Source organism: Bos indicus, chromosome 8 (assembly GCF_029378745.1).
Source record: "Bos indicus isolate NIAB-ARS_2022 breed Sahiwal x Tharparkar chromosome 8, NIAB-ARS_B.indTharparkar_mat_pri_1.0, whole genome shotgun sequence".
NCBI classification, from domain to species: domain Eukaryota; kingdom Metazoa; phylum Chordata; class Mammalia; order Artiodactyla; family Bovidae; genus Bos; species Bos indicus.
Window position 1 is genome coordinate 57,641,281 of NC_091767.1, and position 144,179 is coordinate 57,785,459.

General features: G+C 40.8%; 2 protein-coding genes and 1 long non-coding RNA gene across 4 annotated transcripts; 2 read left to right on the forward strand and 1 right to left on the reverse strand.

Moving 5' to 3' along the window:
• Window positions 1–36,871: 36,871 nt before the first annotated feature.
• LOC139184557 (uncharacterized) lies at window positions 36,872–121,017 on the reverse strand. 2 transcript variants are annotated; one of them, XR_011568090.1, is made up of 4 exons: window positions 120,843–121,017; window positions 117,869–118,013; window positions 39,945–40,040; window positions 36,872–39,755 (listed from the first exon to the last, which is right to left on the reverse strand). It is a non-coding gene; the product is annotated as an uncharacterized lncRNA (long non-coding RNA). The 2 variants fall into 2 exon arrangements; XR_011568089.1 differs by having other exon boundaries at window positions 117,869–118,016.
• On the forward strand, window positions 91,517–99,225 carry LOC109562503 (spermatogenesis-associated protein 31D4-like). Its single transcript, XM_019965558.2, has 4 exons — window positions 91,517–91,814; window positions 92,533–92,578; window positions 93,152–93,212; window positions 93,489–99,225. Exons 1-4 carry the CDS (start codon window positions 91,617–91,619, stop codon window positions 97,546–97,548), a joined length of 4,365 nt encoding a protein of 1,454 aa, XP_019821117.2. The 5' UTR covers window positions 91,517–91,616; the 3' UTR covers window positions 97,549–99,225.
• Window positions 107,613–115,748, forward strand: LOC109562504 (spermatogenesis-associated protein 31D3-like). The gene is made up of 4 exons (XM_070794705.1): window positions 107,613–107,854; window positions 110,341–110,386; window positions 110,975–111,035; window positions 111,318–115,748. The coding sequence occupies exons 1-4, from the start codon at window positions 107,714–107,716 to the stop codon at window positions 115,648–115,650; spliced, it is 4,581 nt and encodes a 1,526-aa protein (XP_070650806.1). The 5' UTR covers window positions 107,613–107,713; the 3' UTR covers window positions 115,651–115,748.
• Window positions 121,018–144,179: the final 23,162 nt, after the last annotated feature.

Consider the following 144,179-nt stretch of genomic DNA (forward strand, 5'->3'; position numbering starts at 1 on the left):
TGGGCCCCGGGGATGTGGAAAAAGATCTCACCGTAGTAATAGTAAGCTGGCCTGAACCTGAGTCATAAAATTCCTGCTGCCCCCAGATGTTCAGTTAGAGGGTACTTCGTTACTCTGCTGATGTAGCGAGAAATCGCAGAACTGCCAGGGTAATGGAGAGAACAGTGACTGAGGTGGAGAGCTAGGGCTGTTTCTCTGTTATGAAACATGTTTTTATAGGCAATTCTGATGTACGGTAGGTATTAAATAGAGCAACTGAAAGATGTTTTATTTTAGATTACTGCTAGAGTGATATTTTCCCCATGGCACTAATAATCTGGCAGCTTTCACAAGCCCATTTCGCCTCCCAGCTCCTCACGAGCTCTGTCTATGCTGGCATGGGGGTGAGCCCTTGAATCAAAATTTCTGCCTTACAAAAGGAGAGAATCACCTTTACTATCTGTGCTTGTGATACGATGCTTTTTTTCTTTTTGAGAGGAGTAAGATATTGCTCCGTTCTGCAGCTACAATTTACAGAAAGAGATATATTTCTGGACAGCCCTGGGTGGGAAAAAAAAGCATTTCAAGAACAGCATTTTGTAATTGAATGATCATTTAAGACGCCCCTTTATGCATGTACCCTGGTTTGAAAGCCAGGGGACATACCGTTTCAGCCTAACATCTCAGCTGTCTGCATCACGCAGGACGTACAATCCTTGTTCAATAGTGTGCTTCTTGCATACTTCAAGAGCTGTCATAGGAACAACAATAAGAGGCCTGTTGTTGAAACCACATCGTTTCCATCACAGAGGGAAAAAAAAAGTAATAAGGTCACTGTGAGCTTGGAGCTTTGTTAGGGTTGAGCCTGCTCAAATTATTTCATTCATGTTCAAATTTAAGGAGATGAGAAACATATTGCAGGAGAAGACAAGTTATTTTACATCTGCCCCTTCCCCCACTGTAATACTGCCTGCCAGTCTCCCACCCTCTTTTAGCTGGAGGGCCTGTCCTCTCTGCCACCCTACCCCCACCCCACTCTACTGGCTGTGTTTTTTTTTTTTTTCAATTTGTTAAGATGCTAAAATCTGCTTTATGTGATTTATGAAGGAACTTGAAGCGATTAGTTTCACAGTGCATGAAAATTCCTCAGGTTCAGGGCGGGATGGCCAATCTGTTACACTGTTTGCCTGGACTGGATGGGAGCATGAGCAGCTCGGAGCCATAAGGAGATTGTGTTGAGTTATTAAACACTTGTGGTAAAGCTGCTTATTGTTAATTCCCCGATGTCCTGCTGAAGCGATAGGATAAAATCAGATCGGATTAGATCAAAGAGCCTGGGAGCCAGCCTTTGGAGCAGATTCATTTAATCAATAAAGAGACCTCCTGAGCGAGGGGGGAGAGAGTCAGGGCAGTCCTGGTCGCTCAGGAGATTAAGATGGGGGTTGGGGACAGTGGTGGGAAAGAAATAACAATTTATCTGTATTTATTTTGCTCTTCTTTTGGAAGTGTGATGGTTCTCTCAAACATTTTAGCCACACTCATCAAAGGGTTTAAATGTTTCTTTAAGATTTCATTACTCCCCATACTCCATAAACCAAGGGGTTATTTAAAACAACAACAACACAACTTCTGATCCATAAAAGGTATTTCCACAAAAGCAATTTAGGCTTAAATGATTCCCCAAGAACCAATAATCTCTTATGAGTTAATCTGCAAAATTTCCCATTGTCCCTTTGCCAGAAGAAATAATAGAGAAACAGCAAAAAGGCCAAAGTCTTTCCCCACCATCCCCTTTGTATTCTCCCTAACGCCTACCTCCCAACACCCCTCCACACACCCCGCCCCCCCGCCAGTAATTATAAAGCCTTGTGTGTTAAGAGGTATGATGCTGAGTCCTTCATCCATGATTAACACTTAAACCAATGCATATTCATTCATCTCTTAGCTCCACCAAACCCAACTAAAATGAGGACTTGCCAAGAAGGAAGTGACACCCATTAGAAAGTTAACCACAGAAAATGAGAGAAAAAATGAAGGATGGAGCAAATTAGGGATGCAAGTCCCTCAATCGTTATTGGTCTTAATGGTGTTATAAAAATGATGTCGGCTTTTACCAGGAATAATTTATATTCTGAATTAAACAAGGATATGTATCTATAAATCCATTCTATAAAACTTAATTTTCCATCTAGATATGCTGATTACTTCAGGCCTGGCATACCTTTACCGGTTGTTAATTACTGCAGGATGGTTTAACACTATTTTCCAAATCAGCATGCATGCATAAAATGACTGCAATCCAATTTGACACATTATTAGTGATGATTATTGTCATAGATAAATTAGATTGAACAGAAAATAACCTTCATCCTTAGCATGTTTTAGCTCTCAGAATTAATGTGATTTGGTGAACACATATAAATAAAAATCTGATGAGTCCCTGCTGACTACAGGGCCTGCTGGTGCTGAAGTGTATCAATTTCATGCAGATGATGAATTCCTTAAGCATTCAATGATAATCATGCTTGATTTGACAAGACTTTTTCATGCTATTTTAGGGCCTTAATTTTCTGTGAAGTTCTGTCAAGTGCTCATCAAGCACCCACTTATCTCCGTATCTTAACCTGGCAGCCAATCACAAGGTTGCCTAACAGTACAGCTAGCGAGTGCCAGCCCATTAATATTCGAGTCACGTGACTGTCCAAGGAGAGAAACCAATCAATGGCTGATTAACATTCAGGTCACATGACTCCTGAGGAGAGTAAATGAGTTACACAGTAAGACATCAAACAAATTTTCATCTTGAAAGAGTGATTGCTTTTTCTGCTGCTGTGATGTTTGTCAAATTCGCTCTAGCCTTGTCCAATTAAGCTCCATGAGCTGAATTAATAATGAAGAGATGTAAGCCCTGCGCCAGCATGAGAGCTGTGAGTGGTGCCACGGAATAAGAACTGCTAAAAAAAATTTCTTAGAATGATTGAAAAATCACATCTGGATAACTGGAATAATTATTTTTGCAATCTTGATGCTATTTTGTACTCTCCAGTGCAAACGTGTGAACTGGATTATGCTGGGATGTGGTACTTGTTTTGAGTTCTGCTTTGAAGATGAAGGTGGTTTGGGGTTTAGAATGATTTTGAAAGCATTACGCAAATACATGTTAATTGGATTATTGTTTGTGACCCTAGTAATGAATTTCATTTGCACACTCAATTATGTTCTGGGGACTTTTAGAGATAAAGATCTCTCAAGATTTTTTAAACTATTTGTAGAAGGAAAGGAGATTATTGTGTATTCTATTTCTTGTCCTGGATGGAAGAAAGGGCTAAATCAAGAACTTTAGAGAAAGTTTGTGTGTATTGGTGTGTGTGCTGTTTATTTTATTAACATTCACAGGTTAGTAAATCAAATTTACTGGATTGTTTCAAAATACACAGGGGAACCTCATGAGAATTTCAGGAAAATAAAAGATGCTATCTTACTGATAATAGCCAATGACAACTTTCTTATAGTTTCCAGGAAAGTTCTTTTCAATCACAAAGTCAATTGCATTCATTTCAGCACAGATGCCCTACTAAATTCAGGTGACATGTTTAGAATAGAGACCCTTTGACTAATAAAGTGTTCATTCTTTCCCTGAAGGGAGTGAGACTTGACTAATGGTTTATTGGAATTATCAAAGAGTGTCAAATCCCTCTTAATAAGTTGCAGCATGAAATTAACCAAATTCCCAAAGGCCTTTCTAAAACAGTATAGTCAAATAAAAGGTGTTGGGCGTGCTGGAAAGAGTGTTAAAGCCAGTTACTTGGAAGTGATGAGAAATAAATCTAACTGTAGGCAGGAGGCAATGTTTATGTGTACAGTTAATAACCTTCTTAATGGGACTTCTTGGCTTGGTGATTCCCGTATGGGGAGGAAAGTGAGATGTGGAACACAGGGTAGGCGAAGGGCCATAAGTCAATTCCCAGCACTGTTAGTCAAGGGTGGAAATTGCAAAGAGAGAAGCAATGAATTTAAAAGCCCCAGCAAGCAGAGAAAGTGGAAGGAGAGCTGTTCTGGGGGAGGAGGTAGATGGGGAGTGATTGAGAGTCCAAGTTGGACCATCCTAATGGAAGGAAAACCTACTTTTTCCTAAGGACAAGGAACTCCACCAATTCCTGGAGAGTGATTCCTTTCTGACAGTCCTTACTAACAACTTTTAAAATAATGCCATTGTTCATAACTCCTCAGGGTGAGGCCCCAAAAGAGGCATATGATAGAAATATGTTGTTTTGTTTTGTTTTAAAGTAAAAGTAGAGATCCCAACCTCAAGGCTCAAAATGAATTTCAGATAACCTGTGAAAACACAGCTCTGAGTTTATATGAAAAGATCCGCGGTACCCAGGGTAATATATGTTTAACTGATACTCTTTGCTTGAATGTTTTACCCTTGACTTGCTCTGCAGCAAACTGGCAGCCTGGAACTCTGCTTACATTTCACTCCACAGGCAGTGTAGCCGCTTCCTACCAGCACCCCCACTTCCTGACACTTGAGAGCCCTGGAATGGAAGGCAGCTCGGTGGCTGTAGAAGGCCCTGAATAAAAGCGTATTCCACTTTCTGCATAACTTTACATAATTAATAGTTTTCCAGGCAAACTATTGTTTGCCTTAATTGTTGTTTCAACAGCTGTTTTCATTAAATTGTAAAGCCCGCTGTGTCTAATCCTTGGAGCCCACTATTGATAACAAGAACAGCCCTGAAGCTTGCTCTAGAGGAAGAGTTTGTTCCCTGCCAAGCTGGAAAACTGTCCTGAAGTTACTTGAAAAATAAGGCCTATAGTGGGACTGGTTGTGTAGCTAATCCATTAGGCTTTTCAAAAGAGCTATGCTCTGTACCCTTATGGCTAGATTGACCCAACAACCAATCAATGCCTTTATTTGCTGCGTGGCTGCCCCTGAAGGGTCTTAGAGCTGGTCCAACTCGTAATCAAAGCCTCCATCAGTACCGGGGCCTTGATGACATAAATGGCCAAACTTTCAACGCGGTTGGCCCTGGTCCAGTCACACCATTTTGAAGATACAAAGAGGCTGTGTTGCACGGTGGAATTCATTTTCTTGTTTACTTCCTCCAGAAACAAGAGCATCATCAGTACGCTCAGTGCATCGGATCAGACCGCGGAGTTGTTGACAGAAGCTTGGCGAGGCTTGCCAGCTTTCCACACGAAATGCTGGCTTTCTTCTCACACACCCCCTACCGTTTGTGTCTCTGCCAATTGTAGCACATCAGAGCGGCCATTGAGATAATGACCGTGAAGTCTCATGATACACTTTGATGAAGTGTAACATTTTTTAAAGGATTTTTGTCTGTGCCAAAATGATCGAGGCAGCTGACTAAAAATCACACCATCAAAATCAAGGCTGATTGATGAACAGCAGGCAGAGGCATGAGTCTCCCCAGAGAAGATGGTGGGGGGAGGGGTGGTATTTTGCAGCCAAAGTCTCTTTCCTTGTCTATGTGCAGCACAGATTTTTTTGTTTAAGTCATCTTTGTTTCAGATGAATTTATATCAGTGACGGATGCTTCAGCCTTCAACATTTTTTAATTCTTTTTTTTTTTCTATCAACCCCCAGAAAATAGGAGTAATTCCTTTCTGACAGTTCCTTACTAATGACTTAGAAAATAATGTTGTTGTTAACAACTTGGTGTTGATTGGAAAAAGCACATGGGGTATTTCAGGGCAACACAGGTTTTTTACGTCAGAGGCTGACCCGAGTGTAATGTTTTGGTAAATTTGGATTTCTCTAGTTTACCTGGAATGAGAATATGATACATAGAAGTGGGTCTGAGCCAACGAAAACTCAAATCAAGCCAGTGTTAAAAAAACAAAATTAAGCAATTAAATTTTAAAAATTTATTCAAGAAGTTATGGAATGGGCAGCATCTAATCTAGCAGATAGAAAGGAGCTCCAAGGAGCTGCACACAATGAAAGACTTTTGTAGGCAGATGGAAGCAGGAACAAAAAGTGGATTGGTTGTGGCCAGGCCACTTTCCTTTAGGGGATGTCAGGGGTCTGTCAGGACGAGGTGGTTAGATAGTATTACCTACTCAATGGATGAATCTGAGCAAATTCTAGGAGATAGTGGAGGACAGAGGAGCCTGGTGTGCTGCAGTCCATGCAGTTGCAAAGAGTTATATAGGACTTAGTGACTGAACAACAACAAGGGGTCTGTCAGGCAGGTAACCTCACTAGGGTTATTTAGGTGATTCCTGATGGACTGGTTTAAGATTCTATCTCTGGGAGGGGCCAAAACTGTAAATAAATCTTGGTTTGGTGATGCAGGATGTAGCATAAGTCACTCCATTTTTGACTTGTTTTTTTTTTTCTCAATAACAATGTATATGAAGACTGTGAGCTTCTTTGAGAGAAAAATCATGTGTTTAATTTACTGTCCAGTTCATCATGACTACTGTTTATTGAATACCTGCTTAGTATCAGATAACTAAAGTATACACACAGATAGTGAGAATTTTCACATAGTGGCCATGATCTTTAAACTCCATTTTATCACCACCATTTTAGTTGAGGAAACCAAGGTCCAGTGGAGGAACCCGAGGCCTGGAGATGTTCAATAACTTGGTCAAGTCCAAAGACTTGGGAAGTGGGAAAGGCAGGGTAGGACCTATGTGCTTGCTCATGAGATGTGCTGTCTCTGCCTCTGAGGTTGACTGCTTCCATTGTACACCTGATAGAGCTCATTAAACGGTGCTCAGTGGGAGAACAGGAAGCAATTTGTGGTTGAATTGGTAAAGGCAACAAATAAAGTGGATTTACAGTTTGCTATTCTCACCTCTTAGAGAAGGCAATGGCACCCCACTCCAGTACTCTTGCCTGGAAAATCCCATGGACGGAGGAGCCTGGTAGGCTGCAGTCCATGGGGTTGCTAAGACTCAGGCACGACTGAGAGACTTCACTTTCACTTTTCACTTGCATGCATTGGAGATGGAAATGGCAACCCACTCCAGTGTTCTTGCCTGGAGAATCCCAGGGACGGTGGAGCCTGGTGGGCTGCCATCTATGGGGTCGCACAGAGTCAGACATGACTGAAGCGACTTAGCAGTAGCAGCAGCAGCAGCTGCTGCATTCTCACCTCTAAGCTTTGCAAGAAGACATGAGCTACACAGTATCCTTGATGCCAGTTAACCAACACATGCTCAGAGACCAAGTTTGAGTGACTGAAGCTGTTGTGAGGTTTTGGCTAACCTCTGTCTCTTTGTAGATTACCTTCTCATTCAGGGTTACAGCAGAGGGCAGGTCCAACTCTTAGGAGGAAATGTGGTTGATGAGCTTTAGGACTTCTCAGAATGTCACAGTTCAAGAGACACCTGTGCTGAAGCAAGTGCAAAAACCACAAGTGCAAAGAGGTTACAGTTCAGTTACCTTTAGGATCTTTGTTTCTGCTTCTGGAGCAAGAATGTATGTCAGAGTAGGGTGGAGGGCTGGAAACTGGGAGAAGAGTGAGAGTAAAGGAAGTCGAAGGTATAGGGGAATAGTGATTAAAAAACACTTATGTTTGGATGTGGAAATGAGATTCCCTTCTTTTAAATGTCTTCATACTGTTCCCTAAGTACAGTCAAATAAAAGGTAACAAAAGCTCAGACAGCAGAACAAAGGCATCAAGCTAATTTTGTGCACACATTACATGGAACAAACTGCAGGGTTTCATTACCCTCTTTCCAAAGAAAGCATATTTCAAGAACTGAGATAGATTCATCCCAGTTTGCATTAGATTTTTTTTTAAACTAATTATTTAGCCTTTAAAAAGAAACAGCACACCAAACCCAAGTTTTGCAAAGAAGTTTTGGCCACCAAATGCATACACCTGTGGCCCTGTGAAAGAAAAAGGACTGCAAAGGCTAAGAGAGGGCAGAAGTTGGGGAAGGCATCTCATTGCTAGAAGTCAGGCAGGAGTTACATTATCCTTTTGCCCAAGAAATAATGGACCCAGAGGTGTTCAGAGAGTTCTTTTAGCCTTCCTTCCGTACCAAAGTATGGGCACATGCATTTTATAGAGTGTGAGTATTCTACTGGGAGAGTGGATCACAAACTCATTAGTTCATTTCATGTAGAAAGCACTCACACTCTAAAGGAAGAGGGCTCTAGCCTATTTCTTTCAGGAGCCATTGAATTAGAGAGCCACAGAAATCCACTTGACTTTAAAGAAAACTCTCACTATCTGTTTGAGCCCATCCCTTAACCTCACTTTCCTCATTTATAATATGATGGCTTTATATTCTCTGAATCCCTCTCAGCACTAAAAGTGGATAGTTTTGGAAGGCTAATGCCTTTCATTCCTACTGATTCTAACAGGATCTTGAAACTAATTGAATCAGACCAAATTGACAAATAAAAAGATCTATTTGTTACTTTCCTAAAAGGCTCCACTTCCCAGCCTTACTCAAGCTAGAGTTTATTGAAGTGTGGTCTCTGGACGTAGGGCATCAGCCTTACCTGAAATGCAAATGATCAAGCCTCCTCCATCACCTACTGAATTAGAAACTGGAAATAGGACTCAGCCATCTGCACTTCCTACTGCATGTAGGAAGTATCACTACAAACAAAGCTAGTGGAGGTAATGGAATTCCAGTGGAGCTATTTCAAATCCTAAAAGATGATGCTGTGAAAGTGCTGCACTCAACATGCCAGCAAATTTGGAAAACTCAGCAGTGGCCACAGGACTGGAAAAGGTCAGTTTTCATTCCAATCCCAAAGAAAGGCAATGCCAAAGAATGCTCAAACTACTGCACAATTGCACTCATCACCCGCTAGTAAAGTAATACTCAAAATTCTCTAAGCCAGGCTTCAGTAATATGTGAACCATGAACTTCCAGATGTTCCAGCTGGTTTTAGAAAAGGCAGAGGAACCAGAGATCAAATTTCCAGCATCCACAAGATCACTGAAAAAGCAAGAGAGTTACAGAAGAACATCTACTTCTGCTTTATTGACTATACCAAAGCCTTTGACTGTGTGGATCACAATAAACTGTGGGAAATTCTGAAAGAGATGGGAATATCAGACCACCTGACCTGCCTCTTGAGAAATCTGTATGCAGGTCAGGAAGCACAGTTAGAACTGGACATGGAACAACAGACTGGTTCCAAATAGGAAAAGGAGTACATCAAGGCTGTATCTTGTCACCCTGCTTATTTAACTTATATGCAGAGTACATTATGAGAAACGCTGGGCTGGATGAAACACAAGCTGGGATCAAGATTGCCAGGAGAAATATCAATAACCTCAGATATGAAAATGACACCACCCTTATGGCAGAAAGTGAAGAATTAAAGAGCCTATTGATAAAAGTGAAAGAGGAGAGTGAAAATGTTGGCTTAAATCTCAACATTCAAAAAATGAAGATCATGGCAAATAGATGGAGAAGCAGTGGAAACGGTGAGAGACTTTATTTTTGGGGGCTCCAAAATCACAGCAGATGGTGACTGCAGCTATGAAATTAAAAGATACTTGCTCCTTGGAAGGAAAGTTATGACCAACCTAGACAGCATATTGAAAAGCAGAGACATTACTTAGCCAACAAAGGTCCGTCTAGTCAAGGCTATGGTTTTTCCAGTGGTCATGTATGGATGTGAGAGTTGGACTATAAAGAAAGCTGAGCGCTGAAGAACTGATGCTTTTGAACTGTGGTGTTGGAGAAGACTCTTGAGAGTTGCTTGGTCTGCAAGGAGATCCAACCAGTTCATTCTGAAGATCAGTCCTGAGTGTTCATTGGAAGGACTGATGTTGAAGCTGAAACTCCAATACTTTAGCCACCTGATAAGAAGAGCTGACTCATTGGAAAAGACCCTGATGCTGGGAAAGATTGAGGGCAGGAAGAGAAGGGGACAACAGAGGATGAGATTGTTGGATGGCATCACTGACTCAGTGGAGATGAGTTTGGGTAAACTCTGGGGGTTGGTGATGGACAGGGACGCCTGGAGTGCTGCGGTCCATGGGGTTGCAAAGAGTCAGACACAACTGAACGACTGAACGGAACTGAACTGATCTGCACTTTTACCAGCCCTCCAAGTAATTCTGATGCTTGCTCAGTTCCCAGACCACACTTACTTGCTGTAGCTGTCCCAGCTGCCTGACATGACTTTTTTTGAGGTCTGTTTGAGACCCAGGTCAGATACTTCTTTTTTCAAGAAGCCTTTCCAGCATCCCCCAAATGAAATTAAATTCTCCTTTTCCTACTGCCTCGGACCATTTCCCTTCTACCTCTGTCAAATGTCTTCTCATCTGCTGTAACTGTATGTGTGTCCATGATGTGGAGTCTGGCAGGGTGTGGTAAGCAGCCTCTAAAATGGCACTCATTGATACACATTTGTTTTCCTCCTCTTGAGTGTGAGTTGGTCTAAGTAAGGCTTATTTCTGAGGCAGAAGCAATGGGATGTCAATTCCAAGATAAGGTTATACAATGACTGGTATCCATCTTGGTCATATTCTCTTGTCTTGCCTCCCTCTTCTTTCTCTCTCTCACTCCTTCCATCCCTCCTCTTCTTCTCAGCTTTCTCCTCTCTCTTCCTGCCTCATCACCCCTTCCACCCAGTCTGACCACCATGTAAATGTTAGGGAACTGTAGGGCGAAACCACTTACCCTGGCCAGGCAGGAAAATAACCATGTGCATGCAGGCATGCTACAGTACTTCTGTCGTGCCAGACTCTTTGCCACCCCATGGACCATAGCCTGCCGGGCTCCTCTGTCCATGGGATTCTCCAGGCAAGAACACTGGAGTGGGTTTCTGTGCCCTCCTCCAGGGGATCTTCCCGACCCAGGGATCAAACCTGCATCTCTTAAGTCTCCTGCATTGGCAGGCAGGTTCTTCAACTAGTGCCACCTGGGAAGCCGAACCATGTGATAAATTGGCTCATAATGAGGTCCCAATAAAGAACAAGGAACTGACAAGTGGCCGCCAAAAAAAGGACCAGAAGAATTAGGGTGGGCCAAAAGGAGGGTGGAGACACCAGCCTGTTGGCCCTGTCAACCACCCAGGAACCCTCACCCTGGGATCTGTCTTGACTGGGACACGTGTGCTCCACCAGAAGGGCCCTGAGTTGGACCAGAATGGGCACAGGCATGATGATTGGCCAGACAACGTGAAACTAACCCCACCTCCATAAAACCTAAGACGGCCAGCCTTGAGGCAGAGCAATTCTTTTGGGTTCCATTAGTCTGTTGCTGTCCCGTTTAGCGCCTCTTTTCAGCAAAGTCTTTGGCTTTGTCAGTGCGTATGTCTCCTAGGATAATTCATTTGCGAGTGTTAGACAAGAGCCCACTCGTGGGCCCTGGAAGGGGTCCCTTTCAGCAAACAAGCTCATTCCAACCTGGGCTGTCCTGCCAGGGAGGCCCTGGAGAATGAGACGCCACATGGAGAAGTGAAGAGCCAGCCCTGTGGGAAGGCGCCTGTGAGTAAGCTTGTAAGTGGGTCCTCCCCGAGCTGAACTTTGTAGTGACTGCCGCTCCTACAGACACTTGATTTTCAGTTTTGTGAGGGACCTTGAGCTAGAACCACCCAGTTCAGCCTCTTCTCCATTCCAAAGTCACAGAAGCTATGAGGTAATAGGTTGCTAAGTTTTGAAATAATTTGTTGTGCAGCAGTAGATAACTAAAACGTAGGGCTGGCATGTGTTCATGTTCTCCAAAGTGTGTAACGGGATGCTTTGCTCATAATCGGAGTTTGCTATATGACTGTTGGAATCAGAGGAATGTTTCCTCGAGAAATTTTCAACATTAGTTAATTCTAGGTTTGTAAGGGATGTATTCACTGTTGGTTCCAGGGAAAATATGCTTGAATAAGTTATCAGAAAAATTAAAAAAGGATGGAGGTCAGGGTGGGGATAAACATGTGATAAGTTTGAGGAAAACACAATTAAACTTCTAGACAATTTGAGTTTTTCTGTGCTTGTGGTTCTCTAGCTGGATGAAATGATACTTAAAAAAGAAAAAAAATAATCATTAGAAAAGGACTGAAGCCCAAGTACCCAAATAAGTATCTGCAGTATGATAAAGCCCAGGAAGTGTGAAAAATGTTAGCCAGAGGCCACTGTTTGAGGACTGAGCACAACACTGAGTCTGAGTTTGCATTTAGCAGTATCCAAAGAACTCTGCTTCATGTCTATTCATTCCCCTACTACATACCTTTTTCTCAACATCCTGACATTTACATTTTTCTTTTTTTATTGACATACAGTTGGTTTACAATATTATGTAAGTTTCAAGTGTACAACATAGTGATTCACAACTTTTAAAGGTTATACTCCATTTATATTTATAATAAAATATTGGCTTTATTCCCTGTGCTGCACAGTATATCCGTGTATGTGATTTATTTTGTACGTAGTAGTTTGTACTTCTTACTCCCCAAGCCCTGTTTTGCCTCTCCCCGCTGCCCTCTCCACTGGTAACCACTAGTGTGTTCTCTGTACCTTGACACTGATTTTTCATTTTTTCTTTTCCATTATAGTTTATTATAAGATATATGAATACAGTTCTGTGTGTTATACAGTAGGGCCTTTTTGTTTATTTTCTACATAGTAGTTTGTATCTGCTAATCCCAAACTCCTAGTTTATCCCCTTCTTCTCCCTTTGGTAACCATAAGTTTGTTTTATATGTCTGTGAGTCTGTTTCAAGAACAAGTTAATTTGTGTCAAATTTTAGATTCTACCAATAAGTGATGTTATAAGATATTTGTCTTTCTCTGATAAACTGATAATCTCTTGGGTCATCTATGTTGCTTCAAAGGGCACCTGATTTCATTCTTTTTAATGGCTGACTAATATTCCATTGTGTGTGTGTGTGTGTGTGTGTGTGTGTGTGTGTGTATACACATACACACTGATATTTATATTTTCTAATCAACAACTCCCAACTTGCCTTGAATGATCTTCTGAAAGGAAGAACAACACATGCTGCTGGGAATTAGAAGTAGCTAGACACATGTCCTCCTTCTATTATGCAAAGTATACAGCTTGCCTGTCTCAGCGTCACTCCGGTTTCTTTTCCCTTTCTTATCTGAAGAAGAACTGAGTGTGCCCAAGAGGAAGGAGAAGCGGTTGAAGACAAGCTAGCAACTCACCTCTCACACAATCAGAAGCTTGTCCACAGAGTGACAATCTGCTGTTCCCTGCCTTTTAGGACTAGCACCCAAAATGTTCCCTGGGTGCTCCTGAATGCTGTTGGCTCCTTCCACACACACACACATATGAGAGTGTAATGCACTCCTTTGAGAAGTCTGCTCTTGGAGAGAATGCTGCCAGCTGGAACCAGCAGTGGAACTTCCTTCTCTTAGTACTTTAGGGCATAATGGAGACTGACCTTCTGGGAGACTGACTGCTGACTAGGAGAGGAATGAAGACTTTAATTTCAAATGAGCTTGTTTGCACTTTTCTGGAGAAAAATCTTGACTTGGATGACACCCAATGTAATACAGTTTATTTGGTGTAAGTACAAGGATTTTTCTTTTCATTTTCTCATTTCCTGAACATAGGGCTTTCTTTTTGAGGATTTTTTTCCCCCACTGTTGTTGTCATGTTTGGCCTCATTTTGTAGAGTGAAAAATTATTTAAGAGAAAGGCTCAATTAAGTTTTATATATTAGCCTGGCTATTGCTTGTGTTACTCAACTAAGAAAGAGCCAACTAAAACTAAATAACTCTGTGATTCAAGGCACAGCACTTATAGAATAAGTGTCAGGAAAAATTGTTTCTCTTATGATCTGAGGGGTACCCCAAGCAAGCTCTTCTGCGTTTGGAGGAATTTTGAAGTTGTTGCTTTATAGATCTTGCCAGAAAGATCCTCTGGGGTAAACAGGCTTCAATTTCTTCCTTGTTCCTTTCCCCACATGCCTGCCTCACCCTTCCCAAAGACTTTCCTTTCTGAAGAGCATTCTCCTCCTGAAGATTCACCTAACTCTACATTAAAAAAAAAATTATTTATTTTTGCCTCTGCTGGATATTCTTTGCTCTGCAGGGGCTTTCTCTAGTTGCCCCAAGCAGGGATCACTCTCTTGCGGTGTGCAGGCTTCTCGTTGTGCTGGCTTCTCTTGTTGCAGAGCACAGGCTCTAGGGTGAGCGAGCTCAGGAGTTGTGGCATATGGGCTTAGTTGCCCTGCTTTATGTGAGATCTTCCTGGACTGGGGATTGAACCTGTGTCTCCTGCACTTGCAGGCAATTCTTAACCACTGGACCATCAGGGAAGTTTGCATAAGTCTATGTTTTAAGGGAATATGTTTTCATTCCAATCCCAAATAAGGGAAATGCCAAAGAATGTTCAAATTACTGTATAGATGCACTCTTTTCACATGCTAGCAAGGTTATGTTCAAAATCCTTCAAACTAGGCCTCAGCAGTACATGAACTGAGAACTTTCAGATGTACAAACTGGGTTTAGAAAAGGCAGAAGAACCAGAGATCAAATTGCCAACATTTGTTGGATCATAGAGAAAGCAAGGGGGTTCCAGAAAAACATCTACTTCTACTTCATTGACTACACAAATGCCTTTGACTTTGTGGATCACAACAAACTGGAAAATTCTTAAAGAGATGGAAATATCAGACCACTTTACCTGTCTCTTGAGATACCTATATGTGCATCAAGAAACAGCAGTTAGAACATGGAATAATGAACTGATTCAAAATTGGGAAAGGAGTATGTCAAGGCTGCATATTGTCACTCTGCTTATTTAACTTATATGCAGAGTCCATGATGTGAAATGCTGGGCTGGATGAATCACAAGGTGGAATCAAGATTGCCAGAAGAAATACCAATAACTTCAGATAGGCCTATGATACCACTCTAATGGCAGAAAGTGAAGAGGAACCAAAGAGCCTCTTGATGAGGGTGAAAGAGGATAGTGAAAAAGATAACTTAAAACCCAACATTTAAAAAACTAAGATCATGGCATCTGGTCGTATCACTTCATGTCAAATAGAAGGGGAAAAAGTTGAAGCAGTGACAGTATTTTCTTGGGGTCTAAAATCACTGAAGATGGTAACTGCAGCTACAAAATTAAAAGCTACTTGCTCCTTGGAAGGTAAGCTATGGTAAACCTAGACAGTGTATTAAAAAGCAGAGACATCACTTTGCCAACAAAAGTCCATATAGTCTAAGTTATGGTTTTTCCAGTAGTCATGAACAGATGTGAGAGTTGGAACATGAAGAAGGCTGAGTGCTGAAGAATTGATGCCTTCAAATTGTAGTGCTGGAGGAGACTCTTGAGAGTCCCTCAGACTGCAAGGAGATCAAGTCAGTCAGTCCTAAAGGAAATCAGTCCTGAATATTCTTTGGAAAGACTGATGTTGAAGCTCCAATACTTTGGCCACCTAATGTGAAGAGCCAACTCATTGGAAAAGACCCTGATGCTGGAAAAGATAGAAAGCAAAAAGAGAAGGGAGTGGCAGAGGATGAGATGGCTAGATAGCATCACTGACTCAATGGACATGAATTTGAGCAAACTCTGGGAGAGAGTGGACAACAGAGGAGCCTGGCATGCTGCAGTCTACTCGGTCACAGAGTCAGGACTTAGCAACTGAACAATAAAAAGAAACCATGTTGGACTCTGGTCAAAGAAGTTATTTCTAATACATATTTATTAGATATTAAAAATAATAGTTTGATCCCTCTTGCAGTCATGCGTGCATGTCTTAATTGGCTCAGCAATCAAAGCCTGGACTACAACTAATACTTTTTGTCCACTCCAGCTCTGAGGGCTCATTCTAGCTCATCATCCTGCCCATTCTAACCTAACCCCTTCCAACCTTGACTTGTTTGGTCTTGGAAATACTGAAGTGGATTCTGTTCTTCCCCATCCCAAACTTATTTCTGCCAAGGGAGATGCAGAGGCAGAACGGTGGTTCACATTGACGGCAATGAAAGCGTGCACACGGCCCAACCCTGCCTCCCTCCTCTGTTTATCGTTTTGTCAACTTGGAAGACATTTGCCAGGGAAGAAAAGGCACACATTCTTGGTATAATTTATAGTGCACTGTTAAGCAGATGGTATAAGTGGTTTATTTTTAAGGAGGTTATTACTGGTCACAAAACTTCAAGTCAGCTATTTGCAGAGAACCCTGATGAAGGAGGCCCCTGTTTGTGGCGTCCACCCTCCAGAGCATCTGACAAGGGCTTACTGTGCTTTTGCACCCAACCACATTTAATCCATTTATAAGACCCCTTTGTATGAGATGCCGTACCAGAGGAAATTAATGTAGGATATTGCAAACAGCTTTTAAGAATGTCTTTTCTATAGAAGAATTGTGTCATTCTGAGAGAAAGTGGGCTTCCCCCCCACCCCACATTGTTATGACTTGACATCTCTAATGTGGAGTGTTTCCAGCCAGTTATGATAAGAAAAGACTGAATTTTTCACTCTTGTGGAAACCACAGCCGAAGAATGCTATTAGATTATCTATTGTCTTACTCTTCTCCTATAAATATAAATAGAAGTGCGTTTAATTTGGGGTCGGGTCCAAGTTCGGGGAAGAGAGGTGACAGCACTTTAAAACCAGGCAATGAAAATTTGAAAGTTCAAGATGACAATGACTAGTCATTTGGACAACAGAAGATAAACATGTGCCTTATGGGAAGGAAGATATTTTCTCATCAAGTAGGAAATTTTGGTTTTCTAATTTCTGGGAATGAAAACAAAAATTTTAAATTACAAGCTGACATCAGATGCCAACTTTGGGGGTTTTATATTTTCTAAATAGGGCATTATGAAGAAAGTAACTACTATCTCCAATGTCCTCATCCCAAGAAATAAGGACAATATGATGTAAAGAAAAAGTGAGACATAATCCCATAGAAAACCATTCTGTAATAAAGCCATCTCTGTGTACGGTGTCACTATACTAGACTTTGGGGGTTTTGTTTCTTCCTTTTAGAGCAGACAGTGAACTTGTCCTTACTGCCTGGCTCCAGTTTAAAACTTGGTGCTAGAAACGCTGCTCTGGGCATTTGGGTGCATCAGCTGTGAAATCAGATGACCTACGGTCAAGTCTGTGCCTTGTCACCAGTGGTGTGTCATCTTGGGCAAGTTATTTCCCTGATTTTCCATTTTCACACGTGCACAATATGGATAAGAGTGATACTCTTCATAAGGCTGCTGGGAGGATTACATGAGGTAGGGGGAATTGATTGGTGCATAATGAATGCGCAATACTAGGCAGGTGTTATCAAAGGGCTGACATAGCCCTGAGGACCATTGTGAGCATAGAATACAGAGTTAAAGCAGAGATTTTAAAAGAACTGACATTAGAAGAGCATAATTTTTTTTTTTGCTAAAATTACCTAATTTTATCATTTATACTTATAAGCAATCATTTAGTAAATAAAGAGTATACATTTGAAAGAAACAATCAATATCTTATGAAAGTAGAGGTAGCCAATATAGAAAATGGAGTTCATAGAGGCAAAGCTTATTGCTTTTTTTCCTAATTGAAATATAGCTGGCATGCCATATTGTTAGGGCATTCCTGGTGGCTCAGACAGTAAAGAATCCGCTTGCAATGTGGGAGACCTGGGTTCAATCCCTGGGTTGGGAAGATCCCCTGAAGGAGGGCATGGCAACCCACTCCAGTATTCTTGCCTAGAGAACCTCCATAGGCAGAGTAGCCTGGTGAGCTGCAGTCCATGGGGTTGCAAAGAGTCAGACTCGACTAAGCGACTAAGCACAGCACATTACATTACAAAATGATCACCAAGATAAGTCTAGTAATCATCTATCCCAATGCAAAGTTATTATAATATTGACTCCTTATGCTGCATATTACATCTCTATAAATTATTTTTTGTATAGCTGGAGGTTTATACTTAATCCCCTTCACCTACTTTACCCAACCCCCTCTGGCAACCACAAGTTCATTCTCTGTATCTATGAGAATGTTTTTTATTGTTGGTATTTTAAACACCTATTTATGTATTTAGCTGTGCCAGGTCTTAGTTGCAGCACATGAGATCGTCAATCTTGGTTGTGGCTTGTGGGATCTTTAGTAGCAACATGAGAACCTTAGTTGTGACATGTGGGATCTAGTTCCCTGACCAGGGATTGAACCCAGGACTCCTGCATTGGGAGCATGGAGTCTTAGCCACTGGACCAACAGGGAAGTCTCTATGAGCATGGTTTTGTTGGGTTTGTTTGCTTTGTGTTTTAGATTTCAGTATAAGTGAGATCATATGGTATTTGTCTTTCTCTGTTTGATTTATTTCACATAGCATGGTACCCTCTTGATCCATCCTCATGTTGTTGTAAATGGAAAGACTTCATTCTGTTTTTAATGACTAATATTCCATTGTATTTTTATATACCATAGCTTCTTTATCCATTCATCTATTGATAGATACTTAGGTTGCTTCCATATCTTAAGCTATTATGAATAATATTGCAATGAACATAGAAGTGCACGTATTTGGGTGTATATATTTTTTCAAATTATTGATTTTGTTCTCATTGAATAAATATCCAAAAGGGAAATCACTGGGTGGTATGGTAGTTTATTTTTAGGTTTTTGAGGAGCCTTTATACTGTTTTCATAGTGAAGAAGTGAAGTTGCTCAGTCGTGTCCCACTCTTTGCGACCCCATGGGCTGTAGCCTACCAGGTTTTTCCGTCCATGGGATTTACAGTCTCCCCAAAGTGCAAAGGTTCCATTTTCTTCACATCCTTGCCAACACTTATTATTTGTTGTCTTTTTTATAACAGCCATTCTGACAGGTAGTAACTCATTGTAGTTTTGATTTGCATTTCTCTGCTGATAATGATATTGAGCATCTTTTCATGTGTCTACTGGCTATCTGTATGTCTTCTTTGTGTTCCCAGCACCATTTATTGAAAAGACTATCTTTTCCCCATTGTATATTCTTGCCTCTTTTGCTATAGATTAATTGACCATAGGTGTGTGAGTTTATTTCTGGATTTTCTGTCCTATTCCATTGTTCTATATTTCTGTTTTTTGTGCCAGTACCACACAATTTTTTTTTATTACTCTTGCTTTGTAGTATAGTCTGAAGTCAAGGAGCCTGATTCATCCAGCTCCATTTGTCTTTCTCAAGATTGCTTTAGCTTTTTGGGGTTTTTTTGTGTTTTCATTAGAAATTAAAAATTTTTTTGTTGTAGTTCTTTGTAAATGGGGTTGTTCCCTTATATTCTATTATTTTTTCAAATAAGTTCTCTGCCCTTTTTTTCTTTCTCTCTTCTCCTTCTGGGACACCAATAATGCAAATGCTTACTTTGATATTGTCCCCTCATTTTTAAAAACTCATTTTTTTCTTTTTGCTGTTTAGCTTCAGTGATTGCCACTACTCTGTCTTCCTGATTGCTGATCTGTTACTCTGTATCATCTAATCTACTGCTGATTTTTTTTCTTTCTATAATATTGTTTATTTTATTGTCTTGTTCAGTTCTGTTTGATTCTTCTTTATATTTTCTAACTCTGTTGGAATTCTCACTGTGTTTATCCATTCTTCTACCAAGTTCCTTGAGCAACTTTATCATCATTTCCTTGAATTCATGTTGGGTAGATTACTTGTCTCCATCTTGTTCAGTTCTTTTTCTGAGGTCATGGGTTGTTCCTTTGTTTGAGACATATTCCTCTATCTCCTCACTTTGCCCAATTCTATGTGTTAGGTAGGTCAGTTATGTTTCCTGACCTTAGAGAAGTGGTGTTATGTAGGAGATGTCCTACGGGGCCCAGTGTCACACTCCTCTCTGGTCAGCAGAGCTGTATGCTCTAGTGGTGCCCCCTACATGCGCTATGTGCTCTTCTGTGCAGGCTGACTACTGTGGGTGCTCCAGCAGGCAGAGCTGGCTCTTGGCCTGGTTGGCTATAAGGCCCAGCCTCATAGAGTTGCTGTAGGCCTGCTGTGGGCTGGAGTAGGCTTTCTGCATGGTTGGCTGTGCAACCTGAATGTTCATCTGCTGGCCTGCTGGGTCCCAGAGAGCTGGTTGCATGGCCTGGAGGCACATGGCTGCTGGAGACCAACTGGGAGGCAGGGTAAGCCCCTGGTGCCAATAGGCTAGAAGGAGGATTCCAAAATGATGCTTGCCAGCACCAGTAACGTCATAGAGAATGAGCTCCCCCCAAATTTCTGTTGCCAGTGTCACCATCCCCAGGGGGAGTCCCAGTTGCCTCCTGATTCTCCAGTAGGTTTTTCAAGATCAGCAAGTGGATGTGACCCAGGCTCCTTCCCAACTGCTACCTCTCTGCTGAGTCACAGAGCAGGTGAGTTTCTATAAACATTCTTTAAGAGAAGAGTCTCTGTCTCCTATGGCTCTCTGGTCTCCTAAGCATAAGCTTATTTTCAAAGCATGATGCTCTGTGGTCTCATCTTCCCTATGCAGGATTCTGATGTGAGATCAGACACCTCACTCTTTGGGAAGAACCTCTGCAGTTTGTGATATTCCTGCTGTTTGTGGGCCGCTGACTTTAGGAGTGTTGCTCCAGACTGTACTGTGTCTCTGCCCCTTATACTCATCTGGTGTGACTCCTCTTTTATATCTTTCATGGTAGAAATCTTTTCTTCTAGTTTTTAGGCTGTTGCTCTGTAAGTAGTTGATTTTGGTGTGCCCATGGGAGGAGCTGAGTTCAGAGTATTCTTACTCTGCCATCTGGGGAAGCTCCAAAGCAAACTGTTTTTTAAGTAAAGAGACATAAGATTTTGGTAATAGATGTAATATAATCTCTGAGAGCTGTTGTTCTCTGTGGTCAGTTAGAGATATCTCAGTGCCCCCTTCAATACTTAGATTCAGGAATACTTCTTCCACCATTTATTTTCTTTCTCTTGTTCCGATTTTGTTACCATTTTTTTTTGTCAATTTCTGATTAATAACTTGACTTTTTCAATACTTTTGACAGATTCTCATTTTCCCCCAGCCTCCATCCTTCTGACAAACTCTTCTTCATCCTTCAAGACATCTTCTTTGAAAAAGATTTCTCTGTTACTTCCCTAATTCTTTTGTACCAAATTGTGATTTTAAAAATTATCTTTTTTTTTTTCCATGAAATTGTGAGCTCTTAACAAGCAAGGGTGACATTCTTATATTACTGGGAAAACTTACCCTCTTTCCCAGGTGCCAAATCCAGTACAAACTATGCACTTAATAAGTACTTGTGGAGTGGATATTGCATAAATACACTGAATGAGTGAAGATCAATTTGTAGGTGAACAAGTGTTAGCCAGTGTGTTGTATCAGAGTAATGTGAATCAGCCATTTCTGGGAAAAAAAATGTTCATGTATTTTTAAACTGATGTGACAAGAAGACTTAAAGAGAAGAAGTTACTGTATACCAACCAAACAATTGTAACAATAGCAAGTCACATTTATTGAGTGCTTACTATATGCTGACATTCTTTAAAGTAGCTTATATATACATATATCATCTTTAATTTTTTCAGTAATCCCATGAGGTTGCTGTTATATCCCTCTTTATAGGCAAGGAAACTGAGGTTTAGAAGGATTGAATAAAATCTCATAGATCACACAGGTGCTGAGTAGTGAAGCTGGGACTTGAACCCAAGCTCATGTGTCTGTTCCAATATATTTTGAAGTTACAGCCGTCACCCTGAATAGCATCCTCAGAATAGTGGAGAATATCATAGAATTTGAAAAGTCTCTGAGGCAGGCTTTCACAAAAGCACTACACTTCAAAGGAACGTGTCTTTAGAAATACATGGAACAGCTGAAGATTTTCTGAAAGTTTGCTGATGGGTGAAATTATATATTTGGGTACTTGAAGACTTTTATATGGGGATGAAATTACTTTCACAGTAGGCAACAACTAAGTAGAAAAAAAACTAGATACAAACGTGGGACATGCAAAGAAATTGTGCAAATGCAGCCTAAACAATTCCAATTAATTAGCATCTGAAGAGCTGAAACCCTCTATGAATCTTACCATGTGACAAAGGAACCAATGTCCAATTGTAGGAATGTGAAGTTGCCATATTCTCCTGTAAGTGAAACGCAGAAAATGAAGTCAGTTCAGGTCTTTTTATGAAAGATCTAGTTTTTTTTTTTGGTACCACAATGTTAAACTTAGTAAACAAAGTTTTTTCTCATTAAGAATTTCTTCACTAAAGGACTATAACAAGCTTTTAAAAATCTATTTATTAATGAAAACACATTGCTTAATTATCCACTAATTACAGTCTTTCAAAGTCCAGGAAGCACCTATTAATGGGAAACAACACAATTTAGAAAAGAAACCACAATGAAATTCTGGAAGAATGAAAATACTTCACTACAAATGCTTTTGACCTCTTATCATCCCTTTAATGTTCACAAACTTTCTTGAAGACTAGGTATATGTTGACTATTACTTTCATGTTATCCACAGTTTCCAGCAGCAGTTGAACCGGATTGAATTCTCATCTTCTCAGAACTGATCTAAATATCGGTTTCCTTTGAAGTCAGTTTTAACTGTGCTTTTGGAATAGCAGAGAAGGATCAGGACTATTTTCCCAATTTTCTTGACCATAGCTGCAACACCTACCTTTCTGATTTTTAAAACCATTCCAATGAGCCAAGAGTCTGACAGGCTGAACAGAGAAAGACAAATACTACATGGTTTCACTTGTATGTGGTAGCTAAAAAAAAGCTGAACTCATAAGACCAGAGAGTAGAAGGGTAGTTATCAGGGGCTGGGGACTGGGGAATTGGAGAGATGTTGTTAGTCGATAAATAGGTTCTTGAGATCTAATGCAAGTGATTATAGTCAACAGTGCTGGATTACAAACTTGAAAGTTGCTAAGAGACTAGATCTTAATTGTTCCCATTACAAAAAAGAAATGGTAATTATGTGATGTGATAGACCTGTTAGCCAGGGCTAAGGTAGTAATTATATTGCAATATATAAATGTATCAAATCAATATGTTGTATACCTTAAATGAATACAGTGCTATTTATTGAATATATCTATATCTCAAAAATTAAGTAAAAAAATAAAAAGTTTGACTGGCTTGAAATCTCTGTGTGATATGACAAAGTGTGGTTTTACCCTTTAAAGACAAGATAATACTCTTTATCCTCTACCATCCTATTTTCTTTGCGGGAAAAGATTAATTGCAAGGGGGTTACGTGTGCTGCCTGTAATTATGTGCTATGTGTAAGAAAAGACTAAGTCAAGTGCCCAAATACAGCTTCTTTTATAAAATAAGACCTGACTTGAGTGGATAGAAGCAACAGCGGGAATCAGACCAAGGAAAGAAATCAACTCAGTTGTCACCACATTTTATTATGAAAGTAACAATAGCATGAAGCAACTTAAAAAAAAATTTAGAAACAACCTACATGTATTCTCAGTTAGGACTCATCACTGGTCCCTGACTGAACTTTAGGAAGATTTAAGCTGAAAGAAACCAAGTGTTCAGAATGCATCAGTGAAATTCTCCTTAACTTAATGATTAGAGAAGAATAGGATCAGAAGGTTAGATGTAGCATCAAATCCCTAAAAAAAATCTTAAAAGGCCACACTTTGTCACATCAACTGGGACTAGATATAACACTGATTTCTTTCAACAGAATTGGGTAAATATTTGACCTCCAATGTCATTATGGTTAATGTATATTCTAGACCTCGGAGGACACAGACCGCAAGCTTTGCTTTCCGATTGGCTCCCTGACAGCCTCTGTTTCTTGGGAAAGACTGATAATATACTGTGTCCTTAACTTGGTGCAGTTCAACTCTTAGCTGTTCAATAGATAAAACAATAATGATCTCATACTTTGGTGATTGAAGTTCATGTGATTTGTAAATCAGTACATAATAATAAACTCTGGGTTAACTATTAACCCTCTGAAAATATTCAGGGCTGATACCATTCCTTTATTTAATTCTAAAAAGACAGAGATGTAGTTGGCTTACATACATGAATTTCCCATAGAATAAAAGTTGATGGCAATTTCATTAATATTTCTAGAACTTGTGTCTCTCTTGCAATTCCCTGTAAGGATGCAACAAACTCGTCTATGTTAAATTACTCATTTTGATAACTATGTGAGAAGAAGAGGCACAGATGGTATTTCTGAGAATGACATCAAATGGAGTTTAAAATGCTCATTGGCAACATATCACATATTTATATGTGAGTGGAAAGCCATCTTTTGGCTACATTAATGCTGCAAAAATAAACACACTTTGGTCTCTGATGCAAAGTTTAAAGTTCTCATGGCAATATGTGTTTCTTCACTTTGCTTACCAGATACAATAAAATAGTCAACATTTATCAGTCAGCTGTTTGTGTTAAACACCCACTGTGTGTTTAGCATCAGGTGCTATGGAGCCTTAGAGAGAAAGACATTCAAGGACTTTATAGTTTAATGGGGGGGAAGGAAAAATACAAATGTGTACATGTAAACAAGCAGGGCTGGAGATGTATAAACACACACACAGTCCTGACCATCTGTGCAAAGACGGAGGTGGAAACTCACTGGAAGGATAAAGGTGGGTGGGTAGAGGGAGTGAAGCAGCCAAAATGAGGTGAGTCTTGTTTGGTCAAGGCTGTATTGGAGTTTGGACAGAACTTGTTTTCCATTTTTCAGAAAATAAGCAATGTACATGCGTGAATAAAATTTTTCATTCCATTTTTGGTGCAGTGGGTAGGCAGGGGTCTATGGGATTTGAGGGGGAACTATATTGAAGTGAGAGAAACACCAATGACAATGATTTTCAACATGTGGTCCTGACCATCAGCATCAACCTCACAGGGACACTTGTTAGAAATACAGGTTCTCAGGCCTCACCCCAGACTTACTGAGAGACACTCTGGGAGTAGACCAGCTGTCCATGTTTCCACAAGCCTACCAAGCATTCTCTTCTTGTTTTAATTAACTAATTTCTATTTATTTACGTAGTTCGGCTGTGCTGGGTCTTCATTGCTGCGAGCACGTTTCTCTGGTTGCAGCAAGCCAGGTCTGCTATCTAGAGTGAGCTGGTCCTGGTGAGGAGTGCTGGCTGTAGGGTGCACGGGCTTCGGTAGTTGTGGTTCCTGGACTCTAGAGCACAGGTTCAATAGTTGTGGTGCATGGGTTTATTTGCTCTTCAGCATGTGGTCTTCCCTGGTAGCTCAGTCAGTAAAGAATCTGCCTGCAATGCAGGGGACCAGACTGCCTGCAGCACAGGAGAACTGGGTTCAATCCCTGGGTCAGGAAGATCCTCTGGAGAAGGAAATGGCAACCCACTCCAGTATTCTTGCCTGGAAAATCCCATGTGCAGATGATCCTGGTGGGTAGAGTCCGTGGGGTTGCAAGAGTCAGACATGACTTAGCGACTAAACCACTACATGTGGGATCTTCCTGGACCAGGGGTTGAACTCGTGTCTCCTGCATTGGCAGGTGGATTTTTTACCGTTGAGCCACCAGAGAAACCCCCGCCAGGTGTTCCGATGCTCCTTCATCTGAGGACTGCTATTCCATGATGGGGTTCTGAGGCTGGAGCAAGGGCAGTATCTCTGAAATGGCAAGTCCAAAGGCTTGCTCAGTCTACTAGAGGGTTCCAGAAGACAGAAGCAGCTGGGGAGGAGGGGCAGCGGGTGAAGGCCTCAAAGCTCACCAGTGGGAAATTTGCAAGGGTTCTTCAGAGCCCTCTGAACTGTGTCAGAGCCCGGATTCTGAGCTAATGTCTTCAGAGAATTCTAACTTTTGCATTTCCTGACTTTTATGAGCATGTGGAGTGTTGTAATTCCGTAAGGCTTTTAAATGTAATTTCCTTTGCTTTTAAGGAAAAATTGAGATGGTGGAGAGTGGGTTGATAGGGGATGGGTGGTGGCTGGTAGTGAGATGGTAATAATGGAGAAAACATTTTCAATAGGAATAAACTTCAGCAAAGTTATTCTGTAAAGACATTTCTGCAAAGCCTGTATACTTTTATTGAAACATAAGATACATTAATGATAATAAAAACTAATATTTAGGTAGCTCCTATGATGTGCCAAGCGTATTCTAAAGTATTTACATGTACTGATCATTAATCCTCATAGCAAGTTTTTACCTCGACCCTATTACTGTTGCCATATGATTGAAAGGCAACTACAGCACAGAGAGGTTAGGACACTTGCTCAGGGTTACACAGCTGGAATTGAGACTAGAACTTGGGCATTCAGACTATGTTTTTTAGCCAGTATACTATGTCATGCTACAAGAACTTAAACACTACATGACAAGTATTTCTATTTCAAAAGAGTGACTCATTGTTCTAAATTGTTTGGCATTGAGAATCAGGCTTCAGGGCCTGATGATTTTCTTGTTTAATTTTCTGGTTGGGCAGCCGAGTATTTCCTGGGTCTACCCAGTTCTCACAGAAGGTAGCCGAAGCTGACTTCTGAGTAGAGTAAATCAGTTACAAAATAAAGGTTAGGCTCAGTGCCAGAGCAAAACTTGGAAAGGCTCTGGAACCCCTCAGCCCTGAACAGTTGAGCCAGGCGTCAGCAAGCCCTGAGGCTTAGAAGCTCCTAAAAGACCTAAGTTCCGTGGAGAGTGGGTTTCGTGGGGGTGGAGGGGGTTCGAGGGAGGATGAATGAAGGACTCGGTGAGGTTTTCGTTTCTCAAATACTGATTTCTTTGGCTGCGCTGGGCCGCAGTTGTGGTACTTGGGAGGTTTAGTTGCAGCACGTGAGCTGTTAGTTGGGGCATGTGGGATCTGGTCCCTGACCAGGCATTGAACCCAGGCCCTCTGCATGGGGAGCGTGGAGTCTTAGCCACTGGACCACCAGGGAGGTTTCCTTGGGTCAGTTGCTTAATATCATCTTGTCTTCTGTGGGTTATTCTCAGGACAAGATTTCACTGGTGAAGAGCTTGGGCTTTGGGGTTGGATGCCAGCCTGAGTTTGAGGCCTGATTCTTTCCCTAGCTAGATGTGGAAACCTACTGTCATGCCTCAGTTTTCCACACTTATAAAACACAGGTCGGGGGATTTCTCCCGACCCACTGGTCGGGCCAGTGGGGGCCCACTGGTGGGCCAGTGGTTGAGACTCTGTGCTCCCAAAACAGGGTCTCTGGGTTCAATTCTTGGTGAGGGAACCAGATCCCATATGCCGCAACTAAAAAATAAAAATAAAAAACCCTACAAAAAAACACAGGTGGTATTAGTGCTGGCCTTAGTGTTGTTGAGAGGATTATATAAATGGTACTCTTAAAGTTCTTTAAACATTACCTGGCATAGAGAAAGCACCAAACAGATGGCAGTTCTTATCTTTGTTTCCTGACATATGCCTGGCACTGTTCTATAAGCTTTCAAGAACACCAATGACTAGATTCCACTATTTCTTTTATAACTTCACTAGGACTCCCATTTTGCAGGTGAGGAAACTGAGTCTCAGTGGGGTTACTTGCCTGAGGCGACACAAGCAGGGAGTGGCACAGTGAGGCTTTAATTAACATGGGCCTGAGCCCATGGCTTGCTTTCCTCCCCATGCCCCCACTTGCACAGGCAGCCCACACTCACCTCCACTGTATTGAAATAATTGGCTCCAGGCCCCTGGGGAAACTGATATGAATTACTGCTTCCTTCACGCTTTTAAAAGCTGGATTTGAAGTGGCTTTGAATTACTTTACTCAGACTTTCACCACTGTGGAAATCCTCCCTATTCATTGTCTTACGGATACATCAGCACAAGAGCTGTTTGGTGGGGCTTGTGATTTGCTCATGATTTTCTAGCTCCCTCGTGATTGATACATGATTTGGTGACTGAGAAGTGATCTGAGTCACAAATGAGGCTTTCTCTGAGGAACAAATTTTGACGCAGCAGTCACATTCCCGAACACTTCTCACACTTAACATACGGTCACTAATATATTGACATCGTGAACTTGGAGCTCTCTGCCCATTGTTTACATATGAAGGACCAGTTGGTCCAGATCAGGAGAGAGGTCTTCTATGACCTCTGATGTTTTGCTGAACCTGGGTTGCTATCAAGGTCACTGCTAGACACAGAACTCACCTCCTGTTGCTGAAAATTTAATTTGCTATTCTCTGACTAGTTGTTCAACAGTTTGGACTTTAGTAGATTGTTTTCTTTCCTTGATATCTTACTGTGTCTGTGTCAGACATGGCTGCGAAATATCGAGGACCCCAAAATAAGTGCCCTAGATGTGTTGTCAGAGACTGAAATTCATGGGTATATTAATGAATGTTTAGCTCATATATGTGCATGTTTTATTGCTATTTACACAGCAAATCTTTTGACTTTATAATAAAGTATATTGTATACCAAGAAAACACAGAAACAAGAAATAAAATGCACAGTACCAATGACTATAGAAACCTAGAAATAGAGACTGTGTTTGACTTTTTGTTACCAGGTTGAAACATATAAAAATGCCAACAGACAATATTTTTGGCCTATAAAAAGAGGTTGCCCCTTAGGGGAACAAAGGAGTTAAAATTAAGTGAGAAACAAAGATTCAAAAACATAAAAAATGAAAGCCCCCTCCCACCCTCCATATACTACCAAGACAAATGATAACTATCTGAGAGATTTTTGCTAGAATATTGAGCAATATCTTTACCAGAGAGGGGTAGGAAATCTTCATAATTTGGAAAAAATGAATTTGATAAAATATCAGAGGAAAAATAGTATCAGGGGCACTGATTGAACCCATCTGAGTCTCAGTTTTCTCATTTGTAGAATGGGAACATTGTACTGGATGCTTCGATGTGAAGAATCCGAGATTTAATGGAAACTTGAAATAAGCATGGAATTTGAAAAGCAACTCTCCATGAGCCAGGATGCTCCAAAATAGATAGGAAGGAAAACTTGAAGATGTATGGAAAAGGCAGATCAATTTGGGATTAATATCATTATTTATATTTCCAAGGTCTGTTTCAGATCAGATCAGTTGCTCAGTCGTGTCCGACTCTTTGCAACCCCATGAATCGCAGCATGCCAGGCCTCCCTGTCCATCACCAACTCCCGGAGTTCACTGAGACTCACGTCCATCGAGTCAGTGATGCCATCCAGCCATCTCATCCTTCTTCATATTAAACAGAAGCACCCCTAAATTGCTACATTCCAGGGGATTTTGGATATACATAGGTTTCATTCTTGTGGTTTAGGCACCAAGTCATGTCTGACTCTTTGAGACCCCATGGACTGTAGCCTGCCAGACTCCTCTGTCCATGGGATTCCCAGGCAAGAATAGTAGAGTGGGCTGCCATTTCCTTTTCCAGGGGATCTTCCTGACCCAGGGATTGAACCTGCATTTACTGTTTGGCAGACAGATTCTTTACCACTGAGCAACCTGGAAAAGCCCACACAGGTCTCATGCCCATCAACAAAAAAAGAATAAAAAGAAAGGAAAAAAGAAAAAAAAATCCATTTGTAGATTTGACTAAAACCAGGAGGTTATTCTTATTATCATCAGTCTTGAAAACATCTTTCCCTGTCTCACTGTGGCAAAGGGTATACCCTCAGCCTCCTCAGAGTATACTAGGAGGGCTCTGGACAAGAGGGAGCCTTTTCTGGGCAGTTAATAAGCCAATCGGGTAATAGCATTTTACAGATGTTCTGACGGCTCAGCAGGTAAAGAATTCGCCTGCAGTGTAGGAGACACAGGAGACATTAGTTTGATACCTGGATCAGGAAGATCCCCTGGAGAAGGAAATGGCAACCCACCCATTTTCTTGCCTGGAGAATCCCACGGACAGACGAGCCTGGTGGGCTAGAGTCCATTGAAGTGCAAAGAGTTGGACATGACTGAGTGACTAAGCACTGGGAGAGAAGCAAACTCTCCTGGGATATATCCTGATAATGTCAATATTGTTTTTAGCAAGCCCATCAATAAGGACTAAAACTAGTTCTTCAAATGGGAACATGATCCCTATTCAAGAATGTGGCATAATGCTAACAGGTAACATTTCCAAAATACCAATAATATGCCAGAAACTCTTCCAAGTGTTTTAAATGCATTAATTCTCTTAATAACTCTGAGTTCAGTACTACTTATACAGATAACAAAACTGAGGCACAGTTGGGAGGTAAAGGTTGGCAGTCCACATAGAAATGCGTTAGGAAAAGCTGGACAACCCAGGAAGGAGAGAAAATTCACAAGGAAAGAAGCATAATTTTAGTTGGGAATAGTGGGAGGAGCTGGATGTTTTTGTCTTAATTGCACTGATTTATTTAATAGAACAATGATTCTATATGTCATTTAATTATATTACACACACATACTCACACACATGCACACACATACACAAAATTCTCATAATTCAGTTCAGGTCAGTCACTCAGTCATGTGCGACTCTTTGTGACCCCATGGACTGCAGCACGCCAGGCTTCCCTGTTCATCACCAACTCCTGGAGCTTACTCAAATTCATGTCCATCATGTCGGTGATGCCATCTAACAATCTCATCCTCTGTCCCCACTTCTCCTTCCGCCTTCAATCTTTCCCAGCATCAGGGTCTTTTCCAGTGAGTCAGTTCTTCGCATCAGGTGGTCAAAGTATTGCAGTTTCAGCTTCAACATCAGTCCTTCCAATAATATTCAGGACTGATTTCCTTTAAGATTGACTAGTTTGATCTTGCAGTCCAAGGGACTGTTAAGAGTCTTCTCCAACATCACAGTTCAAAAGCATCAATTCTTTGGTATTTAGCTTTCTTTATAGTACAACTCTCACATCCATACATGACTACTGAAAAAACCATAGCTTTGACTAGATGGACCTTTGTTGGTAAAGTAATATCTCTGCTTTTAAATAAGCTGTCTAGGTTGGTCATAGCTTTTCTTCCAAGGAGAAAGTATCTTTTAATTTCATGGCTGCAGTCACCATCTGCAGTGATTTGGGAGCCTCCCCCAAAACAAAGTCTCTCACTGTTTCCATATCTATTTGCCTTGAATTGATGGGGCCGGATGCCATGATCTTCATTTTCTGAATGTTGAGTTTTAAGCCAACTTTTTCACTCTCCTCTTTCACTTTCATCAAGAGGCCCTTTGGTTCTTCTTCACTTTCTGCCATAAGGGTGGTGTCATCTGCATATCTGGAGTTATTGATATTTCTCCCTCAATCTTGATTACACCTTGTGCTTCATCCAACCCAGAATTTTGCATGATGTACTCTGCATATAAGTTAAATAAGCAGGGTGACAATATACAGCCTTGACATACTCCTTTCCTGATTTAGAACCAGTCTGTTATTCTATGTCCAGTTCTAACTGGTGCTTCTTTACTTGCATACAGATTTCTCAGGAGACAAGTCAGGTCGTCTGGTATTCCCATCTCTTTAAGAATTTTCCACAGGTTGTTATGATCCACACAGTCAAAGGCTTTGTCGTAGTCAATAAAGCAAAAGTCTTATACTCAGATCTTATGTCATTTTCATAAATCCTAAGATTATAAGCCTTTCCAGGTATTGTTAGAGGTAGATAACTGGACAGCTGGGGCCACACCTGATATCACAGTATCAGTGCTGGGTTTGGTGGCCTTCCAGCCATGATTAAAATTCCAACTTCACTGTTCATCAGCTGTGTGACCCAAGTAAATTGCCTAATGTCACTCATATATAAAAAGGTCTTAATAGTACCTACTTCACAGAGCTGCTGGGAGGTTTAAATGAGATCATATGAGTAGTTAGAACAGTACCTAACACATAGCAGATGCTTAAGAAACAGTGACAATGTAGCTATTTCTAGAATTACCTAACAAAGTAAGCCAACTCCTTTTACAGTGCTCAGTTTCCAGGTTTAACTGGATGTGACACCTTATGAACTTGTTTCTCAAGGTACTTCAGTGGACCCAACAGATAGAAATATACTTAAAGGAGTGAACTGGTTCATTATCTTGCTAATTTTATGGGTCAGTCAAATGGGATCTATACCTATCCTGGGAATGCAGTGATAAAGGCCATGCTGCTAAGCTGAGATTTTTGGTGGGTCAGCTCTTCCCGTAAGATGCCTCTGCTAGACTTCCCTTTGCCTTTTCCACCCCTGTGCCTGAAGCCAGAGCTATGTGTATTTTCTTTCCCAGTGTTCTCATACACTGACTTTTTTTTCACCTACTAAAATGTAGTAAGCTTAAGAGAAGTTCAATTAAAATGAAACATAAATATTTTCTTTCTTACTGTGTCATTAAAAACTCTCCCCTCACATCCCAGGTTCCTTGGCATCCACCCAAAGGAAACATTTTACCCTCTTGGCCCCCAGTGTGTAAGGCATAGAGGAAAAAGATTTGCTTAGTCTGTCTCGACAGGATCCTTGCATGGGGAGAGGAGCAAAGGTTTCAAAGGAATGGAAAAGAGAGCATGAAGTAGGAAAATAAGCCAAGAGAAAAAAGATGGAGCATTAAAGCTAAGAGAGGGAGAGAATAAAATGATTTCATAACAGAAGTCTAGAATGGACAGTTTCTGGAAGATAGTATCGTACCCTGCACTTCTGCATCAAAGGTATAAAGCTTACCATTAGGTGCTGACCTCCTCCAGGAAGGAGTCCAATATAGCATTATCCCTGAGTATTTCTGGTGGAGTCCAAAGTCCAGTGGTATTCAACATAGCTAGTACTTCAAGTTTAGTATGAGTTGGTAGATCATCTTTACCAGCAGCAATAGCACTATTATTTATTGAGCATTTAATATGTGCTATGAAGCTAACAAAGATTAGTCTCTTTAATCCTTAAAAGAATTTTATGAGCTAGAGATGATTATAATCCCAGCTTTAAAGACGGTAAGTTTAGGGAGGATACAATTAGTAGAAATGGATCCTGTATTTTAATCCCAGCAGCTGGACTCCAGCACTTGTGCCCTGTATCTTATTTGATTTATGCTTCATATTGTTGGACAACTTTTCAAAGTTCTTCCTTTTGTAACCCCTCTCTCTCCTGCTCCTCCTCCTCCTAATCTTCTGCCTTCCTCTGTTTACGTGGCTCCCATTCGTAGAGTCAGGTTACATTTGTAAGTGGTGGATCATCCAATTCTGTTTCCTATCACAGAGCTAAGGTATTCCTACCAGTCATCTTTCCAGTAGTCACTAATCCAGTGGAATCATTATCCCTCTCCAGAAAAAACTCAAATAGAGGGAACTGCTCCATCTAGAGTTCCAGCTTGCAAATAAGATTACTTATTTTCACTTCGTGCCCTGCCTCCCCACCCCAGAAGCCTTTACGTTGTCTAAACATTAGGCTTTTATTCCAGGTTTGGCCCCAAATAAACTGATCTATGGTGGCACGCATGGCAAGCAGCTTCCTGTGGTTACTGGGAGGGCAGCACATTCCTTTTCATCTTCTCTTTTCTAAACAAATATATTTCTGTTTCAATATTTCTTCCCATGTGCTGAATGCTCTCTTTTTCTTTCTTTCATCCATTTGGCATGTCAATTTCTGTTCTGCTCACATTAAAGTAATAGAGTCAAAACTAAGGTGAGGATTGGCGACTACAATGTGCTCATTTTATTTTTTATTTTTTTAATGTAAATTTATTTATTTTAATTGGAGGCTAATTACTTTACAATATTGTATTGGTTTTGCCACAGTGTGCTCATTTTAATCAGCCTGTCCTTAAATTCATGTAGAAAAATTTCATCCTGAGAAGTGACACAGGGGCAGCTGAAATTCACATAAGAGTTTCTCTGATATTTATCTGTTGGAGAGTTTATCACATAAAGAGGACACAGAGGTTTTTTTTTTTTTTTTTTTTTAAACTTTCAAGGTCCAATTCCAAATAAGATTAAATCCCTGACCCTTAAAAGCAGTGGCTTCAAGTGGTTATATGATCATAATGTCTCTATAGTTGTGAGGTAACTAACTGTGTGATTTTGAGTAGTTAATTTCTCTGTGGCTCAGTTTCCTCATCTATGAAATGAAGATAATCAAAATAACTACCTTATAGGGTTGTCATGACAAATAAATTATAAATATAACTTAAAAACTTTATCTAACATTGGAAATTCAATGTGTTACCTATTGTCATTCATTTAAAATGCTAGACCTTTTTCTTATTTTAATAGTGTCAATTTGTCACTCAAATTCTTCCTGCCTTCGTTCTTCCCTTCTTTGCTTTCCTTTTCACCCTCCCTTCCTCCCTCCCTCTCTCCCTCCCGTCCTTTCTTCCAAATGTATTTGTTTAGCAGTGGCTGGTATGTGCCAGACACTGTGCTAGGCTCTGGAATACAATGGTAAGGAAAAAGAGATAGCATCCCTGCCTTTACAGATCATATAGTCTAGTGAAGAGACCAGGCAGAAATTAAACAATCAAATAAAATTATATAACTGTCTTGTGATACATTCTGTGAAGGGTTCATGAGCCAATTGATGTCAAGGGAGTTTGAAGCATGGGATTTGCCCTAACCAGGGAGAATAGGGTGTTCCCTAAGAGTCCTTCAGGAGCTGATATGAGTTAAGAGCTAAAAGGTGAGTGGAAGAGACAACTTGGCAAAGCAGGGAGCGAGCAATGTTTCAGGCGGGGGAATCTGGGTGAGGAGAGCAGAGGGAGTGAGGAGCAGGGAATATGATGCCACAAGAAAAGGGAAAGGGGTGGGAGGCACAGATTACACAGGGCTCTCTCTAGGCCAAATCTACTAGCTAAGTGTTTGGAGCAATGGGGAGCCAGAGGAAAAATTTAAGCTAGGTTGTATGTGTATGTGTGGGGGTATTTAGACTCTAGTGGTTTTATTTGAGTTTCCAAAAGAGTGCTGTGAATGAATTACCATGAACTAATACGTGAATTAATGAGTTGCTGTGAATTAATATAAAGAAAGGTCTGGCGGAGTCTAAATAGGATGTGAGAGACCAGATAGAAGGCTATTGCAGTAATCTATGAGAGATGACATCAGCTTGGACTACCGTGGTGGTGGCCAAGGTGGAATGATGTGGAAGGATATGAGTAGCATTTACCAAATAAAATTCCTAACATTTGGAGATGGATGAGCTAGGCAGGAAGAGCTGGGTGCCATGGCATGACTTCATTAGTCCTAATGAGACTGAACATTTTCCCTTTTGTTTCCCTCCAGTACCCAAGAGGCAGAGACTGGTATAATATGTGGGGTCTTTATAAAGTTGGAATTGTCAACAGACCCAAAATATTTGAGAAAAGCCTCTTAGGTATGCTGGTTAGCCAAAATAATAAAGGAAGTTGACCTTCAACCCTTGTCTTTGTTTTGTTCCAGCTGCAGAAATCATTTCTGGTTGCTCCCTGACTCGAGTAAACAACACTCCCTGTCACCTTATCCCTTTGACAGTTGATTCCACTTCTATATTTTCACTGGGACATGATTCTCACTGACAGTAGAAAGTTCAGCACCCAGACCTGCAGCTGTGAAAATACTTGCTCCTCTCCAGAACTATTAGTACTTCTGGGAAACCCGTTACAGTGCCAACCACTCTCTGGTCCTGAAGTGACCCTGTTATTTTGGGAGGTAGTAAAGGAAATGATATTTTAAAAACCCCAAGTGGTGCTCTCTTTGGACACTGAAAAGTGTAAGTGATAAAAGGCTCACTATACTTAAAGACAAGGGGTGAACGGGTGCTGGATACTCCCCAGACTCTTTCTATGTGTCAGCAAAAAAGATCTGAGCTCACTAAAATAACCCAGGACCGAAGCAGTTTTTCCATTTGAATAATTAGACAAGAGGTGGTCAATTTAGAAAAACTAGCTATCTTCCTCTGTCCCTGCTTTAGAATTTTTATTACAAACAAAACACAGTCCTTAGGCAGATTTAAGAGCACAGGAAGAAGCCTGCTAGATTTTGAACTGCTGTCAGCAGAGCCTATGTTTTATTTATCTTCATCTCCAATCACATCCATGGTGCTTGTCAAATAGTAGATACTCAATGAATGTTGGTTGGATAAAGGATTCACATGTGTTTCCATGGGTATTTACATGACAGAGTGAGTTAATCATTTTTTGCCCCAGTCTGTAGAGATGGGTGCTAACCTGTACACCCTATTTATTTTTAATACTATTTAGCTACAAGGATGTTCTAAAATGAGATTATAAGGAAGTCGGTTTTATACAATTTTACACATACAGATGGATACACTTGCTGACTAGGTGCAGCTACGGATGTTCTCCTTGGAAGATGCTTTTGCAACCTAAACTGCACTAGGATGAGGCTACTGATGTGGCAGGAAGGGAAAGTAAGATAAAACTCACACCTTAATTTCTAGACAGGATTGCTTTTTTAAAAAATGAATTCCAAGTGCTTCTTGTATACCTGGCACGGGCAAAGGAGATTTACCAATGATCTGTGATTTAAAATGGCCCAGAACAGGCCCAGTGGTTCCCCTGTCCTTGGAAGCAGGTGGTTTAAGTCTCTTGATGGCTGCTCTGTACCTCCCCACCATCGGCTTCCTAGGCAAGGGCTCCATTCCTCCTGGTCTGTCCTGTTGGAACAGGTTCTTTATCTCCATTCTCATACTACTCTAGCCTTCTTGTTGCTAGATTACTCTGTTACTGATTCTCAAATTGTGGGTCCCAGACCAGCAGTATTAGCATCATCTTAGAACTTATCAGAAATGAAAATCCTTGGGCCTCATCCTGGACCTACTCCAGAAGAAACTGGGACCAGCAATTTAAAAACAAACAATTTTATTTATTTATTTGTTTAGATTTTTGGCTATGTTAGGTCTTTGTTGCTGCATGGGCTTTCCTCTAGTTGCAGTGAGCAGAGGCTATTCTTTGCTGCAGTGTGCAGGCTTCTCATTGTGATGACTTCTCTTGTTGCCAGGCATGGACTCTAGGGCACACAGGTTTTAGTAGCTACAGTATGTGGGCTCAGTAGTTGCTGCTCCTGGGCTCTAGAGCATAGGCTCCATAGTTGTGGTGCAAGCACAGGTGTGTAGGATCTTCCCAGATCAGGGATTGAACCCATGTCTCCTGCATTGGCAGGTAGGTTCTTTACCACTGAGCCACAGGGAAGCCCAGAGGCCCATAAGTTTTAACAAACTCACTTGTGACTCAGCTGGTAAAGAATCTGCTTGCAATGCAGGAGACCTGGTTCAATCCCTGGGTTGGAAAGATCTGCTGGAGAAGGGAAAGGGTACCCACTCCAGTATTCTGGCCTGGAGAATTCCATGGACATACAGTCCATGGGGTTGCAAACAGTCAGACATGACTGAGTGACTTTCACTTTAAACTCAAATGTGAGAACCACTGCTGATATAAAGCTAATTTCTGAGCATACCACCTATTTGTTTGTGTGGTATATGATTTAAGTGTGTGTGTAATGTTTTCAGATATTGCCCTTCCCCTGATCCTGTAGAACTCCACATCTCTCCTAGTGCATGCCACACCATTCCTTTGCATTTCAACAGCATCCCTCATCACAACTAGGTAGTAACAACCAGGGAAATCTAACCAGTCTTTTAGTCTTTCTGCAACCTCCCTGGGCAAAGCACAGGGCCTGGGATATAATACATACCAAGTAAATGTGGCCAATTTAACCATAAAGTAAAATATTTATCTGACCTTTGAAGCTTGATGGTATGACAGCAGTACTAGGAATGAATCTTTCCTTTCCACTGTGGTTTTCTAATATTATTGTAGAGAATATTAAACTGGAGGTAGGAGACTTGAACCAGACCAGTCTTCTTGGTGACTTTTAAGACTTAGGAAGGCATTTAAGGGCTTTGCTTCCATTTTTTTAATCTATAAAGTGTCAGTAACAATATCTATGGACAGAGTTGTAGTAAGGATGAAATGCAACAGCACATGTTATCAAATACAATAGCACTATAAAGAACATTAAAAACAACCTTTAAAGAGAAAATTCCATTTTTCTATTATCCAGAGGGTCTGTTTTTCAAGATCAGCCTAAGTTTTTTTTTTTAAGGGGGAACTGTATTCTAATCATCTGATATTTGAAGCAGGAGAATATAAATGCTTAGTAGCACTTGTCTATTCTTACCTGTTGATGAGACATTAGCATTACTGCCAACCTTTTAGGCTTTGAAGGGATTTCAAGCTTTATCTTGATTTAATGGTTGAAAAAAAAAAATCAACCAAAGGTACATTTTCTAAGAGCATGTCTGGACCTACGCATTAGAAGAGTGTGAGCTACTGTTCTATCAAAACTAATTAAACCTTAAATGTGTAACCAACTCTCAATTACCAAGGTTAATGGGACTACATGCATACATAATTATATCTTACATTTATATAGTGCTTTTAACTTCTTCAAAGCACTTTTCACTGTATTGCATATATAACACAGATGGATTCTTTTTTAATCCACAAATATAAGGTGAAAAAGAAATCTTGGAATCAATAATTTCAACTTTGTACCTTTCCAAAGCTATTAGAACTAGTAAAATTGTCTAGTAGAACTTTCATTGCTCTACTCTCTTCCTGACACTTCTCAACTAAAGGCAAGAAATGACTGAAAGATTTGAAGGACTCTCCAGAGGAAAGGAACTCAAGAAGGAGAGGCAGGCAAGGACCTGAGCCATCCACAGACTAGATCATTAGTACCAGGGTAATTAAGAATAATGGACTATATGTGTGATTATACCCATAAGAAAGAGATGAAAAAGCATAGGAAATGATGCATGAGTAGCAGTATTTACAGGGCTCTTGTCATTGTCATTCACTCTACAAGCATTATTGAACACCTACTTTATGCCAGTTACTTTCAAAAAGGGAATGGATATAGCAATGAATAACCTAGGCAAGACTGCTACTGTCATGGAGATGGCCTTCTTGAATGGCAAAGACTGACGGTAAACAAGATCGTAAATAGACAAATCAGATAACTTCAGGTAGCACTACGCACTGTGAAGTCCATTAACGCCAAAATGTTGTGGAGAGAGCCTTAGGAAGGCCATGCTATTTTGGATCGGGTAGCCGGGGAAGGCCTTTCAGGATATTTGAGGTGCATCCTGCAAAAGGACCCCACCTTGTGGAGGTCTGCTAAACAAAATGATGGAATAAGTGAACTCATCAGGCTCAATGTTAGAGGGAGGGCCAGGCCCCACCACTTCCGTGGTTATTCATTTTGTGTCCTTTTGTGGATATTCCTAAAATCTCTCCAGGAGCCCTGATGTATTGCCTCTACAATGGAGGTTACTAATTCTGATCACCTTGACAGGGGTGCTCTGAGGAATAATGGGTAAACAATTGTGAGGAGCTATATAAATGCTAAATAATGATCACAGTAATAACCTTTTATTAAAGTCAGCACTGTGATAGGCAGCTCACACTCGGATGCCTTGGCAAATGTGGAAATCGATGCGGCTGCTCCCTGCACACCCCAGCACCATCCTTTAAAATAGAAAAAATAAATGAGCCGATGATCATGATATTCAAAGTGGTTAGTGATCAAATAACTGTCTTGAGAGAAAGCTGGTGTGTGAAGTGTAAAATGGGAGTATAGAGATAATGGCACATTCCAGCCCAGAGCAGGTAGAGGGGAGCTGGTGATTGTAACTGGATGCTGCTGGTACACATGCCACCCGCTGCAGGGTGGTAATTCTAACCTCATCAGGACGAGGCACTGCCACCACCAAAAGCACTGGCAGACGGAAAGTGGGATGAGAAAGAGCCGGATCAGCAGCATCTCTGCCAGCAGCCCCATCTGGCCCTCTTGGCCTTGGCAAGCCTCCCTGGGGGGAGAACTGAGAAGCCAGCACCAAGGGGCCCTACCTTGGAAGGGCACCAAGGAAGCAGAGAGAGAGGGAGGCAGGCAGGGAACAAGTGTTGCATTTTTTCCTTTCTTGAAAGATCCCAGTTCCAGGAAAGGCTTCAGTTGTCTTTTTACCGGAGCCTCCCTACACAGTTAGATAGGAATCCACTCCCTAGCTGCTCCTCTTCCTTTCTTGTAAATATCTCTCCAAAATATAACATTAATAACACAGAAGCATTCTTTTCTTGTGGGTCCTAGCATCTCTTTGATATAAATGTGCATGTTTCCAAACTTTCTTTCTTGTCTCCCACCTCATATTGGCACACATATTGTGTGAAAAATGTGCATGCACACACACACACACGTACATGCACACACTTATACCCACACTTACCTAAATCCTTTGTTAAGCCCCGGCTTGGCTATTATAACAGTGTCTATGGAATGTTGGTCACATAGTGGAAAAGTTTAAATTATTGTTGCTGCTTTTCTGAAAAGCAGAAAAAGAGAGAAGTTAATGATTAAAAAAAAAATTAAGAAGAAACCACTCATTTTAAGGCTGATACTAAACACTTTGGTTCATATTGACTGAGTAGGTCACCCCCACCTTAGGACAAGTAGAGTGAAGGTGATCTTGGAGGTGCTAAAAGCCCCCAGTGCATACTTCACTTTCTGAGACTTGACTAGAAATTAGGGAGGTTAAAAAAATATGACAAGAAAACCCTAGATTTCATGAAATTATTAAGCTGGGGTGGAAAGGATCAAGGTCCTCACAAAAATCTGATTGATTTTAACCAAATGGAGAAAATTTTAAATGTTAAACACCCTGGTATGTTATATCTGAATTACTTTGGGTGGACATGCTGCGTGGTACATAGTAAGTACTCAGTAAATTTTCTGCAGATAAGTCAAGCACTTCCATCCACCAGCGTCTCAGACTACTCGAACGTGAACTCCTTTATTTACATATACCGTTTCTTTAATTGCTTTGTTTTCCAAACTAGTCAGTGAAAGAATCTAGGGAGAGCTGTTCTCAAGAAATGTAATCATCTTCATGGCCAAATCAGTCTGAATTAAGTTGGTTCATTAGCAGGACTGCCTAAATGGCTCCCAGATTTTGTTTGGTAGGTGTTTTTAATGGCTTATTGATAATGGACTGGCAATAAAGTGGGAGATAATGTCAGAAGGAGGGAAAGCACCCGCTCAGATGCTGTGCTTTTTAAATTAAGCTAACTCATACTTAACCACATTTAGTGTCAAACTCCAAGGAATGGTTCCCAGTTATTGTCTTGGATCCTTTATTTCGCTTTATTTATTTATTTTTTTCCAAATCTTTATTTCAGCTTTGTCTGGCATTTGACTTTCTTAACTCCATTTTCCTCCCAGCTTCTGGCTCTGTGCTCACCCCTTTGGACTTGATGAGTAATTGTGCCTTTCCTGCTTTTCACCTCTGGCACTCCTTTGAAAATGGGTTATGTTTATCTTCTGGCTCTTGCTACTTTTGGCTGCTCAAAACTTTTGACTCTACTCAGCCAAGTTTTGATCCCAGGACCTTTCCCTGGCTTCAACCTGTCTCGGTGGCATCTGTGCTAGGCTTAACTCCTCCAGATGTGGGCATGGGCAAGAGGAAAGACAAGCAAGGAAACAGGAAGAATATCTGGCTAAGCTTAACCTGTGCAGGGTCCTGAGGCCTTGCTGCATGTAAAATCTCTGCCTACTTATTCCTCTGCTTATTCTCTCCTATCTTTGACTCTATGTCAGTTTTTATTAAGTCTCTACCTTCTAACTGGCTGATCTTCCTCTAGTATCCCTTTGTAGGACTTAAATGGGAATGAGAGTAAGTGATATCCTTTAGGCAAAATAAATTTGATGGTCAGGAGTAATTGCTGAATCTCAAGTGTCTTTATAGCACTTATCAAATGCCATTTTACCAGATTAGTTGGCAAATAGCTTTGCTTTTGATAGGTCTGTTGATAGGTAAGTCAATAAATACCTGTTGAATGAATGAATGCATGCATACTAGTTGTGTAGCACTGTATCAGGTACCTTAAATAAAATAAAAATATAAGACTTCACCCTTGGCTTAAGAAAGACATCTCATGCCAATCACAACAAAACTTTTTTGAAATATCACCAAGGGCCAGACAAGTTTCACTATTTCTTCTAGAAAACAAGATGTTCTCTCTTAACGCACAAACATCTTCATCTGGGCAAAAGGGAATGAGAGCAAAGGACTGGGTCAGTTCAGTTCAGTTGCTCAGTTGTGTGCAACTCTTTGCGACCCCATGGACTGTAGCATGCCAGCTCTCCCTGTACATCACCAACTCCCAGAGTTTACCCAAACTCATGTCCATTGAGTCAGTAATGCCATCCAACCATCTCTTCCTCTGCCATCCCCTTCTCCTCCCACCCTCAATCTTTCCCAGCATTTGCCTTTGCAAATGAGTCAGCTCTTTGCATCAGGTGGCCAAAGTATTGGAGTTTCAGCTTCAACATCAGTCCTTCCAATGAACACTCAGGACTGATCTAATTTGGGATGGACTTGCTGGATCTTCTTGCAGTCCAAGGGACTCTCAAGACATAGGGTAGGGCAGTAATAGACACCCGAGAGCTAATGACCTATGAAATTTGGACATTTTATTACCATCAGTGGATTTTTTACGTTGCATCCTTGAGGAAGCATAAAGATAATGCGTATAGATAAACAAATAGAATGAAGTGAGCACCCATAGAACTGCCACCCATGTCAAGTAATACAACTTTGACATCAGCCCAGAAACCTCCACTCTCCTGCCTGATATAATAGTATTTTACTTATTTTTGTTCATAATTCTTCCATCTTTGTTTGTTGTTGTTCAGGTACTCAGTCGTGTCCAACTCTTTGCGGCCCCATGGACTGCAGCATGCCAGGCTTCCCTGTCCTTCACTATCTACTAGAGATCAAATTGCTAACATCCTTTAGATCATAGATAAAGCAAGAGAGTTCCAGAAAAACATCGACTTTTGCTTTATTTACTATGCCAAAGCCTTTAACTGTGTGGATTATAACAAACTGTGGAAAATTCCTAGAGATGGGAATACCAGACTACCTTACCTGCCTCCTGAGAACAGTTAGAATTGGACATGGAACAACAGACTGGTTCCAAATCAGGAAGGGAGTACGTCAAGACTGTATATTGTCACCCTGCTTATTTAACTTACATGCAGAGTACATCATGTGAAATGCCAGGCTGGATGAAGCACAAGCTGGAATCAAGACTGCTGGGAGAAATGTCATTCACCTCGGATATGCAGATGACACCACCCTTTTGGCAGAAAGTGAAGAACTAAAGGGCCTCTTGATGAAAGTGAAAGAGGAGAGTGAAAAAGTTGGCTTAAAGCTCAACATTCAGAAAACTAAGATCATGGCATCCAGTCCCATCACTTCATGGCAAATAGATGGGAAAACAGTGGAAACGGTGTCAGACTTTATTTTTCGGAGCTCCAAAATCACTGCAGATGGTAACTGCAGCCATGAAATTAAAAGATGTTTTCTCCTTGGAAGAAAAGCTACGACCAGCCTAGACAGCATATTAAAAAGCAGAGACATTACTTTGCCAACAAAGGTCCATCTAGTCAAAGCTATGGTTTTTTTCAGTGGTCATGTATGGATGTGAGAGTTGGACTATAAAGACAGCTGAGCACTGAAGAATTGAAGCTTTTGAACTGTGGTGTTGGAGAAGACTCTTAAGAGTTCCTTGGACTTCAAGGAGATCAAACCAGTCAATCCTGAAGGAAATCAGTCCCAAATATTCATTGGAAGGACTGATGCTGAAGCTGAAACTCTAACACTTTGGCCACCTGATGTGAAGAACTGACTCATTGGAAAAGACCCTGATGCTGGGAAAGATTGAAGGTGGGAGGAGAAAGGGACGACAGAGGATGTGATGATTGGATGGCATCATTGACTCAATGGATCTGAGTTTGAGTAGGCTCCGGGAGTTGGTGATGGACAGGGAAGCCTGGAGTGCTGCAGGCCATGGGGTCTCAAAGAGTTGGACATGACTGAGTGACTGAACTGAACCTTCTCCCAGAATTTGCTCAAACTCACGTCCATTAATTTGATGATGCCATCTATGTAAATTTCCCTAAAAAAGTTTTGTCTTACTAAACTTTGAAATCAAAATAGATTAAAAAAGAAAAATAGCAACTTGCATGCACACTCAAAAAGTTTTGTCTTACTAAACTTTGAAATCAAAGTAGATTAAAAAAGAAAAATAGCAACTTGCATGCAACTTTCATGCCCAACCCTCAATGTTGGGCATGAAGAAGAAAACTAGATTTTTAAGTAATATTCCAAAGTGTACAATTTCTATTGCTGATCAAGATATTTACTCTTTTAAAATATTGAAGTATAGTTGATTTATAATATTATATTAGTTTCAGGTGTATAACATAGTGATTCATTCAGTATCTTTATAGATTATACTCTATTTAAAAATATTACAACAGAATAGCCATATTTCCCTGTGCTGTAAAATATAACCTTGTAGCTTATTTATGTTATACATAGTAGTTTGTATCTCTTAATACACTACCCCATCTTGTCTCTCCTCACTGGTAACCACTAGTTTATTCTCTGTATCTGTGAGTCTGTTTTGTTACATACATTTGTTTATTTCTTAGATTTTAAATATAAAAGACATTTACTCTTTAGTCCACTTTTATGTTTGCTGTTGCCTTTCCCTCTACTCCTTTATACTTCAAAGGTATACTTCCCAAAGCTCCCTTTGGTGTTATACTAATGCTTTCCTGGACTCAGTGGAACTTTGAAGGATACTGAGCCCATCTTGATGAAATGGATGTTGACATTCCATGATCATTACTGTAATTATTCCTAATTTGTACTTTGCTTCAAAAAGTCTCTTCCCCTACCATTTTAAAATGGTATCTACAGTTTTAATTATACTTGACAATAAGCTTCTTTCACCACAAAATCTGTTTGATCATGTATATACCCATCATTATCTTCAAATATCCTATTTTAAAGACATTCCATCCAGATAGAGCTCCCAAAGAGTTATAATATTAGCAATGGTGTTTTTAGCTATTTCTGTAATCACTGTTTGTAATGATTGCAAATCACATTTGTACAAATGATTAGATGCTAGTTGAGTTATCTATCAGACTGGGCTGAAATGGTCCTGTAAACCACTGTACACCAAACACATCTACAGAGTAAAAACTGAAATGGAACTTGGATTCCACAGACAATCAAATCAGATGCTGTAGTATTAACACATACTTCAGGTCCAGAATAATCTTGCTAATCACACTTCCAAATTAATCAGCTAATGTCAATTTACATGAAGAAGAGATCTGGTGGATCCTGGTGAGATAAGATTTGGGAGGGTCAAGGGCAATAGGGAAAGCTGCTGGAGGTGATAGGATTAGCTAGAGCAAAGGACACAAGACAAAAATGAGAAGGCTGTATTAGTAGATATCTGGACCATAAATGCTGTAGTATAAACTTACAATTTTGCCATACTGCTTTGTGAATTATTTTCCTTAATTCAGATTTTGTATTTTTCATGATATAATAAATAGTGAGATCTAGGTGAGCACCAAAGAATTGATGCTTTTGAACTGTGGTGTTGGAGAAGACTCTTGAGAGTCCCTTGGACTGCAAGGAGATCCAACCAGTCCATTCTAAAGGAAATCAGTCCTGAATATTCACTGGAAGGACTGATGCTGAAGCTGAAACTCCAATACTTTGGCCACCTGATGCGAAGAACTGATTCACTGGAAAAGACCCTGATGCTGGGAAAGACTGAAGGCAGGAGGAGAAGGGGACCACAGAGGATGAGATGGTTGGATTGCATCACCGACTCAATGCACATGAGTTTGAGTGAACTCTGGGATTTGGTGATGGACAGGGAGGCCTGACATGCTGCAGTCTGTGGGGTGGCAAAGAGTCGGACATGACTGAGTGACTGGACTGAACTGAGTCTCATTTTTTTTTGTGCTTGGATATGGTGAGTAGAGTGCTGTAGCTGAATCAATAGTTTCATGCAGGGGAGATGTGAGAAACAATATTGGCAAGAATGGTTAGGTCAGATTATGACAAGCCTTAAAATGCTTGTATTGGACTTTATCCTTTGGAAGTCATTTAGTGTTTGTTTGTCACTGAGAGTACCTCAAGGAAAACAGTGTTTATTGGTGGTTTCTGAGGGGGAAAAGACTTTGGCAGGAAGATTAGGTAAGACAGTTAGTGTTAATCTCTTTGTGACCCCATAGACTGTAGCCTGCCGGGTTCCTCCGTCCGTGGAATTCTCCAGGCAAGAATATTGGAATTGGTATTCATTCCCTTCTCCAGTGGATCTTTGCAACTCGGGGACTGAACCTGGGTCTCCTGCATTGCAGGCAGATTCTTTATGGTCTGAGCCACCAGGGAAGCCCCTTAGGTAAGATAATATGGCAATAGTTAAGACATTAGAAAGTATGGCTTAGGCTAAGTTTTGGTATTGGATTAACATGAAGGAGTAGGTGCAGTATTATAAGGGGTGGGGGGAGAATTTGGCTTCTTTTTCTGTCTTTTTCAGCCACTTGGGCTTAATACTGCTCATTCTCCTTGATTTATTTCCCTTCCCATTTATATTTTCCTTCTTCTCTTAATCCTACTTTACCATTTTTCCTCTTTTTCCTTTGCCTGCATTCAAAACTTTTTTATTACTTTTTTATATGGGATGATGATTCAGTCAGTCATATATCAAATGGGAGATATGGGTAGAAATTAACCATATGATTCACCAACTGATTATAATATGTTGGTGCTTTATAAATATATATATATAAATAATATATTTATCTTTTATTTTCAGTTAGAAAAAAGGAAAGAAAAATAAAGAGCAGAATGGAAAAACCAGAGACTTCATTTATTCCTTCATTCCAGAAGTGCTGTGTTCCCAAGAAAGAGAGTCAGAGAGATAGAAAAAATACAGCAAAGTAATTTATGTTACTATAATGTTATTGTATGCTGCTGCTGCTGCTGCTAAGTCGCTTCAGTCGTGTCTGACTCTGTGCGACCCCACAGACGGCAGCCCACGAGGCTCCCCCATCCCTGGGATTCTCCAGGCAAGAACACTGGAGTGGGTTGCTATTTCCTTCTCCAATGCAGGAAAGTGAAAAGTGAAAGCGAAGTTGCTGAGTCTTGTCCAACTCTTAGCGACCCCAGGGACTGCGGCCCACCAGGCTCCTCCGTCCATGGGATTTTCCAGGCAAGAGTACTGAGTGGGGTGCCATTGCCTTCTCTGATGTTATTGTATAGTTTCCCTTTAAACTCCATTGAATAAACTAGAGAGTCCAGCATGGGAGGCAGGAGACTAAGGTGTGATGAGCAGACTCCATGCCCTCCCTTTCTGTTATGTTGTTTCTCATATCAAAAGGTGGAGTGTAAATCACTATTCTTAGGCCCCAGTGATTGGCTCAACTTACAGGATGTGGTGGAAGTGACTTTCTGGGACTTCTTAGGCTACATTGTAAGAAGTCTGTGTTTTTTGGGAGATTTACTCTTGGGATGGTGACTTTTGAAGCCCCGCCATCACTTTGAGAGAAGTCCAGATCACATCGAGAAGCTGCGTGTAGGTCTTCCAGTTGGCAGCGACAAATCATAGCCAGCACTTCCTGTCAGTCACAGGAGTAACTTGACATCCCACCCAACTGAGCCTACAGGTGATGGCAACCCCAGCTGACATCTGACTGTACTTCCCAGGAGACCCTGAACAAGGACTGCCCAGCCAAGCCCAGTCAACCCTCGGAACAATAAGAGACAAAGATAAGCTACCACTTTAAGCTCCTCTACTTTGGTGTGGTTTGTTATATAGCAATAGATAATTCTTTCATCAGCTGTTTGAAAGATTCATAATGTCATCCAGAATGCATGTATATTTAAATTTTTTTTTCTTTTAAAGGTCACTTTATTATTCATTAGCCATGAAATTAGAATCTGAATTGATCTTGATCAAAAGTCTTAGGAACTATTTAAGCAAATATTTTAAGCACTATCATATTTTGAGTACTGGTTCAGGATAAAGCAACATAGATGTGACGAGAATATTGATTTGTAATCAGAAGGTGGAGTTTGAATTCTAACTCTCTTATTCATCACTGTGTGACCTAGGGCAAGTTATTTAACATCTCTGATTCTTAGTTTCCAATGCTGTAGTATATTTGAGTATTTAGTGCTGCTAGGCAAAACACAGTCAATAAATTTCCACTTCTTTCCTTCTTATGAAAGTCCTCTTTTTGTAAGTGCAACCATGTCAAAGCTTAACACATTATTATACAGCTTGCTAAAACTGAATATTTTTTATCATTTATCAAATATTTCTCTTGATAAATATTTCATAGGCTTCCATAGTGTTACCTTTAGTAGTATGGTCTGCCTTACTTTTCCTGTGGGATGACTTGTTTAATAGATTTTGGGACTCATTCTATTGCTAGCTTCTCACAAAGGCAATTTTGTGGCAACCTTCTTTGGTTTTCAAGGACATGACCCTGTCTCATATCTTGAATGTGGTTTCATATCCTAATGCAAATGTTAATACGTTAAGTGCATATCAAATAAGAATTTTAATTCAGTTCATCATATGTTTATGTATTTAAATTTAAGAATCAAATTGATATAATTGGTAGCATTACCCATTTGCTTTGATTTGAGATGCCAAGTGATTGAAAAAAATTTTAATTTAGAAGAGAATTACCTTGCTTATTTGAATTTATCATTTTTGTATAATTAGGATGAACTAATTTAATTTGCAGTTATCCTTTTAAATGACTTAAATGATATCTGCCGAGACATTCAAGACCACATGATTAGTGGAGTCATCCTGAATATTACTCAGTCTCATAGCGTTGAAAAGTATAAGTGCAACTTGTGAAGCTTGGAGGCTGAAGTTTCAAGCTTGATCTTTTCTTCATTAGCATATATGTTTTTTTCTATTTTATACCCCTCATTTTATGCTGCTTTGTGTTTTCCAGAGGAATCACACATCGCATTTGGTGATCATCCTCCTTTCCTAACTCTGTTCTGATTTTATGTCATTTTCACTCAATGTTCAGCTCACATCTCAGTTCTGCAAAGGTTAGGCTTATTACTCCTTTAGTGAGTTATGGTTGAAATCCCCAAGACAATGTACTTTATGGAGACTGAGTTACCTTCAGTAAATACTTTTTTAAATGATGCATTTTAATGAGACTAAAACTTTTTGATACCATACTACTGAGTAAAGTAGCTAGAACCTATAATTTTAGAATAGTGTTTTTCAAAATGCAGGTCTTGACCCATTAGTAGATTTATATATATATATATCCTTCAGGTTGTGACAAGCACTTAAAAACAATGGAACTATGTAGAATAGATAATACTAAAATGCATTATATGTAATACGGGTACGTAAAGTTTCATAAAACTTTTGCATTAGTTTTGTGTGTGTATATGTACTGGTTTATCATTAAAAATTACTCCATATCGTTTTGCAAGTTTCTATCTAAAGTGTTTGAAAACTACCCCCTTGAATTTAATGCTATCTGGAGAAGGAAATGGCAACCCACTCCAGTATTCTTGCCTGGAGAATCCCAGGGACAGAGGAGCCTGGTGGGCTGCCGTCTATGGGGTCGCACAGAGTCGGACATGACTGGCGACTTAGCAGCAGGAGGTGACTTAGCAGCAGCAGCAGCAGAAGCAATTAAAAAATATAGCAGTTTAAAATGAAGCCCCCTCAAATGTATTTGAAATATAAAAGTGTAGATAGCATTCAGTAACATATTTTAAAGGGATTGAAAGCTACTTTTTCCTAAGAAGCTGAGCCCTGGCATAAGTGGGCATTTTTCAAAGGGTCAAGATACAGTTATCTCTAATAAATGATGCATGCTAAGTCACTTCAGTCGTATCTGACTGTTTACAACCCACTGGACTGTAGCCCCCCAGGTTCCTCTGTCCATGAGATTCTCCAGGCAAGAATACTGGAGTGGGTTGCCGTGCCCTCCTTGAGGGGATCTTCCCAACCCAGGGATCGAACCCACGTCTCTTATGTCTCCTGCATTGGCAGGTGGGTTCTCTACCACTACTGCCACCTGGGACCCAAATTTTATGTAGCTGGAAGGGTAACAGGTTACACATCTAGCCTGTGACATTGCTATTTATTGCCTTGCTACAGTTGACTGTTGGAGGTGTTTTGTCTTTGCTCATCAGATTAGAAGGACCTAGTTTTTCAAGTTCTCAGTCTGCTAGAAAGCTGGCATCACATTTCTCCCCCACTGGTGGGATCTATGTCTGGATGGGAAACTGGAAAACTCTTGCCCTTAACTCCTCTTTTTGCTAGAGAACCTCCTTTTTCTTCCCCACTGGGTCTTAGGAAGATGGAAGGCAGAATTGAAAGTTGTGTTTCAGTCATACTATGTGAGTTTGTGTTTTTGTGTGAAGGCCTACTCATTTACAGGAGCTTTCCATCCCTGGAATTAGAAAATTAATCCTTAATCAGAGTAATGCAGGCAGTGTCACATTTTCAGTCTGCTAATGAGCTGTGGAGAGAGATGGCACATCTTTCTCCAGTTGATGGATGTCCCTTTTAGAAGATATATGATATCCTTACCGGTAGGTTAACACTTCAGAACCAAAGGAATCCTCGGAGCAGGAAGGGGTCCCTGGCTTTTCTGGCTCTTGCCCCTTAAAGTTTCCCAACTTCTCACTTTTCAGTCTACTTTCTCTCCTGTTAAAATAAACTCATTAGTGGAATCTACCATCATGTATTACTTAACTCTTTCCATCTGTTGCTCAGTTGTGTCTGACTCTTTGCTATCCCTTGTACTGTAGCCCGCCAGGCTTCTCTGTCTGTGGGATTTTCCAGGAAAAAATACTAGAGTGGGTTGCCATTTCCTTCTCCAGAGGATCTTCCTGACCCAGGGATCGAACCCACATCTTTTGTGTCTCCTGCATTGGCAGGCGAGTTCTTTACCACTGAGCCACCTGGGAAGCCCCAGTTTTCCCATCTGTTATGGTTTAAACTTCATTTCATAGAAAGCCCTGGCTTTAATCCTTTACTCTCCCTTTATAATGCTTTTATTTTGACCTTACTACTTTCTAAAAATCAACCCAAATCCTTCATCACTGTCTTTCCCCCAACCTCCATTAACCTTTCCCTGTTATCCAGGTTTTTTAACATATACTTAAGAGGTAGCCAACAAAAATGGACTTGAGATTTACATGGTGACCTTTTTTTTTTCTTTTCCTACAAGGACCATTTTCAAGACTAGGAGATTTTTCCTATTCTTCTCAAGGAACTTTCAGATGAATTAATGAAACAGGGTAGATACATTTGTTACTATTATTAGAATCTCATTGTCTATAACTCCAAAATGAGGCATAAAGCAGATGTCTTTCTAAAAGGAAGAGCCTTATTATAAATTATCTTGAAGATCCTGAGATTGTCTTTAAGAGCAGTGCTACAGGAGGATATGAGGCACAATCTTCCAAAACACTGGACTTGATTTTATCCTGAGTGCTTCCTTGATTTTAACCTCTTATAATCACAGGATATAAAGAAGGAAGAAATTTGGTGTTCATTCTGTCTCATTTTACAAACTAGGAAATTGAGACACAGAGGCACCAAGTCATTAAGATCATTCAGTTATTTAGTTGGCTATGTGGAGCAGGCTGGTTTCAGAAAGGATGTAGAAGAGTGGACATATTTGAGAGATATTGATAATCTGTGATAATCAGCACTGACTGACTGGTTGGTGACAGACTGAGGGGTTGGATACTGAGAGGGAAGCTTCAAAAGTGGTGTTTGAATCTTTAGCCTTAGCAACCACGCACACAGGAGGCCCTCATTTTGAAGGAGGACATAGGCAGCAAGGTGTACTGTCAGAGAAAGATTTAAAATTCAGACTGGAAATGTTGAATTTTGAGTGTCTTTAGTCAAATCCGAGAAAACATGTTACTATTGAGTATATATGAGGAAAACCATGAGACTATTGGGTTATGAAAGTTTACTGAAGAGAGTATTTCCAAGAGGAAGTTATTATTACCCATAGCTGCAGTGAGGCCAAGTAGACAGACATGGAAAGGTGTTCATTGGGTTTAACTAGAAGGAAGTCATTAGTGACCTTGACAAGTTTCAGTGGAGCAGTGGGGCCAGAGCCAGATGGTAGTGAACTGGGAAATGAGTGGGAGGTGAGGAAGTAGAAGTGAATATAAACAACCATTAAGAAGTCTGGGACAGCCAAAGGAAGGGCAGAAGTAGGGCAGTCCCTGCAGGGGAAGATGTAGAGGGAGGGTTTTATTTGATGTGGGAGAGAGTTGGGCATGTTTAGGTACTGATGGTAAGAGTTTTTCAGTTTTCCAGTTTTTATACTGAAGTAATTTTTCTTTCCTCTGACTCCTGCTTTCTGTCTAGAGGTCTGAGTAGTTCCTGGAAATCTCAGAGCAGATCTTTTAGGAGCATCAGAATTATCTCTTGCTAATTCATTATTAACTAATTCTTACCAACCAACGTTTGCTATCAACTCATAAGCCTACATTCCCCTCTGACTTTTTTCCAGATGCGCACACTCATCTTAGATAAAGCATCTCTGAAAAATGTTAATGGGGGTAAAGAAAACATAAGTAAGTTTCTCACATCTCAAATTGGCCTGTATAAGATTTCCAACTGAGAGATGAACATTTTGGACCAGTTTTTAAAAATCTGAAGAAATTATTGCTTAGGATTAACATTTATTACACATTTGGTCATTGACTTTAAAGGCATTAATTTATTTATTTTAATTGGAGGATAATTACTTTACAATATTGTGATGGTTTTTGCTGTGCATTAGTCTGAGTCAGCCATAGGCATACATTTGCCCCCTCCATCCTGTAGCCCCCTTCCTCCCCACCTCCCACCTCCCTCCCCACCCCATCCCTCCAGGTTGTCACAGAGCACCGGCTTCAGGTGCCCTGTGCATTGACTTGTTTTATAGTTACTTCACTGTTATTTATTGACTTCCTAATACGTAGCGTGTGTTTGGCATGGATCACCTGACACTGACCTGAAAATCTCATTTTGTAAGTACTTTTTTGAAGATAAATTTCTGAGATTTACGATGATTTTCTACATTTTTGGTACAATACTTTATGCTACGTCCAAACAATATTATTTATGGTTTAGTGGAAACGTTTTTATTGATACCTTACATCCAAATTCCCTTTCTATTTCTAAAATAAGCGTTTCTAAGTGATTCTCAGTAGGAAAAAGGACCTGATTGCTATAGTAGAAGTATAGGACACCAGATACCTTCTCTTGATGACCACTGGCAGCTGAAATGTGGACAACTGACTTAGAATTAGCCAACAGATTCTCTCACCAAGAGTCACATACTGGGGAAGCAATAGAAAACCGCAGATAGAAAACTGAGACTCACTGTTGATGATGGCAGCAATGCTGAGTGCCCAGCAGTGATGGTGCTCATGGCATCAGCCTAGCCAGACTGCCCCGGGGAGCTGTTCCTGGTTGTGTCCTCTGTTGTCCAGCTACTCTTGGTTCCTGTCTCTGTTCTGACCTGCCTTCTGTGAGCTCTCTGAGACCCTTCCAAAAATTTTCTCTTCTGCATAGGTTACCTGGAGGCATTTTCTATTCTTTGCCATCAGGAACCTTACTTAACTAATTCAGAGGGTCACAGTGGAATAATAAAGCAGCCAACAAAAACATTTATACTAGGCTAACATTTATGGACTGCAAACATTGTGCTAAATGTTTTAAATAAAGGATGTCACCAAACCATCAAAACAACAGGATAAGGCAGGCATGTGGGTCTATTCTTTCAAGAATCATCTCAAGGGGCTTCTTTTGTAAGAAGGCTTTTCTAATCTCCTTTCCCACTTGCAAGTAGGCTTGACTTCTCCTTCGTGTCCTCTCTATGTCATATAAAGAGGAGAGAATGTGTGTGTGTGTGTGTGTGTGTGTGCGCGCGCGTTAGCAGCTCAGTCAGGTCTAACTCTTTGTGACCTCATGTACTGTACCTTGCCAAGCTCCTCTGTCTATGGGATTCTCCAGGCAAGAATACTGGAGTGGGGAGCCATTCCCTTCTTCAGGGAATCTTCCCAACCCAGGGATTGAACCTAGGTCTGCTGCACTGCAGGCAGATTCTTTACTGTCTGAGCCACAAGCTGCTGCTGCTAAGTTGCTTCAGTCGTGTCTGACTCTGTGCGACCCCATAGACAGCAGCCCACCAGGCTCCTCCATCCCTGGGATTCTCCAGGCAAGAACACTGGAGTGGGTTGCCATTTCCTTCTCCAATGCATGAAAGTGAAAAGTGAAAGGGAAGTCGCTCAGTCATGTCCGACTCTTTGAGACCCCATGGACTGCAGCCTATAAGGCTCCTCCGTCCATGGGATTTTCCAGGCAAGAGTACTGGAGTGGGGTGCCATTGCCTTCTCCCCTGAGCCACAAGGGAAGCCCCTAAATATATATACATATACATATATGTATATGTATATACTTATACTTATTTTTATATGTGAATATTTATATTTATTGTACATACATATATACACATATACTCTCCTCTTATATATACAATATTAAGTATATAAAGTATGTATAATATATATAACATTACAATATATAATATAATATGTAATATATAATATTCCCCCTCATGGATCATAGCCTTGTTGTGGTAAAGAGGCTTGTGTAACTCAATGAAACTATGAGTCACACTATGCAGGGCCACCCAAGACAGATGGGTCACAGTGAAGAATTCTGACAAAACATGGTCTACTGGAGAAGGAAATGGCAACCCATTCCAGTATTCTTTCCTGGAAAGCCCCAAGGACAGTATAAAAAGGCAAAAAGACGGGTCCCCCATGTTAGGAGGTATCTAATATGCTACTGGGGATAAAGCAATGGCACCCCACTCCAGTACTCTTGCCTGGAAAATCCCATGGATGGAGGAGCCTGGTAGGCTGCAGTCCATGGGGTCGTTAGGAGTAGGACACGACTGAGTGACTTCACTTTCACTTTTCACTTTCATGCATTGGAGAAGGAAATGGCAACCCACTCCAGTGTTCTTGTCTGGAGAATCCCAGGGACGGGGGAGCCTGGTGGGCTGCTGTCTCTGGGGTTGCACAGAGTTGGACACGACTGAAGTGACTTAGCAGCAGCAGCAGGGGATAGAGCAGAGGGCAATTACTACTAGCTCCAGAAGGAAGGTAGTGGTTGGGCCAAAGTGGAAAAGCTCAGTTGTGGATGTATAATATGTTTATTTTATTTCCTAGTGATTTATTAAACTCTTACTATGTGTCAGACACCACGCTTAGATGTTCTCTCACATGATCTCATGTCATTCCCACCAGAACTTTATGAATTAGATTTATTATTTTACAAAAGAGGAAGTAAGAATAAGAAAGGTTAGATAACTTTTTCAAGATGTTGCCTATGAATGGCAGAGTAGAGAAGTGAACGAGTTTCATTTGTTTTTGTTTTGAATTCCAATGCCTCTGCTCCTAACACTCTCCAAACTGTCTTCACTGACTCCTTATACTTACGTGGAATTGCTTCCCTCTTGTACTGGATTGAGGGAGAGTCTGCATTGCACTTCTCTCTCTTTTTTCTTACTTGTGTAGGAGGGAAGGCAAATTTGTTTCTTACAGCACTTCACCCATCTTCTATCCGTGGCAGACACCACGAGTCGATGATTACACTCTGTCCCAGTGAGTTATCTCAAGAATTCCTCTCCCCCTTTTCTACAGGAAGTCACTCCCAGTTAGTTAGCAATGAATCCTATTGCTATTCCTAGCCTAGAACAATGCCTCTCACAGAAGTGTGCTAAGCAAATTGTTGTTAGAGTGTTACTATTTTCTTTAACAGATGAACAAATAATAGAGAATTAAATAAGAGGCCATTCACCTGGAGATATTAATATCTACCTCATTGGGTTTTGGGAGGAGTAATTGAATTAATGCACCTAGAACCTCTCAGTGGAGAAGGCAATGGCACCCCACTCCAGTACTCTTGCCTGGGAAATCCCATTGACAGAGGAGCCTGGTGGGCTGCAGTCCATGGGGTTGCTAGGAGTCGGACACGACTGAGCAAATTCACTTTCACTTTTCACTTTCATGCACTGGAGAAGGAAATGGCAACCCACTCCAGTGTTCTTGCCTGGGAATCCCAGGGACGGGGGAGCCTGGTGGGCTGCCGTTTATGGGGTCGCACAGAGTTGGACACGACTGAAGTGACTTAGCAGTAGCAGTAGCAGAACCTCTCAAATAGTGTCTTGGCACAAGGTAACTTAGTTATTAGTGCAACTACTCAGAAGCATGCGTGTTGTATCCATAGAAATAGGAAGGCAGTTGGCAGTTGCCAGGGGCTGAAGGGAGGGAGGAAGGGATGAGGTGTGACTACTTAATGGGTATGAGGTTTCGTCTTGGGGTGATGAAAATGTTTGCAACTAGATAGAGGTGGTGATTGCGTAACATTGTGACTATACTAAAGGCCACAGAATTGTACGGTTCCAAATGGTTGATTTTGTGTTATATGAATTTGCCCTTCATTAAAAAAAATTCAGAGGTTGTATTGGATGGGACAAGATGAGGGAGATCTGAGACTGAGTGCTGCCTTAAATTTTGCTCCTTGGGCCCCTTGCTTAACTTGCCTTAGTCCCAGCCCTGGTAATGTGGCCAGAATTTGAAATTAGGCCTTTAGTTCTGTAAGTAAGGGTTCTTTCTACTTGAATCAGTTGCTTTAGAAATCAGAGAAAGTCTGTCCTCATTGGTGGAGAGCTGTGATTGGTGTGCTGATAAGTGAAGCTGGAGGAGGTGTTATCCTCAGCTCAGGCAGGAAAACAAGTCAATTTTTTAAGCCCTTTATAGTTTACAGAGCAGTTTTAGAGAACAATGGGTTGCAACTAATAGGAACTTACTGTACCTGAATAACTCATCTAACAAGCATAGTGAACATGACTCAGAGGGAGGGGTGGGTAGGAAGGGAAGTCTTGAAAGTTTATAGTCAGAAACTTCTCTTCCTGCACTTGGAGTCTGTCTTTACTGACTGCAAAGGAAATGCAAAGACTTCAGAATGGTATCTATTAAAAGTGAAGTGACATCATTCTCCTCCCTGGTCTGTAAGCAGCTCCACTGAGCTTGCTTGCAGCATTAATGGGGCTGGTGACAGCCGCTTAGTCTAGGCTAAATAGACCTTAGGGTGCAGTCATGACTTTGCCATAAGCGTGAAGTGACTGGGAGAGTCCTCATGAAAACAAATAAAATCTCAGATCTTCCACAGCTAATCTCTTTGCAGTTTGCTTTATTTATAACTGTGTCAATGTGTTGTAGCAACAACCCATTTTGTATACACAGCCACTCATTGCTCATTAATAAACAAGAAGATATTAATGAACAGTCACCTCTCATTTTAAGGCAACTTGACATGTAGACCATGGCTAAGAATTAAGTAGCAAAAGATGGTTTTAATTTATTACATGTTGTTCTTGTCTCTGTGTTAGAGGAATTTTGAAGTGGCCTTGACCTGATTTCTGGTCAAAGGGGAAGCCAGTGTCCAAGTGCAAGCTCACATGTCTGCTTCTATCTCCTTGTAGCCCTGTCCCTAATGTGCCAGCAGAGCAGAGGGGAGTGCACAGAAGTTACTTCTGTTGCTTACAAAACATTAAAGAGATCTTGACACCCTTTTCAGATATTTTTTTCTTTCTTTCTTAAAGCATAAACCTTCTCCCTTTGCCACTGGAGATATAAACGGCATGTTTTCTGTCTCCCAGATCTAATAGTCTAATGGGAAGATGGTCATAGAAAGAACTATCTGTGATATAGGTGATAAAGACCATTCTAAAGGGACTGAGTATGAGGTGAGCAGACAGGAGATGTTTAACTGTATTGATCCTATTGGGCTTAGGGGTGTGGTATGGGGCCAGATTAGTGGGGGGTTGAGAGGAGAGATAACATTTAAACTGAACCTTGAAGGATTTCTTTGGATGATCGAGTGGTAACAGGGTGTGTGTGTGTATGTGTATGTGTGTGTGGTATGGGGTGTGTGGTGTATGTGTGTGTGTGTGTGGCGAGGACAGAGAGGAGACTTTTGCAGAGCAATGAAAGAATACACAACTCAGCACTTTACTGAGTTTAGAAACAGAAAGGCTGAATGTTGCATGGCTGGAATGTGGGAACTAACTGGAAGGGAAAGAATGAGTAGAACAAATCTTGTGTCGCTATTTCATTAGGGACAAAAACAAAGATGTGGAAAAAATTAGGTGTTCTACTTTAAGTTCACAAAGATAAGAATGTAGAGAGTAATGGAAAAATGGTGCAAAGGGAAAAAATGATTCTTTGAGATGCTAAGAAAGACAAAGCTTTCTGTATTCCTAGGAATGATTTTATCATAATTTTAGACTTCAGATGTTGGAAGATATACCGTGGAGGGCCTGTCTGAGCAAAGCTGTTAAGAAAGATGGTACTTTAAAAGTCTATGTTGCCAGGTCAGCATGCTGAAGTGGGCCTTTGGCTTGTGGCCTCTCTTTGTGTGTGACCTTATGTGGGGTCACTCTTTCTTTGGTTTTCATTTTCAGCATTTTAGTTTCCAGAATTGTTTTGGTGATTAACTTTTTTGGTTATTCACGTGTTTAGGTGAATTTTAGGTGAACAACATTTGTGTTTAAGTAAGATTTCTATAACTTTAAGGTTGATTTCATTGGCCTGGGGTTAATTTTTTCTCCTTGAGGAATGTAATTCTGTTTTTGCCACAAGACTCAATGGGAAACTTTATCATTACTTTTGAGTACTTTGAGTATTCTGTATCAATTACAATGATATTTGTCAGAATTTAGAAATTGAAATGTATGTGCTGATTATTTGCCAGTCCCGGTGAGCTCTTCCCTGGTCTCCATTCTGCTCTGTGCCCAGCACTGACTGGGCTTCCTTGCCTGTTGCAGTCCAAGGCACCGACACATCAGAGAGAAGCCCCATCCCTCCCTGGGCTTGGGTTATCATTCCTTCTCCTTCTCTCTGCAGGCCTGGGGATGCTAAGGCTCCCTCTGGTGCCTCACCATCCTTGATCAGTGTGCTGACCTTAGCATCCCGCCCCACCCCCCCAACACCTCACATCTTTGTAAACTCCTCAATTGCTCATATGAATATTTTGCATTTCCTGCAGGACCCCAATAATGCATTCCTTAGGTATATTCAGAGAAAGTATATTGAAGATGTATATATGGTAATTTGCATTCATATAGTAAGTTTATTACAAAAACTGAATTTAGGAAACAGCTTTTTTCCTTTACATTAAAATATAATGTAAAAATTATTTTAAAGATTCTCACAATTAACAACATGCTTCAGGACTCTTTATTCCTCACCTCTTGAAAACTGCTCAGCCAGAATCACGTTTGAGTATTATTGCTGCTGCTGCTGCTAAGCCGTTTCAGTCATGTCCAACTCTGTGCGACCACAGCCCACCAGGCTCCCCTGTCCCTGGGATTCTCCAGGCAAGAACACTGGAGTCGGTTGCTATTTCCTTCTCCAATGCATGAAAGTGAAAAGTGAAAAGTGAAAGTGAAGTTGCTCAGTCATGTCCGACTCTTAGCGACCCCATGGACTGCAGCCTTCTAGGCTCCTCTGCGCATGGGATTTTCCAGGCAAAAGTACTGGACTGGGTTGCCATTGCCTTCTCCGTGACTATTATTGAAGAGCCATATTTTCAAATATTAGAGAACCTAGTTGAACCTAAAAAAAAATCCACACAACTCATCTTGCATACAGTTTAAAAGTCCCGCCCAAGTCCTCTGCTCTCTCTTCAGCTAAGATCTGACTCAAAGCCTGGGGTTTGGCAGTGTGAAAGATGGACATTATCTGTTCTTTCACTCTTTCCTTTCCTTCCCATCCCACCAAACTCTAATATTGTGGATTTCTTTTTATTTGGCTGTGCCATGTGGAATCTTATTTCCTCAACCAGGGATCTAATCTGGGCCCTGGCAGTGAAAGTCCTAACCACGAGAGCACCAATGAATTCCCCTGCATTTTCTTAAATATCCAGCCTATGAGTAAGCTATCAGCCTCCCTTATCTGACAGGCTCTGGCTTCTCTGAGTAATTCATTTGAAAGGTTCCTCAGTTGGCTGTAGGCTGGGTAAAAACATCCCTTTCTCACCTCTCTATATAAATTCATCTTTTACAAACTTCCTTTGTGATTAATCTCTAGTTTTATTTTTCATAAGCTTCTGGGGAGGTGAGCAGTGGGTTAGCCTGGCCCCTTCTTTAACAATTTCTGAGAGGATATGTCGCTAGAAGGATGTTTCAATAGCTTTGAGGTGGTAGATGAAATTTCCTGGTTAGACATCAGGAAATGTCTAATCTCACACCCTATTATGTTTGCATGCATTAAAAGGCATATTAAGAAAAGAAAAAGAGGATATGGATGGAAGAAAGTGAGAAAAAATTAGTGAAAAAATAGAAGTGGAGAGAGAAGGAAACCAAGAAACAAGACCCCTCACCTTGATGCCCTGAAATTACTGCTGATGTCTTGCCTTTCTTTGGTTGACTCTCAGTCTAACATTGCCCTTGGATGTTAAATTATGATATTTTATTTGGAAAGAATTCAATGTAGTAAAAGAAGCGATAACTTCAAAAAGTAAAAAATAGATATTCAGGAGCACTGTACTAAATTGCTAAATTTATTTTAACAGTAGTGGACATTGAATTTGTTTCTCTGACATCCATTTCAGCTTCCTTGAGTGACAACCATGATATTTAGGAGGGATGAATGAACTTTAACTTCAGAGTCAGAGGAGGGCCCTGATTGATCTGAGTCTCTCAGGGTAATCCTATATCCTTGTTGCAGTGATTGATGCAGGTTTAAGCCAATCAGAGCATAGTGTTTATTTCCCATCCTATAAAGATTGCATCTGAGTAGTCCAATAAGACTGAAGCCTGGGACTTTTGTATGATGATGCTTCAAAAAACTGGCTGTGGCCTTTGTTCTACCCTTGAATGTGACTGTGGAACCACCATGAGTGCTGCTGGTGGTCATTTCATGAGGCCAGCCCATGAACAAAGCCAACATTTGAAGGCGGACAGAACTGAGAGACCTGCAGAAAAATTGAGTGAGAGCCTAGATTGAACCATGCCTGGGACCACCTCATGGAAAGTCCTATGGACTTTTTAGTTAGAGAAGCTAGAAAATTCCCTGAATTTTTTTCTGTGGGGTGGCAGGGGCTGTGTTGGGTCTTTGTTGCTACAAGCAGGCTTTTTCTAGTTGCGGTGAGTGGGGGCTACTCTCTGTTGTGGTGCACGGGCTTGACAACAAGTGGTTTCTCTTATTGCAGAGCACAGAATCTAGGGCACACAGACTCAGTAGTTGTGGCCCATGGGCTTAGTTGCTCTGCTGCATGTGTGATCTTCCCAGATCAGGGATTGAACCTGTGTCCCCTGCATTGACAGAGGATTCTTAACCACTGGACTACTAGGCAAGCCCAATTCCCTGAATTTTTAAAGACATTTGAATACTGTTTCTATTCTTTGCCACAGAAATAATTTCAATTGACTACATTTTTGTTGCATTTGAGTAATTTAAGCTGAATTAAAACAAACAGTCCTCATTAAAAGACAATATACACTTAGAGCTTTTGAATAGACTTCTAGTTTTTCATACATGCACATTGCAAAGGATCAAAACTAAAATCACAAAAGCTGAACCTCATTGCTTCATTCACATAGAATAAGGGCTATGGATTTGCAAGGAAAACAAACTTTAATATCACAGTTGCTTGAAGATAAAGGGAAAATTACAGATGAGCCAGCACTGGAATGGTTTGAAAGATCAACCTCTTTTGACATAAACTTCTGCCACACTAGGCAGAATAGAAATGAAGAAAAACTGATGTCAGTTTCAAGTCTACTGTTTGTCAGTCACTTTCATAAACATTATCACACTGAATTCTTACAATAATAATCCTTTGAGATTGTCATTATCCCCTCCCCCACCTCCACTCCCATGTTACATTTGTGGAAACAGCCTCAGAACAAAAAAGTAATTTGTACAAGATCATATAGCTACTTAGTATCAGAGGCAGGGTTTGAGTCCAGATTATGCTCTTTTCACAACCTCCATGTTTCTTTATAAGATATAGCTGGAAACTACAGGGGTCTGTAGGCAGTCAGGATTGGAGCAACTTAGAGTGCAATTATCAGTTGCTTTGTGTGCTGGAGATCTGTTTTACTGTAGACCCTAAGCTTTAGCTTTTTTGGTATTATTTAATTTACAAACAAGTCTGGTCCTCTGCCTTGGGAATAGCCAACACAAAGGGAGAATTGGATTCAGTAGTGTTTGCTTCCATATAACCTAACTAAACATAGGATGCCTTATTCTGATGCACTGCTTCCTTCTCGTTTTCCTAAAAAGATTCACAAACCCTCTGCCAATATGATAAGTGTTGGGGGAAATGAATTTCTGAATTGTCATTCTAGGAATTGCCTTTTGCAGCTGAAACTTCACCACTTAGTTAAGCCTTCTCCTGCCATCTGCTCAGCTCCAAACTGCTGCAAAGGTTGAGAGGATCTGCTTAAATTACAAAGAACCATATCTATGATAGAAACTTCATGCCATGAAATCTTCTCTAATTTTTCCAGCTTGACAGACACTGGCTCCAGAGGACCACACTTTTAGGATCCCCAGGATACTATCACAAGGTATCAGGTCTTCAAAGGCAGCCTTTCCATACCATTTAGGACTGTCACCTTCTCTACCTGTGAAAGTATCTTCATGGGTGCTTATTAGTAATAATATATTAAAAAAATTAATAACAAAGTTCCAATAGTTTTATAATAGGTTATCTTACCACTGACAAAATACATATTATCTCTATTAGTATAATAAAATTAAAAAAAAAAAGATAGCCTTTCATTAACAGACTGTAGTTCACAAAAATTCACTGTAACTAACCTCATAATCCACACTTGCAAACTCATCTTGTCCCCAGCTCTGGAGCCAGTCAGGTCTGGGAGAGTATATGGAAATCTCCATCAGTTTTTTTTAAACATATATTTTTAAAGTGTTGGCCTGACTGCACCAGGTCTTAGTTGCTGCACGCAGGATCTTTAGTTGCAGCATGTGGAACCTTACTTCCCTAACAAGGGATTGAACCTCAGCTCCCTGCATTGGGATCATGGAGTCTTAGTCCCTGGACCACCAGGGAAGTCCCAGGAAACTTCCATCAGTTTTGATGACTTGATATCATCTTAGTCTGTTGGTATATATGAAAGTGACATATTGAGCACACAGCAGGCATTGTTCTTCAGGTCTGATTGTTAGATTCTTTCCCAGTCTGGAGAAGAGTCTTATGTTATTTTTCTGGCGCCTCCTTCTCTGTCTTTTCTCCCTCTGTTAGTTTAACAAGGACTGAACTTCTTTTATGATCTGTTCAGCCCTTGTAAAGGCCTGGGTAGGTCTTTGACACTTACTTCCTTGTATCTCTAACTTTTACTCCTTAATTTGTCCACTCATTTGTTAACTTATTAGGCAATTTTTGCCAGTTTGTTAATGCTAGTCAAGGCAGTTCAAAGTGTCTTAGGTCATGCTCTCTAGAAGCAGAGATTGATTTGGGTATTCTTAGCAAGTGATTTAGTCCTTTATAAGGAATGCTGTAAAGGCAGCTGGGAAAGAGAATAGGGCCAGGGTGCTAGCAGTTGCTTGTTGGTTAGGACCACCCTTGGAGGTGAGGATAGGTAGAGACCAATGTGAGCTCACAAGCACCTCCTGTCAGGCAAGGACAGTTCCTCTGGGAGACTTGGTGTGTGAGCCATGCACTCATCATATCCAAGGACTGGGTGGAACTCAATAGTATCTACATCACAAGATACCTGATATTTAGTCTCTGAGTGACTCCATAGAAGAGGGTCATTGTGGAGATGGAGTGATGGAGCTATGTACATAAGAGCACATAAACCAAGCTAGGTGTTAGTATGTATGTGTGCGTGTGTGTGTGTGGGGCGGGGGGGGAGGGGGATGGAGTGGATGAGAGGTGGAGGAGAAAATTTCCTTAAGGAAAATTTCCCCAAGGCAATGATTCATATATTGAGGCTTAAAGGGTGAGACAGATGATGGAAGAGGGAGGAAATTTCAGCCAGAGAAATGAGCATGAATATTTGTACATAAGGCTGCATTATGACTTTGGTTTGCCTTAAGCACTTTAACCTCTCCTGGGCCCCCTCCTCCATGAAAAATATTAAAAGTTTCATTTTATGACTTGTTATTGTTTAGTTACTAAGTTATATATCCAACTCTTTTTGATCCAATGATTGTAGTCCCACCAGGCTTCTCTGGCCATGGAATTTCCCAGGCAGGAATATTGGAGTGGGTTGCCATTTCCTTCTCCAGCAGATCATCCTGGGCCAGGCCAGGGATTGAACCCACATATCCTGCATTGGCAGGCAGATTCTCTACCACTGAATCATCAGGGAAGCCCCAGTTTTGATATGCTGTCAAGCAAACTCTTTGGAGAAGGCAATGGCAACCCACTCCAGTACTCTTGCCTGGAAAATCCCATGGACGGAGGAGCCTGGGAGGCTGCAGTCCATGGTGTTGCTATGAGTTGGACACGACTGAGCGACTTCACTTTCACTTTTCACTTTCACGCATTGGAGAAGGAAATGGCAACCCACTGCAGTGTTCTTGCCTGGAGAATCCCAGGGATGGGGGAGCCTGGTGGGCTGCTGTCTATGGGGTCACACAGAGTTGGACATGACTGAAGTGACTTAGCAGCAGCAGCAGCAGCAGCAGCAGCAGCAGCAAGCAAACTCTTAAAAACATTTTACTTTTACAGTATTATATGATATAGGTTAAAATGCCAGCATTTGTGGTTAATTGCAGGTGAGGAAACAGGCATAGAGATATGAAACTATTTAGCAAAAGCCATGAAGGAAATTGGATAAACAACCTGAGAATCCACTCTATTGCTTTTCAGTGAGTTCCAAGGTTGGAGGCAGTTACCCATCTGGATCCCCACAAAAGGCAAAATTTTCCATTAGAAGTGGTTCAGGCTTACAACACCAAAGTTTCCATGTGCATTTGCAGTTGTGGGTAGTCAAGCAATGACCCAGCTGGTCAGAGGAAGTCTGTGGACTAAATGAAGGGTTTCTATTCCAATTCAAATGAATATAATATAATATAACTAATCATTATAATATAATGATTCTCAATAATCATTGATAATATTGGTATTCTCAATGCCAATACCTCAATAGCATAGAAAGAGGTTTTTGTTTTTGTTTTCCAGTATGGGTGGGGGTGTGATAAACTCATACTGGGCTCCGTTCTCTGTCAGTGACAAGCTCAACAACTGAGCATTGAAAGCATTTCAGTTGTTCTATAGCTAGCCACATAGCTCATGGGAACTCAATGGTTGATTTAATTGATAGTCACCTGGGGAGAAACAAATGGATTTGAAGACCCAAGAAATCAGCCACTGCACTAATGGAAGAAATTCATGGGCTTTCTTCCTTCTGCAGAGAGTCTGGTTCATCTTTTGAACATAATTAGTTGAAATTTTCTTCCAGTAGCTTGTACAATTCTTCCCGTGATATGTTGACTACGCTTGTATTTTTTCTATGCAAGCACAGTCATATTTTATTGCTTTATTGGAAACAAGAGTAATTACGTTAACTGCTAATTAATGTTTTCTTGGACTGCCACGTTCTTGATAGACCAGTGGACAGTTCTACGGAAAAGGATGCTGAGCCTCACTGAAGGTGGAATAGGAGTTCCTTCTGAAAATGTTTCTCAAGTTTTCCCTGTAATAAAAGTTACCTAGAGTGTTGGTTAAACATTCAGATAAACATTGGTTTATCCTTTGGGGATGCTGATTCAAAGGTGTTAGGATATGTCCCTGGAATATGTATTTTAACAGTCATGCAATGTTGCCATTAGGGGAGTGTGGGAAACATTGTTCTATGAAGTAGGATTTTGAAAAAGTGATCAGAGACAGGGAGTCCCTGATTTTCAAATATCCCTCCTCATTCTCATGGTGGTATTTCTTTCTTTCTTAGTTCTACCTCCCACTGACTGCCTTTCAGTCCCATCCCACATGAGTGGCTTGACCTAAAGATTTAGCATGTCCTCTTTGCTTCAGGTCAGCCTACTATTTCCGTCCCGTTTCAAGTCATTCCCTTTCCATATACTTTAGTCACAATGGTACCAAACTATTTGTTCTTCCATATCTATCTCGAGCTCTTCAAACCTTTTGACTTTTTTTCCTACTCCATTTTCTCCATAGAATGGCTTCTCTCATTATTTTGCCCATTGAACTTTTGTTTCTTCTTCAAGAATTCAAATATCAATTCCTTAGAAGTCTTTTGCAGCTTCTACAGACAGAGTTAATTCTTGCCTCTGTGTTTTCATCACACTTTGGATTTCTCTTACCCATAATTCATGTTATGTTGTAATTATTTGTTTACTGTCTGTTTCAATAGGCAGCATGGATAGGAACAATGTCTTCATCTTTGTATAACAGTACTTAGCAGAGTGCCAGGTACACAGTAGGATTTATATAAATACTTGCTGAGTGAACTTTAGACTTTTAATAACTGTATATGAAATGATTATTATAAAATAGCTTATAAATACATTTTTTATAGAAGTTCATATATTCATTCATTCATCCATTTATTCCAACAACTATCTGTTGAACCACTATCATATGCTAAGCATTAGTGATTCAGTGATAAACAAAAAACAGATATGATCCTTGCCTTCATGGAGTTTTGGGTGAAGTGAAGTGAAAATCACTCAGTCGTGTCCGACTTTTTGTGACCCCATGGACTGTAGTCCACCAGGCTCCTATGTCCATGGAATTCTCTGGGCCAGAATACTAGAGTGGCTAGACATTCCCTTCACCAGGGCATCTTCCCAACCCAGGGATTGAACCCAGGTCTTCCACATTGCAGGCAGATTCTTTACCATCTGAGCCACCAGGGAAGCCAAATATATTAGTAAAATAATTGCAAAATGAATAAAAGTTTGCTACAATAAATAAAAATATAGGGATAAGCATGTGGGGGCAATCAAAGCATATAATAATGGAGGTTGAGAGGTAACAATTGATCAGAGTGCTCACAGTGAGAATTATTTAGGGAGAAAGTAGAATGAAGAGTCTTCCAGGCTCAGGAAAAAGCCTATTCAAAGGATCCAGGGTAGGAGGGAGAATGGTAAGACTGAGAGGCTGAAAGATGGATGGTATATCTGGTGCAGAGACAGAAAGTGGACTTAGGGCCAGAGAAAAGGCTTGTCTACCTGGAGCGTACGGGTTTTCATGGGCCTGTTAAAGGTTTTGTCTTTAAATGCATTGGGAAATCAATAAAAAAAACCCCAGTGATTTTGGTGTGCTATTGCATTTTTGTGGAGATTTATCTAGCCAAATGATGACTTGATTTACTATTTATTTTGATTATGCAGACTTCTTCAGGACAGGAAGGATGTCTTGTATTTCTTCAGAGTTCTCAGAATCTAGCAGTATACAATAAATAGAGTGGGTGACCAAAGGATGTGTGTTTCTTGTTATATTTCAGATTCTTGAGAGTGAGGCTTTATGTAAACACACTTAGAAAGAAACTTATTTAACCAAATCCATTGGATAACTTATCACAACATTACAATTTGTGTTAAAACTGTGAAAAACATGTTTATTATGGTGAATGGACAGCTGGTTATCCACTACTATCTTAACCAACAAAGACTGTTTCTTAAATGTTTGGGAAACTAATAGGGTTCTTCCCATTTCCAATAAGGTTATTTATCACTCATGATACTTGAAGTTTTACTATTACAGAATCATAAAGACTTCGGGGTCTTTAAGAGTCCTCTTTGAAAGTGTAAATACCTAATTGGGGGTAAGATATATACCAACTTTAACCAACTTCTGTCTTTGAGTTATCTCAGTTCAGTTCAATTCAGTCGCTCAGTTGTGTCCAAGTCTTTGTGACCCCATGAATTGCAGCATGCCAGGCCTCCCTGTCCATCACCAACTCCTGGAGTTCACCCGGACTCATGTCCATTGAGTCAGTGATGCCATCCAGCCATTTCATCCTCTGTCGTCCCCTTCTCCTCCTGCCCCTCATCCCTCCCAGCATCAGAGTCTTTTCCAATGAGTCAACTCTTCGCATGAGGTGGCCAAGTACTGGAGTTTCAGCTTTAGCATCATTCCTTCCAAAGAAATCCCAGGGCTCATCTCCTTCAGAATGTACTGGTTGGATCTCCTTACAGTCCAAGGGACTCTCAAGAGTCTTCTCCAACACTACAGTTCAAAAGCATCAATTCTTCGGCGCTCAGCCTTCTTCACAGTCCAACTCTCACATCCATACATGACCACAGGAAAAACCATAGCCTTGACTAGACAGACCTTTGTTGGCAAAGTAATGTCTCTGCTTTTGAATATGCTATCTAGGTTGGTCATAACTTTCCTTCCAAGGAGTAAGCGTCTTTTAATTTCATGGCTGCAGTCACCATCTGCAGTGATTTTGGAGCCCCCCAAAATAAAGTCTGACACTGTTTCCACTGTTTCCCCATCTATTTCCCATGAAGTGATGGGACCGGATGCCATGATCTTCATTTTCTGAATGTTGAGCTTTAAGCCAACTTTTTTACTCTCCACTTTCACTTTCATCAAGAGGCTTTTGAGTTCCTCTTCACTTTCTGCCATAAAGGTGCTATCATCTGCATATCTGAGTTTATTGATATTCCTCCTGGCAATCTTGATTCCAGCTTGTGCTTCTTCCAGCCCAGCGTTTCTCATGATGTACTCTGCATAGAAGTTAAATAAGCAGGGTGACAATATACAGCCTTGATGTACTCCTTTTCCTATTTGGAACCAGTCTGTTGTTCCATGTCCAGTTCTAACTGCTGCTTCCTGACCTGCATATAGGTTTCTCAAGAGGCAGATCAGGTGGTCTGGTATTCCCATCTCTTTCAGAATTTTCCACAGTTTATTGTGATCCACACAGTCAAAGGCTTTGGCATAGTCAATAAAACAGAAATAGATGTTTTTCTGGAACTCTCTTGCTTTTTCCATGATCCAGCAGATGTTGGCAATTTGGTCTCTGGTTCCTCTGCCTTTTCTAAAACCAGCTTGAGCATCTGGAAGTTCACGGTTCATGTATTGCTGAAGCCTGGCTTGGAGAATTTTGAGCATTACTTTACTAGTGTGTGAGATGAGTCCAATTGTGCAGTAGTTTGAGCATTCTTTGGCATTGCCTTTCTTTGGGATTGGAATGAAAACTGACCTTTTCCAGGCCTGTGGCCACTGCTGAGTTTTCCAAACTTGCTGGCATATTGAGTGCAGCACTTTCATAGCATCATCTTTCAGGATTTGAAATAGCTCAACTGGAATTCCATCACCTCCACTAGCTTTGTTTGTAGTGGTGCTTTCTTTTTTTTTTTTAATTTTATTTTATTTTTAAACTTTAGATAATTGTGCTTTCTAAGGCCCACTTGAATTCACATTCCAGGATGTCTGGCTCTAGGTCAGTGATAACATCATTGTGATTATCTGGGTCATGAAGATCTTTTTTGTACAGTTCTTCTGTGTATTCTTGCCACCTCTTCCTAATATCTTCTGCTTCTGTTAGGTCCATACCATTTCTGTCCTTTATCGAGCCCATCTTTGCATGAAATGTTCCCTTGATATCTCTGATTTTCTTGAAGAGATCTCTGGTCTTTCCCATTCTGTTGTTTTCCTCTATTTGGGGATTCAAATACAAAGGAACTATATCTATCGGGGACAAAGCAGGGGCATTGGTCATGTAGAAGTGATGTTTACCAGATGGCTAGTCCCTGTTTTGCTTCCATTGTCACCTCCAGAAATTGTTTTGTAAATGATGGCAATGATTGTGCTACTCACTGTAGCTGAGTCTATGTGACCTTTGATTTCACAATTAAACAGAGAATCCTTTTCCTCATAACCTCTGGGACACTGAAGTTTAATAGTATCATGAGGGACAGTACAATGAACTTGGGGGATAAGTTGCTCTGACACACAAGCTGAGCCAGTGGCACTATCTGCCAAAGCCTTTGTGTTTCAATGGACTTATCAAATCTATTCTTAAGAAACAAGTTCTTTTCGTAAGACTAGAATTTCTTTAGAACATCAGTGGCCCTGATAGTAAAATAGTGCTTTCTGATCTTTCATCAAATTTTCCAGACTTCTTTATTTGCCCCACTGCTCAATACAGTTCTAGTTGCTGGAGGGGACAATAATGAGAAAGAGAGCCTTTGTTGAGATTATGGGGTGAGGGTGGTTTTTCCAGAATATTTCATGATGATTTGAAAAATTAAGAACTCTGTGCATGACAGGGATACATTTCCATTGAACACATTCTATAAGACTTCTTATTTCCCTCTAGGGCTTTCTCCACTCTGCCTGGTAGTTTTCTACAACACCACTTTCTTATTTAGGAATTGTTCTTTACTGAATGAATTATGAACTATGAAAAATCTTATATTAAAAATATTTTTAAATGAATAAAGTTATTCTGTTATTCAATATGACTGCTTTATTCTGTAACATATTCATAAGAGATGCCATAGATCTTACTGGTAGTTTTAATTAAAAAAAATCATCACCAAGGAATAAGATTCTGATTGTTGAAGCAGTCACACTAAATAAAGACCAAACCTTTTTTTTTTTTTTTTTTCCTTTTTAAAATTCTTCTTCTGAGAGATGCTCATCTCAGGTCCTAATCTGTCTAAAAGAGTCTAAGTCAGGGAGCAGCAAAGTGTAGGACAAACCTGACCAATAGCTCCCCCTCCCCCTTTTTTTTGTAAATAAATTTTTATTGGAACATAGTCACACCTGTCTATTTAAGTACTGTCTTGCTGCTTTTGTGCTGCAACAGCAGAGCTGAGTAGTTGCAACAGAGAATATATGGCCCACAGAGCTGAAAATATTCATTCTCTGGGCTTTCATTAAAAATAGTTTGCCAACCCTGGTCTAAGATATGTTTCTTTAGATCCTTTGACTATCACTTAAGCTACAAGTTCCTTGAAAACTCAGACCAAATATGATTTCTCTTTGTCTCTTCAGTGTATGTCACACTATTGTATTGGAAAGAAGTGCTCAAGTTCAGGATAAATGAAAGTAACTGAATCCATCTGTATAAATACTCATGTTCCCCTTCAACTCCCAATATTAAAGACTATGGGAAAGAACCATTATAGGGAGATTTCCTATCAAGACAATTTGGGGTTTATTTTTAGGAAACCTGCATCAATTGGGCAAACTCTGATCTTCAGTTTAGTTCAGTTCAGTCGCTCAGTCGTGTCTGACTCTTTGCGATCCCATGGACTGGAGCACTCCAGGCCTCCCTGTCCATTATCAACTCCTGGAGTTTACTCAAACTCATGTCCATCGAGTTGGTGATGCCATCCAATCATCTCATCCTCTGTCATCCCCTTCTCCTCCCACCCTCAATCTTTCCCAGCATCAGGGTCTTTGCAAATGAGTCAGTTCTTCGCATCAGGTGGCCAAAGTATTAGAGTTTCAGCTTCAGCATCAGTCCTTCCAATGAATATTCAGGACTGATTTCTTTTAGGATGGACCGGTTGGATCTCCTTGCAGTCCGAGGGACTCTCAAGAGTCTTCTCCAACACCGCAGTTCAAAAGCATCAATTCTTTGATGCTCAGCTTTCTTTATAGTCCAACTCTCACATCCATACATGACTCCTGGAAAAACCATAGCCTTGACTAGATGGACCTTTATTGGCAAAATAACGTCTCTGCTTTTTAATATGCTGTCTAGGTTGGGCATAGCTTTTCTTCCAAGGAGAAAACATCTTTTAATTTCATGGCTGCAGTCACCATCTGCAGTGATTTTGGAGCCTCCCAAAATAAAGTCTGCCACTGTTTCCACTGTTTCCAGATCTATTTGCTGTGAAGTGATGGGACTGGATGCCATGCTCTTAGTTTTCTGAATGTTGAGCTTTAAGCCAACTTTTTCTTCTTTGCTTTCTGCCAAAAGGGTGGTGTCATCTGCATATCCTAGGTTATTGATATTTCTCCTGGCAATCTTGATTCCAGCTTGTACTTCTTCCAGCCCAGCGTTTCTCATGATGTACTCTGCATATAAGTTAAATAAGCAGGGTGACAATACACAGCCTTGATGTACTCCTTTTCCTATTTGGAATTTGGAACTCTGATCTTGATGACCTGTAAAGAGTTGCTACTTTTCTTATTCTAGCAATCCAGAGATGGGAAGGCAGGGAAGGATCAATGCAACTTTTCTGCCCCAGGAGAATTTCCATTCCTAGTGATTTCCCCAAGTACTTATAAGGATATCTTAGTGTCAGGTGCTAGGTGTCTTCGCCATGAAATAGCTAAGAGGGCATGCTGGGGATATTTGTATTCCCCACTCACTCATCCCAGCAGGTAGATTCTGTTTCAACATTTGGTATTATGTGAAAAAGCAGGCTTGAGGGAAGTAAATGTAGCTTGCTCTCTGTTCTCTTTTACCTTTGTTTGAATGCTCTTAGTTGACTTCCCTATATACGTAAATTGGGAAAATGACTAGAATGTAAATTATTATTTTTTTAAAGTTCACAGATCTGATCTTGTTTGAATAAGGCATTGGAAAAGACTCAGGAAAATATTTTTGGCTACTTTCCTTAATAATCAAGCCAGAGAGCAAATATGTACTACGTCTATTACCACTCTGCCTCTTCTCACCCTTCTGCTGTAAGACATCACTAACAGATTATTGTGCTCTTTCAGAGAGCCTCAGAATTCATCTTAATATGGTCCAAGAAGGCACCACCAACTAGTCAGAATTGGAATATGGAATGGAACCTTGCTTTCCAAAGCTGTTTTTATATATGTCTAAATGTGAGACTGGTTGGATCTGATTGGATCCAACCAGTGCATCCTAAAGAAAATCAGTCCTGAATATTCATTGGAAGGACTGATGCTGAAGCTGAAACTCCAAAACGTTGGCCACCTGGTGCAAAGAACTGACTCATTTGAAAACACCTTGATGCTGGGAAAGATTGAAGGCAGGAAGAGAAGGGGACAACAGAGGATGAGATGGTTGGATGGCATCACCAACTCAATGGACATGAGTTTGAGTAAACTCCGGGAGTTGGTGATGGACTGGGAGGCCTGGAGTGCTCCAGTCCATGGGGTTGCAAAGAGTCAGACGTGACTGAGTGACTGAACTAAACTGAACTGAAATGTGAGACTCTTATTTCTTCCTTAGCTCCTCATGTGGTAATTGATCCTGGTCTTGAAGTTAGTAACTGAGGAGGCCAGGCAAACCAAGGCATTCTCAGCAGAGTGCAGAACAAAAAGATATGAGTCACCAGATGGAGTTAAGCAGTGTGTGCATTGGAAAGTCACATGAAATGAAGTTGGAACAGGAAAGGGGATCCAGATTTAGGTGGACATTGGCATCCAGCCCAAGATGTTTGAATGTGATTTGTAAAAGCAGTGTTCCCAAAGGACAGTCAATGTTCTCCAGAGAAACAAAATCAATAGGATAGAGTATACACACACACACACACACACACACACACAAGAGTGAGGATTTATTTTAAAGAATTAGCTCTTGTGATTTGTGGAAGCTGCCGAGTTCAAAAATTGCAGAGCAGGCTAGCAGGCTGTAAATTCCAGCAGGAACTGATGTTGAGATCTTGAATCTGAAGCCAGTCTGAAGGCCAAATTCCTTCTTTGGATGACCTCAGTCTTCTCTCAAGTCTTTCAATTGACTGGATGTGGCCCACGTACATTATGGAAAGTTATCAGCTTTACTCAAAGTATAGTGATTTAAATGTTAATCACATCTTTAAAAGCCACCATAACTGTAAACTGATATTTGCCCAAACAGTGGGATACCATACCCCAGCCAAGTTGACATATTAAAATTAATCATCACAGTCAGTATAGATAATCTTCAGTGGTAGACAGATTTGTGTTTTTAAATTTGTATTATACATTTAAATCTCTTTTACAGAAAGCTTCTGATTTCATAGAAATTATTGGTTAGAACAAAGGTAAATTTATTTAAGTAAAACAGAGTTGATTTACAGAAAATTATTAAATATTGGGTATAGATGGTCTATGAATATGGTGAGTACATGAAGGTTGTACTGAAATGACTGACAATGGTAAACAAAAGAATTGCTATACTCCTGCAACAAGGAAATGTCATAAGGAAACAGAGTTTCAGGAAGATTAATTCTGTGTCCATGAACAAAGGCCACAGATAGATAAAAGTTCATCAGCAAATAATAGATGTGAAAATGTTTGCTTTTGCCATAGTAGAAACAATGCATTTTTCAATCTCTTGTTCTTTAAAAGAAATTGGTTATGCTACACTCATTTTTACAAATAGAAGTTTTAAATTTTATGTAATCTGAGCAGTTGTCTTTAATGATATCTTAAATGGATTTTAAACTTAAGAAGTCATCCCTGGTTTTAAATTCAGAGATCTAAAAACCTTGTTTGAGTGGGCACTTGGAAAAGGATGTTTTAAAAAATTTAACTTTTTAATGTATCTGAGATTTATTTTGTTATACACTATGAAAGATGGTCTAATTCATTTTATTTTTAAAAAAAGTCTTACCTAGTTATTCCCAAACAAAGTTAATGAATAGTTCTTCCTTTCTAGTGATATTGCTTTTGTTTCCTAGCAAATTCTTGTATGGAAAAAATAAAAATCAATTCTGGACTATCTAGTGTATATTCTATGTATTTATGTTGTTTTTTTTTTTTTTTTTCCAGTAGAGTCTTATTTTAATTATCATATCCTTATTTTTTTTCACCATAAAGGGTTTATTTTCCATATAAAAGGCCAGAAGCTAGCATATAAACAAAAGAGCAAAGATAGGAGTTCACGTGGGAGACCATGACAGTGGCTTGAGGCTGAGAGTGGTGAAGTCTGGTCCTAGGGGAGAACTGGAGGTTGTGATGAAGAGATGGGGTCAGATCCAGGACCTGTCCTGCAGGCAGAGACCATGAGATGTGTTGATGCCAAAATGTATGGAACACAGCAAAAGCATTTTTAAGAGGTTTCTCACCAAAAATGCTAACTAATCTTGGAGAGTCTCCTGGAGAGCCAGGGGGTGGAGGTTGGTGGCAACTACAGCTCACTAGGAAACAGACACTGATGGCAGCTACCCTTGGGAACTCCCCCCACCACGTGGACACTGGTGGCTGGTGCTGGTGGTGCTGGGCATCACTGCAGAAACCTCCTTCCAGCTCAGCCTTATGATATATTTAAAAATCTAGTGTGGCTAGTGCCATTCATGTTCTTCATTCAAACATTTCTTTGATAAACAACATTTTTTTTTTCTTCCTGAGAACATCAGAATCTAGTCAGATTCTCTGAAATTTTTATAGAATATTAAACTTTTGTAAATCATTATAAGGGTTGTAATGAGTTTGTGTATATTTCATTTATGTATGAGTTTATGTCCACTTTCAAATAACTTTTGATGTTTGTGACAATAGAATTTAGTCAACAAATTAGTCTAAAATAATGACAAAGACATTTTAATCTCATTTGCCTCCTTTACTTGAGCAATTAATAGCCAAATTGAATTTAATCCCCTTTCATTTTTGCACCTAAATATCTGATGGAAATGTAATCCAACAATCAAAGATCCAATGACTGGCTTCAAGGAGCAGAATAATAGAAACAATGATAAGTATTGTCAGTGAATGGATTTAGAAACTCTTGAAGTGTAATTCACATTTCAACTTTTATTTAAAATTTCATTTTAATTCCTTAGTATTTCAAATGGAAACCCATGATCCCCTTCAGCAAGATTTTTCACCTTGTATGTTTATAATTTTTTTCTCTTATTTCCTTTGCCCCCTTCATGATTGTGTTACCTGTAAAGCAAGTTCTTCTGACCCTGGCTAATTCTTGATATCCTCGAAATTCTCCTGACAGTAGAAAGCAGTGATCAGACAGGTTGAATGATTCAATGGAAATTTAATCTGATCTCATTTTAGCCACATGTAAGAAGCAACCTGCTGTGAACTAGAATTGTAATGCTGGAAATTATCTGATTCCTGCAGGCCTCTCTTCCTTCTCTGCCCTGGGGAATGACTGCTAAAGGAATTTAAAGCATGTAAAACACGATAAATGTTGATTTGTTGCCTTGGCCTTCTTGCAGGTAAAATTAAAGAAGAGTATCATAGATTTTAGATTTTATTTATAAGGACAAAACATTTAAATGTACTCACTTAAGTTGCTTTTTGAGGCAGTAATGTCCTATTTCCTTTAGATTAAATGTCCAGATTTGAACCCACTTTGAAAACTAATGCAAAACGCAACAACAACCAAAACAAAGAAATCTCTGTCAATAGAACACTTTAGCTGCAAAGACTGATGTCCTGAAAGAGAGTTGACAAAGATACGATTGGTCAGTTCACTGATCTGAAGGGGAGGTGTTCTTTATTTGTGTCAGGTCCATGAATCAAGGCAAATTGGAAGTGGTCAAACAAGAGATGGCAAGAGTGAATGTCGACATTCTAGGAATCAGTGAACTCTAATGGACTGGAATGGGTGAATTTAACTCAAATGACCATTATATCTACTACTGCGGACAGGAATCCCTCAGAAGAAATGGAGTAGCCATCATGGTCAACAAAAGAGTCTGTAATGCAGTACTTGGATGAAATCTCAAAAAACGACAGAATGATCTCTGTTCGTTTCCAAGGCAAACCATTCAATATCACAGTAATCCAAGTCTATGCCCCAACCAGTAACGCTGAAGAAGCTGAAGTTGAACAGTTCTATGAAGACCTACAAGACCTTTTAGGCCTAACACCCAAAAAGATGTCCTTTTCATTATAGGGGACTGGAATGCAAAATAGGAAGTCAAGAAACACCTGGAGTAACAGGCAAATTTGGCCTTGGAATATGGAATGAAGTAGGGCAAAGACTAATAGAGTTTTGCCAAGAAAATGTACTGGTCATAGCAAACACCCTCTTCCAACAACATATGAGAAGACTCTACACATGGACATCACCAGATGGTCAACACCGAAATCAGATTGATTATATTCTTTGCAGCCAAAGATGGAGAAACTCTATGCAGTCAACAAAAACAAGACCTAGAGCTGGCTGTAGCTCAGATCATGAACTCCTTATTACCAAATTCAGACTGAAATTGAAGAAAGTAGGGAAAACCACTAGACCATTCAGGTATGACCTAAATCAAATCCCTTATGATTATACAGTGGAAGTGAGAAATAGACTTAAGGGCCTAGATCTGATAGATAGAGTGCCTGATGAACTACGGAATGAGGTTCGTGACATTGTACAGGAGACAGGGATCAAGACCATCCCCATGGAAAAGAAATGCAAAAAAGCAAAATGGCTGTCTGGGGAGGCCTTACAAGTAGCTGTGAAAAGAAGAGAAGCAAAAAGCAAAGGAGAAAAGGAAAGATATAAGCATCTGAATACAGAGTTCCAAAGAATAGCAACGAGAGATAAGAAAGCCTTCCTCAGCGATTAATGCGAAGAAATAGAGGAAAACAATAGAATGGGAAAGACTAGAGATCTCTTCAAGAAAATTAGAGATATCAAGGGAATATTTCATGCAAAGATGGGCTTGATAAAGAACAGAAATGGTATGGACCTAACAGAAGCAGAAGATATTAAGAAGAGGTGGCAAGCATACACAGAAGAACTGTACAAAAAAGATCTTCATGACGCAGATAATCACGATGATGTGATCACTGACCTAGAGCCAGACATCCTGGAATGTGAAGTCAAGTGGGCCTTAGAAAGCATCACTATGAACAAAGCTAGTGGAGGTGATGGAATTCCAGTTGAGCTATTTCAAATCCTGAAAGATGATGCTATGAAAGTACTGCACTCAATATGCCAGCAAATTTGGAAAACTCAGCAGTGGCCACAGGACTGGAAAAGGTCAGTTTTCATTCCAATCCCAAAGAAAGGCAATGCCAAAGAATGCTCAAACTACTGCACAATTGCACTGATCTCACACACTAGTAAAGTAATGCTCAAAATTCTCCAAGCCAGGCTTCAGCAATACATGAACTGTGAACTTCCAGATGTTCAAGCTGGTTTTAGAAAAGGCAGAGGAACCAGAGACCAAATTGCCAACATCCGCTGGATCATGGAAAAAGCAAGAGAGTTCCAGAAAAACATCTATTTCTGCTTTATTGACTATGCCCAAGCCTTTGACTGTGTGGATCACAATAAACTGTGGAAAATTCTGAAAGAGATGGGAATACCAGACCACCTGATCTGCCTCTTGAGAATCTGTATGCAGGTCAGGAAGCAACAGTTAGAACTGGACATGGAACAACAGACTGGTTCCAAATAGGAAAAGGAATATGTCAAGGCTGTATATTGTCACCCTGCTTATTTAACTTCTATGCAGAGTACATCATGAGAAATGCTGGGCTGGAAGAAGCACAAGCTGGAATCAAGATTGCCAGGAGGAATATCAATAACCTCAGATATGCAGATGACACCACCCTTATGGCAGAAAGTGAAGAGGAACTCAAAGCCTCTTGATGAAAGTGAAAGTGGAGAGTAAAAAAGTTGGTTTAAAGCTCAACATTCAGAAAATGAAGATCATGGCATCCAGTCCCATCACTTCATGGGAAATAGATGGGGAAACAGTGGAAACAATGTCAGACTTTATTTTTGGGGGCTCCAAAATCACTGCAGATGGTGACTGCAGCCATGAAATTAAAAGACACTTACTGCTTGGAAGGAAAGTTATGACCAACCTAGATAAGCATATTCAAAAGCAGAGACATTACTTTGCCAATAAAGGTCCGTCTAGTCAAGGCTATGGTTTTTCCTGTGGTCATGTATGGATGTGAGAGTTGGACTGTGAAGAAGGCTGAGTGCCGAAGAATTGATGCTTTTGAACTGTGGTGTTGGAGAAGACTCTTGAGAGTCCCTTGGACTGCAAGGAGATCCAACCAGTCCATTCTGAAGGAGATCAGCCCTGGGATTTCTTTGGAAGGAATGATGCTAAAGCTGAAACTCTGGTACTTTGGCCAACTCATGTGAAGGGTTGACTCATTGGAAAAGACTTTGATGCTGGGAGGGATGAGGGGCAGGAGGAGAAGGGGACGACAGAGGATGAGATGGCTGGATGGCATCACTGCCTCAATGGACGTGAGTCTGAGTGAACTCCGGGAGTTGGTGATGGACAGGGAGGCCTGATGTGCTGTGATTCATGGGGTCACAAAGAGTCGGACATGATTGAGCAACTGAACTGAACTGAAATAGGGAAGGCCAGTTAGAATGTAGAAAAGCTAAGAAATGGTAGGGAGAAGTGGAGAAACAAGCAGGAAAAAAGTGAAAAACTGAATTTAAGAAAAGCATAAGGTATTGATGAAACAGCAACTTTTAGAGTTGATTGGACCAGAGTTTAAGAAGACTGTTACATATTTGACCTCCAATGGTCCACATCTCCCAATATTTGCCTTTGTATAGTTCTCTTTGAATCTGAGTTGTGACTATGATTTATTTTAATTAAATGGAAGTGGCAAAGTGATGTGGTGTTAGTTCTTGTTCTAAGCCTTAAAGAGTTTGTGTTTTGTTCTCTTCAGAGCCATGATCTGCTTTACAAAATTCTGTTTACCTGCTAGAGCTATGTGGAGAGGCCATTGGAGAAGCCACATAAGGGGAGAGGCCCTGAGAGACAAGCCTGGTCGTCCTAGCATCCCAGCCAAGTCCAGGTCCCTGATGACCTACCAGCTGGATAATCCACACGAGCAGCCATTGGTAAGATCAACAGAAGAATCACCCAACTAAGCCCAGTCCAGACTGCAGAATTATGAGCAGATAAAATGTCCACTGTTTTGAGCCACTAAGCTTTGGGGTGATTTGTTATACAGCAAAATATAGTTGCTGGATGATAATGAAGAGTCAGGGATCAAGACCCAGTGACTGCCCTCTGAGACAGCATCGTGGGGACTGAAGATGCATACCTAGGACCAAAGCAAGCTTGGTTCAAATCCTTTACTTCATCACTTTTTAGCTTTTATGGCCTTGGGCAAGTTATTTAATCTTTCTGGGCCTCAGTCTTGTTAGCTGTGAAGTGAGAGAAATATTCTCTCACAAGATAGTTAAGAAATGAATGAAAGTTTGGGTAACAAATTAAGTATCCACCAAATCTTAGTTCTATTCCATTTCTTTTCTAACTCCCTCACTCCCTACACCCACACTGAGGGGATAAAAGTGATCCAAACTACATTAACTACTTAGGGCAGCCATGTGATCTACTAAAGGCAGTTCTCTTTTGCACTGTGTATGTATATTTGATGAACAGTCATTGTGTTTATATGAACAAGAAGTAAACACTTAAAATACAGGTGATGGATTTTTTAACTGATAGCAGGCTTGGGAGTCATTGCTGGAGTCAATGCATATTTGTGTCCATGTCCCATACTACCTACACCTGCTCCTTTGAAATACTACTGCTGTTTATTAGACTAAGCTGGGGTCATAAAGGAGTGTTGAAGTTACATTCAGCTTACTTTATTACAGAAGGCATGAAGGAATATGTTGTATTTCCATTTGGTTTTCACAAAGAAGCATTAGCATGTTAATTGCTTGTGAAGTTCACTTAGGCAAAAGCTACAGATTTTTGAGGTAGTACTGGATAAAATTTGCTGTTTGTTGAGTCCTTGTCTTCATTTTTTTTAAATTTTATTTTATTTTTTAACTTTACAATATTGTATTGGTTTTGGCATATATCAAAATGAATCCGCCACAGGTATACAGAGTCCTTGTCTTCATACTGAAAAGAAAAAAGCCCTATAATGTCTAAATTATGTGCAGATACCAAGTTTCAAAGTCTTCCAAGAGAAAACACACACACACACACACAAACAAAATAAAGGATTAAGGAAAAAAGAAATAAACCTTCTCTGGCCTCAGTTTCCAATTTTTAAAATGAGAATGCCAGACTAGAAGGTTCTCCAAGGTCACTTCCAGATCTGAGTGTTAGCAGACATCTCAAATCCTATGCATGTACTAGCCCTTTGTGAGATTAAAAACACAGGTTGTTCTCCAGCAAAACTTTAACTGCAAAGCTTTAATTAGGAAAAAAAATAAAAATACTCATTCAGATTATGTTTTAATTTTATTTTTAATTGTATTTTTATTGTTTCCATTTTATTTTAAAGGAGAGATGAGAACTGCAATTTGCCAAATTGCTACACATGTTTCCTTGCCATACAACTGCCCTAGCAAGTTAACTTAAAACAATTTTCTAAAATGCATTTTTAATGAGAACCTGAGACCCCTGAAATTTGTCTTAAACGCTTTTTTTCCCCCTTCAGACCTCTTATAGGGTTGTAGAGTTTCCATACCTCAGTGCCAAGAGCATGGCAGAGGAATTTGGCTTAGCTTAGTAATTACCTTATGTTAGTCTAGCTCAAAGTTGTTTTTCTCTTAATGGTTAAAGAGAGCCATTCAAATGCTTTGATTCTAGTAATAAAAGTCCCAATGGGCAGGATAGGTGAATGCCCATGTAATGTTTAGCCTATTACAATGGCCATATCCAAGCTTATGCAGAGTAAATGTTGCTAGGACAGGTCAGAAAAAAAATATGAGAAAATAAGAGAACTAAAGTAAGTACAGGACTGTCCTTCCTCTCTCCAAATAAGATCCTACAATTATAACGGACATTTATCTTTGCCTTCTCTCATGGCGAGAGGGAAGGATCTTCCCAAAGTTTCACTGTGTGCTTCCAGAATGCTGTCAGCTATAGGCTTCACGGGGGTCAGTACGGCTCAGATGGTAAAGTGTCTGCCTGCAATGCGGGAAACCCGGGTTCGATTCCTGGGTAGGGAAGATATCCTGGAGAAGGAAATGGCAATCCACTCCAGCACTCTTGCCTGGAAAATCCCATGGACAGAGGAGCCTGATAGGCTACAGTCCATGGGGTCGCAAAGAGTCGGACACGACTGAGCAACTTCACTTCACTTCACTTCATAGGCTTCACAGTAGTGCACAGTACCTGAGAGCACAAACTATCTTTGGTGAAGGACCAGTTTGTTTTATCTCCCACACTCCCATCCACTGAGGATTGGTACTTGTGTAAAATACAATGAAAATGAAGTACTGGAAAAATGCCTTTCAAACAATGACATATAAATTATATGCCTCAATTTTTTTTATTATTAGATTTAATTACTCTGTCAAATTGTAGTAAGTTTCTAGCCATTCTCAGTTTCTATAGTTATCTTGCTGCAGATGGTAACAAGAATGCGGAAATAGGCAATGGTCCATGGACCATACTTTGAGTAGCACTGACCTAGACTAGGCCAGTAGTATTCTTTGATTCCCACTAATTATTTCAGGGGTGATTTTATGACCTGAAAGTATGAAAGTGTTAGTCGATCAATCATGTCTGATTATTTGCAACCCCGTGGACTGTAGCCTGCCAGGCTCCTCTGTCCATGGGATTCTCCAGGCAAGAATACTGGAATGGGTAGTCATTCCCTTCTTCAGGGGATCTTCCTGACTCAGGGATGGAACCTGGGTCTCCTGCACTGCAGGAAGATTCTTCACCGTCTGGGCCACCAGGGAAAGCCCTGGTGACCTGAGCTGGTCCCAATCACTTGAATGTTTGGGCTTTAATTGAGAAACTGGGACAGTTCTGTTTTCCCTGGCTGGATACCACCTTGAGACTACAAGAGAAGGGATCAATACCATGAAAGCAGAACCAAGAGATAGCGAGTCAGATGACTCTGCTCCTGTGTTGTGGAAAAACAGAAGCCAGTAAATTAAAATTTTTGCTTAAGCTAGAGTTCAGGTTTTCTATTATCTGCAAGAGCAAGAGTCCCGTATGACAGAGTAATTGATATGCATATTTCCCTCTAATTCTCAATCAGCTTGCCAGTCATCTTTCCAAAACAGAGATCTGGGAAAAACATTCTTCTGGTTATGAAAACCTTAGCTTCCCACTGCCTTGATACAGAATTCAAGCTTCCTAAACCATCATTTAAAGTCTTTCACAACTGAGTACCCTTCTTTTTCACCCCTTTTTATCTTTTTGCTACTCTCATCCTCAAATACATGCCTGATGCTTTAGTGTGACCAGACATACACTTTTATGTATGTTTTAAGGTCTGCTTATGTTCCCTTTGGCTGAATTGCATTTTCTCTTCCTACACCCTTTTCTGGTTTTCTAAGGATAGAAGCTTGAGAACATAAGGTATTCATTACTTTTAAATGTTAAGCATTATGCATCACCACCATTCCTGCTGATTCAAGGGCTAATTCGGAGAGTGTTGGCATAAGGGCAACTTGACACATCTAGACATTTGATAAAAACTGCATCTAGACCCCAAAGATTTCATTTCATAAGGAGTCTGACATGGTTATATTACCAAAATCTCAGAAAAACAACAAACTTAGATAAAGTGTGAGTTTAAGTCATGGCAAAAATAAATAAGAAATAAAAACATATATTTGCACCAGTATGTGTACACATGTTCATAGCAGCTTTATTCATAATAGTCAAAACTGGAAACAACCTAAATGTTCACCAACTGATCAATGTATAAACAGAATGTGGTATATCTGTACAATGGGATATTATTTTCCATAAAAACAAATGAAATATTGATACATATTACAACATAGACTAACCCTACAAACATTCTGTTAAGTGAAAGAAGCCATATATGAAAGGCCACATGTTGTATAATTCCATTTACATAAATGTATGGAATTGACAAATATATAGAAGAGGTGGCAAAAATACACAGAAGAACTATACAAAAAAGATCTTCATGACCAGATAATCATGATGGTGTGATCACTCACCTACAGCCAGACATCCTGGAATGTGAAGTCAAGTGGGCCTTAGGAAACATCACTATGAACAAAGCTAGTGCAAGTGATGGAATTCCAGTTGAGCCATTTCAAATCTTAAAAGATGATGCTGTGAAAGTGCTGCACTCAATATGCCAGCAAATTTGGAAAACTCAGTAGTGGCTACAGGACTGGAAAAGGTCAGTTTTCATTCCAATCCCGAAGAAAGGCAATGCCAAAGAATGCTCAAACTACCATACAATTGCATTCATCTCACATGCTAACAAAGTAATGCTCGAAATTCTCCAAGCCAGGCTTCAACAATATGTGAACTGTGAAATTCCAGATGTTCAAGCAGGATTTAGAAAAGGCAAAGGAACCAAATTGCCAACATCTGCTGGATCATGGAAAAAGCAAGAGAGTTCCAGAAAAACATCTACTTCTGCTTCATTGACTATGCCAAAGCCTTTGACTATGTGGATCACAATGAACTGTGGAAAATTCTGAAAGAGATGTGAATACCAGACCATCTGACCTGCCTCCTGAGAAATCTGTATGCAGGTCAGGAAGCAACAGTTAGAACTGGACATGATTGAGCCACTGAACTGAGGGCTGGAGAGAGTGAAGAGATTGAAAGGTGAAGGCTAAGTGTAGCAGAGTTTCTTTTTTAGAGTGATAATAACAGAAGACTACACATGGACATCACCAGATGGTCAACACCGAAATCAGATGGATTATATTCTTTACAGCTGAAGATGGAGAAGCTCTATACAGTCAGCAAAAACAAGACCAGGAGCTGACTGTGGCTCAGATCATGAACTCCTTATTGCCAAATTCGACTTAAATTGAAGAAAATAGGGAAAACCACTAGACCATTCAGGTCTAAATCAAAATCAAATTCCTTATGATTATACAGTAGAAGTTAGAAATAGATTTAAGGGACTAGATCTAATAGAGCGCCTGATGAACTATGGATGGAGGTTCGTGACACTGTACAGGAGACAGGGATCAAGACCATCCCCATGGAAAAGAAATGCAAATAAGCAAAATGGCTATCTGGGGAGGCCTTACAAATAGCTGTGAAAAGAAGAGAAGCGAAAAGCAAAGGAGAAAAGGAAAGATATAAGCACCTGAATACAGAGTTCCAAAGAATAGCAACGAGAGATAAGAAAGCCTTCCTCAGTGATCAGTGCAAAGAAATAGAGGAAAACACAGAATGGGAAAGACTAGAGATCTCTTCAAGAAAATCAGAGACACCAAGGGAATATTTCATGCAAAGATGGGCTCGATAAAGAACAGAAACGGTATGGACCTAACAGAAGCAGAAGGTATTAAGAAGAGGTGGCAAGAATACACAGAAGAACTGTACAAAAAAGATCTTCACAACCCAGATAATCATGATGGTGTGATGACTCACCTAGAGCCAGACATCCTGGAATGTGAAGTCAAGTGGGCCTTAGAAAACATCACTATGAACAAAGCTAGTGGAGGTGATGGAATTCCAGTTGAGCTATTTCAAATCCTGAAAGATGATGCTGTGAAAGTGCTGCACTCAATATGCCAGCAAATTTGGAAAACTCAGCAGTGGCCACAGGCCTGGAAAAGGTCAGTTTTCATTCCAATCCTAAAGAAAGGCAATGCCAAAGAATGCTCAAACTACCGCACAATTGCACTCATCTCACACGCTAGTAAAGTAATGCTCAAAATTCTCCAAGCCAGGCTTCAGCAATACGTGAACTGTGAAATTCCAGATGTTCAAGCTGGTTTTAGAAAAGGCAGAGGACCAGAGATCAAACTGACAACATCCGCTGGATCATCGAAAGAGCAAGAGAGTTCCAGAAAAACATCTATTTCTGCTTTATTGACTATGCCAAAGCCTTTGACTGTGTGGACCACAATACACTGTGGAAAATTCTGAAAGAGATGGGAATAGCAGACCACCTGATCTGCCTCTTGAGAAACCTATATGCAGGTCAGGAAGCAACAGTTAGAACTGGACATGGAACAACAGACTGGTTCCAAATAGGAAAAGGAGTATGTCAAGCTATATATTGTCACCCTGCTTATTTAACTTCTATGCAGAGTACATCATGAGAAACGCTGGGCTGGAAGAAGCACAAGCTGGAATCAAGATTGCTGGGAGGAATATCAATAACCTCAGATATGCAGATGACACCACCCTCATGGCAGAAAGTGAAGAGGAACTCAAAAGCCTCTTGATGAAAGTGAAAGTGGAGAGTGAAAAAGTTGGCTTAAAGCTCAACATTCAGAAAATGAAGATCATGGCATTTGGTCCCATCAGTTCATGGGAATTAGATGGGAAAACAGTGGAAACGGTGTCAGACTTTATTTTTCGGAGCTCCAAAATCACTGCAGATGGTGATTGCAGCCATGAAATTAAAAGATGCTTACTCCTTGGAAGGAAAGTTATGACCAACCTAGATAGCATATTAAAAAGCAGAGAGATTACTTTGCTAACAAAGGTCCATCTAGTCAAGGCTATGGTTTTTCCAGTGGTCATGTATGGATGCGAGAGTTGGACTGTGAAGAAAGCTGAGCACCAAAGAATTGATGGTTTTGAAGTGTAGTGTTGGAGAAGACTCTTGAGAGTCCCTTGGACTGCAAGGATATCCAACCAGTCCATTCTAAGGAGATCAGTCCTGGGTGTTCTTTGGAAGGACTGATGCTAAAGCTGAAACTCCAATACTTTGGCCACCTCATGTGAAGAGCTGACTCATTTGGAAAAGACTCTGATGCTGGGAGGGATTGAGGGGCAGGAGGAGAAGGGGATGACAGAGGATGAGATGGCTGGATGGCATCACCGACTGGATGGACATGAGTTTGGGTGAACTCCAGGAGTTGGTGATTGACAGGGAGGCCTGGTGTGCCGCAATTCATGGGGTCGCAAAGAGCTGGACACGACTGAGCGACTAAACTGAATGATAAAAATGTTCTCAAATTGATTGTAATGATGGATGCACAACATTGTGAATATACTAAAAGTCATCGAACTGTACACTTTTAATGGGTGAATTGTATGGTATGTGAACTATGCCTCAATAATGTGGTCTTTAGAAACAGTTTAGAGGAGCTGTATTCATAAGTGTCAAAACTGACAAGAAACAAGATATCCAATTGAATGGATAAATCAACTGTGGTACACCCAGGTAATTCAATAGTATTAAGCCCAAAAAGAAATGAGCTATTAAGCCACAAAAATACATGCAGGTAGCTTAAATGCATATTACTAAGTGAAAGAAGCCAATCTGAAAAGGCTACATGCATACTATATGATTTCAACTATATGACATTCTGGAAAAGGCAAAACTCTGGAGACAGTAAAAAGGTTGGTGGTTGCCAGGGGGTGTAGGATGGGGTGACTAGGCAGAGCATGGAGGATTTCTAGGGCAGTGAAACTACTCTGTATGGTACTGCAGTGGTAGATACATGCCATTAGACACTTGTCTAAACTCATGCAAGCTATGGGCTCTGGGTGATAATGATGTGTCAGTGTAGGTTTGGTTGGAACAGATGTCCCACTGTGGTGCTGGAAGTTGATAGTGGGAGAGGCTGTGTGTGTGGGTGGAGGGGTATGAGGAGGGTCAGATCACACATGGTAACTCTGTTTTCTGCTCAAATTTGCTATCAACCTTAAACTGCTCTAAAAAATAAAAGTCTGAAGGAAGAAGAAAAGGAGGATGAGGAGAAAGGGAGTAAAGAACAGAAAGAAGGCCAGGGGAAGGAGGGAGAGGAGGAGGTGGTGACCTCACAAGGCCCATCTCAGTTGGCACCAACTCTGAAATTTTCCCTGCCTTCTCTCGTTTCCCTCCTGGTGGAAGAATTAGTTGCTCTCTTATCTGTATTTTTATTATGCTCTTAAAAAAACCTATGTATTTATTTATTTGGCTGTGCTTGGTCTTAGTTGTGACACACAGGATCTTTAATTGTAGCATGTGAACTCTTAGTTGTGGGATGTGAACTCTTAGCAGTGTGTGGGATCTAGTTTCCCTGACCAGGGATAGAACCCGAGCCCCCTGTGTGGTGAGCTCAGAGTCTTAGCCACCCGACCACCAGACAAGTACCTCATTGTGTTCTTATTCTACTTCTTTTATCATATCACTTTATTTTAGTTGTTTTCAGGTCTTACTTACTGAACTCTGACCAGTCTGAGGGCAGAGGCAATGACTCATTTTCTTGATATTTCTATTAGAAATACGACAAGAGTTCAATGACTGTAAGGTGTGTATGTGAATGAAGAACATCTTAAAGCTACTGATTTAAGTGCAGTTTTAAAGGATCCTTCCCTAGAATCTGTTTTTCTTCAGGTTTTTTGGTAACCTAAAGATAATTCCCTCCATCCCTGGGACAGTGACCAGGATGTGAGGGAGAATACTGAGGACATGTGACAATCCTAAGTGAATGACATCACTACTGAGTCTCCTCCGATAGCAACACATTACTCTAGTAGAGTTTTTGGAAAATATTCCCCCTTGGTGATAACATAACTATGTCCAGCCTGAAATCTGGGAGCAGGCTTCTGTGTGGTGACGCACGTCAACTGGGAAGATGTCACTGGGTAGAGAGGAGAAGATCTCACTCTACTGAAAGTCAGCACTGCCACCTCAGGATGGCTACCTGAAATGTTCTAGTGAGAGCTTTATTACAAAGGTTTGGTGTTGCTACTGCTGCTACTGCTAAGTCGCTTCAGTCATGTCTGACTCTGTGCGACCCCATAGACGGCCTCCTACCAGGCCCCTCTGTCCCTGGGATTCTCCAGGCAAGAACCCTGGAGTGGGTTGCCATTTCCTTCTCCAATGCATGAAAGTGAAAAGTGAAAGTGAAGTCGCTCAGTCGTGTTAGCGACCTCATGGACTGCAGCCTTCCAGGCTCCACTGTTCACGGGATTTTCCAGGCAAGAGTACTGGAATGGGGTGCCATTGCCTTCGTATGGCCAAAATGTATGAAATGTGTTCCTGGGAGGACATTTTAAAATTTATTCCTTACCATGAGTCATATGAAATAGAATTCTTGAAAGCAGGTTTTAAGAGGACAATAGAGAAAACCTATCAAGATACTGGTGCAAAGAATGAAAAGGAAAAGGTACATAAGAGGGGATAGGGTGCCAAATATAGTTTTCTTTACTTTCCAAATTTGGCAACATTTCATGGACAAAGTGAATGTTCTCAGTCCCATAACCAGCTTTAATTTTAGGACGAGGGAATATTTTTTATTTTAAGAAGTCACATTTCTCCTTTTTAAAATAGAAGCATTGGGAAGGTGAGGAATTTGGTAGTCAGGGCTCTACTACTTGTTGAATGATCTAGGGAAGTCACTTCCCCCTCTGAGCTTCAATTTTTTCATTGATAAAATGGCATAATAGTACCTGTTCTGTTTATATCACAGGATGTTTGTGAAAATCCACTGAGATCACTGAATGCAAAATGTTTTACAACTTAGACAAATTTATAATTGATATTAGTCTAAGAAGGATAAGTGCTATAAACCTCTCCTACTAAATATCAACGGAGTTCATTTGTGGTTGGTACAAAAAGTTAAAAACAAACTTAAAAAACATTGTACATTTAATCCTTTGTTTCTTTAAATTTTGAAGGAGTTTCTATCAGATTCTGAAAAGGAATCATTAACATTTTGGGAAAAGCCTTTTTATTGAAATTTCTTGTAGGTATAACATAAGGCATACAAATGTATGTAAGAATCCCTAAGCAACAGGTGGTCTTTTAGAATAGAAAAGTTCTTCTTTAACCATCTTCTCAAAGAATCATTAATTTGTATCAGAAAATTGGAGAGGGTAGGCATGCAAGGATACTTTCCTAAGGAGCATAATATGTCTGGGCAGTTACCACCCACAGCGTCTATCCCTTCTCTGGTCTATTCCAGAGATCACTTGGCAATTCACAAATGCCATGGGGACCTCACCTGTGCAGTTATATAAATCTTGACCTGTCATAGGGCTTTTCCCTAAAACTGTACCATGATGTCCTTAAGGACTGAGACCAGGACTTATAGGTACTTGTGTCTCCTAGTTTCCAGCAGTAAATATTTATTAAATGAAAACTAGACTGAGGCTGCATATCAAGGCAAGAAGGAAGTAGCCCCTCTTTGCAGATTTTATACTTAGGGCAGGTTACCTGTTCCTGCATAATTGAAAGAAGACTCTGGAGGTTTGAAGGCTGTCTCACCCCTTCACAGGAGATCAAGTAACTGTATTAGGCCATGGGTGTTAAATAAAGGGCATCACATTTTAAGAAAGACATGAGAAATTAGGAGACAGTTCAGAGGACAGCTGTTATGAAGATAAAGAGATTAGAAAGGAAGATGTAGAAAGAAGGGAAGGAAATACTGGTATTATTTAAACCTTACAAGAGAAGCCTGAAAAAAAGCATGGTTAGTTGTTGATTTTCAACATATATAGGGATGCTTAAATAGAGCAGAGCTTCTCAACCATTGTGTGTATGTGTGTGTGGTGGGGGAATGGCACTCTTTGGAAAATATTATATTTATAGGGCCCACAAAGACAATCAGGTAAGGCCGTCAAGACTTGATTTCGCCCTAAGTTTTGATACTCCTAGGTCCCACCCTGTCACTACGGGACTTAGAGTGTAACCTATATCACCATTCTGACAGAATGTTTGTGTCCCACCAAATTCATATATTGAAATCCTATATCCAATATGATGGCATTAGTAGATGAGGCCTTTGGGAGGTGATTTGATCATAACAGTGGAGGCTTCATGAATGGAATTAGTGCTCTTCTTATAAAAGAGACCTCACAGAGCTCTCTTACTCTCTGTTTCTGTCATGTGAAGTTGCAGAGAGATGACAGCTGTATCACCAGGAAGTGGGTCTCACCAGACACAGAATCTACTGTTGCTTTCATTTTGAACTCTCCAGCTTTCAGAACTATGAGAAATAAGTATGTGTTGTTTAAGCACAAAGTTAAATGTTATTTTGTTACAGTTGCCCAAAATGACTAGGACAGGGGTTTGTATACATGTTAGGAAATTGATGTAGAGTGCAGGACTGTCTGTATTTTAGGTAGAATAAAAAAAAGTAGAGTTAAAATAAAAGATGAAAGACTAAAGTGAAGAAACACTTTATTCTTAGATTTGAAAACACCGGGTTGGTTTGTCAAAGGGTATGTGTGTCTGTGTGTGTCTGCGTGTGTCTAGCATGTCCTAAAAATCTTTATGCAGCTTAACCTTTACTAACTTTAGAAGAATAATTGCTACAGACTTATCCTCAAGATCATGTGAAAGTTTATTTACATTTATCTTATAGGGACTAGTTTTGTGAATATTGAATGGTGAATTATTCATTTTAATTATTTGAGTCACACCCCACTGACTCAAGATGGTAAAGGCTGACTGAAACAAAAAACAAATTTTCCCATTTAACATTCACAAAACTAGATAAAAGAACTTTTAAGTTCTATATCTGGGTTCCTGTAGCAAAAACATTCTGTAGGAAAGATGGATTTAAGGACATATATGATCCTGAGGCTTCCCTGGTAGCTCAGTTGGTAAAGAATCCACCTGCAATGCAGGAGACCCTGGTTTGATTCCTGGGCAGGGAAGACTGCTGGAGAAGGGATGGGCTACCCACTCCGGTATTCTTGGGTTTCCCTGGTGGCTCAGCTGGTAAAGAATCTGTCTGCAACGTGGGAGACCTGGATTTGATCCCTGGGTTGGGAAGATCCACTGGAGAAGGGAAAGGCTACCCCTCCAATATTGTGGCCTAGAGAATTCCATGGACTGTCACAAAGAGTTGGACACAACTGAGTGACATTTATTATGATGATGATGATGATCCTGAGTGTAAAGGTGTACAAGCAAAAATTCCAGACAGTATTTTAAGGCAGTGGAACTGGTGAGACCCAAGTCAAGTTTCTCAAACAGTAAAGGGATCCTAGGTAATATCTGGGTTATGGATGGGATAGGTAGAAAATTTTATTAATGTGAATATATGAAGCCACGAAAGGTTGGAGTTGGAAAATATGATGGCAGGGTAGGGCAGAGGGACCTGGAAGGCCCAGGAGGGGTGGAGTTGTCTGCTAGGCTGGTGGATGGGGGAGGGGCGGTGGATGCATTCTCTTCATGTTGTCCCCTCCCCCACCCTCAGAAACCCTTTGTGACTCTTGAGTTCTCAGTGATGCAGGCTTGGGACTATATTCAAGTGACTGCACTCTCAGTGCTCAGTAATCTCCGTCAGCCTTGTGATTCAGACAATGGAATTCAGAAAATGGAATGTTCTCTCATTTTTGAATAGCCCTACTGACCCATGTCTGAGCTTTGGCTCCACCTCCTTGGATATTGACTCTGACCTCATTTTCCTGTGTGGGCTGGGGTTGTTCCTTCTGTTCCTGTGGTACCTGGTGGGGTTTCCATGTTTACCAACCTTCTGTAAAATTAAACGCATCCAAAAGGTAAGTAAGTAACCCTGGGTGCACCCCCAACAGAGATTCTTTATTGCTGTTTCCATTTCTATTCCACATTTTAAGATGAGTTTGGTTGGGTCAGAGAGACACCTAAGATAGGAATTTCAAGGAGAGGATAAAACTAGGCAGGGCCAGTGGTTCAGGGAGTACTAAGGCTTTCATTTGAAGCCCACAGACCAGCTGAGTGGAGGATTCCAGGAGAAAATCCCAAACAGTAATTCTGTGGCACTGGGTTGGGTTATTTAGAGAGTTTTGGATCTCTGCAGGAGAACAGAGTTCCCCAATGCTTGATCATGAGTTACATTCTCAAGTCAGGCATCACTTGACCAAGCCTTCCTTTGTGCTAAGCTGGTCAGGGCAGCAGTGCTGAGCCTCTGAGAGCCTCCAGAGCAGAGGCTGAAGTCTGAGTTTTCAGGACCCAAAGTCCTATCTGAGGGACACAGATGTTGACTGTTAGCCTCAGATGCTATGCCCTCCTTGGGCAGGTGACTTCTGACTGAGACTATCAAGGGTGGGCTTCAGAGACAAAAGTCTTTCTTTGGGTTTTTTAAAGAAAAAAAAGTTGAAAACATTTTAAACCTTTAAAATTGGCAAAAGGAAGGAACACAAAGATTAGAGTCATATTATTCCTGGATAATGAATATCTGAGTTTTCTAGAGAGGACTGAGAGAAATGAGCCCCAGCACTTCATTCTTTTCGTTTTCAGTGTCAGAGCAGAACCAGGAGGAGAAGGAAAGGTGTCACACTGAAAGGTAAGGCTCTGCCTGTTTCACCGGATCTCTCCAAGGGTGACCCTTCCTGCCTTTTCCATGAGATCCCAGGTCCGTGACCTCTGACGATGTCAGTGGCTAGATACCGTTTCTCTCAGAAACCAGAGGTATCTGGGAGGAGGCTCATGGGGAGGCAGTCCGAGTCTGAGACACTTCTTGGATTCCCTGTTTTTCTCATGGCTCGGCTTGAAGCCATGATGGACCTGGGCAATGGGTGTTTCTCCACAGGTGGCCATGTGAGATGTCAAGAGTCAGAACGTCTGTGTCCTGACTTTGTATAAGTCCTCTGACTTCCTGGATAATCAGATTGCTCTCTGAGGCCACACTGATCTCTGTGTTTCACATGGTGGTTTTGAGCATCACAGGAGATATAAAGCATGTGAACGTACTACAAGTGAAGCAACATACATATAAAGTAATTGACCATTTGATCTCATCTGCTAATTCTTGGGTCTTTCAGAGTCTAGAATCCTAAGGGTTTCCCGTAAGGGGACTCTTACATTATACCTATGCTTATACCTTCCTTACATGTAACCCACTCTCCTGGTTTCGCAGGTTGGAGATTTCACCAGATAGAAACAGAGGAAAAAACGAAGCTGATTTCTATTCTGAAAAGGTGACTAGTCTTTCCCCTTCTTTCCTGATCCCTCCTTAGTATGTTCTCTGCAATTCCTGGGATTCAGTGCAACCTACTGTAGTCACGGGAGGGGGTAGCATAGGAATGAGTATGTGATGAAGGCCTTAAGGTGAGGGTTATTGAGCATGTTGTGAAGTCAGGGATGTGGAGCAATATAAAGTGGCAGCAGGCTCCAGCCCACCCCTGCCAGGCCAGCAGGTCGCCCTTTCCTTATTCTGGTCCTGGTTGCATCTTTGTACTTCCTGTCTCCTGCAGCCACCTGGGCCAGCATGATGATACCATCCGCTTTCGTCAGCTCTTATGTCCAGATCCCTTCTGTGAGGTGTGTAATAATGCAACTGCTGAAGTCAATTGGTTGCTGTTCCCGGAGACCCTGGAAGATTCTGCTTCCTCTATGTCCCCTTTGGCTTCCACAGCTCCTGTGGCCGATTCATCATTGACTCTGTCCCCTGCCTTCTCAGCAGTCTCTCCAGGAGATCTACTACCAGCCTCTCTGCCTGAGCCTTCCCCGTTGCCCCCCTCCATTCTTTCACCTAGCTCCATGACCCCCTTAGCTGGCTTTTTGTCACCCTCACCACTGGGTCACACTCTGGCATTAGAGCCTTTTACTTCTTTGGATTCCGAATTCCCAGTAGATTATTCCTCACCCCAACCCCTTGCCTTTCCCCCTCTCCTACCACATGACATGCAGACAGCAGATCCTGTTCTCCCACCAGAGGCCACTTTGTCTCTGAATACCATCTTTTCCCTTGACCCCACCCTTTCCCATGATATCAACCGCTTATCAGATTTGTCCCAAGCAATGAAGCCCGCTGATTCTTTTGCACCACCAACTCTGTCTGTTTTACCACAGCCAGACTGCACTTTAACTGTCACTCAGTCTAAATCAATTGCCATCTTACTGACACCTGTTCCTGAGAATTTGCCTACCGAAAGCCCTGGCATGTTGTCCACTTACGTCCCAACACTCACAGGCATTGATCATTCAAGCCTGTCAATTTCAGACTTCTCCTGGTGGCAAGCTCATGCCAAAGACTTAATCCCTTCCACGTTGGCACAATGTGATTTCAATCAAGAGTTTCTCGCCCTCCACTCTTCAGAGGCCTCTTTTGGCGGAGACCCTGCAGCCAACCTCATAGAGCCTGGTAATCTCTCATGTCTCAGCCCTGATGTCCTGGCACTCCTGGAGAGACAAGTACAAAAGAGGAGCGATTTCCTGATGTGGAAAGAAAAGGAAAAGAAAAAAGATTCTTTTCCAGAACAATTGAGGCCAGACTATCAACTAAATTCCTCAGGGATAAAGTTAGAGTCAGTTGCTGATAAGCCTGTGCATCAACAACCCCCATATCCTAAGACCTTGGAGGACCAATTACAGCAAAAACCTACCCAGCTCTTCTGGGGTCTCCCATCTCTACACAGTGAGTCCTTGCCCTCTGCTGTTGATATCTCCAGTGACAATTCCTCAAACTTTATTTTCAATAGAAACTCAAATGCCTCTACAGGCCAAGAATCCCCAGGACTTCCCCATCTCCAACCTCTGTCCTTGCCTGAGATTCAGCCTGAATCCTTGCCTCAAACCCTGCCTCAGTCTCAGCCCCTACCTCTCACTCAGGTCCAGTCCCAAGCTTACCCAAAATCCCCACTCCTGGTCACACCACCTGGTCCTCTACCCCAGATTAGGATCTGTGGAGTGTATTTCCATAGACCTCAGAATGAATCAGAATCTCTCTCCTCATCTGAAATTCAACAGCTGGAATGGAACGTGTTGCAGAAACAACAGGAAAGTTTGTGGGGTTTACCCTCTGTGATCCAAAGATCTCAGGAAGACTTCTGTCCATTAGCTCCTAACACTTCTCACCACCAGCACCCTCAGGCCCATGTTTCAGTCTCCATTCTTCCTGGGGAGTTTGTTCTCAGTGATGAACTTCGGAAGAAACTAGAGCATCACCTTCGAAAGAGGCTCATTCAACACCGGTGGGGCCTGCCCCGGAGAATCAAAGAGTCTGTGTCACTGATGTTGCCTCCAACTGGTTTTTTAGAGGCATCTAAGTCAGAAAGCAGTGATGGAGTCTCACTGATCTCTGTGTTTAAGGGTCAGAGTAGCAAACATGTAAATGTTGAATTGATTCAACCCGGAAGCTTCCATGAGAGAAGCTCGGAAATGCTCCAGCTAGAGAAAGATGTGGGGAAAGATCAGGAACATAGCCAAGAGAATGGACAGGAAGATCACCTGTTGAAAGACCCAAACAGCTCTTCAGATAAGGATCTGGGGTATGACTCTGAGAAAAACATAAACAGTCAGATCGTGAGTCTCTCAGAGAAAAATTTAAGGGTGTCAGCAGAGAGTCTACAACTTGAAAATGTCCTAAAAGTACATTTGAGTAAGAAGTTTGAGGAAATAAATGAGGGTCGACTCCCTGGGACTGTGCATAGTTCATGGCATGCCATCAAGCAAACATTGATTCTTTCTGCGAAATCCCACACCAAAATAAAAGAGAGAAGTTTGACATCATCAGTGGGTGAGTCCTATTCCTTGAATACCTTCCAGGACCTGACTTTTGTTGATCCCAGTGCACAGCAGATGCTGGAAGCACATATTAAAAGGTTTCGTATGAGGATGTTGTGGGGCCTTCCTTCCAAGGTCCTTGAATCCATACAAATTTTTAAACTGAAAGATGCCTCATCCCTGTCCTTGTCCCATGCCAGTTTTTCCTCCTCAACCAATGCGATTTCTGAGGCAGACTCCAAATTTGGGAGCTCCAAGTCCTTTAGAAGAAGCTCTCAATCTTTCCATGGAGACAAAGTGGGAACACTCTGCATCACAGGGAGAGGAAGTCATAGACAGGCGCAACTAGCTGATAGATATCCCCGAAAGCTGCTTGCAAAGCAATCTGGAGCCAGATATGAGCCAAAGCATAAGAGTGTGAATTCCAGTGATAAAGGAAAAATGCAACAGGGCAAAAAGGTGGAGAAGTCAGAACCTGTTTCTATGCCCAAACTGTCTAGGGAGATATTCAAGGCTGAGGAGCTTGACACTCTTCAATTAAAAACAAATGACATGTTGACAACCAACAAGTCAGGGAGCTCCCAAATAACAAATAAAGTAGAAACTACTGTGACCACTGAAAGCCCCCCACCCAAACTACCAGTTCCCCTAGATCCTAAATGCTTATCCCTTAAAGAACAACTGTTTGATGAGTTAAAGTTTAGATTGGAGAAGAGGGAGCAGAGCCAAGCTCAAGGCCAACCCACGGACATGTCCCTTGCTTCAGATAACTTGACTTACAAGGCTTCACTGACTCCTGCCCAGGGCGTCTCAGGTGGGGACACAGGAGAGTCCCAGGTGCTGCATGTCCATGTGGAGGACAGAGGAATCACGATGGAACAGCAGCAGGAACCCTGGGTCCCTAAGCAGGGCTTCCAGAGGTGCCAGGATAAGAATTTCCCACCAACTGTGAAGAGAGTGAGCTCCCCAGGGTGCAGAGCAGAAGAGCTAGGTGGAGGGGATGCAGGGCTGGGGACATCCCAGCTTAGGAAGAAGAGTTTCCCTCCTCAGGAGACGGTACTAGAGGAGATGCTTGTGAGCAAGTCTTCCCAGACCCTTTCAAAGAAAGGACAGTCTCTTCCTGAAGGCCATATCAGAAAAAGAATGAAGCACTTTTTGCAGTGGCTTTATCCTGGGGAAAAATGCAAAAGGCAAGAAGATCCCCAGGAAAAGGGCAGCCCCATATCAAGCGTGCAGAGCAGAGGCCTAGTTAAAAGTAGAGCTGCTGCTACTGGATCAACAGAGGCTCAGAAAATCGTGACAGACATCGGGAAGTTCCTAGAGGAGAAACTGGGGTATCGGCATGCATTAGATGTCACTAGCTCTCAAGAGGACCCTCCTTCCCCAGTGCACTTTGGGCAATCTCAACAAAAGGCTGGAGTACAGGTCCACAAAGAGCCTGTCCGGGGACATCCTTTCAACTCCAAGGTTCCCTCTAAAGTGACAAATACCAAGTCCTGCCACCAAGAAGCTATCTTGGCTGGCCAGAGCTATCCTCCAAGTACAAGACAGATCAGAAACAAGAAAAGACAGCCCCAGAAAGCTGTGGCATTTAAGGACCAGCAATTGTATCAGAAACATCCCCCACCAGTGCCCCACAGGGAGCCTGTGCCCCACCCAAGCCCCACCCACAGGTGTCAAGCTGGCCAGGCCCGTCCAGCTGCGCCCACCACTGCTGAAGGCACTGTGTTCAGAGATCTGTCTCTACTGTTTAGACAGAAAACACTTCTCCAGAATTTCCAAGGAGGAAAACTTCCCATCCAAAAATAATTCCTTCCTTGTGGAGAATGTTGATCCTTCCCAATAAATGTTTCTCTAATAGTAAGATGTCTTTTCTGTGTACTGTGTTGAGGCATGGGTTTGGTAACTCAGGGATTATATTTAAGGGAAGAATATAGTTTTGCTCTTACTTACTGCTTCCTTTTGGCTTTGGTGCAAAGGTGACCAGCCCTCTGGAGTTCTTGTTGAGAAACAGATACCATGTGCCCCCCACTCCCACCCTCTGCAAAAGACCATTTCCTCCTTGATGACGTTTGAGGAGATGGGCTTTGTCTCCTGCCCCTCTTAGCTTAGCCTTAAAGAAAATGTATAGTAGACCACACACCTCCCTCACTGAGTGTTTTACATCCTTTAGAGAAGTAGGAAAAAGACAGGTCTTCTCTATCTGAAGAGGCTTAAGGATGGGTTTACTTTCTGAAAATAATCCTGAAGAAGAAATCAATCTTAATCATTATTGAGAACTCAGTGACCAGAGGCTCCTACATGGAGCTGAATCCCTTGAATGGCAGTGTTTGGGTGTGGATGTTACTGTACTGGATGCTGGGCTGGTTGCCAAAGTGTCCAGGAACAGCATAAAACCTGCTTAAGAATCTGTTTCACGTGGGTCATGTTAATGTAATGTGCTGGTCAGGAAAGCATACTTTAAACTTGACATTGAGGTTTCCCTATGAGAAAGACACTTTGGGGAAGTAGTTCCCTTCCTTGGGTATTTTTTTCAGGCTGCTCAATTGATGAATTTTTTTTTACAGAGCAAAATCACCACTCAGCTGTCAGTGGTAGGAATGTTGACTAGGCAGTCACCTATCTTCCAGGGTAAAATACAGCTGAGAGTAAGGAAAAGATGTCTTAAAGTGAGATATCTTAAAGAATATACTTGCTGGTGGAACAAAGGTTAATGCCTCATTATTCCCATACTGTGACCCTGTCCTGCTCCCCTACTCCTCAATCTGATCCAAGCACCACATGCTTGAGGCTGACCAGAGAACAGCACAGCACACTGATGCTTTATATCAGAAAGGCATGAGGGCATCTTAGAGTACTGAAACAGCATCTCCAATGATGTCATCAAGATGGCATCCCCCTCTTTGGGGAAGGTGATGAAGGTGATCGTGGTGCTTTCCTTCCATCTTGCCATTGTTTGATGGCAATATACAAGATACTGCCCTTAGTGTGTATAGTTCACCAATCAGGATTAAGGTGCCACCTTTGATAATAATAGTCTTGGTGGAGCCCTGGTAGACCTCCCCCAGAATACCTGCAGCTCATGAACCAGAGGTGAGTCCTAGAACTATGCCCTGGGGTTATAGATATTTGGGGTTCACCATGGACCTTTTTTTGGCCAAGGCTGCACACACACCCACCCTTACAAGGACGTCTAGAGAGGGAGGACAATTTCACTTGTGCAGACTGGGACTCAAAAATCTGAGTAGCCTAGTGAGCACTTAAGATAGTTTTTCCAGAAAGACTTGCGGATGCTGGGTGTTAAAACAAAAAACTAAACTAAAATAAATGTCCACTACAGCCTTCTCTCAGTACTTTTATCTTATCCAGAGTTATGACATTGATCCTACAATATCTGAAGCTTATGGTCACAGAAAGAAGGCAGATTCTGTGGAGGCCCTGGGAGAGGGACAAAAGGTGGGATGGGGCCTGAGGTGGGGAACATGAAAAGGTGAGAAACAGTGGAGGGCACTGACCTCCATGTAGATACACCTGTCAATAACCCAGCTTCCCTGTTCCTACAATATCTCATTTCTATTTCTATCCCAGTGCAGTCACTGCACACTGTAGAGCTTATTTCTAGAAACACTTCTGCCATCTGGAATAACAGTCTGACATGCCACCCTTTGGCCTCATCCCCCTTATCCTTCCAGCTTATAAACCACTTGCTAATTTTTCAGCATCAGGTCATTTTCCCACTTACTCTTCATCTGTCCATCAAGCTCTTGCGTCTTTTTCTTCTTCTCCAAGGTAGGTTTGATGGTCTATCATGTAAGCAACATTTAAAAAGCTCTACTACAAACAGGCCCCATCCAATCACCTTTAATCCTTCCTGCCTGGCAAAATTAACTCTCTCTGCTTTTTTCAGATTCTTATAAGTAGCAGATCACTATTGGATTAAATCTCACAATCAGGTCTACTGATGCCATGATAAATTCAGCCCTAACACTACTTGGAAATAATGCATTCATTCCTCAAACTCTTATATCATGCTTACTATCATGTGAACAAAACAAATGGAGCTTAGCTGTTTCCTAAGTCCATTTGCTCTCCAATGCTACTCAAATCTATTTCAAATCTCCTTTACTTTTTTCAAATCTCTACTTGTTCAGCAGTTGTGCCAAACCACATTCACAGAGGAACTAGTAGCCATGAGATGGGAACTTTTCATCAAAAACCCCAATAAAAACAAACCCCCAAACCCACTCTCTAATTTCTACTTTCCTTCTTCTTTCCTGTTACATGGAAATAAGTTTTTCTCCCCCAACCTCAAAGGAATTACATCTCCTGAGATTTTCTTATTGAGACAGCTAAACTCTAGTCTTGATGGACTTATTCAACCCGGCCAGGAATCCTTTTGTTCCCTCCTTTTCCTTATGAGTTACTCAACATCTTTTATTATTTTCAAAGCTTTTTATATAAAAATGTTTAAATGTGCACAAAAGCAGAATACTGTAACATCCCATATATCCCTCACCCAACTTTCATAATTATCATTGGCATGTGTGATATGTCCCACCTTTTACACTATGATTAAAGTGTAAAAGCCCATTTAAACCTCTTCTTAGCCACCTCTTAGATATATGCTATATGCCCAATTAAAGCTCTCATAATTCTTTGATCTTTATCACCTGTGGTAACTCTTATTCACAACAGATGTACACAGCACTGGTTACAAAAAGGCATTGTGCTTTATAGGCTCTGGCAATCAGTTCTGCTCTACCTTTTAGTCAATGCCGAGGAGTCATTTGAGTGGATCCCTCCTTCAACCCCATTCAAGAAGCAATCTTATAGACCAAATTGAGCACACAGTATTGCTGTCCCCTAATCACACAGTAACTATAACATGCAAAAAGTACAGAAGTATTAAACTGTGCATATTGATAAAGATTTGACATTGCTTTCAGTTCAGTTCAGTTGCTCAGTTGTGTCCAACTATTTGCGACCCCATGGACTATAGCACTCCAGGCTTCCCTGTCCATCACCAACTCCTAGAGCTTGCTTAAACTCATGTCCATTGAGTCCTTGATGCCATCCAACCACCGCATCCTTTGTCGTACCCTTCTCCTCCTGCCCTCAATCTTTCCCAGCAACAGGGTCTTTTCCAATGAGTCAATTCTTAGCATCAGGTGGCCAAAGTATTGGAGTTTCAGCTTCAACATCAGTCCTTCCAAGAATATTTGGGACCAGTTTCCTTCAGGATTGACTGGTTTGATCCCTTGTGATTCAAGAGACTCTCGAGTCTTCCCCAACACCACAGTTCAAAAACATCAATTCTTTGGCACTCAGCTTTCTATATAGCCCAACTCTCACATCCATACATGACTACTGGAAAAACCATAGCTTTGACCAGATGGATCTTTGTTGGAAAAGTAATGTCTTTGCTTTTTAATATGCTGTCTAGGTTGGTCATAGATTTTCTTCCAAGGAGCAAGCATTTTAATTTCACGGCTGCAGTCACCATCTGCAGTGATTTTGGAGCCCAAGAAAATAAAGTCTGTCATGGTTTCCATTGCTTCCCCATCTATTTGCCACGAAGTGATGGGACCGGAAGCTATGATCTTTGCTTTCTGAATGTTGAGTTTTAAGCCAACTTTTTCACTCTCCTCTTTAACTTTCATCAAGAGGCTCTTCAGTTCTTCACTTTCTGCCATAAGGGTGGTGTCATCTACGTATCTGACGTTATTGATATTTTTCCTGGCAACTTTGATTCCAGCTTGTGCTTCATCCAGCCTGGCATTTTGCATGATGTACTCTGCACTTAAGTTTAAAGCAGGGTGACAGTATACAGCCTTGATGTACTCCTTTCCCAATTAGAAAGCAGTTTATGTTCCATGTCCGGTTCTAACTGTTGCTTTTTGACCTGCATACAGATTTCTCAGGAGGCAGGTAAGGTGGTCTGATATTCACATCTCTTTAAGGATTTTCCACAGTTTGCTGTGATCCACACAGTCAAAGGCTTTGGCGTAGTCAATAAAGCAGAGAAGTAGATGTTTTTCTGGAACTCTCTTGCTTATTCAATGATCCAACAGATGTTGGCAATTTGATCTCTGGTTCCTTTGGCTTTTCTAAATCCAGCTTGAACATCCTGAAGTTCACAGTTCATGTACTGTTGAAGCCTGGCTTGGAGAATTTTGAGCATTACTTTGCTAGCCTGTGAGATGAGTGCCATTGTGCAGTAGTTGCAGCATTCTTTGGCATTGCCTTTCTTTGGGATTGGAATGAAAACTGACCTTTTCCAGTCCCGTGGCCACTGCTGAGTTTTCCAAATTTGCTGGCATATTGAGTCCAGCACACTCACAGCATCATCTTTTAGGATCTGAAATAGCTCAACTGGAATTCCATCACCTCCAAGCTTTGTTCATAGTGATGCTTCCTAGATAAATTCACATTCCAGGATGTCTGGCTCTAGGTGAGTGATCATAGCATTGTGGTTATCTGGGTCATGAAGATCTTTTTTGTATAGTTCTTCTGTGTATGCTTGCCACCTCTTCTTAATATCTTCTGCTTCTGTTAGGTCTATACCATTTCCGTCCTATTTTATGCCCATCTTTGCATACAATATTCCCTTGGTATCTCAATTTTCTTCAAGAGATTTCCAGTCTTTCCCATTCTATTGTTTCCCTCTATTTCTTTGCATTGATCACTGAGGAATGCTTTCTTATCTCTCCTTGCTATCTTTGGAACTTTTCATTCAATTGGGTATATGTTTCCTTTTCTCCTTTGCCTTTAGCTTCTCTTGTCAGCTATCTGTAAGGCCTTCTCAGACAACCATTTTGCCTTTTTGCATGTCTTTTTCTTGGGGATAGTTTGATCACTGCCTCCTGTACAATGTCACAAACCTCCATCCATAGTTCTTCAGGTACTCTATCAGATCTAATCCCTTGAATCTGTCTGTCCCTTCCACTGTATAATCGTAAATGATTTGATTTAGGTCATACCTGAAAGGTCCAGTGGTTTTCCCTAATTTCTTCAATTTAAGTCTGAATTTGGCAATAAGGAGTTCATGATTTGAGTTCAAGATCAGCTCCTGGTTTTGTTTTTGCTGACTGTATAGAGCTTCTCCATCTTCAGCTGCATAGAATATAATCAACCTGATTTTGGTACTGACCATCTGGTGATGTCCATGTGTAGAGTCTTCTCTTGTGTTGTTGGAAGAGGGTGTTTGCTATGACCAACCAGTGCATTCTCTTGGCAAAATTCTGTTAGCCTTTGTCCTGCTTCATTTTGTATTTCAAGGCCGTACTTGCAGTTACTCCAGGTATCTCTTGACTTCCTACTTTTGCATTCCAGTCTCCTATGATGAAAAGGACATCTTCTTTTTGGTGTTAGTTCTAGAAGGTCTTGTAGGTATTCATATAACCGTTGAACTTCAGCTTCTTCAGCATTAGTGGTTGGGGCATAGACTTGGATTACTGTGATACTGAATGGTTTGACTTGGAAATGAACAGAGATCATTCTATTGTTTTTGAGACTGCACCCAAGTACTGCATTTTGGACTCTTTTGTTGACTATGAGGGCTACTCCATTTCTTCTAAGGGATTCTTGCCTACAGTAGTAGATATAATGGTCATCTGAATTAAATTCACCCATTCCAGTCCATTTTAGTTCATTGATTCCTAAAATGTTGATGTTCACTCTTGCCATCTCATTTGACCACTTCCAATTTACCTTGATTCATGGACCTAACATTCCAGGTTCCTATGCAATACTGTTTTCTACAGTATCAGATTTTACTTCTATCACCAGTCACATGCACAACTGGGTTTTTCCTTTGGCTCTGTCTCTTCATTCTTTTTGGAGTCATTTCTCCACTCTTCTCTAGTAGCATATTGGGCACCTACCGACTTGGGGTGTTAATCTTTCATGTCATATCTTTCTGGCTTATCATACTGTTCATGTGCTTTTAAATACATACAAGAAAATATTTTTCTTGTCACACAGTTAAAATGAGCTACTGTGTTATGATTAAACATAGTAGATCAAATACACTTGCTTATTATTATAATATCTTCTCAAATGCCATTAAAAGAGTAGATGAAAAGAGGCTCAACATCACTAGCCATCAGGGAAATGAAAACCAAAGTTGCTATGAGATAACATTTCACACACACAGGAATGGCTATAATCAAAAAGTCAGATTCAAACAACTGTTAGTGAGAATTAAAAAAAACTTGAACCCTGATACACTGCTTCTGGTAATGAAAACTGGTGCAAATGTTTTGAAAAACAGTCTGGCAGTGCCTCAGAATATTAAACATAGAGTTACCATGAAAGAAGTGAAAGTGAAAACTGCTCAGTTGTATCAGACTCTTTGTGACCCCATGGACAATACAATCCATGGAATTCTCCAGGCCAGAATACTGGAGTGGGTAGCCTTTCCCTTCTCCAGAAAATCTTCCTAACCCAGGGATCAAACCCAAGTCCCCCACATTGCAGGTGAATTCTTTACCAGCTGAGCCATCAGGGAAGCCCAGAGTTACCATGTGACCCAGCAATTCCACTTCTAGGTATAATATATAATCAAGAGAAATGAAAATATATGTCCGCAAAAAACCTGTAAACAAATGTCTATAGCAATTGTATTCATAAGAGTTAATGGTAGAAATAACCCAAATGTCCATCAACTGATGAATAGGTAAATCAAATACATTCTATCTATGCAGTTAATATTATTTTGGCATAAAAAGCCATAAACTGATACATGTTTCAACATGGCTGAACTGTGAAAACATTATGCTAATAAAGAAGCCAGTCACAAAATGACTACATATGACTCCATTCATATGAAATATCCAATTAGGGAAACCAAGACAGAACAGAACGTAGATTAGTGGTTCCTTACAGCTGCAAGATGGGGGAAGGGGATTATGAGGCTAAAGGTTATGAGGTTCTTTTTAAAGCCATGAAAATATTTTAAAAATTGACTGTAGTAATGCACATATCTGAGTATAATAAAAATCATGGAATTACACACTTTAAATGAGTGAATTGTATGGTGTGCTGTAGTGTGTGCTTAGTCGCTCAGTCATGTCCAACTCTTTGTGACTCCATGGACTGTAGCCCTGCCAAGCTTCTCTGTCCATGGGGATTCTTCAGGCAAGAATACTGGAGTGGGTTGCCATGCCCTCCTCCAGGAAATATTCCCAACCCAGGGATTGAATCCTGGTCTCCCGCACTGTGGGCAGATTCTATACCATCTGAGCCACTAGAGAAGCCCAAGCATACTAGAGTGGGTAGTCTATCCCTTATCCAGGAGAACTTCCTGACTCAGGAATGGAAATGGGGTCTCCTGCACTGGAGGCGGATTCATTACCAGCTGAGCTACCCGGGAAGCCCTAATTGTATGGTATGTGAACTGTGTTTCAATAAACTGTAGAAACAAAGGATTCCAAAGAAGTGCTTGAGGATGACAAGAAGGAGAGAGGATATGGCAATAGATGTCAACACATTTTTAGAAGATGGAAATCTGGCAAAAGAATGATAACTGACAAGCAGAAGAGGCAAAGTGCTGGCAAACCAATTCACACCACAAAATCCTGGAAGATGAATGAGCTGGTGGCACCAGATAAGAAAAATCAGCGGATCCAAGCTATAAATGTGTTGTCCATTTTTTTTTGTTCTGCATTGGGTATAGTTAAAATTTTTGTGGGGGGTGGTACTCTTCTTCAACATTTTCTAAAATCCTGTTGAAATGTGCAGAGGATCCCAGATGTCTTGCTGGGGACAGAGCCTGAGATAACTTTTACGCTGGCATTGTTTACTTCAGGGGTCTGAAGATGGTGGTGGTGGTAGCTGTAGGAATCAAAGCTAGAAATCTCAACAGTTAGGTAAAATCCAGGACAACAAGCAATGTTCTGTTTTTTAAGTGTATTTATATGAAAATAATTAAACTTGTGGAAAAGTTGCATGGATGGTAAAACCATGTACCCTTTATCCAGACTTACCTATTAACATTTTGACCTATTTGAGATCCCTCCCTTTTCTGTCTCTTTGACTCTGCTTCTGTCTTTTTCCCTCCTTTCCTCTCCTTTCTGTTTATATATGAATACACACATATAGACATATATGAAAAATATGCATATATTTCTGAATATTTGAGAAAATACTTTATGTATTATGCACCTTCTCATTGAATATTTCATTGTGTATTTAAGAAAAAAAGATTCTCTTACATATAGTACAATTATTTATCCTTTCAGTAAATGTAACAATGACTTAACAATGGCATAAAACTTTTAACTCATCTATTCATATTCAATTTTTTTTCAATTTATTGAGTAATGTCCTTTGTAATTGTTTTTTTCAAAACCTTCATTAAAGGATTCAGTGTAAAATCACAGATTGCATTTAGTTGTCTTGTGTCTTTAGTCTCCTTTAATCTGGATTAGTGTTTTTTAGTCTTCCTTTTTTATGACAAGGTCATTTTTTGAAGAATATATTTGATGTGTCATCTTTATAACCTCTTTTCTTTTGGTGGAACTTATCTTGCTCAGACTTTAGAGAATGTTTTCACAGTTGGGAATCCTAGGGACCTCAGGGACAGTCAGGACCAGCCTTCCTCTGGAAAAAAAAAAGGAAAAAAAAAAACCCAAAATAACACCAGAGATACAAAGATATGTGGAGGGATTTTTTAAAATAAATACACCTCCTGTGGTCAAGGGAGGTGGGTATTGACAATGGAGTGGGCTTGAAGCGCATATTCCTTTTGGGTAGAAACAATGGTGGCACTGTGGATGCAGAAGACAGGTGAAGGAAGGAGCTGTCATTGCTGGTAAACCCTCCTCAGAGGGGAGGGAAAGAATTAGGTATCTGGGGTCAAGACTGATTCATTAGACTCAATGAGAGAATGCAGGCAAGCAAAGTATGGAAATGACACAGGGGTTAATTTCAGCAGTTTATAATCTAAGGAAGCTATAACGGGTACAACTAGTAAATGACTACAGCTAGTAAATGACTAATAACTAGCATAGGGAGATGAAATAAATGCATGTACACCATTGTGTACATGCATCAACAAAAGTGATGTTATGTCCACAAAGGTATGGAGATGCCAATAGAAATTTTAGTGAAAAGAAAGTAGATGAGAGTGTATTTGGTCCTGCAGGTTGTGTTCTGTAAAATAAAAAAAAAAAAATTTAAATGTTGTTAGGAGAAGAAGGGATTTGTCAGATGAAAGAGGGAGCAGCAGGAAGAGACACTCTATGGGTGGAGGGGGCTAGGTTTGAGAACCTTAAGGGGCTGAATAGCTTAAGAGGGATTTTGGGAAAAAAAGAATTACCCAAGATTTCTAAGTTTTTTGCTATAGGGTCATGAGCGTGCCATGCCCTTGTTTCTCTTTTTGTCATGCTTCCTATTTATTAATATAGGCCACTCTGCACACTTGTGCTTTTTGGTGAATTCTTTTGAGGAGATACGGGGGAGTGGGTGACATATATTTATGCCTCTGGCTCCATGCAGGTAAAGACACATTATATATGAGGGGAAGCTGTAGTTGAAAGCAGAGTAGACCTTGGAGGTGTAAATCCCTTGGCACAGCAGAGTTTTATATATTATGTGGGGTCCAAAGGGTGACCATTAGGCAATAAGGTCTCAGTTAATATCTAGGTAACAGGTGGAATAAATAGGAATTTTCACTAAAGTAAATATATGGTATGTGAATGTGTGGTTGGAAAGGTAGATAAGAAGTATCTAAAGGGCCCTGGAGGGATGGATGGATCTGCTGGGTTGGGTGGTGGGGAAGGACTGTGGTTTCATCTTTCTTGTGTTGTCCCCTCCCCCACCCTCAAGAACCTTTGGTGTTTAGCTAAACCTCTGTGATGTGGGCCTAGAACTCTAGTCTAGAATGTGCACTTTAAATGCCCAGATGCCTGAGGCAGCAATGCACTTCTGATGATTTGGATCATCATCTTTGTCTGAAGAAACTTACTGCACCATGGCTGAGTTCCAGCTCAACTTCCTAAGTTTTCCCATCCTTGCCTTTGTGTGTTGGGTGGGGCTCCTTCTTCTGTCACTATGCTACCTAAAGGGGAACTCAAGTTTCTCAATATTTTGGAAACAGGGAGACATCGACCAGGTCAGTAAGCCAGAGTCCCTCAAAGATATTAAATCTTTCTTTTCAAATGGATGCATTCAGTGCTATCAGTTTCCCTCCAGGTACTGTTTCTTTTGTATCTCACAAATTTTGACAAGTTGTATTTTAATTTTCATTTAGTTAAAAATTTTTCTTTTTTCTGAGATTTCTTCCTTGACCCATTTGTTAGTAGCATGCTGTTTACTCTTCAAACATTTTGGCATTTTGGCCTTTCTAACTATCTGTAAACGATTCCCAGTTTAATTCTATTATCATCTAAAAACACATTTTGTATGATTTCTAGTTTGCATTTGTTAAGATGCATTTCATGGTCCAGAATGTGGTCTATTTTGGTCAATGTTCCATGTGTGCTTGAGAAGAATGTGTATTCTGTTGTTGGATGGAGTATTCTATAAATGTCAATTAGATCAATTTGACTGATGGTGCTGGTTAGGTCAACTCTACCATTACTGATTTTCTGCCTGCTGAATCTGTCCATTTCTGATAGACGGGAGTTGAAGTCTCCAAAAATAACAGTAGGTTCATCTAATTGTTCTTACAGTTGGGCCAGTTTTTGCTTCCCATATTTTGACAGTCTGTTGTTAGACTGTATACATGTTAAGGATTGTTGTGTCTTCTTAGAGAACTGACCCTTTTGTTGTTATGTACTGTCCCTCTTTATCCCTCGTAACTCTCCTTGTTCTGAAGTCTGCTTTGTCTGAAATTAATATAGCTCCTCCTGCTTCTTTCATCAGTGTTAGCATGGTACAGTATCTTTATTTTTAAAGTGGGTGTTTGGTAGGCAACACATAATTGGATCTTATTTTATCCACTGACAATCTAGCTTTTAATTGAATGTATTTAGACCACTTACATTTAGCAATTTTCTATATGGTTGGATTAATATCCATCATGTCTGTAACTGTTTAGTATTTATTATAAGTATTCTTTTCTTCTTCCCCTCTTTTTGTGCCTTTTCTGGTTTCAAACAAGTACTTTATAGGATTCCCTCTCTCTCTTCTCTTAGCATATCAAGTATTCTATGCCATAGAATTTGCAATATATTCAATACATTAACAACTAATGTACTGACAACTAATACACTGACAACTCAAATCTACTTTCATATAAACACTATACCACTTCATAAGTAGTACAGGTTCTGTTATAACAGAGTTCCCAATTCCTCCCTCCTATCCCTTGTAACACTGATGTCATTTATTTCACCTATCCATATACTATGATCACTCAATACATTATCAGTAGTATCATTAAGTCAATTGAGAATAAGAAAAATGAAAGTGTTTTTTTTTCTTTTACCATCATTGATTCCTTTTCCTCTCTTCCTTTATGAAGACTTGAGATGTTGTTTTCCTTCTTCCTATAGAACTTTTTTTAACATTTATTCCAGGGAAGATCTGATGTTGCTGACTCAGTTTTCGTTTGTCTTGAGACAGTTTTTATTTCTCCTTTACTTTTGAAGGATAATTTCACTAGATAAAAAGTTCTGGAGTGATTTTTTTCTTTCAACACTTTAATATTTCAGTCAATTTTCTTTTTGTTTGCATGGTTTATGATCAAAAGTGAAAGTGAAAGTCACTCAGTCAACTTTTTGTGTCCAATGTCCAATTCTTTGCAACCCATGGACTATACAGTCCATGGAATTCTCCAGGGAGAATACTGGAGTGGGTAGCCTTTCCTTTCTCCAGGGGATCTTCCTAACCCAGGGATCAAATCCAGGTCTCCTGCATTGCAAGTGATTCTTTACTAGCAGAGCCACAAGGAAAGCCCAAGAATACTGGAGTGGGTAGCCTATTCTTTCTCCAGCAGATCTTTAAGACCCAGGAGTCAAACCAGGGTCTCCTGCACTGCAGGTGGATTCTTTACCAACTGAGCTATCAGGGAAGCTCTGATTTATGATGAGAAGCCCATAATTCTCATCCTTGTTCCTCTAGAGGTACGGCATTATTTTCTTCTGTTTTCTTTCAAGATTTTATCTTTCAGGTTCCTACAGCTTTAATAAAATATGTCCAGGTTTAGACTTTCTTAGTATTTATGCTGCTTGGTGTTCTCTGAGCTTCCACAATCTATGGTTAGTCTATCATTAATTTTGGAAAATCTTGGGCTGTTACTTCTTCAAATGTTTCTTCTGTTCTGTTCTTTCTTCTCATTTTAATATTTCTGTTGCATGTATTGATATACTACACATTTTGAAACTGTCTCAATTCTTGGATATTCTGGGTTTAAATATTAAATTTTTTTCTCTTTGCATTTCAATTTGGAAAGTTTCTATTGCTATACATTCAAAATCACTTATTTTTTTAAGAAGAAAAAATTAAAAACATTTTAAACCTTTAAAATTGATAAAAAGAACATAAAAGTCTATTAATTAAGAGTCATATTATTCATGGATAATGAATATATGAGTTTTCTAGAGAGGACTGAGAGAAATGAGCCCCAGGGCTTCATTCTTTTGTTTTTGTTCTCAGCGTCAGGGCAGAACCAGGAGGAGAAGGAAAGGTGGCACACTGAAAGGTAAGGCTCTGCATGTTTCACCGGATCTCTCCAAGGGTGACCCTTCCTGCCTTTTCCATGAGATCCCAGGTCCGTGACCTCTGACGATGTCAGTGGCTAGATACCGTTTCTCTCAGAAACCAGAGGTATCTGGGGAGAGGCTCACGGGGAGGCAGTCCAAGCCTGAGACACTTCTCGGATTCCCTGTTTTTCTCATGGCTGGGCTTGAAACCATGATGGACCTGGGCAATGGGTGTTTCCCCACAGGTGGCCATATGAGATGTCAAGAGTCAGAACTTCTGTGTCCTGACTTTGTATAAGTCCTCTGACTTCCTGGATGATCAGATTCCTCTTTGAGGTAAATAACCATTGACTTTTTCCTCAAAGGGCGGTTCTGAATATCACATGGGAGAATACATATGAAAGCCCTTTGTGAATGATAAGGCAACATATATATTTGAGCCTTGCTATTATTATCACTGACCATGTGATCTTATATTCTAGTTCTTGAGACTCTCCAATCCACCAAGGGTACCACTAAAGGACATTCTACTTAGTCTCCTATAAGTTCTCTTTGTTCCTACCTTCATCACTCTCCTGGTTTCCCAGGTTGGAGAACTTGCCAGAGCGAAGCAGAGGAGGCAAGGAAGGAGCTTTATCTTCTGCAAAGGTGACTAAACATTACCTTCTTTCCTGTATCCCACTTTTTTAGTGGAGTCTTTGAATTTCTAGGGCCTCAGTGAAGCCTGGGATTGACATGGGAGGGAATATCCTCAGATTCAGAATGTGAAAGCCTTGGCAAGAGGGATTAAAAGATACATTGTGAGATTGAAGAAGTCGAAGAATGTGAAAAGATAGTATACATTGGGCAGCCATACTTTTGCCAGAGGTACCAGGGCCTCATGTTTTTTCCTGGTCCTGGCTGTAGTTTTGTACTTCCTATCTCCTGCAGCCCCCTGGGCCAGCATGATGATACCACCTGCTTTCGTCAACTCTTATGTCCAGACCCCTTCTGTGAGGTGTGTAATAACGCAACTGCTGAGGTCAATCGGCTGCTGTTCCTGGAGGCCCTGGAAGATGCTACTTCCTCTGTGTCTCCTTTGGCTTCCACAGCTCCTGTGACTGAGTCATCGTGTACTTTGTCCCCGGCCTTCTCAGCAGTCCCTCCAGGAAACCTACCTCCAGCCTCTCTGCCAGAGCCTTCCTCACTGCCCTCCTCTATTCTCTCCCCTAGCCCAATGACCCCCTTAACTGACTTTTTTTCACCCTCACCAATGGGCCACTCTCTGGCCTCAGAGCCTTTTTCTTCCTTGGATTCTGAATTCCCAGTGGATTATTCCCCACCCAAAACCATTGCTTTCCCCCTTCTCCTACCACATGACACTCAGACAGCAGACCCTGTTGTCCCAGCAGAGGCCACATTGTTTCTGGATACCACTTCCTCTCTTGACCCCACCCTTTCCCAAGATATCAACCCCTTATCAGATTTGTCCCAGACGATGAATCCCACTGATTCTTTTGCTTGTCCTCATGCACCACCAACCCCATTTGTTTCACCACCATCAGACTGCACTTTATCTGTGACTCAACCTAAATCAATTTCCACTTTATTGAAGCCTGTTCTGGAGAAGTCATCTCCAGATAGCCCTAGTGAGTTGTCCACTTGTGTTTCAACAATCAGAGGCACTGAGCATTCAAGTCTATCAATTTCAGACTTCTCTTTGTGGCAAGCTCAGGCCATGAACGGGCTCCTCCCAGCATTACCACACTCTGATTTTCAGCGAGAGCATGTTTCCCTCCATCCACAAGACACTTATCTCTGGGGAGACTCTGTTACAAAGCACAAGGAGGCCAATAGCCATTCTTTCTCTGGCTTTAACATCCGTGGACTCTTGGAGAGACAAATAAAAAACAGAATGGCTTTCCTGAGTTTAGAGAAGAAAGAAAAGGAAGAAGGTCCATTTTCAAAACAAATGTGGTCAGAATACCAACGGACATCTTCAGGGAATTTGTTGCAGTCTCTTGATGTACAGAACACTACAGCCCCCCAAAGTGGCTGGAACAGTGAAAGCAAACCAGAGAAGCTTCACATTTGTCAGCGGCTCTTATATGTCAAGACTTTGGGGGGTAACTTGCAGCAGAAATATAGCCAGCTCTTCTGGGGTCTTCCCTCTTTGCACAGTGAATCCCTAGTGGCTACTCTTCTGGTTTCTAGTAGTAGTTCCCCTCTAGAGTCTCACTTTGTCTTATTCAATGGAATCTGTAATGCTCCTGCAGTCAAAATGCGGGATCGAGAATCTCCACCACTTCTTCATTCCCGTCCCCATCTCCTTCCCCATGTATATCCACCACAATCCTTGCCTCAAACAAAGCCACAATCCCAGTCTCTACCTTTCACTCAGGTCCAGCCCCAGGCCCACCTTCAAGCCCGACTCCCAATCCTATCATCCTCTTCTCCATCCCAAATTAGGGACTGTGGAGTGTCTTTCCACAGATTCCAGAATGAGTCGGACTTTCATATTGCAACTGAAAATCAACATCTGGAGTGGCATGTGTTACAGAAGCAACAGGAAAGTTTGTGGGGTTTAGTTCCTGTGCTCCAAAAATCTCAAGCCACTTGTTCTCAAGCTCATAACCTCCCATTGGTCAACCAGCCATCCCATACCTATGTACCAGTCTCTATCCTTCCTGGCCATTTTCATATCACCAGTGAACCCCAGGAGAAACTGCAGCTCCACGTTCCAAGGAGGCTAATTCCACGCTGGTACCTCCAAGCCTGTAGGAATCTAGAGTCTCTAGCACTGATGGGGCCTCAATGCAAATTAGCAGAAGTACCTCAGCAGAGAGGCAGGCATGTTCAGTTACAACTTTCTGAACTTCAGGGCCAGGGTAGCAACAATATAGAGAAGACTGAATTGGGTCTCCCAGGAAATTTCCATGAGAGGGTCTCAACAAAGTTTCAGCTAAGGGATGACATGAGGAAGAATCTTGGCTATATCCTTGAGAAGAGCCCAGAAGACAGCCCACAAGATAGCTCAGAATGTTACCTAGTGCAGGGTCTGAGGGCTGCCTTGGGGACAAAAACTAACCGTGTGTGTCACTCAAGGAATCACTCAAGGAATGAATTACTAAATATCTCAAGAAAGGACATAGATCGGAATCAAATAAAAAACATTCTTAGATTACATGTGAGCACAAAGTCTTGGCAGATTAGTGTGGGTAGGATTCCTACAAGTGTGTGTCGTTCATGGCTGGCTGACGACAACACTTTGCTTCCTTCTGCAAGCTCCCAAACCAATGTGGAAGACCCACATTCAAAAAACACAATTGTAGGTAAAGTATGCCACCAGATTAGCACTCCAGAGCTTTCTTTTCTTGATCACAATACCCTAAAGGTGCTAGAAGCCCATATTTTAAGGTTTCGTGTGACTCAGAGATGGGGCCTACCCCTCAAGGTTCTTGAATCCATAAAATTCTATATGTTGAGAGAAGCCAAAATATGGCCTCTTCCTCAATTTGACTTTCCCTCCTCAACCACCCATATTTCTGGGGTAGACTCCAAAGATGAGCTTTCCAAGCCTCTTGAAGAAAGATCTAAAACTTCTCAGGGAAGTAAGGTGAGAACCACAAATTCAACCCCCATGCTGGATCATCCTCTCCCTGTTAGCTCATCTGTGGGCCAAGAAGGACAGAGGGCCCCACAACCATCATACTCTGATACCTACCAAAAGCTTGCAGAGGACATTCAGACAATTGAGTGTGGCAGACAGACTTTTCAGCCCGTCACACACAGAAACAAAGACAAAGTAAGTCAGAATGAGACTCTACTGGATGACAGACGCAGCCCAGTGGTGCCCATAAGACAAGGTGGGTATAGACCTGAGCCAAGGAATGAGACCATGAACTTCAGTGATGGAGTAGAAATGATTCAGGGCCGAAAGACAGCGAGGAAAAATTCACAACATTCCACAATGTTCAGTGTGTCCAGGGAGATATTCAGGGCCAAGGAGCTTCATGCTCTTGAATCACAATCCTGTAACATCTTGCCAACCAGCAAATTGAGAAGCTCCCAAATGACAAAGGTCAAAATGATTAAAGCAGAAACTACCCTGACCACTCAATGTCCCCCACCAAAAATATCTGTTCCCCAAGATTCTGATATATCAGACTTTCAAAAACAGATTCTTACTGAGTTAAAGTTAAAATTCAAGAATAAGGAGCATAGCCAGGCTGACCACTGTCCCACAGACATGACCCCGACTTCAAGTAGGTTGCCTTCCAAGTCTTCACAGACTCTTGCCCAGAGTGTCTCCACTGGGGACATGGCAGCTTCCCAGGTGCCAAACATCCACTCGGAGGACAGTGGGACCAGCATGGAGCAGAGGCAGGATCCATCTAAGCATGTACTATTGAAGTGCCAGGATAATAACGTCCCACCTGCTGCAGAGAGAAAGCCTTTGGGTTCCAAAGCAGGAGAATACAGAAGTGAAAATTCAGGAGCAGGGATGTCTACAGGCAGAAAGAAGTGCCACCTTGTTGAGGAAAGAGAATTAAAGGACACTTCCTCATCTCTGTCACAGAATGAGCAGCTTCCTCCTGAAAGTTTCTTCAGAAAAAAGATGAGGCGATTTTTTCAGTGGATTGATTTCATGAGAAAAACAAAAGACCAGGAAAGTCCCCATCAAAAAGCCAAATTCATGTCAACCTTTGCACAGCACCAAGACTCAACTGAAAGTGCAGCTCTCTTTGTGAGTCATGGGCCCCTTGAAGCTCACGAGCTCATGAGAGCCATTGGGAAGATCCTAGAAGAGAAGCTGGCATGTAGGTTTGAATCTGAGGCCTTGGAATTAAGTCAGCGCAAGAAAGAACTGCAGACCCAGGTAATGCCTGGTAAGGGACATCCCTCCAACTATGGTGCTCTCCCTGACTTACAGCAAGAGGAATGGGTAAGTCCCAAGTCCTCAAACCAAGAAGCTGTTTATGCTGATCAGAGTTGTCTTACAAGTGTCAGACAGAACAGAGATGGGGTCAGACATCCCCCAAAAGATGTGGCCTTTGAGGATCAGGTTTTATGTCAGAATCAACCCTCTTCCCTGCCCTCCAGGGAGCTGGTAAGCCATCCAAGCCCCACCTGTGTGCGTCAAGAATGCCAGATCCCTCCAGCCCCCCTCACTCCTGAAGAAGACACTGTGTTCAGAGATCTAACTCTTCTATTCAAACAGAAATCACTTCTCCAGCATTTTGAGGGAGAAGAAATTTCTCCAAACGACTCATTCAGTCACTGAGAAAACCTTGCAGTTTTCATGATAAGACATTCTCAGATGAAAACAATCTTCCTTTAGTAAATCGAGAATTTTGATCCTCCTCAATAAATGTTCTAATAGAGAAACACTAATTAATGCTCTCTGTGTACTGCACTGGGTGCATGGGTTTTAGTTATCCTGGTACTTGTATGTGGGAAATGGAAGGAGTAGTTCAGTTCATTCTGATTTCCTCTCGGTGTCTAAGAGGCTTCCTTGCGGGGAGCCTGACAGTGGTCTTCTCAGTTTTATCCTGGAGTCCTTTATTTGATCCTGCTCTGATATCCTCTACCTAAAAAACTTAATTATTTTTATTAAAAAGTACAAAAATTTACTCTAGAAATTTTCAGGCTTTTGAAAAGTGAGAAGATATCTTAAAGTCTAGAACTTGGCTTAAACTATCTTTTCATCTGCTCTCAAACTATCCTGAGCCATATACAGCTATAGAGTGGAATGAGTTACTCTAGCATAATATAGCCAGATTTGACTCTTGTTGCCTCAAAAAGTTTTAGAGAATGTTTAGGCCTTGAAGTTAGTGGTAGACAGAAATCTTCCTCTTAGATCTCTTGGTGAGGAATAAATGTCCTGCAATGAAGAACTCTTTCATCCTTTATGAATTTTGTGGTGATGGGCCACATCTCCCACTCCTTGCTGCTGCTAAGTCACTTCAGTCGTGTCCGACTCTGTGCGACCCCATAGATGGCAGCCCACCAGGCTCCCCCGTCCCTGGGATTCTCCAGGCAGTAACACTGGAGTGGGTTGCCATTTCCTTCTCCAATGCATGAAAGTGAAAAGTGAAAGTGAAGTCGCTCAGTCGTGTCCTACTCCTAGCGACCCCATGGACTGCAGCCTTCCATGCTCCTCCGTCCATGGGATTTTCCAGGCAAGAGTACTGGAGTGGGGTGCCATTGCCTTCTCCGTCTCCCATGCCTTACCCGACCCTAATGAAAATAAGTAGCAGTTCACCGTTTACCTTTCCTCTACCCTTACTGGAGCAGTAGGGAAGACAGAATTTGCAGCTCTGAAAAGGCTGAGGGATGTGAATATTTTCTTGAAGACGGTCTTACTTTTGTTTAGAAAATGTTCCTGATCCCAGAGTAACTCACAGGTAGGTGGTCATTGAATGAGGTGTATACAGATAGATAGGCTTTACAATTGTGGACACTGGCCTGGCCAGGGTCAGAATTCAGCAGATTCTTCTGGCTGAAGAATCTGCTGCACGTGGGATGTTTAATCTGGAAAGCATATTTTGAGCTTGATGATGAGGTCTCCCTGCTTGTGAAAGCACCTCAAGGAACAGGAAGAGCTGCTCTTCAAGGAAATCTCTTCAGGGTGGTATTATTGTAAAACGAAGAGATCACCTGGCCACTGTTGGCAGGAATGGCCATTGGGCAGCCACCCAGAATTTTGGGGAAAAGGAGAGAGTAAATAAAATGTAATGATGGAGTGAGTGGGAAAGGAAGACAAAAATGAGAAGGGAAAGAATGACATCATCATCACTACTTATGATCCCATACTGACCACCCACCCACTTCACCCAACACAACCCTACCTATGCCTCCAGCAGCTCCTGGAGACTAATCAGGGCTTTTAGAGTATGATGATACCATTTAAGCGTAAGAGTATATGGGGTAATTTCTGAGAACGAAGACAGTATTCCTAGGGATGACATCAGAGGGATGTACTCCTATTCAGTGCCTGACTTTCTAGTCATGCTACATCTTTCACCAAGATCACAGTAATTTAGGTGTGTATTAGTTATCTACTACTGAATAACATGAAAGTGAAAGCCACTCAGTCGTGTCCGACTCTTTGTGACCATATGAACTGTATAGTCCGTGGAATACTATACAGTCCATGGAATTATCCAGGCCAGAATACTGAAATGGATAGCCGTTTCCTTCTCCAGGGGATCTTCCCAACCAAGGGATCAAACACAGGTCTCCTGCATTGCAGGCAGATTCTTTATCAGCTGAGCCACCAGGGAAGCCCCCTGCTGTAAAATGAACATCCTCAAATTCAGAGGCTTAAAAAAAACCACTTATTTACTATCTCACAGTTTTTGTGGTCAGGAATTCAGGCAAGACCTATCCGGGTTCTCTGCTTTAAGGTCTCTCACATGGCTGCATTTAAGGCATCAGCTGGGGCTGGGGTATCATCTAAAGGTATGACTGTAGAAAGACCCACTTCAGTGATCACTTACATAACTGCTGGCAAGATGAAGTTCCTCAAAGCCTGTTGGACTGAGATCTTCAATTCCTTGACTGTTGGCTGGAGCTGGCTGGAGTCTATCCTCAGTTCCTGGCCATGTGGGCCTCTCCAGTGCTTCATCAGGTTCAGAAGACAGTCTGCTAGGAAGAAAGAAGTTACGATATTTTGTAAACTAATAGTGGAATTGATATTCCATTACCTTTTTCCTTATTCTATTAAAAGCAAATTACTAAGTTCAACCTACATTCAAGGGGATGAGTAATTACATCAGGGTGTGACTATCAGGAGGTAGGGATCATTGGGACCTTCTTAGAAGTCTTCCTAAGACAAGGTTTTCTTCTTGGTCACCCAACTCAGTTAACTGAAGCAAAATTGGCCAGAGGTGTCAAGTGTATCCTTGCCTTCATTCACATTCATATCATCAAGGTGAAAGCTATTTAATAGTTAAGTAGAGCAGTGGCTGGTAAGAAAAACAAAGAGGTTGGAGTGTCCAAAGGAGGTGGGAAAGTAGGCATGGAGGTAAAGGTGGTGTGGGGTCACCTCGAATAATCAGGTGAAAGGAGGCCTTAGAACTACCTGACTCACTACCGCCAGTGTACAGACTTGAGAGAGAAAAAAATTAGATGCAATATATTTCATCCTGCCTCCCCCAATATCTCCCCTCTGCTCTAGCTTTCAGATCGTAGGGCTAAAGAAGCTAACTTCAAGTTCTGTAGAGACAGCCATGCTTACAGAGGAAGCAAATCCTACAGATTTCAAGGTTTAAATCTGCTCTTATCAGTGTATTTAATATAGAGTTGGGAAATAACTACTTCACTTGCACAGGGGCTGAGACTGTAAATAGGGTTAGTTTCCCAGACGACAAGACAGGAGCTGTTTACAGAAGGTAAGTGAAGGCTGAGTCTTCAAAAAAAAAAAAAAAAAAAAATCAGATATTTATCATAGCCCTCTGTCTCACTGCCCCACTTTACCTTCCTGTCCAGAGTCATGACACTGATTGAAGGTTAGAATTGCAGGAAATGCAAATCCTGTGTAGATTTGGGGAGATCAAAGAGTCTCTGGACAGGAACTCAAAGTGGGAGGAATCAATCAGAGGTCTAATATTCATGTGAATAGACCATCCAATAATCTGACCTCTCACTGTCTATCCCTTTTCAACCTATGGCCCTTTACCTCCATTCCAGTTCAGTTATGGCCATATTCTAGAACTCGTCATCAGAATATTTTTTCGCTCTGAAAAAATATAGTTTGACATTTCACCCTTTACTCTTTCAGCTTATGCCCTTGGTATGTCAATTCCTCAACCTGCTCAGGAACTACAAGCCACTCGTTCATCTGATAACCTTCTATCTTTATCTCTTCCTCCAAGGAAAACTTCATGGTCTATCACTTAACCACACACTTAAATAGCTCTAAAGTTGTTTAGTCAATAAGTTGTGTCGGACTCTTTTGCAACCCCAAGGAATACCAGGCTCCTCTGTCCATGGGATTCTCCAGGCAAGAATACTGGAGTGGGTTGCCATTTCCTTCTACAGGGGATCTTACCAACCCAGGGACTGAACCCGCATCTCTGGCATTGGCAGGCGGATTCTTTACCACAGAGCCACCAGAGAAGTCTTCAAAAAAGAGCTCTAAAGCACCTTCCCCATTTTCCTTTCATATGTCCTTGCCTGGCTGCTGCTGATAAGTTGTTTCAGTTGTATTCGACTCTGTGCGACCCCATAGACAGCAGCCCACCAGGCTCCCCCGTCCCTGGGATTCTCCAGGCAAGAACACTGGAGTGGGTTGCCATTTCCTTCTCCAATGCATGAAAGGGAAAAGTGAAAGTGAAGTCGCTCAGTCGTATCCGACTCCCAGCGACCCCATGGACCGCAGCCTACCAGGCCCCTCCATCCATGGGATTTTCCAGGCAAGAGTACTGGAGTGGGTTGCCATTGCCTTCCTGGCAAAACCTAACTATACCTTTTCTAGTGCATGCAGGCCAGTGTTATCAGTGGCTCTGTCATGTCTGACTCTTCGGGATCCCAGGGATCCCAGGGATTATAGCCTGACATGTTCCTTTAGATTATCCTGGCAGAAATAATGAGGTGGGTTGCCATTTCCTCCTCCAGGGGCTCTTCCAAGGATTGAAACCATGCATGAGGCTCCTGCATTGGCAGGCGGATTCTTTACCACTGAGCCACCTGGGAAGCCCTGCCTTCTAATAAACATCTGATTCCTCTTGGGTAAAATCATACAATTAAGTACGTTGGTACCACCATAGATTGGTATTTATGTTCTACAACTAACAGTCAGCTCCAACACTGTCTGAAAACAATCCATTCATTCTTTCTACGTTTACTATGTATTTGGCACTTAGGACACACCAGTGAAGGACACAAAGCTCCTGTCTTTGTGGAGCTCATGATTGTTTTCTTAATCAATTCTCTTGCCTACTTTCAGGTTCCTACAACTCCACATTCTTCACTCTTACAGCACATGTGCTGGACCACCACATGGGAATGAATACTCACAAAATGGGGACTTTTCATCATAAAAACTTCAAAACAACAAGACCAAACATGAATCCTCATACTTTCTCTCCTCTTTCCTTCATACTATACTGAAAGGTTTCACTCAGATGCTGTCTTTGATTCCCCCACATTGGGATCTGTCCTTGTTTTCCAATTCATAACACTTTTCACATGGTGTAGAACACGTTTGGCGTAATCACCTTCTCAGAGGACAGAAATAAAGTTTACCTCATCACAGCTGCACATACCTAGTGGAGCTCAGAAACTTCTGGTGAAAATGGAAAATGAAGGAATTTCTACACGGAGGCTCAGCCCAGTGTGCTCTGCACTGGTGTCACGCCCAGGGGTGTGGACATGTTCAGAGGCGGGGCCGTGTCAGGGGCAAGGCCTGAGAGGCTGTGGGTATCGCTTCCTAATGGCGACTGCACCTGGCTGTTTCGGGAGACGTCTTACCTCAGAATTCTGAGTCCTATTTCCATCGCTTCTGGAAGACAGAAGTTGAGATTTCACTCAAAGACAGGTTCTGACCAAGGTTTCTGGACACTTCCCCTTGTCCTGTTTGAAGAGTCGTCAGCCATTTTCATCCCAGTCTGCGGGCCTCGAAGCTTCTCATTCCTGAAACTCCCACACCAGGCCGTTGCCTCGGAAGCCCTGGGGGCAGGGCTGCGCCTGCCCGAGACACGCCCCTCCCCGCAGGGGACTCTCGGGGAACTCCGTAGGGGCGGTCTTAGTCCCAGATATGGTAACCACATTGACCACTGTTAAGTCTATACCTTGCACTGGCTGCCTGGGCTTGCTCAGGTGCCCTGAGTCTCAGCTCTCATCCATGAAGTGCTGAGATGCTAATATGAACTAATGGGGTTGACCTTGAGAACGAATGGACAAGTGAAGAGCTTTGAACAGTCTTAAAGGCCGATGTTAAGGAATGGGCTGGGGGCCCTAAGGCAGTTACCATGGGAGTCTTGCCAGTGCTCAGAGTCCAGGGCCGTGCAAGTGCCTGCACAGCTTAGAAGGATGGTGAGACACCCAGTGTGCCACTAAGTTGCTTCAGTCGTGTCCGACCCCTATGAACTGTAGCTAGCGAGGGTCCTCTGTCTATGGGATTCACCTGGCAAGAATAGGAGTGGGTGGCTATGCCGTCCTCCAGGGGATTTTCCCAACCCAGGGATCAAACCTGCTCTCCTGCGTTGGCAAATTGTTTGTACTAGCGCCTCCTGGGAAGCTTCTCCGCATGCACCTACCTCTCCCTCTCTCCCCCCACCTCCAGTCCATACACTGCATTAAGAAATCATCTCTGATTCTCTGCAGGACCAGAGTATAAGAAGGATCCTCACAGTCCTCAGGTGGTGGTTTTCAGAGGTACCCAAAGTGCTTTAATTCCGCTTGGGACTGATCAGTGAGGAGTAGTTGTGGGAACCCCAGATAAATGCCAATCAAGGCGTTAGTGTCAGTGGACAAAGAGGGCAGAGGCTGAACCATTCCTTGTGCTCTGCAAGATCCAGGACAGCAAGACATGAGGCTCTCAGGCAGAAAGGATTCGGCTTTTTTGCAGGGCAGAAGATCTCAGGTGATGTGCTCGGTCGCTTCTATCACTTCTGACTCCTGGCGACCCCAAGGATTGTAGCCCTCCAGGCTCCTCTGTCTATGGTATTTTCCAGGCAATACTGGAGCGTGTAGCCATTTCCTTCTCCAGGGGATCTTCCCCACCCAGCGATGGAACTGGAGTCTCCGTAGTCTCCGGCACTGCAGGCAGAGACCTTACCGTTGAGCCACCGGGAAATCCTGAACATCTCAGGTAATGTCTTCAATTGCAGATATTGATATGTTCTTGGATTATTGAGGGCTTAACAGTGTATTCAGGTTCTGTGTTAATTAGGAACTGTAGCCGTGTTTACCTTAATAAGAGGGAAGATAATCCCTTTTTTTGGTGACTATTTTCCCTTTTAGAAAGTATTATTTAGTGAATTTCAAAGATGTGGAAAAGTAGAAGAAAGAATTTCATAGATTCTTGCCATCAAAATAGTTACTGTTAACTTTTTGATGCATTTGTTTCCCAGGTTTTGCTATGCCTAATTTTACATTGCTTGAATAATATGTACTTTAAAAGAAAAACAACCGCTATCATAAACATTTTAATGTTATTATAAACTTTCAGAAGTAACATTTTTAATCATGACATCCTAAGTGCTATAGTATTAAATTCTAATTTTTGTTGACATTTGGAAAGTTTATATTTTTTTAAAAAAGTTTAATATTTGATGCTGCATGTTTGGTCATAATTGTACTTGTTTATAAACTTTCTTATTACAAAGTTTACAAAGCATAAAGCTCTTCCTAAATATCTGATTAACCCAGGGATGTGCCCTGATATGGATGTTTTTTTCTTTCTCCAGCCTCTTTCAATGAGTAATTCATTTAACGTGGTTAGCTATTTCAGTGGTAGTGTCAAGTCAGTGAAATCAGCTGCTTGGTAAAACATCCTCAGTGTAGAGTCTTCTAAACTTAACCCATTGTCTGCCTTGTTCGCAGTCTTTGTTTCCTCCCTCTTATCTTCCCAGTATCAGTAGCATCTGGACATCCAAGCAAGAAACACAAGAGCCATTTTGTGCTCCTCCCTCTTCATTTTCCCTATTGCTAGTCAGCTACTACATGGATGAACTGATAAAATATGCTGGGCAGAGAAATTCTGGAGTTCTGACAGTGAACTCTGTCCTTTCTAAATAGATGGTAAGATCCTTCAGGTACATTTTTGCAATTAATTTGAAAATATAGCATTGTAAAACAAAAACAGATATTTGATTCCATGTCAAAATTTCTATTTATTTACTTTCTTTTTTGTCTTAATTAAAACATCTTTATTTTTAAAAGTAAAAAAATTTACAGTTTTTGAAGATTACTTTCCATTTGCAGTTATTTCAAAATATTGGCTTTGTTCCCTTTGTTGTTCATTACATCCTTGAGCCTATCTCACACTCAGTAGTTCGTACCTCCCAATTCCCAACCCCTGTATTTCCCGTCCTTTTGCTTCCCTCTGGTAACCACTAGTTTGTTCTCCATATCTATGAGTCTGCTTCTATTTTGTATTTACTACTTTGTTGTATTTTTTATATTCCACATAGAAATAATATCATACAGTATTTGTCTTTTTCTGTGTGACTTATTTCATTTAGCATAATGCCTTCCAAGACAACCCATGCTGCTGCAAATGGCAAAATTTATTTATTTTTTAAAAATGATTGAGTGGTAATCCATTGTATATGTGTGTGTGTGTGTGTGTGTGTGTATACATACCACATTTTCTTTATCCATTCATTTGCTGATGGACACTTAGATTGCTTCCATATCTAGGCACTTGTAAATAGTGCTGCTATGAACATTGGGGTGCATGTATCTATTGAAATGATTTTTTTTGATACACATCCAGGAGTGGAATAGCTGGGTTATATGGTAGTTCTAGTTTTACTTTTTTGAGAACCCTCTGTCCTGTTTTCCATAATTGTTGTTTAGTCAGTAAGTCATATCTGACTCTTTGCGACCCCATGGACTGTAGCCTGCCAGGCTCCTCTGTCCATGGGATTTTCCAGGCGAGAATACAGGAATGGGTTGCCTTTTCCTTCTCCAGTTTTCCATAGTGGCTGCAATAATTTACATTCCCCCAGCAGTGTAGGAGGTTTCTCTTTTCTTCATATACTCCCCAACATTAGTTCTTTGTGTTCTTTCTTTAATTTATTATTTTTTTATTGAAGAATAATTGCTTTACAGAATTTTTCTGTTTTCTGTCAAACCTCAGCATGAATCACCCATAGGTATACATATATCCCCTTCCTTTTGAACCTCCCTCCCATCTCCCTCCCCATTCCACCCCTCTAGGTTGATACAGAGTGCCTGTTTGAGTTTCCTGAGCCATACAGCAAATTCCCATTGGCTATCTATTTTACATAGGGTAATATAAGTTTCCATGTTACGCTTTCCGTACATCTCACCCTCTCCTCCCCTCTCCGTGTGTCCATATGTCTATTCTCTATATCTGTTTCTCCATTGTTGCCCTGTAAATAAATTCTTCAGTACCATTTTTCTAGATTCCAATGATATGCATTAGAATATGGTATTTATCTTTCTCTTTCTGACTCACTTCACTCTGTATAATAGGTTCTAGGTTCATCCACCTCATTAGAACGGACTCAAATGTGTTCCTTTTTATGGTTGAGTAATATTCCATTGTGTATATGTACCACAAATTCTTTATCCATTTGTCTGTCGATGTACATCTAGGTTGCTTCCATGTTCTAGCTACTGTAAATAGTGCTGCAGTAAACAGGGGGATACATGTGTTTCTTTCAATTTTGGTTTCCTTGGGGTATATGCCTAGGAGTGGGATTGCTGGGTCATATGGTAGTTTTATTCCTAGTTTTTTAAGGAATCTCCATACCGTCTTCCATAGTGGCTGCATCAGTCTACATTCCCACCAACAGTGCAAGAACGTTCCCTTTTCCCCACACCCTCTCCAGCATTTACTGTTCGTAGACTTTTTGATGAGGGCCATTTTGTCCAGTGTTAGGTAGTTTTGATTTGCATTTCTCTAATGATAAACAATGTTGAGCATCTTTTCATGTGTTTGTTAGCCATCTATATATCTTCTTTGGAGAAATGTCTATATAGGTCTTTCCCCACTTTTTGATTGGGTTGCTTGTTTTTCTGGTATTGAATTGTTAGAGCTGCTTGTATATTTTTGAAATTAATCCTTTGTCAGTTGTTTCATTTGCTATTATTTTCTCCCATTCTGATGGTTGTCTTTTCAACTTGCTTATAGTTTCCTTTGCTATGTAAAAGCTTTTAAGTTTAATCAGGTCTGACCTGTTTACTTTTGTTTTTATTTCCATTACTCTAGGATGTGGTTCATAGAGGATCTTGCTTTGATTTATGTCATTGACTGTTCTGCCTATGTTTTCCTCTAAGAGTTTTATAGTTTCTGGTCTTACATTTAGGCCTTTAATCCATTTCAAGTTTATCCTTGTGTGTGGTGTTAGGACATGTTCTAATTTTATTCTTTTACATGTAGCTGTCCAGTTTTCCCAGCACCATTTATGGAAGAGGCTGTCTTTGCCCCAGTGTATATTCTTGATTCTTTTGTCAAAAATAAGGTACCCATAGGTGCATGGGTTTATTTCTGGGCTTTATATCTTGTTCCATTGGTCTATATTTCTGTTTTTGTGCCAGTACCATACTGTCTTGATAACTGTAGCTTTGTAGTATAATCTGAAGTTGAGAAGGTTGATTCCTCCAGCTCCATTCTTCTTTCTCAAGACTGCTTTGGATATTCGGGTCTTTTGTATTTCCATATGAATTGTGAAATTTTTTGTTCTAGTTCTGTGAAAAATGCCATTGGTAATTTGATAGGGATCGCATTAAATCTGTAGATTGCATTTAGTAATATGTCATTTTCACAATATTGATTCTTCATACCCAGGAACATGGAATATCTCTCCATCTGTTATGTCATCTTTGATTTCTTTCATTAGCATCTTATGATTTTCTGTGTACAGTATTTTTTGTCTCCTTAGGTAGGTTTATTCCTAGATATTTAATTCTTTTTGTTGCAGTGGTGGATGGGATTGATTCCTTAATTTCTCTTTCTGATTTTTCATTGTTAGTCTAGAGAAATGCAAGTGATTTCTGTGTATTGATTTTGTATCCTGCAACTTTGCTAAATTCACTGAATAGCTCTAGTAATTTTCTGATACTATCTTTAGGGTTTTCTATGTACAGTATCATGTCAACTGCAAACAGTGAGAGCTTTACTTCTTTTCTTATCTGGATTCCTTTTATTTCTTCTTAGATCGCTAATAATATGGTATATCACGTTGATTGATTTGCATATATTGAAGAATCCTTGCATCCCTGGAATAAACCCAACTTGATCATGGTGTATGAGCTTTTTGATGTGTTGCTGAATTCTGTTAGCTGCAGTTTTGTTGAGGATTTTTGCATCTATGTTCATCAGTGATATTGGCCTGTAGTTTTCTTTTTTTGTGTTGTCTTTGTCTGGTTTTGGTATCAGGGTGATGGTGACCTTGTAGAATGAAAGTGTTCCTTCCTCTGCAATTTTTTGAAAAAGTTTTGGAAGGATAGGCATAGCTCTTCTCTGAATGTTTGATAGAATTCTCCTGTGAAAGCACCTGGTCTTGGCTTTTGTTTTTTGGGAGATTTTTGAGCACAGCTTCAATCTCAGTGCTTGTAATTGGGTTGTTCCTAATTTCTATTTCTTCCTGGTCCAGTCTTGGAAGATTGAACTTTTCTAAGAATCTGTCCATTTCTTCCAGGTTATTTATTTTATTGGCATATAGTTCATAATAGTCTTTTATAATCCTTTGTATTTTTGCATTGTCTCTTGTAATCTCTCCTTTTTCATTTCTAATTTTGCTGATTTGATTCTTCTCTTTTTTTTTCTTGATGAGTCTGGCTAAAGGTTTGTCAATTTTGTTTATCTTCTCAAAGAACCAGCTCTTAGTTTTATTAATCTTTACTATTGTTTCTTTCATTTCTTTCTGCTTGGATCTTTATGATTTCTTTCCTTCTACTAATTTTGGGGTTTTATTGTTCTTCTTTTCCCAGTTGTTTTAGATGTAAAGTTGCTGCTGCTGCTGCTGCTAAGTCACTTCAGTCGTGTCTGAATCTGTGCGACCCCGTAGATGGCAGCCCACCAGGCTCCTCCGTCCCTGGGATTCTCTAGGCAAGAATACTGGAGTGGGTTGCCATTACCTTCTCCAATGCATGCATGCATGCCGAGTCGCTTCAGTTGTATCCGACTCTGTGCGACCCCGTGGACAGCAGCCCACCAGGCTCCTCTGTCCATGGAATTCTCTAGGCAAGAACACTGGAGTGGTTGCCGTTTCCTTCTCCTGGTGTAAAGTTAAGTTGTCTGTTGGATGTTTTTCTTGTTTCTTGGGGTAGGATTGTATTGTGATAAACTTCCCTCTTAGAACTGCTTTTGCTGCATCCCATAGATTTTGAGTTGTCCTGTTTTCATTGTTATTTGTTTCTAGAAATTTTTTGATTTCCCTTTTGATTTCTTCAATAACCTTTTGGTTATTTAGAAACATGTTGTTTAATCTCCATGTATTTGTGTTTCTTACACTTTTTTCCTTGTAATTGATGTCTAGTCTCATAGCATTGTGGTCAGAGAAGATGCTTGATATAATTTCAATTTTCTTAAATTTACTGATGTTTGAATTGTGACCCAAGAAGTGGTCTATCCTGGAGAATGTTCCATGTCCACTTGAGAAGAAGGTGTATTCTTCTGCATTTGGATGAAACGTCTTGAAGATAACAACGAGATCTGTCTCATCTAATGTTTCATTTAAGATTTGTGTTTCCTTAATTTTATGTTTTGATGATCTGTCCATTGGTGTAAGTGGGGTGTTCAAGTCTCCTACTATTATTGTGTTACTGTCAATTTCTCCTTTTATGTCTGTTAATTTTTGTCTTATGTATTGAAGTGCTCCTATGTTGGGTGCATAGATATTTGCAATTGTTAGGTCTTCCTCTTGGATTGATCCCTTGATCATTATGTAGTGTCCTTCCTTATCTGTTGTAAACTTCTTTATTTTAAGGTCTGTTTTATCTGATATGAGGATTGCTACTCCAGCATTCTTTTGCTTCCCATTTGCATAGAATATAATTTTCTATCCTCTCAGTTTCAGTCTATATGTGTCTTGAGGTCTGAAGTGGGTTTCTTGTAGACAGCATATATATGGGTCTTGTTTTTGTATTCATTCAGCCAGTCTGTGTCTTTTGGTCAGAGCATTTAATCCATTTACATTTAAAGTAATTATTGATATATATATTCCTATTGTCATTTTCTTGGAGAAGGCAATGGAGAGTCGGGCACAACCGAGCAACTGAAGTTGCTTTCAATTTTCACTTTCATGCATTGGAGAAGGAAATGGCAACCCACTCTAGTATTCTTGCCTGGAGAATCCCAGGGATGGAGGAGCCTGGTGGGCTGCCATCTATAGGGTCACACAGAGTTGGACATGACTGACGTGACTTAGCAGCAGCAGCAGCATTGCCATTTTCTTAATTGTTTGGGGTTGTTTTTGTAGATCTTTTTTTTTATGTTTTATTTCTTGGCTATGTAAGCCCCTTTAACATTTGTTGTAAAGCTGGTTTGGTGGTACTGAGTTTTCTTAGCTTTTGCTTGTCTGAAAAGCTTTTTATTTCTCCATCAATTTTGAATGAGATCCTTGCCAGGTACGGTAATCTTGCTTGTAGATTTTTCCTTTTCAGTACTTTAAATATATCCTGCCATTCCCTTCTGGCCTGAAGCGTTTCTGCTGAAAGATCCGCTGTTAAGTGTATGGGGTTTCCCTTGTATGTTACTTGTTGCTTATCCCTTGCTGCTTTTAATATTCTTTCTTTGTGTTTAGTCTTTGTTAGTTTGATTAACATGTGTCATAGCATGTTTCTCCTTGGGTGTATCCTGTATGGGACTCTTTGTGCCTCTTGGACCTGACTCTTTCCTTTTCCATGTTGGGGAAATTTTCAATTATAATCTCTTCAAAAATTTTCTCATACCCTTTCTTTTTCTCTTCTTCTTCTGGGACCCCTATAATTTGAATGTTGGTGCGTTTGATATGGTTCCAGAGGTCTCTGAGCCTGTCCCCAGCTCTTTTCATTCTTTTTACTTTATTCTGCTCTTCAGAAGTTATTTCCACCATTTTATCTTCCAGCTCACTGATTCATTCTTCTGCTTCATATATTCTGCTATTGATTCCTTCCAGAGTATTTTTAATTTCAGTAATTATCTTGTTTGTCTCTTTATATTTATTCTGTAATTCTTCCAGGTCTTTGTTAATTGATTCTTGCAATTTCTCCATTTTGTTTGCAAGGTTTTTGATCATCTTTACTATCATTATTGTGAATTCTTTTTCAGGTAGTTTGCCTGTTTCCTCTTCATTTATTTGGACTTGTGTGTTTCTAGTTTGTTCCTTCATTTGTGCAATATTTCTATGCCTTTTCATTATTTTTTTTTAAGTTATTGTGTTTGAGGTCTCCTTTCCCAGGCTTCAAGGAAAGTTGAATTCTTTCCCTGAAGAAGGTTGAATTCTTTCTTCCTTTTGGTTTCTGCCCTCCTAAGATTGGTCCAGTGGTTTGTGTGAGCTTCTTATAGGGTGAGATTTGTGCTGAATTTTTGTTTGTTTTTCCTCTGTTGGGCAAGACTAAGTGAGGTGATAAATCCGTCTGCTGATGATTGGGTTTGAATTTTTGTTTTGTTTCTTGTTTAGATGAAGCGTCCTGCACTGGTGGTTAGGTGATGCAGGGTTTTGTATTCAAGTGGTTTCCTTTGTGTGAGTTCTCACTATTTGATACTGCTTAGGGGTAGTTCTCTGGTAGTCTAGGGTCTTGGAGTCAGTGCTCCTACTCCAAAGGCTTGATCTCTATTCAGGAATGAAGATTCCACAAGTGGTTTATTATGGCATTAAGTGAGATTAAAACAAATATCCAAAAATGAGAAACCAAAGATGAACCCCAGACAAATGGCATTACAAAATCAGGCAAATAATAATTAAAATAATGGAATATACACATATACACCCATGAGGAAAGTAAAAACAGTCCAACAAAAAGAAAGTACAGTAGATTGATCTGGCAAACAAAGTAAATAAAAAATTATATTTACCAGTTAAGAATGAAACTAACTTAAGCACAAACTGGAAAACAAAACTAAAGTAAAGTGCCAGGTGGGGAATAAAACAATGAAAACAAAACGAACAAATATGTTGAGAGGAAAGGAAAGAAAGAAAAGAAAAAGAATAGATGTGCAAAGTTAAATAGAGGTAGGTGAACAAGATTTATATACTTTAAAGATTAGCTGCAAAGGGAAAAAACAATAGGAAATGCAAACAAAGGAATAAATGTAGAAAAAATATAATAGGTTTTAAAAAAATTAAAAATTAAAATTATAAAAAAGAGAAAAGAAAAAAAAAAACAGAAGAAAAAAGGAAAACTCCACAGAACTGCAAAAGTCCAAGGTAGAGGCTGAGGTTTATAACAATAGAAAGTGTGACTGAATATACACATATACATATATACCCATCATCAAAATCAAAATAGTCCAACAAAAATAAAGCACAATAGATTGACCCAGTGAACAAAGGAAACCCAAAATTATATCTATCAGAACAAAACTAATTAAAGCACAAACTGGAAGACAAAACTAAAGCAAGGTGCCAGTTGGAGAATAAAGCAATGAAAATAAAACTAACAAATATGTTAAGAGGAAAGGAGAGAAAGAAAAGAAAGAAAGAATAGATATGCAAAATTAAGTAGAGCTAGGTCTATATATGTTAAACATTAACTGCAAGGGAAAAAAAAAACAGTAGGAAAAGCAAACAAAGGAATAAATGTAGGAAAAATAATAGTTTAAAAAATTAAAATTAAAGAGAAAGCAAAAAAAAAAAAAGGAAAACTCCATAGAACTGCAAAAGCCCAACGTCAAGGTAGAGGTGTATGACAACAATAAAAAATGTGACTGAGGAAAAAAAAAGCTCAAAAGCTTAATTTGACTTCTTAGTACCCACTCCAGTGTTCTTGCCTGGAGAATCCTAGGGATGGGGGAGCCTGGTGGGCTGCCATCTATGAGGTCGCACAGAGTTGGACACAACTGAAGCGACTTAGCAGCAGCAGCAGCAGTACCAATTAAATCTACAAGTACAACAGAGCAGGGAAAAGGAAAAGAAAAAAAGAAAAAAAATCCAAAAGAATCTACAGAACAAGTCAAAAAATAAGAATAATGTTTTTCTTGAGTCACTGCTGTCAGAGTCCTTTCCCTCCCTGGGAATCACAGTCTACCTTACCCCTCTAGGATGCTCTCTCAACACTGTACTGGTCTCGGGACCTGCTGTGGGGGCTGCTCAGATTCTAAACTGGTCCTACTCCTGTGTGTTCTTGTCTCCAATGTCCGCAGCTATCAAAGCTAGTGCGTTTTCTTTTGTGGGAGTTCTCAATAGCCTTTTGTATATTCCGTAGACACAGAGTCTGCCTAGTTGATCATGTGCATTCAATCTGCAGCTTGTACAGCTGGTAGCAAGGTTTGGGGTCTTCTTCCTTAGCCACACTGCCCCTAGGTTTCAATTGTGGTTTTATTTCCACCTCTACATGTGGGTTGTCCACTGGGGTTCAGCTCCTGAGGCTGCCCTGGAGGGCTTGGGTTTGCCCCTGTGAGGGCCAGGTGTGGAGGTGGTGCAGCTGCCTGGGTCTTGGGGGTTCTGGCAGCACCAGGTACTCAGGGGGTTTGGTGGCTAGGGCAGCAGGAAATATAGTGCTCTAGAAGGGTATTGCGACCAGTATTGGCCAATAGACTCCAGTCTTCTTGTCTGGAGAACCCACCTCCCTGACAGAGAAGCCTGGCAGGCCACAGTCTACAGGGTGGCAGAGTCGGACATGATTGAAGCGACCCAGTGTGCGTAGATGCAAGACTTTTTTTGCCTGTGGTAGCTCTGCCCCAGTGAGAGTTGAGTGTGAAGGTCGAACAGCTGCCTGGCTTGCAGGGACCCTGGCAGCACCAATTGTGCAGGGACACAGACTGCCTTTGCCAGAGTTACAGCCCTATCACAGTCTTTTTTCCAGCCTCTTGTAGCTGGCGATCAGAAGGCCTCTTTGGCCAATCTTTCTCTGTAACTCTGCCCATCCAGGCACTTTAAGGGCTCCCTTGCCTGGGGTCCTTCTCTGTTGTTCCACATGTCAGGCACATAGAGGGGCCTCCCTGGCTGGGGTCCTACTCTATAGTTCAGTGGATCAGTCACTAAAAGGTGCACCCTGGATGTGGTCCTACTCTGTATTTCAGTGCGTCAGGCATTTGATGGACCAGCCTCTCTGTTGTTCAGTGGCCGATGCTGGCTTGTGGGATGAGTGAGGCTATGGTGATGGCTCCACCCCCTACACGTGACTCAGCAATATCACCTTGCTTCCTTCTCTGCCTGGCTTTCCTCCACCAGCATTTTCCACTGTGATCTCTGTCACATCCCCCCAATCCATTTCTCTGCAGCGATTGCCCTGGGATTGCTCCACAGTCCCTAAACTCCAGCTCCCAGCTGCTGTGCCTTCTAGGAGGCCAGCGTTCCTGTCTGGGGTATGTATGGCAAGGACTGTCTAATTCTTATTCCATTTAGGCTGCCAAAGATCAGCTGTTTCACTCTCAGCCTTAAATGTTTCTCTTCTGATTCCGACAATTGCCCCGCTGTGGGGAACGGACCCCTGTTTCTGTTCCCCCACCTACTGAGGTCAGGTCCAGTCCTACTAACACTCTTGTTTTTCCCCCTAGATCATTCGTCCTACTGAGTTTTGCGTGGTTCTATATATTCTTTTCCACTGGTCAGATACTCCTGTCCACTCTCAGCTTGTATTCTGCATGCACTTCTGTGTCTGAAGGTGTATTCCTGATGTATCCGTGGAGAGACATGTACTCCACATCCACCTGTTCCTCTGCCATCTTGTTTTTCTCTCTTTGTGTTCTTTTTGATGATAGCTGCTCTGACAGGTGTTAGGTGATATGTCATTGTAGTTTTGATTTATATTTCTTGGATGATTAGTGATGTTGAACATCTTTTCATGTGCTTGTTGGCCATCTGCATTTCTACTTTTGAAAAATGTCTCTTCAATTCTGCCCATTTTTAAATTGAGTTGTTTGTTCTTTTTTTAAAAAATTAATTAATTACTTTATAGCTGTGCTGGGTCTTTGTTGCTGTGCACAGACTCTAACTGTGGCGAGCTGGGGCTATTCTCTATTTGCAGTGAGTGGGGACTATTCTCTAGTTGAGGCACACAAGCCCTAGAGCACATGGGCATCAGTAATTGTGGCACATGGGCTTATTTGCCACGTGGTATGTGGAATCTTCTAGACCAGGGATTGAACCTGTGTCCCCTCCATTGGAAGGCTGATTGTTAACCACTGGACCTCCAGGGAAGTCCTGTTTGTTCTTTTGATGTTGAATTGTATGAACTGTATATGTGTTGGATATTAATCCCTTATTGGTCATACTATTTGCAAATATATTCTCCCATTCAGTAGGTTGTCTTTTCATTTTGTTTATGGTTTTCTTTGCTGTGCAAAATCTTTTAAGTTTAATTAGATCCCGTTTGTCTATTTTTTACTTCTGTTCCTCTAGGAGGCAGACCAAAACATTTTTCTGGGATTTTTTCAGAGTATTCTGCCTATGATTTCTTCTAGTAGTTTTACAGTTTCTGGTCTTATATTTAGGTCTGTAATCCATTTTGTGTCTATTTTTGCGTATGGCATTAAGGATTGTTGTAATTTCTTTCATTTACATGTAGATGCCGAATTTTTCTAGCACCACTTACTGAAGAGACCATCTTTTATCCATTATATATACTTGCCTCATTTGTCATAGATTAGGTGACCATAGATACATGGATTTATCCCTGGGCTTTCTATCCTGTTCCATTGATCTATATTTTGGTTTTTGTGACAGTACCATGCTGTCTTGATGACTTTAGCTTTGTAGTATATTCTGAAGTCAGGGAACCTGATTCCTCTAGCTTCATTTTTCTTTTTCAAGACTGCTTGGGCTATTTGGGGTCTTTTGTGTTTCCATACAAATTCTACATTTTTTTGTCTAATTCTGTGAAAACTGCCACTGGTAATTTGATAGGGATTGTACTGAATCTGTAGATTGCTTTGGGTAATATAGTCATTTTCACAATATTGATTTCTTTCAGTCTAAAAACATGGTATGTCTCTCCATGTTTATGTCATCTTTGATTTCTTTCATCAGTATCCTATATCTTTTTCTGAGTAGAAGTCTTTTGTCTCCTTATATAGTTTTATTCTTAGGTATTTTATTCTATTTTGTTGCAGTGGTAGATGGGATTGTTACTTTAATTTTCTGATCTTTTATTGTCAGTGTATAGGAATGCATGAGATTGCTGTGTATTAATTTTGTATCCTGCAACTTTACCAAATTCACTGATCAGCTCTAGTGGTTTTCTGGTGGCCTTTTAAGAATTTTCTATGTATAGTATCATGTCATTTGCAAACAGTGACACTTTTACTTCTTTTCCAATTTAGACTCCTTTTATTTCATTTTCTTCTCTGATTGCTGTGGCTAGGACTTCCAAAACTATGTTGAATAACAGTGGTGAGAATGGACATCCATGTCATGTTCCTGATCTTAGAGGAAATGCTTTCAATTTTTCACCACTGAGAATGATGTTTGCTGTGGGTTTGTCATATATGGCCTTTATTATGTTGAGGTAGGTTCTCTTTACGTCCACTTTCTAGAATGTTTTGTCATAAATGGGTACTGAATTTTGTCAAAAACCTTTTTCTGCATCTATTGAGACAATCATATGGTTTTGTCCTTTAATTTGTTAATATGGTGTATCACATTGATTAATTTACATATATTGAAGAATCTTTGCCTCCCTGGGATAAATCCCATTTGATCATGGTGTATGATCATCTTGATGTATTATTAGATTCTGTTTGCTAGTATCTTGTTGAGGATTTTTGTGTCTATGTTCACTAGTGCTATTGACCTCTAATTTTCTCTTTTTGTAATATCTTTGTCTGGTTTTGGGTAATGGTAGCCTCATAGAGTGAGTTGGGACTGTTCTTCCCCTCTGCAGTTTTTTGGAAGAGTTTGAAGATAGGTGTTATCTGTTCGGTAAAGAAGAATTGATAGGATTTACTTGTAAATCTGTCAAGTCCTGAACTTTTGTTTGTTGGAAGATTTTAAATCACAGTTTCAATTCAGTGCTTGTGACTGGTCTGTTCACATTTTCAGTTTCTTCCAGTTCAGTCTAGGAAGGTTGTACCTTTCTAAGAATTCATCCATTTCTTCCAGGTTGTCCATTTTATTGGCATATAGTTTCTTGTGGTAGTCTCCTAATGATCCTTTGTATTTCTGTAGTGTCGGTTGTAACTTTTCCTTTCTCATTTCTAATTTTATTGATTTGAGTCCTCCCTTTTTTTCTTCATGAGTCTGGCTAAAAGTTTATCAATTTTGTTTATCTTTCAGAGAACCAGCTTTTAGTTTCATTGATCTTTGCTATTGTTTTCTTTATTTCTATTTCATTTATTTCTGCTCTGATCATCATGATTTCTTTCCTTCTACTAACTTATTTTTGTTGCTGTTTTTTTTTTTTTCTTCCCACTAGTTGTTTTAGGTGTAAGTTTAGGTTGTTTGAGATATTTTTTGTTCCTTGAGGTGGGAACTTAGAACTGCTTTTGCTGCATCCCATATGTTTTGGGTCATCGTGTTTTTGTTGTCATTTGTTCCTAGGTATTTTTTAATTTTGTCTTTGGTTTCTTCAGTGATCAATTGGTTATTAGTAGCATATTGTTTAGTCTCTGTATGTTTGTGTTTTTTTTTATAGTTTTTCTTTTGTGTAATTGATTTCTAATCACATAGCATTGTGGTCAGAAAGGATGCTTGATACAATTTCAGTTTACTTAAATTTACCAAGGCTTGATTTGTGACCCAAGATGTGATCTATCCTGGAGAATTTTCTGTTGTGCACTTAAGAAGAAGAAAATGTATTCTGCTGCTTTTGGATGAAATGTCCTATAAATAGCAGTTAAGTCTCTCTGGTCTAATGTTTCATTTAAGGCTTGTGTTTTCTTATTAATTTTTTGGATGATCTGTCCATTGGTTTCATTCTGTGTTCCATTCTGAGAATGAGTTTGTAAGTCCAATTTGTTTATAAGTCCAACAGAGTTAGCCTAGGTATTAAACACTATCGGTTATATAGTACTGTATTGTAATAGGTTTATAATACTTTTTGCACAAATAGGACATAAAAAAACAAACACAAAAATAAACATTTAAAATCTTATAGTAAAGTTCCTTGAAAAATAGGGTAGTACAGTCAACAGCTAGCATACAGGGGCTGGCATTGAGTGAACAGGCAAGAAAAGTTACTGATTAGAGGAGGCAGAGGAGGTGGAAGATGTTATAGATGAAGGATCATTGGCAATAGGAGACAGAGGGCAAACTGCAACTTCACTCGTGCCTGACGTTGATGCCACAGGTTCTGGTTCCTTGCTGGATTCAATTATATCTACCCTCTTGAAAGAACAATCCAGTGATGTCTGGGTATTCACTTTTTGTTTCTCATCATAGATGACACCGCTGCACTGGATTGCATTCTGAATGGTTGCTGCAACTTTCATGTACTGTTCTAGGTTTGGCTTCTGTGCCTCAAAAACTAACAGTGCCTCCTCAAATAAGGGAAATCCCCTTGCCATTTCCTGCGCTGTGAATCTCTTCAGGTCCTCAGTTACTTCTTCCTCTGGTTGCTGCACTCTCTCAATTATTTTCACTTTTGTTTCCATCATTATTGCTTGGCACTTCTTAGCAGTGCCAGCTTCATCACCCCGGCTTTTATGCTTGTTTCCAGACAGACATCCTGAGCTTGAAATAAAGATATTGTACTATACTCTATGAAGTACTGTACAGTAAAGTACACAGAAACACAGCCACGTGTGGAGGATGCATGTGTGTGACGGTGTATGCCAGACATGTGAACTAACAATGTAATTGGACATGTGAACACATAATCACATCTTTTAAAGTTTGCAACTTGAAGGTTTGTAAGTAGGGGACTTATAGTAATCGTGCACCTGGACCTGCTGTGGGAGCTATGTAGGCAGCTCAGACTCTGGTCTGGCCCTATTCTAATGTGTATGGGCCCACAGAGCCCACAGCTACTAAAGTCAGAGACGTGATAGGCAGTTTGACAAGTGTTGTGGTGACCCAAGCTCTGCTCTGGATATTGAGTGGGGCCTTCTCTTTGCTCTGTGGTTGACACTGTCCTGTCAGTGGCAGAGTCTGCTCCCCAGTTGTTGGAGTAAGGGCCCCCAGATCTGCTTCTTAGCCGTGTGTCTCATCTGTGGTGTGAGGTAGGCAGGGTTGGAGCACTTCCACTGGGAGGGAAGCTACTGAGTATTTCTCCTTTGGAGCTGTTCACCTGTGCATGTGCTCTGTTGTGTCACGTTTCACCTGTTGTGCAAGCTCTCAGATTACGCTGACGATGGCACTGTTCTTGGCTCCACCGTAACTGTGGGTATGCTAGCAGTTGGCCCTAGTGTGTCTCAGATGTTGCTTTCACCAGTCACCAGAGAAGATCCACTGAAGTCAAGTCCCAGGATTGTAGTAATCGTGGATCTGTTGTGGGTGTTATGGGCGTAGCTCAGACTTTAGCCTGGCCCAGCCCCCATGTGTATGGGCCCACAAAGGCTACAGCAGCTAAAGCTAGGTCTGCCTTGGCTGTGAGAGCACTTGTCCATTCAGATGTTTTGTAGGTGCTGACTTTTTACCAAGCTGGTTGTGGGAGTGTCAGTTTATGGTTTGAGCAGCTGTGAGGAGAGATTTCAGATTGTCTTCCTTAGTTGTATGGCCTGTGGGGCTCATCTTTGGTTTTAGCCCCATCTCTACATGTGGACCACCCACAGGGGCCTGCTTCCAAGGCTGGCCTGGAGCACTTGGGTCTGCCCCAGTGAGGACAGAGCATGGAGGTGGCATGGCTGCCAGCTGTGAGAGCCCTGGTGGTGACAGGTGCATGGGGCAATCAGTGTCTGTGAGAGATCTGGTCCTGTCAGTGATGAGGTGTGTGGGAAAGCCAGTAGCCATGGACACGAGAGATCTGGCCCTAGGAAAGGTGGGAACCTTTCCTAGATCCCACTACCAGCACAAGATGGCCAGCCCTGGTGGGGGCCACTTGTAGTGCCCAACAGCAGGTGCATGCGGGCCAGCCCAGGCCGAGCTCATGGTTTTCTATTTTATTTGGTTAATTATGGTCTGTAATCAATATTTATTTAATTTTCTTTTTGTCTGCACCAAGTGGCTTATGGGATCTTAGTTTCCTGAGCAGGATTCAAACCCAGCCCTCCTGTAGTGGAAACATGGGGTCCTAACCACTGGACCACCAGGGAATCTCCATGTAGTCATATTTATTTTGATGTTTATATTGTCACATTTAGACAGTGGGAGCCCCTTCAAACTGGCTTCTGGATCCTTTTGACATATCTCTATCATTCTTTGAACATTTTCTTACTTTATCATGCAACATGTATCGGGAGCATCTTGTATTTTCTGGCAACTAATCCTAGAATCATCCATTTTTCCAAAATGCCCTGGTTTAATTTGCTGGAGTATGGTATTTAGAAGCCATTATGTAAGATCTCAACTGACATCCTTTTGAAACTTACTACTTCTCTTCTGTGTTTTTGATGGACTTCCCTGGTAGCTTGGTAAAGCGTCTGCCTACAATGTGGGAGACCCGGGTTCAATCCCTGGAAGATCCCCTGGAGAAGGAACAGCAATCTACTCCAGTATTCATGCCTGGAAAATCCCATGGACCGAGGAGCCTGGTGGGCTACAATCCATGGGGTCGCAAAGAGTCAGACACGACTGAGCGACTTCTGTGTGTATGTAAGTTCTCAGTGTGGTAAGTGTGTTCATTGCTGTTGGGGTGTTACTATTTCCATGTCTTTTCAAAGGACAGGGAGGCCTGGCATGCTGCGATTCATGGGGTCACAAAGAGTCGGACACAACTGAGTGACTGATCTGATCTGATATATATAACATGTATAATATATAATGTGCATATAATATACATCTATTTTTTGATATCTATATACAAGATAAAACTATGAGTTCACACTAATACCTCCAATTCCAGTTAAATGCCCAACTCTGTAGAATTCATTTTAGTTTTCTTCCTTCCCACTCTCTGTAACTTCCTTCTCTAGTAGTGAGAAATCTGTCTCCCATTATTCTTAATATAGGAAACACTTGCAGTGTTTGGTAGACCAGTATTAATTCTTCCTCTCTTAACTTGGCGTGAACATAGGACAGTAATCATGCGGCATGAAGACAGTAGAGCTTTGTTTGATAGTTTACCTGCACTTGATAGTTTAATCTTTGAAAGTATCAAATGGAGTAGCATCTTTAATTTTACGTTTGTAGGTATTTATACTATGTTATCATTGTCAAGAGAAGCAAAATCAGTGAACATGAGTAGCAGAGGAGGGGGTGAATGCATCTTCACTTACACTGGTTTTACCACTTAAAATATTCAATCTCCCAGTGGCATGTATGGTACAGTAGGAGATTATAAGCTCAACTGGTTTATATAAATACAATCTATAATTTATAGTCCATGCTGCTGCTGCTGCTGCTGCTAAGTCGCTTCAGTTGTGTCCGACTCTGTGCGACCCCATAGACGGCAGCCCATCAGGCTCCACCGTCCCTGGGATTCTCCAGGCAAGAACACTGGAGTGGGTTGCCATTTCCTTCTCCAATGCATGAAAGTGAAAGGTGAAAGTAAAGTCGCTCAGTTGTGTCTGACTCTTAGCGACCCCATGGACTGCGGCCCACCAGGCTCCTCCATCCATGGGACTTTCCAGGCAACAGTGCTGGAGTGGGGTGCAATTGCCTTCTCCCTTTACCTCCCTAGCACTTATTTATTTTATAATTGAAAGTTTGTGTCTTTTGACCGCTTTTATTCAATTCCACCTCCTTCCACTTCTGCCTCTGTTAACCATAAAATCTGATCTCTTTTTCTAAGTTTGTTTGTTTTTGAAGTATATTCGATCTGTAACACTATGTAAGTTCCTAGTATACAAAATAGTGTTTTGACATTTTTGTGTGTTACAAAATGATCACCACTATTTCTGTGAGTAGCAACGTCCTTTGTTAAGTTTCTGAGGTCATAAACTTTGTAGTTAGTTAACTTTTTCTTCTTCTCATATTCATAATTGGTCCATCATTAAATCTTTTATAGTATATCCAGGATCTAATGTTCCTTTACCTGCTTCTTACTACTCAATCTTAGTGATTCAAGCTACCATTATGTCTTGGCTACATTCTTTTGATAGCCTCTGAATTGTCTTTTTGTTTCCATGCTTGCCGTACCATCTATTCTGCTTGAAGCCAGACTGATATTTAAAAACAAATAACCATTTTACCTCTCTGCTCAAAACTTCCAAGAGCTTCTCTTTTTAACTCAGAAAAAAGCCCTAAGGCCTCTGCATATCTTACATTTGATCTAAGTTTTTCTACTTCCTTGGCTTCATCGCCAACATTCTTTGCTTTACGTGTTCTGTTCTAGCCATACCACTGGCCTTCTTGTTGTTTTTTGAACATGCTGAATGTTTGCCTACCTCACGGCCTTTGCAGTTATTATTCTCTCAGGCTGGAATGCTCTTTACTCTGATATTTTCTTGGCTTAAATTCTTCAGTTTTTTCAGACATCTTGCTCAAATATTAATATCACCTTATCAGAAAAAGCTTTCCTGACTTCCGTTAGTAAAATAAACCTGCCTCGTCATGGTCCTCCTCCCCTTTTCCTATTTAATTTTTGCCATAGCATTTGTCACCATCTAACATATTTTATTGTGAAGTCAAGTGGGCCTTAGAAAGCATTACTATGAACAAAGCTAGTGGAGGTGATGGAATTCCAGTTGAGCTATTTCAAATCCTGAAAGATGAGGCTGTCAAAGTGCTTCACTCAATATGCCAGCAAATTTGGAAAACTCAGAAGTGGCCACAGGCCTGGAAAAGGCCAGTTTTTATTCCAATCCCAAAGAAAGGCAATGCCAAAAAATGCTCAAACTACCACACAATTGCACTCATCTCACACGCTAGTAATAGTAAAGTAATGCTCAAAATTCTCCAAGCCAGGCTTTAGCAATACATGAACCGTGAACTTCCAGATTTTCAAGCTGGTTTTAGAAAAGGCAGAGGAACCAGAGATCAAATTGACAACATTTGCTGGATCATCAAAAGAGCAAGAGAATTCCAGAAAAACATCTATTTGTGCTTTATTGACTATGCCAAAGCATTTGACTGGGTGGATCACAATACACTGTGGAAAATTCTGAAAGAGGTGGGAATACCAGACCACCTGACCTGCCTCTTGAGAAACCTATATGCAGGTCAGGAAGCAACAGTTAGAACTGGACATGGAACAACAGATTGGTTCCAAATAGGAAAAGGAGTACGTCAAGACTGTATATTGTCACCCTGCTTATTTAACTTACATGCAGAGTAAGTTCATCATGAGAAATGCTGGGCTGGAAGAAGCACAAGCTGGAATCAAGATTGCCGGGAGAAACATCAATAACTTCAGATATGCAGACGATACCACCCTTATGGCAGAAAGTGAAGAGGAACTCAAAAGCTTCTTGATGAAAGTGAAAGAGGAGAGTGAAAAAGTTGGCTTAAACCTCAACATTCAGAAAATAAAGATCATGGCATCTGGTCCCATCAGTTCATGGGAAATAGATGGGGAAACAGTGTCAGACTTTATTTTTGGGGGCTCCAAAATCTCTGCAGATAGTGATTGTAGCCATGAAATTAAAAGACGCTTACTCCTTGGAAGGAAAGTTATGATCAACCTAGATAGCATATTCAAAAGCAGAGATATTACTTTGTCAACAAAGGTCCGTCTGGTCAAGGCTATGGTTTTTCTGGTGGTCATGTATGGATGTGAGAGTTGGACTGTGAAGAAAGCTGAGTGCCAAAGAATTGATGCTTTTGAACTGTGGTGTTGGAGAAGACTCTTGTGAGTCCCTTGGACTACAAGGAGATCCAACCAGTCCATTCTAAAGGAGATTAGTCCTGGGTGTTCATTAGAAGGACTGATGCTGAAGCTGAAACTCCAATACTTTGGCCACCTCATTCAAAGTGTTGACTCATTGGAGGAGACTCTGATGCTGGGGGCATTTGGGGGCAGCAGGAGAAGGGGATGACAGAGGATGAGATGGCTGGATGGCATCATCAACTCGATGGACATGAATTTGAGTGAACTCTGGAAGTTGGTGATGGACAGGGGGGCCTGGCATGCTGCAGTTCTTGGGGTCGCAAAGAGTTGAACATGACTGAGCGACTGAACTGAACTGAACATATTTTATATATAGTTAACATTTTACTTTGTATACAATCTACCTGTATAAATTACATTTTAAATATTTAGTATAATTTATGTTGACTTAGAGCCCCTACTAGACTATAAAATCCATGAAATCAGGGACTTTGATTTTTTTTATTATGTGTCTTCAGTGTTTTTAACGGTTCTTTAAATGTAATTGGTGTTTCAATAATATTTGTGGGATAAGTAAATAATTAAATTTACTATATTAGAGAAAGAATTTACTTTGTTCAGATTCTAGTAGTGCCGGTCAAGTTAAGACATTTCCTGACATTTCTCTCTTTGCCTAGTTACATCCCTGTTGGAAACAGAAGTGATTCCGTGTGTAGAAATGGGAGTTGTTGGAGGGGTTAAAAAAATGTAGGGGAGGAAATAGGGAAAAAGAAGACTATACCCTCCTCTTCCATTTTAAGTATCCCAGCCTGAAACTACTACACATTTACAAAAGGAAGAAGTTTTAACTTTAAATGAAGTTGGTGTTTTGATTAATAAATTGGACTGAGGTAGATTATTCTTGGTACTACAGGTATCCTAAAAGAAGATTGTCTAAGAAAATTATGGGACTTCCCTTACCCAACATTTTCTTCAGAGGAGAAGAGAAAAAATTGAATCTGTAGATTGGTTAGAAATGACCTAGTGTAAGGGGAATGAATGAATTCAGTTGTTTGTTTTTTGGTCTGCATCCTATGGAGTTCTGCTCCATCAACACAAGTTACCTTTCTATTATGCTCTTTAACACAATGGTTAGTAACCTGTTATTTACATATCTGTCTCCTTTACTAGACTATGAGTGCAAGAAGATAGGGCCACTGTTTTTTTTTTTTTAATTAATTAATTTATTTTAATTGGAGGCTAATTACTTTACAGTATTGTAGTGGTTTTTGCCAAACAATGATGTGAATCAGCCATGGGCGCAGATGTATTCCGCGTGCAGAACCCCCCTCCCACTTCCCTCCCCATCCCAGTAAACCAGCCCTGAGCACCCTGTCTCATGCATCAAACTTGGACTGGGGATCTGCTTCACATGTGATAATATACACGTTTCAGTGTTACCCTCTCAAATCATCCCATCCTCCCTTCTCCCACAGAGTTCAAAAGACTGTTCTTTACATCTGTGTCTCTTTTGCTGTCTTGCATATAGGGCCATCATTACCAGATTTCTAAATTCTATATATGTGTTAGTATACTGTATTGGTGTTTTTCTTTCTGACTTACTTCACTCTGTATAATAGGCTCCAGTTTCATCCACCTCATTAGAACTGATTCAAATGCATTCTTTTTAATGGCTGAATAATATCCCATTGTGTATATGTACCACAGCTTTCTTATCCATTCGTCTGCCAATGGACGTCTAGGTTACTCTATGTCCTGGCTATTGTAAACAGTGCTGTGATGAACATTGGGGTACACGTGTCTCTTTCAGTTCTGGTTCCCTCAGTGTGTAATGCCCAGCAGTGGGATTGCTGGGTTGTATGGCAGTTCTATTTCCAGTTTTTTAAGGAATCTCCACACTCTTCTCCATAGTGTGGGCCAGTGTTTTATTAAGCTTGTTTATCTAAGACCTGCCATGGTTCCTGAAACATAGCAACCATTTAGTGTTTGTTGAATAGCAACCCCCTCCACCAACCTCTCTTGCTCTTCACCTTGATTCAAAAGTTACCATACCAAACTACCTTGATTGCAAAATATTGCAAGCAAGGTTGAAATATTTTATGACATAAAAGAGGCTTATTGCTTTGCTATTTAAAGAGATTATATTCTATTCCAAGGTTTAGACCCATTTACCACAATGAAAATTTAACACCACTCCATTCTGCACTCTATGGGAAAACACTT

What these genes read in the sequence shown, in the direction of transcription:
- LOC109562503 (XM_019965558.2), top strand. Translation starts at nt 91,617, where the DNA reads ATGGAATTCAGAAAATGGAATGTTCTCTCATTTTTGAATAGCCCTACT. An exon ending in AAATTAAACGCATCCAAAAG is followed by an intron (nt 91,815 to 92,532) that starts GTAAGTAAGTAA and finishes TTTCGTTTTCAG; the next exon opens with TGTCAGAGCAGAACCAGGAG. An exon ending in GAAAGGTGTCACACTGAAAG is followed by an intron (nt 92,579 to 93,151) that starts GTAAGGCTCTGC and finishes CTGGTTTCGCAG; the next exon opens with GTTGGAGATTTCACCAGATA.
- LOC109562504 (XM_070794705.1), top strand. Translation starts at nt 107,714, where the DNA reads ATGGCTGAGTTCCAGCTCAACTTCCTAAGTTTTCCCATCCTTGCCTTT. An exon ending in AACAGGGAGACATCGACCAG is followed by an intron (nt 107,855 to 110,340) that starts GTCAGTAAGCCA and finishes TTTTGTTCTCAG; the next exon opens with CGTCAGGGCAGAACCAGGAG. An exon ending in GAAAGGTGGCACACTGAAAG is followed by an intron (nt 110,387 to 110,974) that starts GTAAGGCTCTGC and finishes CTGGTTTCCCAG; the next exon opens with GTTGGAGAACTTGCCAGAGC.